This window comes from Dreissena polymorpha, chromosome 15 (assembly GCF_020536995.1).
Source record: "Dreissena polymorpha isolate Duluth1 chromosome 15, UMN_Dpol_1.0, whole genome shotgun sequence".
NCBI classification, from domain to species: Eukaryota; Metazoa; Mollusca; class Bivalvia; order Myida; family Dreissenidae; genus Dreissena; species Dreissena polymorpha.
This window is the reverse complement of record NC_068369.1, coordinates 18,137,214-18,281,392: the sequence shown is the minus strand read 5'-3', so window position 1 is coordinate 18,281,392 and position 144,179 is coordinate 18,137,214. Positions and strand designations below refer to the sequence as shown.

General features: G+C 35.1%; 4 protein-coding genes and 1 non-coding gene across 6 annotated transcripts; 2 read left to right on the top strand and 3 right to left on the bottom strand.

Annotated features, from left to right (window-relative positions):
- Positions 1-29,481: 29,481 nt before the first annotated feature.
- Positions 29,482-42,886, bottom strand: LOC127859957 (sterile alpha motif domain-containing protein 9-like). Its single transcript, XM_052397617.1, has 6 exons — positions 39,910-42,886; positions 39,425-39,566; positions 36,259-36,314; positions 35,844-35,925; positions 34,197-34,411; positions 29,482-33,262 (listed from the first exon to the last, which is right to left on the bottom strand). The coding sequence occupies exon 1, from the start codon at positions 42,884-42,886 to the stop codon at positions 40,607-40,609; it is 2,280 nt and encodes a 759-aa protein (XP_052253577.1). The 3' UTR covers positions 29,482-33,262; positions 34,197-34,411; positions 35,844-35,925; positions 36,259-36,314; positions 39,425-39,566; positions 39,910-40,606.
- On the top strand, positions 38,257-38,337 carry Trnas-uga (transfer RNA serine (anticodon UGA)). Its single transcript has one exon. It is a non-coding gene; the product is annotated as a tRNA-Ser (tRNA).
- Positions 42,887-43,024: 138 nt separating the features above from the next.
- Positions 43,025-52,159, bottom strand: LOC127859958 (sterile alpha motif domain-containing protein 9-like). The gene is made up of 5 exons (XM_052397618.1): positions 51,714-52,159; positions 50,625-50,912; positions 46,579-46,783; positions 45,227-45,285; positions 43,025-44,249 (listed from the first exon to the last, which is right to left on the bottom strand). Exon 5 carries the CDS (start codon positions 44,093-44,095, stop codon positions 43,046-43,048), a length of 1,050 nt encoding a protein of 349 aa, XP_052253578.1. The 5' UTR covers positions 44,096-44,249; positions 45,227-45,285; positions 46,579-46,783; positions 50,625-50,912; positions 51,714-52,159; the 3' UTR covers positions 43,025-43,045.
- Positions 52,160-60,308: 8,149 nt separating this feature from the next.
- LOC127859959 (proteasome subunit alpha type-2) lies at positions 60,309-91,871 on the top strand. Its single transcript, XM_052397619.1, has 7 exons — positions 60,309-60,460; positions 70,141-70,217; positions 77,596-77,728; positions 87,505-87,627; positions 89,336-89,423; positions 90,787-90,860; positions 91,307-91,871. Exons 1-7 carry the CDS (start codon positions 60,423-60,425, stop codon positions 91,479-91,481), a joined length of 708 nt encoding a protein of 235 aa, XP_052253579.1. The 5' UTR covers positions 60,309-60,422; the 3' UTR covers positions 91,482-91,871.
- A 3,827-nt stretch (positions 91,872-95,698) lies between these two features.
- LOC127860642 (spore coat protein SP87-like) lies at positions 95,699-105,099 on the bottom strand. Of its 2 annotated transcripts, none has more exons than XM_052398867.1 (12): positions 104,896-105,099; positions 103,464-103,754; positions 102,350-102,439; positions 101,718-102,005; positions 101,178-101,321; positions 100,698-100,871; positions 100,016-100,174; positions 98,964-99,092; positions 97,478-97,636; positions 96,657-96,875; positions 96,220-96,312; positions 95,699-95,932 (listed from the first exon to the last, which is right to left on the bottom strand). In XM_052398867.1, the coding sequence occupies exons 1-12, from the start codon at positions 104,945-104,947 to the stop codon at positions 95,907-95,909; spliced, it is 1,824 nt and encodes a 607-aa protein (XP_052254827.1). In that variant the 5' UTR covers positions 104,948-105,099; the 3' UTR covers positions 95,699-95,906. The 2 variants fall into 2 exon arrangements, with proteins under 2 accessions (XP_052254827.1, XP_052254828.1); XM_052398868.1 differs by having other exon boundaries at positions 105,063-105,087.
- Positions 105,100-144,179: the final 39,080 nt, after the last annotated feature.

Genomic DNA, 144,179 nt, shown 5'->3' with positions numbered 1-144,179 from the left:
GTATTTATGCTTAATGATCGTAGAAAATAGTGTCATTTGGTTGTTGCCATAGTAACCATCGTAAGACAAATATTAAGTTTAAAATTCGAAATTCGTATTTACCAAATTAATTGCAAATGAGAATAGTGCGTGTATAGGGATGCAAAGTAAAGTTTTCGTTTGAAGTACTCTCCTAACTTTAATTGGATACATTACTACGGAATACGGATAGTGCCATCTATAATCTCGCCCTTCTTTCATCAAGGGCGACACTAGACACACGAAGCGATACATGATATTTTTCGCAACAGTCGCCTCGACATTTTTCACGACAGTCGCGGCGACGTACGACAGTTTGCGCGACAGTTACGGCGACACACGACATATTTAACACGATATATCGCCCTTGTGTAGGTAGCTCAAAAGGCGATATATCGAGTTAAATATATCGACTGTCGCGCAAACTGTTGTACGTCGCCGCGACTGTTGCGAAAAATATCGTGCGTCGAGGCGACTGTCGCAAAAAATATCGTGTATCGCTTCGTGTGTCTATTGTCGCCCTTGATGAAAGAAGGGCGAGATTATAGATGGCACTATGCGTATTCCGTAATCAACACCTATTGTATGTTATTTGTAAGAGTGAAATGGGGTTTGGATTATTTGCTTATCTTTTTATCAATTGTTTTCCATTTAAATAACACAAGATTCTTAAATGACGACACAGCTGTATTACCTCGTTTGTGTACAAATATCCACTGTATTTTTGAAACATTTGGTGCACATTACCTAAAAATAGTTAAAATACATCTGATATAAATGATAAAATAATGCAAACATCTTATGTTTAAAAATCGTCATCAAAAGCATTCGAAGCATAAAACCGAAACACTAAATATATGGAATAAGAATCTACATATTCTCCCAAGCAGTTAAATATTGAAACGACGCGCGTTTTGATTTGATTTGGCTATAAGTATGCATTGTGCTATTTTATGCCAGAATAAATATATATATGTTATGATTGCATTTCTTATCCGGGTTACACTATATTATACAGTACAATGCGAATTAAATCCAAAAATAGACGAAAATATAGAGAAATGTAATATTGAACATGACATAACATAGATTAATGGGAAGTAATTGGATTATAACTTTTTATGTTCTCACATAACAATTTCGCTAAAAAAAGTTTATATAAAAGGATAAAAAATGCAGCTTTCGTTCGATGCCTTCAAACTATAACTGTATGCTTACCATTCCTAGGAAACAACAGGCCTAGCTGAAGACCAAAAAGAGAAAATCCAATCAGAATCGTCCACGTTAAGAAGCGCAGATGGAGCTTTGATTTAGGTGCTTCCATGATAAACAGGAAGTCAACTTGTTACTTCCGATATGCATCGGTGTTCAAGCTTTCGCTTGGTTACAGATCCAACTTGTTGTGCTCTGAATATAAAAAAGGAGGCAATGTGTTTTATTTGCGAAATCAAGGTGTTAATTAAAAAGAGCACGCGTGAAACAAAAGAGTTTCTACTCAACAAATGTGTACTTTTTAGCTGTTCCTGTCCTGTAATGCATTACAACAATAGTCGTATTATACATAGTCGATATACTGTAATGTTTAATGTAACAGTGTTTATAAGGATATGAAGACAATAGTAAATGCGCTGTATAATTGTATACGAATTTAATTTACAATACAAGCATTAAAAACACGTAAATTGTTTACGATTGTTAAGGTGAGTATTGTTGCTCGAGTCGCATGAATGTAGGAAGTTGTATAAAGCTCACAAAATGAATCAATCAATAGCTATTGTTGCTATATGTTTCAGACTATTTAACCCTTTATTTTGCATAAACATTAGAATTTAAAAAACAAAAACAGTGTTTTTATCAGATTTTGATGCACACGTATTAATTTTGTTTTAATGCACGGTATTTAGTTTTTCAGGCAAACAAGTTTGAAAAAAAAGACGGTCACACAAGTTTATTGAAATTAATACATTTGCATAACTGCAGTTTATATCTATTTTTAATTTGCTATATTAGGATATTGGCATATTCAATACATTTTTAAAGTTATACATTTCCTAATCACGTTGTTCATAATTAACATAATATAAGTTCTAGGAACATCTTAGTGGTTTCTTAATTTCTCTCCAATCTTCTCAACAAAAGACATCGCCACATAAAACATTTGTTGAGACATCGAATAGCAAATTGACTATTGTTTTTTTTACTTGTAGCAATTTTCTGGATTGATATCAATGCTTTTTTCTAATTGAATATCAGTCATGCAAAATACTGCTAAGATTAGTGTCTTACAGGTCCTTTTTATATACAGTTACAACAACGAGTATGTAGAGCCTGTAGAGGGTCATAAATATATGTGTCTACATGGAAAGTAACAAGGATTTTACAACAACAACAGCATCATCATCAACAACATTCATTATCGTTCAATCATTACGATTGCTTTTTAGCCTAATAAAAAATACATAAGTGTGACGACATGGATGATAATAAGAAAATTAAGTGATAGTATCAGTTTACAAAGATTTAACTGATTCATAACATATGCTATCGATAATGACAGTTTCTAATAAAGATAATGAGATAAAGAATACACTGTTCTACATCAAATTATGAGAAAAATAGTATACTTAGTTGAATAAATTTTTACAACAGTCATTTTTATTTATGGTGGGAGGTTTCTTTTATTCGAAAAGTTAATAATCGTTTGTTAATTGATGAATTAAGTTGTTTGTCCATATAAACATCAATTAAAGTGACGTTTCAAAATCGGTTGTTCCCCACACTAGTTTGAGCCACGATTTATTTGGTTGTTAACTTGATTTCACTTAGATTACCCTTATCATATTAGATTTATCAGACTATTTTAGCCCATATTCTTGTGTACAAACATGTTATAAATCAATCATAGAATTTGCCAGTTTAACATGATTGCATACATATCTGTTTATCGTACCTGATACTATATCATACACAACATTTTAAAAGTTAAAATACCGAATATTAAAAATAGTGGTTTATCTTTACGAATAAAGGTGATGGTTCCTTGTTCGTAACTAACCGACAAAGATTTGGGAAGTTAACATTAAAGATAAAGACTTCTTAAAATTAAACATATGACACCATTCGAAAATAAGTTTACAAATTCGGTTTTAATGCCATCTGACCTTGGTCTTTAATCATGTTACAGGTTTTTTCCAATGCATATGTGATTTTATTTTCCATTCTTGACTAATCCTCTAACGTATGACACATTTCTTAATTTGTCTATTGCATTTTTGCCTGGTCACCGAAAACAGTGATATTGTTTGCATATATACAGATTTATAATATTTAGAAGCTTCTGTGAGAATATATATCTGATCATGTATATATGGACATCTATCATTTGTATATAGGGTATGTTTTACTAGTCGAGTGTTGTTTTGTAAATTGCAAAAAAATAGTTCATGAGCTTTGAACCTGAAATAATCAAGTTTGCTTCTAATCTAAGAATTTACTACACCACAAAAGTACATTATAAAGATATTAAACTTATTTCCATCAGTAACGGCGTACAATTCACGACGGACGACGAACAAATAAAAACAATAAGGTAAGAAAAATATCAGTTATTCTCAGCTTAAAAGTGTCAATTTATTTCAAAGACTGTTCAGTTGACGAGATGTTTTATTTCAAAGACTGTTCAGTTGACGAGATGTTTTATTTCAAAGACTGTTCAGTTGACGAGATGTTTTATTTCAAAGACTGTTCAGTTGACGAGATGTTTTATTTCAAAGACTGGTCAGTTGACGAGATGTTTTATTTCAAAGACTGTTCAGTTGACGAGATGTTTTATTTCAAAGACTGTTCAGGTGACGAGATGTTTTATTTCAAAGACCGTTCAGTTGACGAGATGTTTTATTTCAAAGACTGTTCAGTTGACGAAATTTTTTATTTCAAAGGACTGTTCAGTCGACGAGATGTTTTATTTCAAAGACTGTTCAGTTGACGAGATGTTTTATTTCAAAGACTGTTCAGTTGACGAGATGTTTTATTTCAAAGACTGTTCAGTTGACGAGATGTTTTATTTCAAAGACTGTTCAGTTAACTAGATGTTTTATTTCAAAGACTGTTCAGTTGACCAAATGTTTTATTTCAAAAACTGTTTAGTTGACGAGATGTTTTATTTCAAAGACTGTTCAGTTGACGAGATGTTTTATTTCAAAGACTGTTCAGTTGACGAGATGTTTTATTTCAAAGACTGTTCAGTTGACGAGATGTTTTATTTCAAAGACTGTTCAGTTGACGAGATGTTTTATTTCAAAGACTGTTCAGTTGACGAGATGTTTTATTTCAAAGACTGTTCAGTTGACGAGATGTTTAATTGCTTCTGGACAAGAGCGTTCCTAATTAAAATGTTTTTATCATACCTTGTTAGTGTAATCTTTTACATTAAAATACACGTATATTAATTATTTCGCAGCCATAAAGACACCTGCTTTTTCTTTTCACATTCGATCTGTCAGAAATAATTATTATTTATGAATTTCAACAGTATTCTAATATTATTTACTAGTAATCACGTTCCTAGTTCTTGTCATCAGGTTTTTTTTCGAGAAAGTATGTGTAACGCTATTAATGTACGGCTATTAATGTACAGATATGCGAATACATCTCTGCCTTGGTCTTATGAACACTTGACGAGCGTATTTCGCAGTACATGAACTCTTCCCACGACAAGGCTGTTTGTGCTATGACACGATCGAGGTGTTAAAATTATTGCATTCAAACCAACGCAACATACTTGTATCTTTCTGCGACACTCCAATTAAACAAATGCATTTCGCCAAGGGTCACATGCTGATGAATTTGTTTAACAAGTTGCATATTTGCATATTTGCATATTATAGAGGTGTACCATATACGCTTCCGTAGAAAACCCTACAAAACTATGACGACATACCATGTTATTTCACAGTTAGTCGATATAAACTAATCCGGCATGACCATATTATTTCTCACTTCGAAAGCTTTGCTTACGTATACAGCTAGGTTTCGTAATATTTCATAATTATCATTTGTAATCAGCTCGACTGTTTTAAACATATTTGGTCTATGACAGTAATACTGCTTAAGATATTTTCCTCGTAAGCTATCATATAACTTACACTCAATATGAAAATGAAATTCGTCCTCTAATTTATTACACTTGTTACATAGTCTTTGTTCCCTTGGCGTTCTATTCCATCTACCTGTTTCAATATTTAATCTATGTGATGACATTCGTAACTTTGTAAGAGCATTTCTATAGCATTTTACATTTACATGTTTAAGATATGGTTGAAATTCGAAATTACAGAAAGTGTTATAGAATATCGCTCTAGATGAATTTTCCAATCTACTATGCCAGTCCTGTACAAAAATGTCCTTAACACGTTGTTTAAATACACTAATAAACTGGCTATTATTTCCAACACTCTGTTGCAGCCATACATAGACACAGCGTATCTTTAACAAGTGAAGCCCAATTTTGCTTTCGTGGGTAATAATCAATATCATTTAACATAGTATTGTAAATACAAGTCACATATTTTCTATTACTACACCCAGTGATACAGGGCTAAAATACTTGAAAATAAACGTGTGTCGCTTAATCAGTTTTTTATTGATAAAATGTCCAATAAGCATCATAAATATAGTAATATCTATGTGTCTTATAACTATTAAACGTTCTTTTGAGTGTTACAAAAGATACTTATGATATTTGCTAGTAATTATTAGCATTTGTTTTGCTTTGGTGCAGATGGCATTTTGCCGTCAACTGTTAATTGTATCTTTATAAGGTCGCATCCGTCATTCCGAACGGTTTTCGAGTGGTGTGTTGTACATGTAGAGCGCTAGCTTTTACCAAGAGCGGATCCGTATTTTCTCATGCTTTTATAATTATATAAAACTATTGCGAATAAAACAGTGACCTAAATAAATTCATTAATGACATTTAATAGTGACGTAAATTAAGTCATTAATGACATTTCAAAAGTACGAAACCGTTTGAACAGGTCGCGTTATTTCCCCATTAAAAATTTCCCCTGTCTTTTACTTTATTTTTATTTTTAAGTAATTCCATTCTTATTTGTGTTTGTACAATATCCATGTATTGTATGTTCTACCATGAGCTGATTATGAACTATACACATTTTTCATATATCTAAACAAGCGTCCGCACAATTAAACTGTTTTGTATATGAAAACTAGGCAATGCTGAATATCATTGCTAAGGTGAGCAATGTTAATTACTTCGGCCCCGGTTACTTTTGTTTACAAATAATGTACCACATCTTAGTAACGTGTAGCTATTTATGACAGATGTTCACAAAATAACGCATGTTTTATAAGTTTATCTAACATCTTAACTTCAGGACGGTTATGACATATTCGTTCGTGGAGAAGTGGGTATCAATGCAAGTGAAGCTGGAACTTGATATACACCCTTTGCATGCTGGGAAATTTGTCATCTGCTAAAATGTCGTCTGCTTAATTTCTAAAATTAGCATGTTCTTCTATTTTTTTCAAAGAATACTATCAGAATAGCAAACAGTTTGGATCCTGATGAGACGCCACGTTCTGTGGCGTCTCATCTGGATCCAAACTGTTTGCAAAGGCCTTTAAAATTCGGTTCCCGCACTGAAAGGGTTAAACTATCAAAGCTAACAAGTTATTGTATTTCTTTATCAATGATAATTAATAAATAATAAGTGTCATAACATTGCTTTCTCCTTTTTAAATAAAAAAATACTTATGTCTAGAGATTGGTATCTTTTCCGTTTTTTCGAGGGGAGATAACAACACGTGTGTGTTCATATTGTAATTTAATCCGATCGGTTCACCTTGTTTACTATCATTAACGCACATGCCATTTATACAATAACATATATGTGTAAATATACAAAAATACGTCTTCCGTGATCACTATTTAAAAGTGGAAATTTAAATCAATGGCTCAGAAAAAATGTGATGGGGTGGGGTGGGGGCGGGGGGGGGGGGGGAATTAAGCGATGGCAAAGTGGAATGTCTGAGAATCTTTCGGTAAATTGTTCTTTGACACCTATTTAGGCTGCAGAATACTTTATAAAAGAAATAATTCGAAGAAATAACAGAAAATCAAAATGTCATATTAAATGTAAAAAAAACCTTCACCATCGAAACGTTGATATAAATGAAAATGAACAGTTGAGCAAAAGCGACGTATTTCAGCACATATATGTTGAGTATTTCCTAACAGTTACTTAATTTTACTAATATATCGACTCAATTAACTAAATTTGCGTTACTCCAAAATAATCGAACCTTTGCAAATCTAAGAATGGGGCGAGTGCCGTTTCTGCCACTCGAAACCGCCTATCCATTAAGCAGCGATACACTTGATTTGTATTATTATCATTTTCAATGCCTTTATATGAAATAGGATGTCATCAGTAGTACCCGTAACACGTATACACACAGCTTAAGTAGTGGCATCCGATTTGTTTCTTATCCAAAAATCGATTGAATCTAAATAAATCACAATCGATGTTTTCCTAATTGGAAAAACGAGACAAAAATATTGTACAGGAATTGATCGTCATGATTACATTCATTGTAAAGCCTGATTTGACATAATTTATGGTCTTGATAATGACGTTCTCAAAATATTTGAATAAACATAGTCTGTGTCTAATACCTGCATGCTTGTTTCTCCACAATATGTGGTTCATTCGTTTGAAATAACTTAAACAAAACTTAACATTGATACTGTCGTTAATGTATTCAAATAAAATAAACTTCATTAAGCCATTTATGCCTAGCGTCCAGAAAAAGGCCTTGGCAAACAGCGTATTCCCAGATGAGACGCCGCATGATGCGGCGTCTCATCAGGGTCTGCGCTGTTTGCTTAAAGGAATTTCTGTAAGAAATATTCTAAATATAGAAATAAATATACTAGTCATCCCTAATTTTGTAAATAAATTGATCCAATTAAGAAGGATGGGAGAGTCCACTAGGCATAAATGGGTTAAATTCAAATCGTTAAATTTTTGTTTAGAAGTGTGCAAAAGGTTGAAACCATTAGACCCGGTGTTAAAGGCAAGTATTTGATATGCGCTGAATGATGTTCAATACTTGTTGTTTATTAGCGATTCCTCGTGGGTTGATATTAACATAAATATCCCAAATGTGATTTTTAACATTTAAGTTTACTTACATGTACTTTTATTTTACAATTATCATTTGGTCACTGCTTATCACGAAAAAATATATTTTTCTATTTTGTAACGCAAGACTGAAACTAGAAATGGCGCGGCAGAGGCCGACGCGTATCCCCACGCCGCATGTTTAACCCAGGGGCGCCCCAGGGTTGGTAATGGGGCCATGCATAGTTGAGATTGACCGTATTGTCATAAGAGATGTTCAGTATAAATTTGAAGTAATTCGGTGTAGAAATGAAGAAGTAAATGTAAAATAACCTAAAAAAATGAGTGAAAATCTATACCCTAATTTTTCTCCTCATCCTGCTCTCTTAACATATCTAATACTGAATCAACTTTACTGACGTCCATTATGTACATGTCATCCTCATTGGAATGACTTATGATATGGCTGAACATGCTCTCCTATAGCCAATCTGATGGCTTTTGTTTTGGAAAAGATATGTTTTGAGGTTAAATGGTTGACTAAATAGTAGCGTCTCAGAAATTTTCTGTCGCAATCTTGTACACAACAATGAAAATGTTGAATTTCATGTCTGTCTTTGATGTGCCTGTTCAAAGTCCATCTTGCTTAAAATTGTTTCTCACATTTTTCCCACTTGAACATTTTGATAGATTTTCAGTAATGAGTTTAAAAGTGTAATTGAACAAATTGAAAGTTTCAGCCCTTTTACATATTCTTGAGGCTCTATTCCATGAGTTTCTCATGCTTTTTATGCTTAACTGCATTCTATCTCTTCTCTCATATACAGGTGTCCCTTTGCGCCAATATTTTATAATCCCTTGTATAAACATTAGATGGATGAGCTAAACCATTTCACAGATGAGTTAACACAAACAATTGACTACTAAATACATCTCTGCGCCACAACTGTGTAACTCTATATGTGTTTTCAATACACAAGCTTCATTGTTACAAAATTCCTTTGTCCGATGAAAACGCTTGCACTTCTTCTGATTGGGTAGATAACCACATAATAGATTTCAAAATCTAAACGCGGACCCTAAGTTCAAGGTCAAGATCGCAGTGGTAAAAATTTCATGCGCATGGAAAGGTCCTGTCCAAATACACATGCCTACCAAATATGAAAGCAATATCTGAAGGGACACAGCTGGTATGAGGCTTTTTCGAATCGCAGTCGCAAATTTCGAAACCTGAACGCTGACCTTAAGTTCAAGGTCAATATCACAGGGGTCAAACGATTTATGCGCATGGAAAGGTGTTGTCCAGATACACATGCATACCAAATATGAAAGCAATATCTGAAAGGACACATAAGTTATGAGCCTTTTTCGAATCGCGGTCGCAGATTTCGAAACCTAAAAACTGACCCAAAGTTCAAGGTCAAGATCACAGGGGTCAAAAATTTTATGCGCATGGATAGATGTTGTCTAGATACACATGCATACCAAATATGAAAGCAATATCTGAAGGGACACAGTAGTTATGAGCCTTTTTCGAATCGCGGTCGCAGTAAAATCTCTGACCCGGCCCCGCCCCAACCGCCATAACTTTTGATCAGGGGTCAGATCAAATTTCCGTCACTGTCACCGTCGCACATATGCTCATAGCTACCATGTATGGTAGTTTCAAGGTTCTAGTGGTAATAGTGTAGGAGGAGCAAGTGGCCAAGACGGACGGACGGACATCACCACAATATCCCCACTTTTTCTCCGAAAAGCGTGGGTATAATGATTTAGAATATTGTATAGCGGTATATTAAATCAATTTAACACGTTACATGCGACATAGAGTCAGTAAAATACTTTTGTCTGGTCGATGTTATAATGATCATCAGCCACAATTTCATAAGCATAATTTTATATTTGCTAAATATATTATCTTAATTTTTGTACACAGACACACATAGAAGTGGGAAAAGTATAACGTGAATGACCGAGTATTGAAAGATCGAGTATTGAAAGACCGAGTATTGAAATACTGAGCATTGAAATACCGAGTATTAAATGACCAAGCATTGTGTGTGTTTGTATGATAGTTGCGTAAATAGTTTTGTTTACACATGAATTCCAAGCACACAAAACGTGCGCACGCACACCAATTATTTTTTAATGCATACTGATTTTGTTAGTTTTAATGATAACTTTTGGAAATTTAACAAATTCCAATGACTGCATTAAAATAAAGAAAAATAATTCTGCATTTTCTTTATGTACAAATGCATACTGAAGTGTTAATTATAATTATGTAACTCTACTAAATGTGGATTTCGTGTAGAAATGTTTGCTTACCTGAACAACTTCCTTCCAATAAGCTGGTTCCAAGCTAAGTCCAATTTACATAAACAATATATTCCTACATTCAATAAAGACAATGACCTTAGCATTTAAAAACGGTATTAGTGATCTCAGTTTCTAGTTTTAGATACAAATGAACATGTATCACATAATTATGTTCTTAATATCCGTTACTCCGTTAACTCGATATGCATCAAGCCGCTAACGATTAAGTATAATATGAACTAAATGTTGAAGTTCACAGCACTAGTGGATGCCGTTATGATCACTATGTATCGATCATTAAATGCCATTTTTGTATAAGTCAGTCACAAAAACAAATGATACACAATGATCTTATAAAGGTTGGTATTCGCGTTTGTGAGAATTATTGGAAACGTAGGGATTCTCACCGGGAAGGTGTGCGTTACAGTGATATATCGATACATAAGTCATATTTATTATGCTGATTGTTAGGGCGTTTTATTTCTAATTAGTCTGCGGTAAGCGTGTCCGATGGTGTTTTGTTTGGTATTTGTCCCATTATAAATCAACGTTTACAGCAAAACGTATGAATGTTTATAGAGTAAAACATAAGCGAAATTGCGCTTCCTCTGGCGATAGAACCACAGACATAAGGGCAGACGCTGCCAACTTATCGTTTAGCGAAAATGGGTCTTATGTCATATGCGGGCAGCCTAACTCCAGACTAGCCTGCGAAATTGCACACTCTTGTTATGAGAAACCATTTCCGATTTAGTCACGCCATGTTTCGTGGCCTCATCAACGCACAGGATAACTTCTCAACAGACTGCGCATTTGCTTGCCGCATAAACATAAGACCCATTTTCTCATGACCCGACTCATATAGTTTTATTGTGTGATACGTAAATAAATATTTGTGACCCTTTAATTTACTGTTGTCAATACACATGTGCTTATTGCATAAATGAAAAAAAAGTATGCATAAATGTAAATATCTTGTGTAACCCACTGTATTTTATATCACGTGGTCACACAACATTTCATTGTTTCAGACAATAATAAACCATTATAGTCAAGCAAATATTCTTTACAAGCACGACAGCTGTGATTTGTAAAGTATATTGTAGTGTACTAATGCAACAAGATCTTAGATCCATACGCCTATAGAAGAAAGTGTCAGAAGAAAAAGAAGACTGCCAAAGTGAAAAGCACGATTTGTTTGTTTCAATAGCATAGCCACTCTCTGACACTGCGGTTCATTACATTCATTATGTTGAGGCACGAACGACAACTCTGCTAGGAGAATGTATCATAGCGTGCATGACTGACTTAAACTGTTTAGTTGAGAAACGCCTTCTAGTATAGTTGGGAGCCGGTTTGCGAAGCGACGTCACGTGATACCGGTAAACGAAATATGTCGGAACGATACAGTTTTTCGCTGACAACATTCAGGTTTGACTTAATAGCATGGCTAATAAGATGTAACAGTTAGATATAATACCGGATTATACATCAATCTTTGGAAACTATACGATAAGATCACTGTTTGAGCACAACCAGTGGAAAGTTAAAACAGTCTCAACACTGTTATAAAATCCTAAACTTAGTTGTCATGCTTGTGGTTGGGGAATTTTGTTTGTAAAGACTTGCAGTGATTATTATTTATTACTTGGTTACCTAAACGCAGCATTCAAATTGAATAATACTTGATTGTGACCAGTTTTCATCTTCTAAGTAACTCACTACAAATGAAAACTAAAACACAAAAAAGTTATATTCATGAACGTACGTAATTATATGGTAGTTTCTTGTTGAGTCGTGGGTTCTTTTAGAGTCGTGGTTATAGAGGTTGTGTGAAGTTACATGATTGAATGTTCCTCCAAAATGCCAATTAGAATACACAGCTCAGCTCAACAAGCAAACATTTTCAAGATGGTGCTTTGACACTATCAATACAATAGCATATTTATTATTATCACTTACAATAAACGTTTGAAAACAAAGCAACAAATATAAAGACCAAAGGTTAGTAATTATCTTTATAATGATTCATAGTCATACATTTATAAAATATTTGCGATGAAACCACTTAATAAAAATTACCAGAGGTTTTTATCTGATTTGGGGGAAAGGGCCTGGCCTTTTTTAAAGGGGGGAAAAAATCACGCAAAATACCCGATTTTGGGGGAAAAAATCACGGGAAATGCCGGATTTTGGGAAAAATAAGGACAGTCTTAAATAATCAATTTAACATATTTGGCTGTTTTTCAAGGCAACAGATAATTTAATTATGCAATATGTTATATTTGATACACTGGATCAGGTTAACTTATGTATTTTAAGAAAAAAAATATTTTTTTTTAGGGGAAAAAATTGAAGTCTGGGGGAAAATTTATCTGCTGAGGGGAAAAAATCCGAGGGGAAATGGCCGATTTTCGGCTGCTCCCAAAGAAGGAAAAAAAAGCCCTGATTACGCACGACTTAACAAACATATAGCATTCTCAGTTTATCATGATGCTATATCCTTGTTGAGTCGAGGTGCAAATTATTAAAAAAACTCTAGTACTCGATGTTATACTGTTTCAGCCCATCTGGCAAGCTGGTGCAGATTGAATATGCCTTAGCAGCTGTGGCTGCAGGCTCTCCATCTGTGGGCATAAAAGGTATTCTAATTCTAAGCCAGCCTTTTCAAAGGGATCTTTTCACGTTTTGGTAAATTTACAAAATTGAAAAAAGTTGTTTCAGATTCGCAAATTTTCGTTTAAGTTATGATATTTGTGAGGAAACAGTAATACTGAACATTTACCATGGTCTAATATAGACATTATATGCATATTTTGACGATTTCAGGGCTCAACATTAACCTAAAAACCAACTTGCCCTGCCGGGCAAGTACTTAGAAAATCTAATTGCCCTGAACGTAAAGCCACTTGCCCAAACATGAAATATCACACTAACTGTAAACCATTAAGTATAAACCTCATATTTTTGAATAAAAATCAAAATGATACACCACAAAACCTTTTTTATGTTTGCACTTTTAACAAAATTATTACAGAAATTAAAGTCTTAATGTAGATTTGTGCCAATATTTGATTATTAAACATTGCTTCTAACGATTCATCATATCTCAACCATTCAAACTCACTTTTCCATTGTGGTAAAAAGTTGCGTTTTCGTTTCAATTCGCACTTTTTTGGCACTTTCGGATGATTTTTCTGTGCATTTTTCATTGGATTTTGCAGACTTGTAAAGCCGAAGCTAAATAAACTAGACATTTCTCGTCTGCTAACAGTATTGTAAACAACATTGAACATGTGAACCGTAACAAAAATGTCAATTGACATAAAGTAAAAGATTGTTGAAAATGTATGTCGCAAAATATGAAATATGTATATACATGTACCGAAGCTATCTGTTGTTGTTTTTATATAGTTATAATTTTAGTCGTTTTCTTCGTGACTGAAAAAACCAACAATGTTATTTGTAACTGAATAGTAATGAAAAAAATAAACACAATAGCATTTGAAAGCCGATGTTTGGAATCCCAAGCCATTTACAGTGTTTCTAAAAATAAGTTTGGAAATGGAAGCGCACCATGCTTAGTTAGTTCGGACTTCCGCAAACAACAAACTCGTGCATTTGGCAAATTGTTTGTGATTATTTGTACCATTTAACCACAGAAACACATGTTTTTCTTTGTTCTGCGAAACGATTTAATAATTTGGAGAGTTCTGTTGTTGTCGTTTAATTTGTCTATTGCATTTTTGCCAGGTCACCGAAAACAATGATATTGTTTGTATATATCCAGATTTATAATATTGAGAAGCTTCTGTGAGAATATATATCTGATCATGTATATATGGACATCTGTATATAGGGTATGTTTTACTAGTCGATTGTTGTTTTGTAAATTGCAAAAAAATAGTTCATGAGCTTTGAACCTGAAATAATCAGGTTTGCTTCTAATCTAAGAATTTACTACACCACAAAAGTACATTATAAATATATTAAACTTATTTCCATCAGTAACGGCGTACAATTCACGACGGACGACGAACCAATAAAAACAATAAGGTAAGAAAAAATATCAGTTATTCTCAGCTTAAAAGTGTCAATTTATTTCAAAGACTGTTCAGTTGACGAGATGTTTTATTTCAAAGACTGTTCAGTTAACGAGATGTTTTATTTCAAAGACTGTTCAAATGAAGAGATGTTTTATTTCAAAGACTGTTCAGTTGACGAGATGTTTTATTTCAAAGACTGTTCAGTTGACGAGATGTTTTATTTCAAAGACTGTTCAGTTGACTAGATGTTTTATTTTAAAGACTGTTCAGTTGACGAGATGTTTTATTTCAAAGACTGTTCAGTTGACGAGATGTTTTATTTCAAAGACTGTTCAGTTGACGAGATGTTTTATTTCAAAGACTGTTCAGTTGACGAGATGTTTAATTGCTTCTGAACAAGAGCGTTCCTAATTAAGATGTTTTTATCATACCTTGTTAGTGTAATCTCTTACATTAAAATACACGTATATTAATTATTTCGCAGCCATAAAGACACCTGCTGTTTCTTTTCACATTCTATCTGTCAGAAATAATAATTATTTATGAATTTCAACAGTATTCTAATATTATTTACTAGTAATCACGTTCCTAGTTCTTGTTATCAGGTTTTTTTCGACAAAGTATGTGTAAGGCTATTAATGTACGGCTATTAATGTACAGATATGCGAATACATCTCTTCCTTGGTCTTATGAACACTTGACGAGCGTATTTCGCAGTACATAAACTCTTCCCACGACAAGGCTGTTTGTGCTATGACACGATCGAGGTGTTACAAATTATTGCATGCAAACCAACGCAACATACTTGTATCTTTCAGCGACACTCCAATTAAACAAATGCATTTCGCCAAGGGTCACATGCTGATGAATTTGTTTAACAAGTTGCATATTTGCATATTTGCATATTATAGAGGTGTACCATATACGCTTCCGTAGAAAACCCTACAAAACTATGACGACATACCATGTTATTTCACAGTTAGTCGATATAAACTTATCCGGCATGACCATATTATCGGGGTGTGCCATAAACCTTTCTATACAAAACGAATGACATGACAGTCGCAGATAATCATATATGTCTGCTTTAATGGACCGGCGTTGTTCATGTCAGTCTTATATAGGACATGATACATGACATATCGAAACTTGTATGGGCCCAATACATTAGTTCGCAGCGAATGCATGGGTTCAATATAGGGCCTCATTTAATGACATAGTCCAGCCGACATCGATTCGATATGTGCAGGTTTACTATGAACAGGCGGACTGGCAAGGTAAACTCTATCTCTGAAAGAGCATAAACCAACGCACTTCAGCACACTTTTCTCTACATTTTATGGACACAATCTCAAAATATACAATTAATGTATCCATTTGATATAGATTACTTTCAGCACTGCAAGCATGACTAAAACTACAATAACATGCTACAACAACAATTCAATTATATTTAACAAAGACGAACTAAATTTATATTGCCATTATTTGATGTTTATAAAAGTGTGCACTATGTTGACACATACTCGTGAGCTAATATGTAACAGGGCTAAAATACTTGAAAATAAACGTGTGTCGCTTTATCAGTTTTTTATTGATAAAATGTCCAATAAGCATCATAAATAGTAATATCTATGTGTCTTATAACTATTAAACGTTCGTTTGAGTGTTACAAAAGATACTTATGATATTTGCTAGTAATTATTAGCATTTGTTTTGCTTTGGTGCAGATGGCATTTTGCCGTCAACTGTTAATTGTATCTTTATAAGGTCGCATCCGTCATTCCGAACGGTTTTCGAGTGTTGTGTTGTAGATGTAGAGCGCTAGCTTTTACCAAGAGCGGATCCGTATTTTCTCATGCTTTTAAAATTATATAAAACTATTACCAATAAAACAGTGACCTAAATAAATTCATTAATGACATTAAATAGTGACGTAAATAAAGTCATTAATGACATTTCAAAAAAACGAAACCGTTTGAACAGGTCGCGTTATTTCCCCCATTAAAAATTTCCCCTGTCTTTTACCTTATTTTTATTTTTAAATTATTCCATTCTTATTTGTGTTTGTACAATATCCATGTATTGTATGTTCTACCATGAGCTTATTATGAACTATACACATTTTTCATATATCTAAACAAGCGTCCGCACAATTAAACTGTTTTGTATATGAAAACTAGGCAATGCTTAATATCATTGCTAAGGTGAGCAATGTTAATTATTTCGACCCCGATTACTTTTGTTTACAAATAATGTACCATATCTTATTAACGTGTAGCTATTTATGACAGGTGTTCACAAAATCACGCATGTTTTATAAGTTTATCTAACATCTTAACTTCAGGACGGTTATGACATATTCGTTCGTGGAAAAGTGGGTATCAATGCAAGTGAAGCTGGAACTTGATATAAACCCTTTGCATGCTGGGAAATTTGTCGTCTGCTAAAATGTCGTCTGCTTAATTTCTAAAATTAGCATTATCTTCTATTTTTTTCAAAGAATACTATCAGACCAGCAAACAGTTTGGATCCTGATGAGACGCCACGTTCTGTGGCGTCTCATCTGGATCCAAACTGTTTGCAAAGGCCTTTAAAATTCGGTTCACGCACTGAAAGGGTTAAACTATCAAAGCTAACAAGTGATTGTATTTCTTTATCAATGATACATTATAAATAATGTATGTGTCATAACATTGCTCTCTCCTTTTTAAATAAAAAACAATACTTATGTCTAGAGATTGGTATCTCTTCCGTTTTTTACGAGGGGAGATAACAACACGTGTGTGTTCATATTTTAATTTAATCCGATCGGTTCACCTTGTTTACTATCATTAGTGCACATGCCATTTATACATATATGTGTAAATATACAAAAATACGTCTTCCGTGATCACTATTTGAAAGTGGAAATTTAAATCAATGGCTCAGCAAAAAAATGTGATGGGGTGGGGTGGGGTGGGGTGAATTTAGCGATGGCAAAGTGGAATGTCTGAGAATCTTTCGGTAAATTGTTATTTGACACTAATTTAGGCTGCAGAGTACTATATAAAAGAAATAATTCGAAGAAATAACAGAAAATTAAAATGTCATATTAAATGTAAAAAAACCTTTACCATCGAAACGTTGATATAAATAAAAATGAACAGTTGAGCAAAAGCGACGTATGGCAGCACATAAATGTTGAGTTTTTTCTAACAGTTACTTAATTTTACTAATATATCGACTGACTTAACTAAATTTGCGTTACTCCAAAATAATCGAACCTTTGCAAATTTAAGAATGGGGCGAATGCCGTTTCTGCCACTCGAAACCGCCTATCCATTAAGCAGCGATACACTTCATTTGTATTATTATCATTTTCAATGCTTTTGTATGAAAAAGGATGTCATCAGTAGTACCCGTAACACGTATACACACAGCTTAAGAAGTGGCATCCGATTTGTATCTTATCCTAAAATCGATTAAATCTAAATAAATCACAATCGATGTTTTCCTAATTGGATAAACGAGACAAAAATATTATACAGGTATTGATCGTCTTGATTACATTTATTGTAAAGCCTGATTTGACATATGGTCTTGATAATGACGTTCTCAAAATATTTGAATAAACATAGTCTGTGTCTAATACCTGCATGCTTGTTTCTCGACAATATGTGGTTCATTCGTTTGAAATAACTTAAACAAAACTTAACATTGATACTGTCGTTAATGTATTCAAATAAAATAAACTTCATTAACCCATTGATGCCAAGCGCCCAGAAAAAGGCATTGGCAAACAGCGTATACCCAGATGAGACGCCGCATGATGCGGCGTCTCAACAGGGTCTGCGCTGTTTGCTTAAAGGAATTGCTGTAAGAAATATTCTAAATATAGAAATAAATATACTAGGAATCCCTAAATTTGGAAATAAATTGATCCAATTTAGAAGGATGGGAGTGTCCACTAGGCATAAATGGGTTAAATTCAAATAGTTAAATTTTTGTTTAGTAGTGTGCAAAAGATTGAAACCATTAGACCCGGTGTTAAAGGCAATGATTTGATATGCGCTGAATGATGTTCAATACTTGTTGTTTATTATCGATTCCTCGTGGGTTGATATTAACATAAATATCCAAAATTTGATTTTCAACATTTAAGTTTACTAACATGTACTTTTTATTTTACAATAATCATTTGGTCATTGCTCATCATGAACAACTATATTTTGCTATTTTGTAACGCCAGACTTAAACTAGAAATGGCGCGGCAGAGGCCGACGCGTATCCCCACGCCGCATGTTTAACCCAGGGGCGCCCCAGGGTTGGTAATGGGGCCATGCATAGTTGAGATTTACCGTATTGTCATAAGAAATGTTCAGTATAAATTTGAAGTAATTCGGTGTAGAAATGAAGAAGTTCATGTAAAATAAATTAATGAAAATCTATATCCTAATTTCTCCTCCTCATCCTGCTCTCCTAACAAATCTAATTCTGAATCAAGTTTACTGACGTCCATTATGTACATGTCATCCTCATTGGAATGACTTATGATATGGCTGAACATGCTCTCCTATAGTCACTCTGCTGGCTTCTGTTTTGGAAAAGATATGTATTGAGGTTAAATGGTTGACTAAACAGTAGCGTCTCTGAAATTTTCTGTCGCAATCTTGTGCACAACAATGAAAATGTTGAATTTCATGTCTGTCTTTGATGTGCCTGTTCAAAGTCCATCTTGCTTTAAATTGTTTCTCACATTTTTCCCACTTGAACATTTTGATAGATTTTCAGTAATGAGTCTAAAAGTGTAATTGAGCAAATTGAAAGTATCAGCCCTTTTACATATTCTTGAGGCTCTATTCCATGAGTTTCTCATGCTTTTTATGCTTGACTGCATTCTATCTCTTCTCTCATATACAGGTGTCCCTTTGCGCCAATATTTTATAATTCCTTGCATAAACATTAGATGGATGAGCTTAACCATTTCACAGATGAGTTAACACAAACAATTGACTTTTAAATACATCTCTGCGCCACTACTGTGTAACTCTATATATGTTTTCAATACACAAGTTTCATTTTTACAAAATTCCTTTGTCCGATGAAAATGCTTGCACTTCTTCTGATTGGGTAGATAACCACATAATAGATTTCAAAATCTAAACGCGGACCCTAGGTTTAAGGTCAAGATCGCAGTGGTAAAAAATTCATGCGCATGGAAAGGTCTTGTCGAGAAACACATGCCTACCAAATATGAAAGCAATATCTGAAGGGACACAGCAGGTATGAGGATTTTTCGAAGCGCAGTCGCAAATTTCGAAATCTGAACGCTGACCTCAAGTTCAAGGTCAAGGTCACAGGGGTCAAACGTTTTATGCGCATGGAAAGGTGTTGTCCAGATACACAAGCATACCAAATATGAAAGCAATATATAAAAGGACACACAAGTATTGAGCCTTTTTCGAATCGCGGTCGCAGATTTCAAAATCTGAAAACTGGCCCCAAGTTCAAGGTCACAGAGGTAAAAATTGTTATGCCCATAGAGTGTTTTCCAGATATACATGCATACCAAATATTAAAGCAAAATCTGAAGGGACACAGTAGATAGATGCCTTTTTCAAATCGCTGTCGCGGATTTAAAAACCTGTAAACTGACCACAAGTTCAAGGTCAAGGTCATTTGGATGAAAAATTGTGTGCGCATGGATAGGTGTTGTATGGATACACATGCATACCAAATGTTGAAGCAATATCTAAAGGGACACAGTAGTTATGAGCCTTTTTCGAATCGCGGTCGCAGATTATGAAATCTGAAAACTGACCCCAAGGTCAAGGTCATGGTAAAAATTGTATGCGCATGTAAAGGTGTTGTCCAAATACACATGCCTACCGAATATGAAAGCAATATCTGAAGGGACACATTAGATATGAGCCTTTTTTGAATCGCAGTCGCAGATTTCGTAACCTGAACGCTCAGCTCAAGTTCAAGGTGAAGGTCACAGGGGTCAAAACTATTATGCGCATGGAAAGGTCTTGTCCAGATACACATGCATACCAAATAATAAAGCAATATCTGAAGGGACACAGAAGTTATGAGCCTTTTTCGAATCGCGATCGCTGATTTCGAAACCTAACACTGACCAAACGTTCAAGGTCAATGTCACAGGGGTCAAAAATTGTATGCACATGAATAGGTGCTGTCTAGATACACATGCATACCAGACATGAAAGCAATATCTGAAGGGACACAGTAGTTATGAGCCTTTTTCGAATCGCAGTCGCAGATTTTGAAACCTGAAAATTGACCTTAAGGTCAAGGTCACAGGGGTCAAAAATTTTATGCGCATGGAAAGATGTTGTTAAGATACACATGCATAGCAAAGCAATATTTTAAGGGACACAGTAGTTCTGAGTCTTTTTCGAATCGCGGTCGCAGATTTCGAAACCTAAAATCTGACCCAAAGTTCAAGGTCAAGATCACAGGGTTAAAAAAAATTATGCCATGGATAGATGTTGTCTAGATACACATGCATACCAAAAATGAAAGCAATATCTGAAGGGACACAGTAGTTATGAGCCTTTTTCGAATCGCGGTCGCAGGAAAATCTCTGCCCCGGCCCCGCCCCAACCCCCATAACTTTTGATCAGGGGTCAGATCAAAATTCCGTCACTGTCACCGTCGCACATATGCTCATAGCTACCATGTATGGTAGTTTCAAGGTTCTAGTGCTAATAGTGTAGGAGGAGCAAGTGGCCAGGACGGACGGACGGACATCACCACAATATCCCCACTTTTTCTCCGAAAAGCGCGGGGATAATGATTCAGAATATTGTATAGCGGTATATTAAATCAATTTAACACGTTACATTCGACATAGAGTCAGTGAAATACTTTTGTCTGGTCGATGTAATAATGATAATTAGCCACAATTTAATAAGCATAATTTTATATTTGCTAAATATATTATCTTAATTTTTGTACGCAGACACATATAGAAGTGGGAAAATGATAACGTGAATGACCGAGTATTGAAAGATCGAATATTGAAAGATCGAGTATTGAAAGATCGAGTATTGAAATACCGAGTATTAAATGACCGAGCGTTGTATGCGTTTGTATGATAGTTGCGTAAATATTTTTGTTATTTCCAAGCACACAATGAATTCCAAGTTATGAATTCCAAGCACACAAAATTTGCGCATGCACACGAATAATTTTTTAATGCATACTGATTTTGTTAGTTTTAATGATAACTTTTGGAAATTTAACAATTCGAATGACTGCATTAAAATAAAGAAAAAACAATCTGCATTTTCTTTATGTACAAATTCACATTGAAGTGTAAATTATAATTATGAAGCTCTACTAAATGTGGATTTCGTGTAGAAATGTTTGCTTACCTGAACAACTTCATTCCTACATTCAATAAAGACAATTATCTTAGCATTTTAAACGGTCCTAGTGATCCCATTTGCTAGTTTTAGATACAAATGAACATGTATCACATATGTTCTTAATATCCGTTACTCAGTAAACTCGATATGCATCAAGCCGCTAACGATTTAGCATGAACTAAATTGTGAAGTCCGCAGCACTAGTGGATGCCGTTACGACCACTATGTATCGATCATTACAAGTCATTTTTGTATAAATAAGGCATCTAAACAAATTTCTTCACAATGATATTATAAAGGTTGGTATTTTGCTTGTGAGAATTATTGGAAAGTATCGAGGACAAACGAACGTTTGGACCCCCACCGGAAAGGTATGCGCTACCGAGATATATTGATAAATAAGTCATATTGTTTCTTGTAAGTCTGCAGTAAGCGTGTCCAATGGTGTTTTGTTTGGTATTTGTCCCATTATGAATAAACGTTTACAAGAAACGTATGAATGTTTATAGAGTAAAACAAAAGCGAGATTGCGCTTCCTCTGGCGATAAAACCACAGATATAAGGACAGACGCTGCCAACAAATCGTTAAGCGACAATGGGTCTTATGCCATATGCGACCAGCGTACTCCAGACTAGCCTGCGCAATCATGCAGTCTTATTAGGAGCTACTATGTCCGCTTTAAAGTCATGCAAGGTTTTGTGGTCTCATCAGCGCACAGGATAACTTCACACCATAATGCGCGTTTGCATGCCAAATAAACATAAGACCCATTTTCTCATGACCCGACTCATATAGTTTTATTGTTTGATAAAGCTATATGCACATAAATACATATTTTTGACCTTTTAATTTACTGTTGTCAATACACGTGTGCTACATAAATGAACAAAATGGCGGGTCAAAAAAGGTATGCATACATCTAAATATCTTGTGTAACCCACTGTATTTTATATCATTAGGTCACAAAACATGTCATTGTTTCAGACAAATATAAACCATTATAGTCAAGCAAATATTCTTTACCAGCACACCAGCTGTGAATTGTAAACAATGTTGTTGTGTGCTTATGCAACAAGATCTTAGATCCATACGCCTATATATAGTGGTGAGATAAGATTACTACATTAACGATGCTATACCTGTTTAAAAAAAACAACACATTGCATCAACTAAATGAAATGGCACATCAGCGTATGTGTAGTACCATAGCAACTGTGGCTTGTCGACAATTTATTACCCGTCACACGAATGCACGGTTTTATTAGTTCACTGTGTTATGCTTTAACAGTTTCGTATTACATTTCAACTATAATAAACGACCCTGTATTATTCTACACATTCACGCTTGTAATTGCCAATTAGAAAATTGTCAAAAGAAACTACATCTAAACAATTTAGTATGTGACAATGATACAATGTTCATGTTATTTCGTCCAGAGTTGTAGTCAAGCTGAGGAACGACGAGGTAGCTGCTTAAAACTGCAATAATACTAATAATATCATAATTTAAACTATTCATAATAATATTTTAACCACAAATAGTTCTTATCCCTTGTGCATGGACGCCTGAGTTTAATGCATTATGCTTTAAAGTTTCGAATTTGATATCAATACGTTAATAAGATCTTTATCAATAGCTGTGTTTATTATTTTTATTCCACTATCTGGTGCATTTACATTTATACATACCTTTTTTGACCCGCATTTTTTAACTTATGTAGCACAATTGTATTGACAACAGTCAATTAAACGGTCACACATATTTATTTACGTATCACACAATAAAACTATATGAGTCGGGTCATGAGAAAATGGGTCTAATGTTTATGCGGCAAGCAAACGCTAAGTCTGGTGAGAAGTTATCACTTGCGCTGATGAGGCCACGAAACATGGCGCGACTTTAAATCGGACATGGTTTCTCATAACAAGAGTGTGCAATTTCGCAGGCCAGGAAAGCTATTGAATTCAGCCGCATTAAAGCGAGATTATACGATTTTTATATGTGTTAAATTGTAATATATTGATACAAATATGTTATAATAACACACAATATGCAAGAAAAATTATACATTTATGACGAATTTCATAAAATGCAGCAAATACAAATTAACGCCTCGCGCCGATTGTGACGAAGATAATTCGTACATATTTTCCAACAATAACCTATGCATTCGTCTTTTTAGTAAGTGTTCGTGTGTCGTATGAATCGATATCACTGCAGGAATTTCAAATTAACCGTTAAACTAAATTTAGATTCACATCGTACATGCATGATATACATGCTGGCGAATTTTGCTGTACAGCCCTTTTCGATTTCAGAATTAAATATCTGGTTTATTTAGCATTTTCCGACACATGTTCTTCTTAATTTTTATTTTAGTTTATATTGAAATATATGTATAATAAGTTTTTTTACACATTTTTTTATTTATTAATTAATAGTTGACAAGATCGTATATACCCGCTTTAAATATCAAATACAAGTAATAATATTAATTGGTAAACAGTCTACTATTTAAATTACCTCAGGGTTACGTATATTTTTTATATTGGTAATGACACTTCTACTACTGTTACTGCTACTGCAACTTCTACTGCTACTGCTGCTGCTGCTGCTACAAGAACAACAACGACGACAACAACAACGACAACAACAACAACAACAACAACTACTACTACTACTACAACTACTACTACTACTACTACTACTACTACTACTACTACTACTACTACTGCTACTACTACGACTTCTACTTCTACTACTACTTTTACTGCTGCTGCTGCTGAAGCTGCTGCTGCTACTATTATTATTGCTACTACATCTACTACTACTACTTCTACTACTACTACTACTACAACTACTACTACTACTACTACTACTACTACTACTACTACTACTACTACTAGTACTAGTACTATTCCTTCTACTTCAACTACAGCTGGAACAATAACTACTACTTATACTTCTTCTAATACTATTACTTCTGCTACTAAATAACTACTCTTAAATTTTTTATTAACGTGTGTAAATACACGTCCGTGAAATAAATGAAATAAAAAGTGTAGGTTACAAAAATGATGAATTATTTTATAAACCTTCTCTAACCCTATATTTTTATATCAATAGGTAGAGAGCGAACATTTATTTGATTCTGGCACACATAATAAAATCATTATAATCAAATAAATACTCTTAACCAGCACGCCAGCTGTGAATTGTATAGTATATTGAAGTGTGCCACTGATACAAGATTAAAGATCCATATGCTTTATATATAGTAGTGAGCTAATATTACGACACAGTCGATGAAATAGATATTTTTAAATGTAACACATAGTCTTAACTTAATGAAATGTATTATCAGCGTATTTGTTTTACCATAACATTTGTGACTCGTTTTCACCTATTTATTACCAGTCGTAAGGACGGAAGGTTTTAATGGTTCACTTCGTTATAATGTTTGTATCCTTACTATATTTCAACCACAATAGGCGTATATGTATGTTATTTTGTTCAGTGTGTCACGCAGAAAAACGACGAGGCAGCTTCTTAAGCTTAATTGTGCTGACCAATAAATTCATTAATAAATAAATTAATACAATTTTTTGACAATCATATGATTAAGTATCTATGGAGCATAACTTAATATGTGCAACTTGAGGAACAGTTTTGCATTTAACATAAGTTGAAATTCGTCAGTTGCATAAACTTAATCATGTTCTTTTATGTGCGTATGAAATACAAAATGGAGGAGTAATTACTGTTAACAACTATTCAAAACTAATAATTCCTTCAATTTTTTTGAAGCATTTTAAAAATTATTAACGAACATAAGTGGCATATTTTAATTACATTTGAAACCCAACTGATTTATAATTTATTTATGTTTACTAACTCATACAAACGCACACATAACATACAATAAATGCATATTATATATTAGCGCGTTTTACGTAACACATTTACTGTTACGTGTAAAAAAGCAAATCATGCATAAGCACTTAATACGCATCGCAAAAATTTTTACTTCTGAAAAAGAAGCGGATTATTGCCAAATGAACAGTTGACATAGAATGGCCATGCTGTAAAAACTGTTAATGATTATCATAATTTAGTCGTTGTATTTAATTAAACAGGTAGTTACAATTTAAATCAAGACCCAACGAATGCATCAAATAGTTAAAACAGAAAGTTATCAAGCAGAAGAATGGGGTTTTAAGAAACCTAAGGAATTAAAAGGGATACATCTCAAATTTTGTTAGAGGCTTTTAGGAGTTAAAACGAATAACGGTAATGCATGTTTTTATGGTGAGTTAGGAAGATATCCTGTCTTTATAAAGATATACATACGAATCGTACACTATTGGTTTAAAATAGCAGCCTCTGATCACATAATTTTCTAAACGAAGGGGGTGATTCGATAATCTTAATCGGCATTGAGGACGAGTTTCATATTGTATATATTTTTTCAACGTTATTTGATATAAGAAAGAAATACAAAAAAATATTATTATATTAATCCACCTGTTATTAAGTATGAACAATTCCTTCAATCCCAAAAGGTCTGAAATAATACAACTTTGTTTATTTGTTAAAGGCTCGTCGTTTATCAGATCGAATTTGTTAAATCGTATAATGTTATTCATTAATTGTTCATCCCATGATGACATACATGTATATCATTACCAACCACATGTGATACAGTGTGCATACAATTGGAATCTTTTTTAACGTCAAACAATATTTTTTATAAACATCAATCAGGATTTAGAAAATCATATTCAACTGAGAGTTGTCTTATTCAGCTTCTAGATTTGATTAAATTAAAAACCTCAAAAAGATTGTATACTGGAATGATAATGTTAGATCTACAGAAGGCCTTCGATACAGTTAATCACAATATTCTTTTTGGAAAATTAGAACTTACGGGCATACGATCGATTCCCTGGTTTAAATCTTACCTTTCAGATAGAAGTCAAATTGTTAGTATTGGTAAGTGTTACTCTAATTCTAACCCTGTTTTGTGTGGTGTGCCACAAGGCAGTATTTTAGGGCCTCTTCTCTTTCTTTGTTACGTGAACGATATGATTATAAGCATAGACAAAGAATGCAAACTTATTGTATACGCTGATGATAGTACAATTTTATTTAGTCATAAGGATCCAGATTTTATATCCCAAAATCTTGGTCTTGTTTTAGAATGTTGTTCTGAATGGCTAGTGGATAACAATTTGTCACTACATCTCGGCAAAACAGAGTATATTTTGTTTGGGCCAATACGAAAAGTAAGCAAACTTAAATTGTCTCCAGTAAATTGTAATGGCCATACGATAAAAAATGTGAAGAAGATTAAGTATTTGGGCCTTCAGATTGTTGATACTCTTTCTGGTGACAATTTTGTAAATAACATCGTTTCTAAAGTAAATGCAAAACTTAAATTTTTATACAGACACAAAACTTGTTCAAATTTTAATTCTAGAAAACTTATAAGTTCAGCTCTTTTACAATGTCATTTTGATTATTGTTGTTCATCTTGGTTTCATAGTTTAAATAAAGCCAAAACGAAAAAATTACAAATTATGCAAAATTAAAATATCAGGTTTATTGAAGAATTCGAACCAAGAACCTCCATTACCAATGATGAATTTGTACAATTGAAAATGTTAAATGTGGAAAACAGAGTTAAACAGCTTAAATTAAGTTATATGCCTAACATTTATTATGGAAAATGTCCTTCATATCTCAGCGAAAAAAATCATCAAGATCTGGAAAAAGTAATTTCATAATACCAACTGTGACAAATAGTTATTTAAAAAAAAACTTCAAATACTCTGGGTCTACAGACTGGTATTCCCTCCCAGAGGACATCAAAACAGTGACAAATGTTGACAAACTTAAAAGAATGGTTAAAAAACATCTACAAAACAAACAAACTGAGATAAGTGAGGATATATATAGGTATTTTTAATATATGAATATGACTATGTTATAGAAGCAATTGTAACTTGTGATATACTATTTGAATTTGAAATGTTTCCACATTTGCAATAATATGTATTTAGTTAAACGTCGTGTTTGGTAATGTTTTTCATTTTTTGCTAACATTAGTGTTGTTGTCGGATTGAGACAAAATGCTAGGTTATTCACATGTTTTCTCTCAATCAAACACCGAAGTATATGTGTGTAAATTAGATCATATAAAAACTTTTTTTCTCGTACTTTTAACGGACCCCATTGGAAATAAGCTTTCAGCTTAATGGGTTATCCATGGGTCAAGTATTGCATTACAATTGATAACTAATTTTTATGATTAGTATAATATATATAGATTTGAATTTATTTAAATATTTATATATTATATGATAACTATAGCTGTCATGATAACAGTGGTGTAACTATGTTTTAATGATTTTATGTATTGTAATATTGTTATATGCGTTTGACCTAGAATGTTGAATAAATAAATATGTTGACGATGTACATTGTGCAAATCAAATCAAATTTCTGTTTGCCCGTCTGGCTGTCTGTCTGTCAGTCAGTCAGTCAGTCAGTCAGTTAGTCAGTCAGTCAGTCAGTCAGTCAGTCAGTCAGTCAGTCAGTCAGTCAGTCAGTCAGTCAGTCAGTCAGTCAGTCAGTCAGTCAGTCAGTCAGTCAGTCAGGTATCCTAAAAGCTCTTGTAACAACTCCTATCTCAGGTAATCGAAACATAATACGGGGGTGTATATTTTAATCTAAATGAAATATTTATTTTTATTCTTATGTTATTGTGTTTTTTCTCAACAATTTTACAGGAAACAATTACATAACATTTATTTTGTTGATTAACACAAATCCGTGAGTACATATTCTTGTTAATGATAGTACTTATAGAGCAATATTGCTCAGTATAAATCACTATCGTTGTTTTTATACTCAACCATACCTCGAAGAAGTGCGTCTGTGTCTCAGTCAGTCAGAAAGGGTACGTAATACAAAATCGGTGAATGCAGTTTTAAAATGGACTGATTTTGTTCATAGATATAATTGTTAAACAAAGTTGTTTCATTTAAATATTCTTATATAACATATAAATGTTATTTTACATACATAAATAATTGTTCGACATATAAGTCACACATATGAATCATATTCTCCAATGTTTTTTTTTAAGTTTTCATTTGAACGATTTGAACATGCGACACCTCGGTACATCATTATATTCGCATACTTGCAAGTTGGTATGATTTTTATCTTCATGTATATGGTTTCCACAGGTTACTTAAATTTAGTGTTGTCTTGAATGACATATCCTGCAATTTTTTGCAAGTCCTGCATACTTTGATAAAAATTAGAAACATTTTTCTTTTTTTCAAACATATTTTTATTTCCAGACTGCAAACAAATACATATTATGTATAAAAAAAGAAGCACACAGGTGAAATTTAAATAGAGATGAAAAAGTATCGTTATGAAAAACTTCGAAAGTTATCTATTTTATATAAGTTAAAATCCATACACAAACTTGAGGATATAAAAGTGGAAAATATCTATAACTTCACTATACAGATGTTTTAAACATTAGACACAGAATTCAAAGCAAATGCATAATGTTTATTTTTTTCATTTTAATTGAACTATTCTACAAAATCATCTGTATGTTAAAAATAATTTATTAATAATACTCTTAAGAGTGAAAAAATATCCCTTTTTTCATATAAATGAGTTATAGCCATTATTATTTCTTTGTAGGAGATTTTTTAACATAACGATATACGGAAAGGTGTAAAGCGAACATTTAAGTGTACATACTTAGTGAAAAAGGAAAAGAAGGCTTCAGATTTAAAAACTATAATTAACTGTTTCATTGGTAATTGTTACATACTTGAATCAGGTACACTGTAAGGAAAGACAGTTTCATGCATTTGTGTGTTAGAAAAGCATTTTAGAATTAAAAAAGACATTTTCCAGTATTTATAGACAATAAAAGTATTTATAAAATGTAATATCATATGCAAAAATAACACATTAAGGCATAGAAAACAATAATAGGCACGCATAATTATGTTTAATGACACATTTCCCGGAAATTAAATTTCATTTGAGATTACAAACGGTACGGTAAAATAGAGTTTGTACGAAGCTGTAAAACCTACAAAACATGTTCAAATACTAAGTCTGAAACAATAACATAACACAAATCACACTTACTGTCAAAGGATTCTAATTTTTTTCTTTGACATATGTATTTTTTCATATTTATACTTTGTGTATTTCTTGGCTCCTGTTATACTATAAGTGCATTTATTCATTTTACACGCGTAAACGTAAATCTTAAAAAGCAAAATAACTTTATTCATTAATCTAGCAGTATTTGTAAAATATCTGAATAGAAACATTTTCTTATTCATGAGAGCAAAATTTTGTCCTGATAACTTCTCGTTAATTATTGCTTGAGAAATCTGACATTCCAAGAATAATTATTCTAATCTAAATTTTTCTCACTTTGTTTGCAATAAGGACATAATGGGTCATCAGTATATCCAGTATATCACTTTTTGTATTTAAAATGGTTTATAGTCTTTTTGCACATAATTTTCTTTTGTCAATATTAGTTCTAATAATATGATCAAACTGGGTTTGATGATTTGGTGGGTAGAACAAGATAAACATTTGTTACATAAATTGATCTATTGATCTTGTCTCTCCCATATGATTGTTCAAATTTGTAAATTCTGTTTATTTCATCAACATAAATAAAGGTACTATTTTTTTATAAATATAACCCATACAACATGACTTTAAAAAAACGTTTACGTCTTATTAATATAAATTATTTGGATTATAACAAAGAGCATACTACAATAATTCTTTTTTGTTTGCTTCTTATATCCCACAATAATGTTAAAATCTTTTTAAAATATATACCCATATAGTGTTTGAAACCCCGTTTAGATATATTTTAAGCAAAATGATTAATCCAATTAAAGAATGTATAAGTAGAGAATGACAGTTTTGTCATATATGTGCAATTTCTCCTAAAGGATTGAATTCTTTGTAGCAGAGTAAGTTCGAATGCTGGAATATATACCTCAAACTTGATCATTTTTCTATTTTCTTGAGAGAGAGAAGGAAAATATTAACCCAATTTTCTTTTTCGAACGTTTACACTGTTGTAAACGTTATTCTACTATTCCCGGCTCAAATAAAATTTCAAACATACTCTAATGTTTAATTAAAAATGGTTTGGACTGCTTAGGCCTACCTATGAACATGTGATTGAATAATGACACAATACATGTTATGACAATACCAATCTTTCCAATTGGTTTTAAATCTTTCTTATACTTAGATTCTTATACATTCTCTGTATTTATAAAGTAAACGTGTTGTTCATCAATTGAGAATTCTGCAGGTTATACTAAATTTTACAGACCATTATCTGACAAGCTGCCTTTTACTCTTATATGTATGTTGAATTTGCAATGTGTATTAATGTAACTATAAGATTGGTGGTTTCGCCAAATTATAATTGTATATAATGAGAATTCAATACTGCTCCAGCAGCTGGAGTTTTACTTCCTTATAGTTAACAGTTTTCTACTAATGTTTCAAAATATTTTCTATTTTAACTATGTTTTCATTGTACATAAAATACACGTGAAAGGCGTCTGTGTTTTATGTACAGTCATTTCAAATGTCAATAAAAACAAGGTTTAAGGTAATTTTTTTATACTATGGCAGTTTATGAAAAATTCATGTACATATTTGCTTACTTGTCTGAACTATGTGAAAGGTAAGTAAGAACATCTTTTCAAAAACAAGAAAAATATACATGTTCTAGGCACTATGTGCAATGGGAGATAAATCAAACTGTCATATGCAAAACATATGCACCCACACGCATGTTGAGCAACTGTTCTCAGTATAAAAACAAACATTGTCCCCGTTTATTTTACAATTTGCTATTTTGAACGTTAAAGCAGTCTCAAAACACCTAGACAATATTACACACTTGTTTTGCAGAGCTTGACAGCACTTAATCGGCACTCGTGATAATACATTTTATAATAAAAAAATATTAGATTGATAACACTCACTTGCGATATATTATACCTAATTTATGGTTATACGATGGATGGAACACAGGGCCGGACTATTGACAATAAGTTTTCACACTGGCCGTTTCAAGGAGGCGACTCCAGCTTTAATCACGTGTAATGTTTTAATATTTACTTAACAACTGATCGAGTGCATATAACGTATACAGGATCAATGTTTCGGTGTTTTTATTGTTTTACTTGGTATTAATAATTCAAATTTTCTTATTATATTTTGTACTAAGCACTCTTTTTCATGAACACACGAGTATAACAAATTGGTTTACTCTGTTTCATTATTGCAAAAGACGCTATTTTCTTTCTGAACAAATGCAGCTTACTTCATATTTTATAAGAAAACTGTTCAAATCACGAATAAATGTCGCTCAATCAGGACGTTCAACACTAGACTGGATCTGTTAATGTAAAATTTAGATTACTGAAAGATGTGCCTTTTTAATGATAGTATTACCGGAACGATAATTTACGAAACACATGTAAGGTCCTGGATAATTTGCAAGAATAATAGTAATAATAAATTTTATCTTATGTAGTAAAGTATGATTATTCATGTTTCAATGCAAATATGTCAGCAATAAAACATATTTTACAATGTTGATTTCGTAAATTATATGACTTTGCCAAACATTCTATAGCTGGTAATAAAACATTAAAAAAAATAATATTCGACAATGACAAGTCGAATTACATATTGCTTCATGTTTGACATTATTTAGCAATATGTAAAATGATGCATTTATATTCACGCCTTTGAACGTGCACTATTGCATGAAAAGGGCGCTATATAAATCCGGTATAATAATAATTTATATACTTTTAAGAATTTATATAAGCCTTTGGTTTTCAAATATTTCGGTCATCGTAACTATCAATGTTTACAATACTATACAAGTTAATAACTATTTAAATAAAGAAATCATTTATAAACACTATATATTACATATATATACAATTGCAATGCTACATTTACTGTTTTATATTAGCATTGAATGATACAGCATAACGGAACAAACAACACTAACACACTTAATTGTTTTAACAATGAAGTCAAGGGAAAGTTTCACAATTTATATTTGAGACATGTTTTGTCAAATTACATCTTAAGCTTTTTCTAATATACTAATATGGTCTGTGGTGTGTTTGCATGTTTCCATGTTATTTCTAATTTCCTTTTTTTCTTGGTTGGCTTTTCGTTCATCCACATCCGCTGACGATTACTTAGTGTCTTGGCGACTTCTTCTTTTTGAGCTTTTTCGGAGCCTATACATAGAAAATAAAGGTTAATGTTATGTACATTTACATTTAATGTTTCGATCTGTAAGACATGACGACTTAAATTATTATTTGTTTTCGTATACTATCGCCAGGTTATTTATTTATTTGATGTTGTTGGTGTCTTTTTGCTTTTAAAGCTTGCCCGATCACACTCGAGCAATATCCACCGTTGGTCATTGTGTGTCGTGCGATGGGTTTTGTCAGTATTAAGCCCGTTACCTAACAAGGGTTCATATTTGTCCTCTCTCTCAAAAAAGAATACAACTTGGTCAGAATGTTTATGCTGACCATATATCGACAAACGTTGAATCTGGATCAAGTGCGGGGATAAAACTTATTGAACCTAATGAAAAGGTGTTAAGAATGCTCCACTTGAAAATAATTTGAAATCAAGTTAGAAACTCAGTAACTAAATCCATTTTTATAAAACGCTAGAAGCCTTCTTCGTGATAAATGTTTTATACAATTAAAGTGAAACTGAGTCTAAATGTTTAAATTGATCAGGTTTAAAAATTGATCATGTAAAGTGAAAAAATAGTCACATAAGGTCTTACCTTCGAAAACGTTTTATCCTTAAATTCAGGTGATTTAGGACCATAACGACCCCTTTGTTTTACGTTTTTGGGGGAATGCATATGCAAACATAAAACCATGAAAACTACAAATTAAAATCGAGTATTTACCCGTGACATTGAAAATGATATGATCATAGTTTTGTTGACTTACGTTTCTTGGTTTGTGTTTGTATTGTGGAATATTGCTTTGGTTAATGGTCATTTTGACATACACCATGAAATAAGTTTGTCTTTCTGGTGCCGTTGAAGTGTCACTTTATAAACATGCAATTATCATTTAAAACGAGTCTAAATGATGTATCCATATAAACATGTACACTTGTTAAAGAAAAATCAAAAGCTACCGTCTTTGGGCGTAAATCCGTCTTGCCTTCAGTAACAGCAAAGCTTGTAGAATTGATATCGTCCTCTGCAGAGGTATTGACACGAGAATAAACCACAGTTTCTGTCGCAATTTTACAAGGGTCTTTTTCATTTGACGTGTGTGGCACAGAGGCATCGAAGCTGGTAGGTACAGTGTTCGTTGAAAAAACAGTAGATGTCTGTGCATAATCTTCGGCTAAGTGAGAAAATATAGATATGACTATTTAAGTATATGGACACTCATGCCACGAAGACTGAAATACAGTTTAAAATATTTGATTTTGTTAATTGGTTCATATGATAGACTAAACACTTATGTCAACCGCAGTAACATACCTCTATGTACACAAGTTAGTAATAAATCCGTAAATTTTCTTACAGATTTTTTTTTTCAAATCTTTATTATTAAATTGACAATCATACTGTTTGCAATTTGGCCAACTGGAGTCATTGTTTCTCTAAGAGAATCTTTCGGGCTTGGGCCGTCCAAATGCGACTTTAAGGCTAATAGTATTCTTCAAGAAAGTATACAATCGAAAAATTGTATGCATACAAATAACTGTTTAGGTGAAAATAAGTTAGAAATAGCAATAGACACGGAAAACAGTAAACTTTTTTTTCACTAAACATATGCGTATTATGCTTAAACTGACACTTAATGACGATTGCCATGTTACATGGCTGGAATCTGAAGTGTAAAATGTGATCATCAAACCTAAATTTCACTGGTTGTTAAAAGTTATAGTTTATGCTGACAGTGGTTTTAATTTGAATGATATGTAAAAACACGACACATGATTGAAAACAAAGCTGCGTTTGTTAAGCACAATCTCTCCTACTGCATTTTGAAGTAACACAGCAGCTATTTCAAAATTGAAAACATCATGGCAAAGGTCTATTGATATTTGACAAAGTTATGGGCCTTGGACAGTATTTGAAAGTGTTTTGGAAGAAAATTGCGAGAGTATTTTTTTGTTCTAAGTCCAAGGACCATAAGTTCGATAATAAATCCATAGGCCGGAACGAAACTCACACTTCATCTGTATGTCATGTTGGTAGACACGCATACCAAAAAATCAGCTAAATATCTTAAAGCGTTTCGTAAAAAAGCTTCGAAAAACGGTAAATTTAGAGAAAATGTCTTAGTCCAAGGCCAATAGCTTCGCCAAAGGTCCTGAACGACATGCACACTTCATCTATATCTCATGTAGGTACACTCACAGACCAACAATAAGCTAAATATCTGAAAGCGTTTCGTAAAAAATCTTCCTTAAACGGTTATTTAAGGAAAAAGGCCCATAACTTCGCCAAAAATCAAAGGACCGGAACGAAATTCACACTTCAACAAGGTGACTCACATACAAAAATCAGATAAATAAACGAAAGCGTTTCGTAAAAAATATCCAAAAACGTTTATTATAGAGAAAATTTCTTAGTCCAAGGCCTATAACGCCGCCTAAAATCAATGGACCGGAAATCAATTGTTGAATTTTTTTAACGAAATTTATGTTTCGTTATTGATTTTTGCAGGATTTGTGTATGTCCTTGTCGATCAATTCAAAAGCCAAGAAAAGACGGAAGACACGGTTTTTATAATATTTGCAATCATCAGATCTGTCCAACTTTACCTTGTACTTTCTTGTCCGTGATGTCATATCCTTCTGTGGTGTTTACTTTTGGGAAGGATTCATGAAGCTTTTGTACATTGCCCTGTTAATGTGATTAAGCATTATATTAACAATTTTTAACAAGGTTCTGAGGAATTATTTAGCTATTTTAATAAACACGGCATAATGCGAATCTTTATTAGGATCCCAGTTGTGTAGTTGTTGTGATTTAAACCTTGCAATTCGAAGGTTCCAGTTTCTTACCAACACAGATGACGTTATTAAGACACTTTCAGAAACATAAAATACTCATAACACATGAAATACTCACTCAAATATGTCTTAATAAGCCTAAAGTGAGCAATGCCGTTAATTCGTATTGAATATAAAACAAAAACAGAACAACAAAACAATGTTTTATATAGTGCAATATTACCATTTCCGTTTTTTTGACATCTATATTTTGGAATCTGTTATGTTCAGGCTCTGAAACTTTAACATGACCTTCAAATTATATTATATTAGAACGACCAACAAATATACAGGAGATCCCGTTTAACAATGTCAATGACAAGACTACATAAACAGACTTATCAATGATATTCGCACATTTCTCTATACTAAAATATATTGTTTAAAAAAATCCAGCACATGAAAATAGAACATTTACGTTTGCAGAAGACCATAACTAACACCATTTTGGTTACCATATTCCATAAATTATAATAAATATAATTGCAGTGAAATCGAGATTTCACTTTAAAACTATGTAACAGAAATCTGTATAATAACTTTCGAACCGAATTGCGCTGCGACCTTTACAGCTGTTTGAAAAGATAATTTTGAAGTATGTTTGACCGACTACAGCCAATGATTAACTTGAAATTGTAAAAAAATTGATTACATGTGCTGATTGACATTCATATAAATACAACATTTCAACAATAAATGCGTATATTTTAATTAATCATGATATAAGTAAATGACATAAAATATGTTGTATTAAATTGCATTTATCCTACCGGTAATTTATTTTATAGACGGATATTTTACATGTCATGTAAACATTTGCTTTATACACCTTGTATAATTTATATGCAAACTGCATGTACATAGTGGACTACTTTGTAGCCTTTCACTTTCGGTTGAATGTCAAATGAACACTTGCAGAACATTTAACTCGTTCAACTGTATCACCATCCTCATTGACTTGTTGTTAAATTTCAATACAAATATGCATTCAATGATTTAAAATCAATATAGCGTGTAACAAAACAAGTTTTTAATTCAATTCAGCATTTATATTGATTTTCATGTGAAAGAAAAACACATCGCCAAACAGAACGCGTCTATCTGTTGAAATAACGTCACTGAATTGCATCATTTATTCAGTCCAAGGACGCCGGTGCCTGGGAATACTGAAACGCAGGTGCATTCATATGTGTCGTAGGGGTGTGTCTATGGTATATTAGTGTCAGAAATGGTTAATGCGAGAGTGAATATATGGCTGGACTAAAGTTGTGAGATTGCATCGTAGATTTTGTTAATAATGTAAAATGTACCCGAATAACGCGATGTTTAATTACGTCTCTTTTTTAAAAAGAGAGCAAACACTTAAACAATTGTAGTGAATTGTTCCGTTTATGTATGACGTGAAATGGACGTGGCATTTAAAGGGTAACTTCTTTGATGAATAGGTAGTTCCTTTGTTAGTTGATCAGAGTATGCCTATTCACATAGAATTGCCTGCTTACATAAACTTTTTTTTAATGAAAAGAAATGTGTCGAGGAATAATTGTGTCGTGTATGCCGCGTGCAGTTAACCAACTAATCATGCAAACATAACTTGTAGAGGCTTGACTTTTGCATGCAAGTTATTACCCCCCCCCCATTCTCATAGAGCTGCGACTTAACGACGATCATCCCGCATCCCGATCAAGCTACGATCTGAAAAAGTTTTGGATCGGGACGGATCGAGGCCGATCGGAGTCTAAATCGAGCAATTTGGCAAAGTATGGTCTTCATTTCGACATTTTTTTCTTGTTTCTTTTTGGCCACGATACCTCTACGCTTGTTTTGAGATTGTTCAAAATAAGCGTGACGAGAGCGTAGAGCTCTCCGATCATGAAGACTCTACCGCGATCATACTGCGCTTATGAAGACTCCACTACGTTTCTCCTGCGATGTTTCACGATCGACCACGTTTTCGACCACGCTTTGAGCGTAATAAAAGCGGCGTCTATGTGTGAACGGGGGGTAGTAACCAGAGAGTCATGAGAAAGATTTAATTTTATAGACAATAAGTATAAACATCGGCAAGGATGAATGCTAAATCATGCTTCACTTCTTTATATTGACGTAGAGGTTGACATTTAAGGTAGCGCACCCATAATGATTCCCTCAATTTCTTCGAAGATTTAAGACCCTGTGTAAAGTTGTCGTAGCCGAGTGGTTAAGGCGATAGACTTGAGATCTTTTGGGATTTTCCGTGCAGGTTCGAATTCTGCCGACAACGCATACTTTTTGCGACGCGTTTTATTTCTTTTCTAACGTAATTTGATTTAATATAGCATATAAGCTATGTTTATTGTTAAATATTTTGCGATTGTCATGCACATTCTTCAATTTTTAAATTAAAACAACGTTTTGGCTAAATTGGGTGATTTACTGCTGAAAATACGGATCATGCATGTTGCATTTTTATTTTTATTTCAAAAAGTAAACGGTATATCTGTCTATTTCTTTGTATTTTTGATGTATATAGTGTATCTATAAAAACTAAGTTCAAAATATTTATTAAATGAAACTACTTTGAATTTTATGACTCTTTGTTTTTAACAAACCCAATTTCTACTTGGCTGAAACCACTTCGAATTCATGGCGCTCTTCCATAGATAACAAGTTATAAAAAGTAAATGTCTGTTAAATAATACTTATTTCATCTTGTTTAAACTTTAAACATCTTTACTGCATCTGTACACACCAACTGCATGCCCATATTTGGAAATCTGGATGAATTATTGAACTTTCATATAACCCAGGGGTGCAAATAAACTGGACAAAAGCCGCGCGTGGGGTGGTTTTGAACAAAATCAGTATATTGTTTTTTTAAAGCACGGAAAGCCTACCTAAAAAATGAATGTAGTTCAGTGAAATGATGCTGATTAAGAAAATAATACATTAGATTATATTTGGAAAGGTGCCCATTATGGGTGCGCTACCTCAAGTTGAAAATTGGCAGCCATTTTTGTTTTGGTAATTTGCTTAATTAAAACGAGTATTTAATTTTAAACAAAACTGTGTTTTACTTGAGTGTGTACCATTTAAAATGCTGATAAAATTTGAATCGAGGCATATAACGGTATGTTGTATTGTTTTTTTGCTTTTTCATTGATTTGTCAAAGGCTACTGTGCTTAGCGTAAACAGGAAAGATCACAAATAATTTAGATATGAATAATATTTATGATCAATATAATACTTAAACAGTGTGATTGTGTGCTCCAATTTATCCGACTCGTCTATGAAAGTACTCAATGACACTTACCTAGTTTCTATATTTATAGAAATAATTCTTATATATCACTACTTGTTTTGCAGGTACCTTTCAAGTTGACACCATATGCAAGGGGCCCCCTCCAGGAAAACCCCAAGGCAAAGGTTACATATCTGTTTCGGTAGTCGGCACAATTCTCTCCTGTCGGAATGCTGAACTTGTACGCTTGCCCCATACCTTTGTAATTTACCTGCAAAATAATTTAGCCGGGCACAGCATGAACAAATTAACTGCATCAAAACAACAAGCATCTTGTCACTCAATACTAAATTTAAAAAAAAGGATTCCCTCTGCACATTCTGAAAATGCTCACTTCCTCATATGTGCAAACACATATTAAAGCAATTTGTATTTTGTAATAAACTACTGTTGAAAATCAGCCGACTAAAATTAAAATATAAGCAAAACAAAAGATAGGCCAAGACATGTGAAAACATAGTTTTCTGTTGATAGCCTGATGAGTTGTGCTATTTCAAGAAGAAGAAATAGTTTAGGGTTTTATTTGGTCACTAAACCATCGCCTTAGCACTTACCCAGTGATCGATACTACGTCCTGACCCATCTACAGTTCCTTGTAACCTTACAAATGTTTCCAATCCAAGTTTGTGATCCCAAATGTTATCGCGTTTAACTTCTCTGCGTTTGCGCCTGTGAGATTTCTCTTCCTCGTGTCGCCATCTAGTTCGTATCAGATCTGTATCAACATAATCATAACCTGGACGTCCCAACTGCTAAAGCAAAAAATGTTTTCGCCGGTAGGCTCGATGCTGATTTTAAACGATCATTTTTCCTTCGGTTGTCGAATTTCTGGTCGTACAACGTTTGCCATTTTTCACATACCCAAATAAGTTCTTCTGGCGAGCACATGTCGTTTTGGTATACTTCTAATCGCGAGATTAAAGGCCAGTGCATCAACGAAAAGTACAAAAAGGTCTCAATGTAAGTGGTTTGTTTAGAATTTTGATTCATTCTTTCATTTTGACTTTTAAGTAAACTTTTACTAAAAAGTAAGAGTTTTCTGTAATCGGATGACGCGTCTTGTCTAGCCTGTACTTGGTTGTATTCTCCCGAGCAATGTATGATGTGATAGGCGACAACTATCATCAAATCATTTTCGTTTATATCGATACCTTTAGCTTGAAGGGATTCTAGAGTAGCAACAGTACTCCCAAGTTTGACTTTATCTAATGTATATTCTTTCCGTACAGCAGTAAATGAACATCCTATTTTTTATTCAATAGCTGAAGAATCTGCCTTGTAAATGCGCTGAAACTTAATTCTCATCTCACGCACCCGTCTCTCTGTGTCGGCAAATGTAGACCGCTCATGAAATGGTCGTTTTGTCATAGTAAAGACGTCTTCAACGTGACGTAAAGATTTTGATATATGGCACTGCAGATCATTTCCATTCACAAACTTTTCCATTCCAGGGCCAAATTCAACAAATTTGCCTACAGACGACAAACCATTTATGAAGTTCACAAACGGCTCTTTATATCTGTTACGCAAATGTTCTAAAACACTCAAGCCAACAGAAATTTCCATTTCATAAAATGACAAGTCATCTAATTTGCCGAGTCGTTGAGCATCTTGAAATTTTTCAATTGCCTTGCATGCTAGTGTGAGTAATTGTTTTGGTTCTACATTGGCGTCCTTCATAGAGGAAATAAGTTGTGTCCTATATATTTGTCCAAATGTGTCATACAATATAGGAACCTTGTCAGATTCTTTCAATGCCATTTTAATAGCTTCTTCGGCATGTACATATTGGTGAAAGTGAATGCAAAACCTTGCCCTTTGTTGACCAACGTACGGATCTCTTGTAATTTGGAAACAGCGATTCATAAGCTTATCTGTCCTGTCAAACGCATCTTTACTTGTTTCCCAACTCCTTACGTCTGATAAATCGGTTACAAGATTGGAAAACGTACTCTTTCCTTCTCCAAAAGGTCTCTTTTGCCGATGTCGATAATTGAATAAATTACAAACAACACCATTAAATTTTCCGGTCGAGTATGCTTCGCGTGAATCTTTTTGACGTTCTTCCAATAATGCTAGCAATTCATAGATAATTTTTTCTAAGTCTAATTGTTCTTTTTCTTTAATGAATTCTAAGCTCGCTTTTGCTATCAGCGGAGAAACCAGTGAAACCCTATTACGATTATCTACAACACTGTGTTTTATGAGAAGCTCTAAAGACTCTGATGAACTGACATTCCAAGTTTGTCGAAAAGGAATAATGTTTCTCCGTTGAGCTCCAGAAAGTCCCACGGGTCCGCCTACTTTCAATAGGTCATTCATGGTCCATTTAGTGATAGTCGATCGTTCCATTCCGATGAGCTTGTCGAATACTTCGGGTGCAAATGAGGCATCAGCATCATACGTGTTTGTGACAGAAAGGTGCTGCACAAGCTTTATTTCGTTTCCTTTCAGTCCACACATAATTCGTTTTGTAGTTTGTAAGATGTATTCTGGATTGAAGTCCTCTTTCATAACGTTAAATGCTATCATCGAATCAATTTGCTGTTTGCTTTTTGTTTCTTCTAAATTCTTCGAACGCTTCTTAAACCACATTTTTTCTCTTTTGGAAAGTGCCTGTCTCAGTATTGAGTCTTCCTTCGATGTCATATTCCGGGTAACAACCACTAAGAGACAAAACAGGTTTTCTAACGTTGACCCATTGTGATATGAAAGAGTGTCTAGGTTGTCGCAAAGAATTGCTAATGACTCTTCAGGAATATTGTCAGCTAAAACAATGACTGGATTTCTTTTGTCTTTGTCATCGTCCTTAAAAGACCAAAGTTCCAAAATTTGCTCTGTCGTATCCCTTTCGACAACATTATTTACTAAACAGCATCGGAATAAATTCGAGAAGTCTCCCTTAAACTGACTGAAATGCCACAAAAGATGTCGTCCAAGAGTGGTGCCACCAGCTCCAGGTTGGTGAAATATCTTTAAAATTTCCACCCGTTTAGTTCCTTCGCGTATTTTCTTTTCAATTTTAGTTCTGAACTTGTCAAAAACATCTCTCTTACAAACTTGTATCTCAAAATAGAAATTCCACCACGATACTTTATTTCCTTTGTAGAATGATTGTTCTTCCTTGTCGCACGTTTCGTTTTGTTTACAATCATCCATTGCACCAAACGTTGATTTGCACTCATCACAACTTATGGGCTCAATGTCGCTCAGCTGTTTGTCTTTAAGCTCTTTTGGTGTCATGGTAATAAATGTTCCAAAACTGATTGGAAGTTGAATCACATTCCCAGATATACTTGGGAAAATAGGTAAAAGTACGTCGTTTACAATATTTGACCATGTAAGTCCAGAAAAAAAAATTGCATTCTGCTTCTCTTGCTCAAGTATAGGCTGTATATCTGATCTGAGCTGTGCTAAATTTTCGTCTATATCGGAAATTATTACTGTGTTTTCTGGAAACCAGGAGCAACACTCGGATGCTAATTGATACAATGGGTCGAGTTTTGTAAGTGTATCAAATACCAAGATCATAAACAGTGATCTGTTGGGATGAATTTTCACAGATTCTTAAAGCGCATATTTCACAAAAGGATGCCTTTTCGAAAACCATTCTGAAACTGGAAGACATTTTATTTTTCGTTCATCATTGCCATTGCAATAGATCCAATGTCTGCCAGATCCAATGTTTGACTAATACTCATCGGTATTTTCGTCATCAGGTAGAACGATATCAAAGTATTCATCACCTTGTTCGATGTGTTTGATCAATGAAGTTGATGGGTCGAAGTCAAACACTACTTGCGAAGACACAAAGGCTGATTTAATCAATGAAAGAATCTTCTCAGCATTTTCCAGTCGCGTGTATCTACCACATATGATATGCGGTACCATTTGATCGGTCACAAATGTGTTGCCTGCAGTCAAACGATTTTGTAAAGCTGATCGTTTGTTAACAATCGCTTTGTTTGGCCGAAATCGCGATTGCTCCAGTTTATTCCTAAGCTCCAATGTGTTTTTTAAATCTTCCTTTAGACATTCAGACTTTTGAACATCAATTGTCTCAAACATATTCCATCCTTGTATTGATACGTACATGAATAATTTCTTTTCCTGTTTACCATTGGGAGGAAACATGACTATGAAGGCTGTGTCTTTCATAAACAGGCATGATGGTTGAATATCAACTTCAATCACAACACTACCATTCTCACATGGCACAAATATTATCGGTTGAATGGTTCGTTCTAAAATTCGCTTTTCCGAACAAGGTCCCATAAAACAGTGCTGTAAGCCATAATCGATTGCAATTCTTTGCGTGTATACCCTGAACTCTGAACTCTGTAAACCAACAATCAATCCTTCATTATTCTCAAGAGGTTGTATCCCAAAGTGAAACGTTCCATTTTGTCTACCGTTAATGCATGCTGCTGCAAATTTAATTACTTCAGCTGCAAAGTAAGACGGATGCATCTGCTTTTTTCTTTTAGGAAAAACATACTTATGTACAGGTGTTAACATGGAAAACACATCTTTTCTTACTTTACATTGTTTATAAACAACTTTGTCCGAACTAGTCCCAAAACCACGCAGATCACTTTTCATTTTATGACTTCCAACCGTCAATCGTTGTTTCATTTCTTTTTGTATTTTAGAAAGGCCTTTGCCGAGGCCGAAGCCATACTTAAGCCCATGATGTTCAATTTTCTGTTTAAAGCATCCCTCGATTTCATCGTCCGACATCTCAACAAACACTGGTAAGGATATACTTTCTTCTCTAATAAAATCGCTTATTATTTGTAAGATCGGATCTCTTGGGTAATAGTTGCTTTGACTTCATTAGCCAAATAATGTGAAAATTCTTCACTAGTCATGCTTGACATTGGTTGCATTATGTCTAGAAAACAAACGATTGGGCCGGAATAAACAAAGTACGTTAATGAATATATTATAAGGTGTGCCAGTTCGTATACTATCATGTCGAACAAACCTAAAAACGAATCGATAATAAGTATTTATTCTTTGTCTAAGGTTTATTTAGTGCTTTATTTGTAAAAGATTAGTGTGTTTTTTTCTCTTAATTATAATGGGCGTGCACAATTATCTTCATTTATTTATTAATATCGTACATAACCAAATATAACTTATATATATATATATATATATATATATATATATATATATATATATATATATATATATATATATATATATATATATATATATACAAATAGTTATCTTTAACTTATAATATATTTCTTTTATGGTTGTTCATTAATGTTGTATTTTCCCGTTTTAAAATGTGTTGAATTATGCCATTAAAAACACACACAAATATATGATTTTCTTGGAAAGAAATTGTTTGGAGTAAATTCAAAACAGTATTTGTTAATATAAAAGCAAAGCCATAGCATCATTCCAATCGAGGTTATCAATTGTAGGTAAAGTGATACCACACAATTGACATTCTTAACTCGCTATCATCACGTTCGTTATTTAAATGTTTAAACGACAATATGTTATTTTTATCAATATTCTGCACCATTCGAATCGATATTATCAATTATAGGTATAGTGAAACCACACAATTTACATTGCGATCCCGATATTATAACGTTGGTTTAAAAGCTTAAACCACAATATGTTTTTTGTAACAATATGGAAGCGATTATAGAAAGACCGTGTTATTATTGATAGGTGCTAGTTTTTATGCGATTGAACACAGGCACCAAAGTATTAATTAATTTAATAAGACACACACAAGTCACTAAAACACAATTAATTGAAATTGCTGATGAGCAGTATAAATTGAATAGTACAGTAATTTTTAAATTATATATATGGACAATACGACATACTAAATGACCCACAAACCTTGCAATGGTGTTTCATCAAATGCAAAGGGTGAGAACTGATAAAGAATGCCCTTGAATCTGAAAATACACGTCATTTTAAAACCAAAACGTTCTGAGGTTCGTTATTTTTTCACGAATTATAGAATCGTCAGATATCTCTAATCTCTAATAAACCCTATAAATATAAACTGCATAAACTAAAAGCCAGTTTGTACAAAAGATCTTAATCAGATGTCATCTCTTACTGTACATCGATTCGAACCCTTGCTGTTACAGCCGGATAGCAGTGACACTTAGACGACAAATACAGTTTTTACCAACATTCGCTTTTGGTTGTATTAAAGCGAGATTATACGATTTTCATATGTGTTTAATTGTAATATATTGATAAAATATGTTACAGTAAAACAAAATAGGCAAGACAAATTAAGACGAATTTCATAAAATGCAGCAAAGACAAATAAGCGCCCCGAGCCGATTGTGACGAAGATATTTCGTACAAATGTTACTACAATAACCGAAGCATTCGTCTTTTTAGTTAGCGTTCGTGTGTCGTATGAATAGATATCGTTGCAGGAATCAAAAATGAACCGTTAAACTAAATTTAGATTCACATCATACATGCATGATTTACATGCTGGCGAATTCGACTGTGCAGACATTTTCGATCTCAGAATTAAATATCTTGCGTTTTTCGCATTTTTTCGACACATGTTCTTTTAACTTTTATTTTAATTTATATTGAAATATGTTTAATAATGTTTTTACTTATTTTATATAAATAAATAAATATTTGACAAAATCGTATAATCTCGCTTTAAGTTCGAAACTGCATTAATAACATTTTATTTCATTATATTCATTTGCATTGACAACGCAAGCTAATGTCAAATAAATGCAATTCACTTTCATGCTTTAAATGACGATTTATATTGAGGTTGTTTATAGGGCATGTTAATGTAAATATTTTGAAATAGTTTGGAATAATAATAAACACGCGTATCGTGTCTGTAACTGAAATTGACCAATATTAAATTTTTACGTGGTCTAGATATAATCAACATTCTCACCAATGTCATAAAGATTTAGCCAAAATATTGGTTGTGGATTAAACATTCTCGCACAGGTTAGCTTTAAAAGAATGACTTCTATAGTTTTGTCATTAATTACAAAAGGCAACAACATGGCATACAATAGTATATACATTAAATGGGCTATATGATGCAGCATAATTATAAATTGTACATGCGGGCCGAATTTTATCCAAATTATTTCTGATGGACGAATGGCGAGATAGAATACATGACAGCCTGTTCCTTTTGTATCGATGCAAACTGATCAATCTTATTGGTGTAAGCTGAAATACTGTACCTGCCATTGTTATCGTCGAATTGCACCTCTGGATATATTTCTTTCATGCATTCCAGTATCAAGTGAAACTTGGTCAAGCACTTGCGTTGGTCTTCCACATATATGTGCACATCTTCACCAGACAATGTATTATCAGGATGCGACTTAAATCCAGCAGCAAGTATTTGCAATATGCTTGCCTTCTCGAGCTTCTTGATTTCCCTCTCTGAAATTAAGCTCATAAATCGCTTACATGATATAAATATTACGAACCTAAGACAGAGATGCAACTTGGATGTTAATGATAAGCGAATCTTTGACTTTGAAATTGTTCTTTAGGGTATTATATTTATTTTATTATACCAATCAAACCGTATATTCCTTTTACAATCGGTATTCAACTCAAGAGTCAGCCTTCCGTACCTTTAATGCGTGTCATATTAACAATATTACTTGTGATCAATATTTATTTTTAAACCGCGTTTGTTTACATCAGCAATAAACCAAGTGTAATTACCGAATACGAAACGTATCATGCGACACCGAATGGACTTATATAGCGCTTATGATAAATGTATATTAAATAATTAGAACAAACAACACGATGATTGTATGGCATATTCCAAAAAGCACTAAATTGGCATCGTCCAGACAATTGTCTAATGCCGTGTAAGTTTGTTGTTTAGTAACTCCGATATCATGCTCATAAGTAGCGTCTAAAATTGTTTTGGAAAGCAATATTTATAATGTTTAAATACCCATGCTTTGTGATGCGGCCTTGAGCCTCTAAATTAAAAAAAAATGGGTCGCGAACGTTTTGAAATTGTGAACAAGTTAGTCGCGAACTTAAACTTATGGTGAAATTCAGTTTTTATTGATGAACAAGTATAGAAAAAGCATGTTTAACACCTGAATCATATCGAATGTCTGTATACAGTGCATTAAAATCATACTACATTATCTTAACTTTCCTTCTTTCAGCAAACAATAGAGCAGCAGTAAAAACAACATTATGACATTTATGGTCTCCACACTTCACATATTTATTATTTCTAGATGAAGTTTATTTGTTAAACAAAAAAGCACTTTCAGCGGCGCCAACGGCTAAAAACAGGTTTCCATCACTGTATTCCTATATTGTGCTTTTTTGTATACAGTTTGCGTAAAACATATTTGTTATTGTTATATCGCTGAAACTGCATTTTAATATTACAACGAAGTTTTATCATTGATTATTGTTGGGAATATATATTATGCAATACTTAATTTCAACACCTGTATTGATACTGTCAACATCATGGATAGTTAAGTACGGTCGCGAAAATATATAACATTATTAAAGTAACTTTTACTTGCATACTACTGGATCTTCTTTGCAATTACAGCCTGTATTTGATGATAAAAAAACTGTCAACCCATTAGTTATGTAAAATTATAAATGACTTAGAACATATACACGATGTAGATGCATATCGGTGGCCTTTCTGTCAAAATGCTGCCTCTCTGTTCATTCTTGGCTGCCTCTCTGTCATAAACAAGAAAATGGATGATCCTAATTCACAAAACAGGTAAGAAAATCTAAAATTAAAACCCGTAAACACATTTGTGCATACACTTATCACAAACTCTATCGAAGATAGAATGATGACGAGAGTGGTGGAACAATCGTGCATACATGACTTTTTAACATAGCTTTTCCGTAATATGTCAAATATCTAATGGCATTGATATCATCTTTATGATCAAAACTTTACGTTTAATGTACGCTATATAGTAGTTTTCATCAATTTTACTTAAAAAAGGCCTACTTTCGCTTTCGTTGTGGCACGGAAAGCCTCTCGATCGGCTCACTTTTCTGGCACGGGAAGACTAGTCGTCGAACTAAACCGCTTAATATATCAAAGTTCTCTTCTCGAGTGGATATGACTTATTATAGGCTAGACTTTTACAAAACTGAATCTTGTATTTGTGCCCTTTTTTTACTGTAAATATTTCATTTTTAAATATTTCTGGACACAATTTTGTTTTTTTGGCTATTGGGGAAAATTGAAAGATAAAAATTGTTATCAAATGAATAAATTTTGATACCAGGGCCCAGTGAACCAGGAAGCAATAAGTCCGAGTCAATGGACAGGGACGGAATGCTACTTATTGACAAGGACCAAATATAAAATGGGCCTTTTTATAATTTGAGCCTAGCCTTGACTTGCACGAGAAAATCCATGAACTCGTGGCAGTTTGCCGAATCTTTGGTTTTTGCATTAGGTACTGTAAACACGTTGTCACCAATATGTGTTCATTATATCTACAATTCATTAACGCGATGTTCATTACTGACGGATTTATACATGTACATTAAGATACTTCAATTATGTAGCCGATAGCGTGAGTCCAAATAATAACGTTAAAAGTCCCCTTTCGCCTTTGATATTTACATCAAATATTCTGACATTTAAATTTTTTACTATCAATACTTTTAATAAGTGTTAAACTCATTTTACTGAGAAAAATAAAAATGTCAATCGACGACTAGGCTTCCCATGCCAGAAAAGTGAGCCGATCGAGAGGCTTTCCGTGCCACAACGAAAGCGAAAGTAGGCATTTTTTTAAGTAAAATTGATGAAAATTACTATATAGCATACATTGAACGTAAAGATTTGATCATAAAGATGATGTCAATGACACTAGATATTTGACATATTACGGAAAAGCTATGTTAAAAAGTCATCAAAGTGGCATGTATGCACGCTTGTTCCACCACCCTTCGAAATCATTCCATCTTCGATAGAGTTTGTGATAAGTGTTTGGACCTGCGGAATACTGTGAACCTGTAGCTGGATATATGCTTCAACTCATGGACCACCTCTTTGTATGCACAAATGTGCTTACGGGTTTAAATTTTAGATTTTCTCATCTGTTTTGTGAATTACGATCATTCATTTTTCTTGTTTATGACAGAGAGGCAGCGAAGAATGAACACAGAGGCAGCATTTTGACAGAAAGGCAACCGATATGCTTCTACACAGTGATACAAAGCAATTAAATAAATAAATCCATATGCAGACCTTTTCCCATTCGTAACCACAGTTTCATAGCCTAAGTGGAGCCTCGGTTTGCGCATAAAGTAAACGACGATGAATTGAACCTTCACAGTGATTTTTTAAAGCACTAATAATTGTGTGCATATTGTGTGCGTGCGAACTATTAAAGTTATTAAGAACCGTAGGCCTATTAAAATTTGAATTCGAGAAGGTACGTAATTGCGATTTAGCAATACGGTTTCTTAATCAAACATCAAGATGCTTGACTAGATTTTGTGGTCAAAAATGACTTACGAACACGTTCGAGGGTTATTTTCGGCGCACAGCGACACTTGTTAAACGAATTTTACGCCCGAACAGGCACAAATAAAGCTTTGATAGTTAAATGAAAAACGTAATTTTGATGTCTGAAATTGTCGTTTGTTTTACAGTTTTGTGCCAAAAAATATTTTTTTCACATTTACCATGTCGTTTTTTCTTCAAATAATCTGGCCCTGTTTTATGTCTGAAATGTCCAACTTCAAAAATGCCAAACATCGGTAAACACTTCCCATAAAATCAGTCGAGTAGCGTTTAAAAAAAACGAATCAAGTGTTTGGGAATAGACGTAATCTTTATGGCAACGTTACATAATAAATCTCCATCTCAGGAATCGTTTCTTAAAATATCCAAAATAAGTTAATTATTTTGATAGTGGAAAACCCAAGGGACATGTAGATCTATACCAAAAAAGTAGAAATGCGTCAGAAACATTATGAGGAGCGCTATTCTTGATACCGTCAGCTAGTATAATACGATTTAGAAAATACATCAAACAAAATAATATGCAATGACAAACTGGAGTCAAGATTGAGTGAATATATCCAACCTATATTTGAGAATATATTTTAAGTAAATTGCCGACGAGAAAGACGGATGATTACTGATGACGACGGGAAGAATCTGTTCGTAATTAAAACTATTGAGCCATTCGTGCTAAAGTAATCATGAACTTGTTTATACAAAAAACTTTTCAATTATACATACCGACATAGCTGTATCCAGTTGTAACTGCAATCTGATCTGCAACTACTTGGTTGAGGTCTCGCAAACACTTCGTGAACTTGAGAACATTTTCATAACGTTCATTTATTACCTCCAACACAAGGAGAGCAGCCTTCTCTTCGAAATCATGTTCCTGCTCAATTTCGTGCTTCTTGAAATCACCAAGAATTCGTTCGGCTCTTAATTGACCAGCAAGAACGTCTACGTCAACAAATCTTGCGATACTGCGTGAACACAATACGATCTGATACCTCAGCTCAATATCGGCATCTGGAAAAAATAAATACATACTTCATACCTAGACTCTTATATTATATAGAAAAAACACAGTACTGTTTTTTTAATCAATTTGTGTTATATCTAACTTAAACTCTCCAGTCACACGAAAAAAGTAGAAATTGCACTACTGGAAAATATACTCATTAAATGGTCAATAGAATGAAATATCCGACGGCCGTACTTTTTATTGTTTTGTTAAAAAAATTATACTGAACGATTATATTTATAGATAGTTCGGGCATATATAAAGTAGCCACTAAATATCATAGCCCTAAACATAGGAATCTTTTCGGTATAGAAACCTGTCAAAAAACATTGCACGACCGATAAAACACATTCGCTCGCTAATATTTTGCACTGAGCTATAATAGTCCTATTCTTAGCATCGGACACTTGTGTGTAATATGTTTATATCTATCAACGGCAAATGCATATATATTATGTACACACACTTTTGTGTTACTCTCAGAGACTTTGTCATATATATTCTTTATCATATATATTATTCCATCAATAAGATAAGTGTATAGTTGAAGTAGTTCTGAAAATATGAACCATACGTCAAAAATGACTCAATCGGTTAGATCGTCATTGTAATTTTGACCATAGGATTTTTATAAAGATACATGCTTCGAAAAATATAGCACTTATAATGTTTTCAATAACTTACAGTAATGACAGTCTTTTATATTCAATGTATCTAAAGATTAAGAGTTCCTCGAAGCGAAAGTACTTTTATTATGACTCTGATTAACTCATATATAAATCATAGCTCAAACATGGCCCTATTACCTGTTTTTGATTCATCATACTTTCGTAGAAGTTTATCCATCATGTCCTCTCTGCATAGACTAAGTCTGCATCTTTGACTAACACGCACAACAAGTGATTGCTTTTCAAGCTCTTGAACCCCTGTTTCCAGCCTGTCAACATGTAATTCTGCGCCATAGCCTGTTATTGTCGGGTTTCCATCAAGGTCTTGACATATCGATTTCATCGCGATAAGCGCTCTATTGAATATATCGTCCGTCAGAAGCGCATTATTAATCGAATGAGCAAGCTCATTTCTGCATGAGCGAAGTTCGCATATGTCTTTATTATTTTGAGTTGATACTTGAAGATGATTAAGCAATACGTATGTCAATAATGTGATGTCCATTTTGTCGAATGACACATCTGCAGAATTTAGTAGCTTAACTTGCTCTTTGTGCAGTATCTTCTTTTTGAAGTGATCGTATATAACTTTTTAAATTAGCGCTCTACCCACATTCACATGTATAGATTTGAGAAAATTGCCAATACATCTGCCTTTTTTTCTATTACTATTAAGCTTTATATAATATATCGAAACTAAAATAATACAATAACACCTACACATACAAACTTATTTGTGCTTTTGTGTATGCTTTTAGCGTATAAAATATTTGCCGTCCTATTATTTAGATGCAAGCTACTTCCCTATAACTATAGCTAGCTACTCCTACCTGTTCAATAAAATTCGTTTAGAGTGTAAAATAGCTCGGATTCTAATATCCCTTTTATTCGTCATGTTATCATCTGTAATGAGAATTCGCACTTATACTGATTCTCGATCTGCACTCACCTTGCACAGCTTCTGCGCAAAAATCAACAATACGATTTAATTCTTTATTTCTTGATTTGCCTTCATATGTTTTGTACTTAAATTATGTTAACTTAGCATTATATTGTAAACTATATTTGCAGTAGTATTACATGCTATGCACGTGTTTCTGAAAATGTACAGTATAGGCAAGTGCGTAGCAGAGAAGAATAATGTTGTGTTTTTAAGACACACAGCTCTTGTAGGATATAAGCGGATGCCTATTGTGTATTTTATTTTTATTTTCGTATGACACAATTGTGGCCTCCTTGTATTATCTTTTAAAGTGACGGACGGACTGAAAAGGTTCACGCGCTTGTGATTATACGAACAGTCTCAGTGCATGGACAGAACATATAAAGAGATAATATTGTAAATGCCTATTGTGGGTCTTTAAAAATCTTTCGTCTTGTACACTGAACATCAAACCACAATACTTTCCGATAGAAAATTGAAGACACACTGTGTTATTTAGCAAATGGCACATTTCGGTAGCCGATTCTTGCTTGCAGGATTTTCTTTCAGACAAACTGACAGCGTATTTGTGTGGCTAGATAATTAAACGATTTAACTTCTTTCACGGGCACTATACTATTTCAGTAGCTTTGTCTCATAAAACAAGACAAATGTAATTTTCCGATGAATTTTAATTCATTGTTTTCCCTAAAACTCGTGTTATTTGATATATTGACAGCAATACTATGTTATCGACATAATACGTTAATTTAAAGTCCATCCCGTCTTCCCTTGGCGATTTACTGACCTAGCTTTGACCCTGAAAGTCTTTGCGATGGACTTTACCGGTAATGCGTAGTTGCAATTGTGCGAAAATGTATGGCTATGTTTCGTATGAACATGCAGAAAGCAGTTCGCATTTCCCTACACTCATCAGAGTTAATCCAATACTACAAAGACGCCATGTCTCCTATGTTCCGGGGGATTATGCTCTAATTAGCCAATGAAATATTACTTATGTATTCATTCGGGTCTGCTGGCGTTATGAAAAAGTCATTTATGGTGCAAAGCTGGGTTAAACAGCTACGCCAAAAAAGCTACTTTAGTAGTAGAAGTAGTAGTAGTATATGTAGTAGTATTAGTGTGTTGTTGTGTAGTAGAAATAGTAGTAGAAAGTTTTAGTAGTAGTAGTAGTAAGTAGTCGTAGTAGTTGTAGTAGTGTCGTAGTACGTAGTGTAGTAGTCGTAGTCGTAGTCGTAGTCGTAGTAGTCGTGTGTAGTAGTGTATTAGTTGTTGTCGTGTAGTCTCGATCGTCGTCGTACGTCGCCGTCGCCGTCGTCGTCGTCCTCCTCCTCATCCTCATCATCCTACCGTCGTCTCCGTAAGTAGTCTAGTAGTGTAGTAGTCGTACCGTAGCAGTAGCATAGCAGTAGCCGTAGCAGTAGTAGAATTTTCGTGTAGTTAGAGCGTAGTAGAAGTAGCGTAGTAGTAGTATATAGTAGAAGTAGTAGTAGGTAGTAGTCGTCGCAGTGTAGTCGTGTCGTAATCGTCGTAGTCTAGTAGTAGTTCGTCGTAGTCGTCTCGTCTAGTCGTCGTTGTAGTAGTCGCAGTATGTCGTAGATAAAGTAGCATAGTTATAGAGTAGTCCATTCGCCGTCAATGGTAGTAGAAAGTGTAGTAGTAGTTACGACGAAGTGTCTGAGTAGTGTTAGTCCAAGATATATTAGTAGCAAAGTCAGGAACGTAGAGGTAATATGTATAGTAAAGGTAGCGAATGCTTGATAGTACAATCGTCGTTACGTTTACAAAAAAGTGTAGTTAATGGTTTAGTATGTAGTTATAGTCCATGTAGTAAGAAGTCGCGTAAAGTATAGAAGTACGAAGTCATGCACAATACGTAGTGATTGTATCAATAGTATTCATAGTAGTAGAGGAAATAGTAGTATCGACAAAATAGTTATCGTTTGCGGCAATATGCAAATATCGTCATTGAACACAATCATAACGACAAATACGGAGGTCAGTTATTTAATTATGTATTCGTTTTTACAAATAATATTCCTAAACATGTTTGATATAGTTTTTGCCTTAATACAATTCGTAGAGTTTATGCATCATGTCCTTCTGCATAGACTAAACTGCATCTTTGATAACACGCACAACAAGTTTGCTTTTCAAGCTCTTGAACCCCTGTTTCCGCCTGAACATGTAATTTGGCCATAGCCTTATTGTCGGGTTTATCAAGGTCTTCACATATCGATTTGATCGCGATAAGCGCTCTATTGAATATATCGTCCGTCAGAAGCGCATTATTAATCGAATGAGCAAGCTCAATTCTGCATGAGCGAATTCGCATATGTCTTTATTATTTTGAGTTGATACTTGAAGATGATTAAGCAATCGTATGTAAATAATGTGACGTCCATTTTGTCGAATGAATATCTGAGAATTTTAGCTAACTTGCTTCTCAGTGCAGTATGTTGTTTTTGAAGTGATCGTATATAACTGTTTAAATTAGCGCTCTAACCCACATTCACATGTATAGATTTGAGAAAATTGAATACATCTGCTGGCTTTTTTTTATTACTATTAAATGCTTTATATAATATATCGAAACTAAAATAATACAATACACCTACACATACAAACTTATTTGTGCTTTTGTGTATGCTTTTAGCGTACTAAAATATTTGCCGTCCTATTATTTAGATGCAAGCTACTTCCCTATAACTATAGCTAGCTACTCCTACCTGTTCAATAAAATTCGTTTAGAGTGTAAAATAGCTCGGATTCTAATATCCCTTTTATTCGTCATGTTATCATATGTAATGAGAATTCCGCACTTCTACTGATTCTCCGATCTGCACTCACCTTGCACAAGCTTCTGCGCAAAAATCAACAATACGATTTAATTCTTTATTTCTTGATTTGCCTTCATATGTTTTGTACTTAAATTATGTTAAACTTAGCCATTATATTGTAAACTATATTTGCAGTATGTATTACATGCTATGCACGGTTTCTGAAAATGTACAGTATAGGCAAGTGCGTAGCAGAGAAGAATAATGTTGTGTTTTTTAAGACACACAGCTCTTGTAGGATATAAGCGGATGCCTATTGTGTATTTTATTTTTATTTTCGTATGACACAATTGTGGCCTCCTTGTATTATCTTTTAAAGTGACGGACGGACTGAAAAGGTTCACGCGCTTGTGATTATACGAACAGTCTCAGTGCATGGACAGAACATATAAAGAGATAATATTGTAAATGCCTATTGTGGGTCTTTAAAATCTTTTCGTCTTGTACACTGAACATCAAACCACAATACTTTCGATAGAAAATTGAAGACACACTGTGTTATTTAGCAAATGGCACATTTCGGTAGCCGATTCTTGCTTGCAGGATTTTCTTTCAGACAAACTGACAGCGTATTTGTGTGGCTAGATAATTAAACGATTTAACTTCTTTCACGGGCACTCTACTATTTCAGTAGCTTTGTCTCATAAAACAAGACAAATGTAATTTTCGATGAATTTTAATTCATTGTTTTCCCTAAAACTCGTGTTATTGATATATTGACAGCAATACTATGTTATCGACATAATACGTTAATTTAAAGTCCATCCCGTCTTCCCTTGGCGATTTACTGACTAGCTTTGACCCTGAAAGTCTTTGCGATGGACTTTACCGGTAATGCGTAGTTGCAATTGTGCGAAAATGTATGGCTATGTTTCGTATGAACATGCAGAAAGCAGTTCGCATTTCCCTACACTCATCAGATTTAATCCAATACTACAAAGACGCCATGTCTCCTATGTTCCGGGGGATTATGCTCTAATTAGCCAATGAAATATTACTTATGTATTCATTCGGGTCTGCTGGCGTTATGAAAAAGTCATTTATGGTGCAAAGCTGGGTTAAACAGCTACGCCAAAAAAGCTACTTTAGTAGTAGAAGTAGTAGTAGTATATGTAAGTAGTATTAGTTGTTGTTGTAGTAGAAATAGTAGTAGAAGTTTTAGTAGTAAGTAGTAGTGTAGTAGTAGTTATAGTAGTTGTTAGTTCGTAGTAGTAGTATTAGTAGTCGTAGTAGTATTAGTAGTAGTATATTCGTAGTAGTTATAGTCTTAGTATTAGTATAGTTGTAGTACGTCGTATCGTCGTCGTCGTCCGCCTCGCCGTCGTCGTAGTCCTCTCCCCTCCTCCTCATCATACTCATAGCATAGTCGTCAGTAGCAGTAGTCTTCGTAGTAGTCGTTCGTAGCAGTAGCCGTAGCAGTAGCAGTAGCAGTAGAGACGTAGTAGTAGTAGAAGTTGTAGTATCGTAGTAGACGCAGTAGTAGAAGTAGCCGTAGTAGTAGTATAGTAGCCGTAGTAGTATAGTAGTACTAGTCGTCGTCGGTCGTAGTCGTTAGTAGTCGTAGTCGTAGTCGTATTCGTCGTAGTCTCGTAGTAGTCGTACGTCGCGTCGTCGCGTCGTCTCGTATTCGTCGTCGTCGTCGTCGTAGTATAGTCGTAGTCGCAGTATTCGTAGTCCCGTCGTCGTCTCGTCGCCGTAGTCGTCGTCGTAGTCGTAGCCCCCAGTCGTCGACCGTCGCAGTAGTCGTCGTGTGAAGTAGTAGTAGTCGTAGGTCTAGAGTAGACGTAGTAGAGAGTAGTAGTCTTAGTTGTAGGTAGTTGTAGTTAGTCTAGTGAGTAGTGTGGTGTCGTTCGTAGTATTAGTAGTAGTGGAGTTATTAGTAGTGTCGAAGTAGTAGAAGAAGTAGGTCAGTAGTAGTAGTAGTTAGTAGTTTGTGAGTAGTAGTTAGGGTAGTGTTATAGTAGTGGTGTGTAGTAGTAGTAGTGGTGGTCGTAGTAGTTAGTTGAGCAACAGTTTTAAAAGAGTTGTAATAACAGTTTTAAACAAGAGAATAACGAATTATGCCATATAAATTACGCTGGTTAGTTAGAGCAATGTTGCTACGATTTTATATCATGCCCCTTGTTAACAGGTATAAAGAGAACTGCAACACAATGGCCAGAATGCTGTTTTTGAGAGCCTCGAAACAGTTTCTTTAAAAAAATGAACCATTTCCCCCCGTGAATCTGAATATAAATGGATACGTTGCAGGGCCTTTCGGGGTAAAAGACACAACGGAAGAGGGAATTTATTCTAACGGTGAATTAGTCAGAGCAATCCTGAATCCGTTACTGGTTGCCGCATACAACACTATCATTACGCTAGTTCTAGTCCAATAAAGTCCTAAGAGACAAAATGAGCTTTTTATATTGCTCAGTTCTTCACGTTTCAGACCACTTTGTATTGTAAGTCACTTGTTTGTCTTGAATATTTGATGATTGATAGTCACTAAAAGGTTTACCTATAAGTTTACGTTTCACTTTTAGTGAAGTTAAAATGTCAAAACAAGCTAAGGGCTGGCTCCTCAGCCGCGCATATTTTGTAGGGGAAGGTTTGTCGAAACGTCTTGCGTATATCTTGCAGGATTTGGACATTCAGTTTATTTAACACTGACGTGACGAATCCTTCATCACCCGAGAGGTAATCCCTCTGATAATCTTTCTGCTTGTCTCTGCATCCTCTCAGTGTTGTCGATGTTGTGGACATGCTTGGCAAGATGTGAATCCAAAAACTACAGAGCTGTATTCAATGGTGGATTTAATAAGAGCTTAGTACGCTGATTTACTGCAAGAGATCGGGCAGTGTTTAAAGGGGCCTTTTCACAGATTTTGGCATTTTTTTAACTTATTCATTAAATGCTTTATATTGATAAATGTAAACATTGGATCGTTAAAGCTCCAGTAAAAAAACAAGAAAAAAAAATAAAAAAAGGAAAAGAACATTGCCCGGAGCAGGTTTCGAACCAGTGACCCCTGGAGTCCTGCCAGAGTCCTGAAGTAAAAACGCTTTAGCCTACTGAGCTATTCCGCCGAGTACACATACTTGACGTATTTTATACCTCATATAAGCAATCTTCGTAGTTTCACAAAATTTTACGACAAAAACAGAACTCTCCAAATTATTCAATCGTTTCGCGTTGCAACGCTTTATAATTTTTAGGTTTTAAAATCGTCAAAAGATGCATATAATGGCTATATTAGAGCATGGTTAATGTTCAGTATTACTGTTTCCTCACAAATATCATAACTAAAACGAAAACTTACGAATCTGAAACAACTTTTTTCAATTTTGTCAATTTACCAAAGCGTGAAAAGATCCCTTTAAGGTTTCTTCTTATAAAATGTACAATTAGCTTTATTCAGTAGTTTGGTCACGTGGATATCCCTATGTAAATTGGAGGAGATTGTAACACCTAGGTGGGGATTGTATTAAACCGTTTGGAGTTTACGTTTGTCAAGTTCATAAAAGTATGATAATCGATTGTTGATACTAAGTATGTAATATTTCATAGTGTTGAATAACATTCCCCATAGGGATCACCATATTGCCAGCGCTTTCAGGTCTTAGTGAAGGGCGATGTGACATAGTATTGATATTACTGGCCTTTACAAGAGGCAATCGTCGGCGGAGAGTCGTACATGTGACGTGTCTGTGTAAGTATGGTCGTTTAAATGTCACAATAATAACAGGAGTTGGGCGACGGCGGTTTCCAGAGGGACACCAAACTCAACATAAAAAGATGTGGAGTGCTACCCATTTGGAACGACTTGCATGTGGCCGTTAGTAAGAAAGTATCTTAGTCATGTTTTCATTGGACTATCAAGATCATAGCAAGATAACTTGGGAGTTTCTCGTGTGGAACGGTGTCGAATGTCTTCGAGAAGTCAAGAATGGCTATGTTTATTTAGTTTCCCTTGTCGTAGGTAGTCAAACGTATGGTTTTAAATAATAACGTTTCGCATGAAAAGCAATCTGAATCCGTGATTGAGTGAAGTAAGTATCTTGTTCTTTTCTAGATGGTTAAGAATGTGTGTGCAGATTGTGTGTGTTAATATATTACAAGATACATTGGTGTATAATTCTCTGGTAAGTGAGCAGATTCTTTCATAAAGACGGTGTCGATGTTTGCTTTCCGCAAATCGACATGGTTTTTGTTTGTCGAATTATTTCCGGAAGTACTTGAGGACGATCTTTGAGGTCTTTGGGCCTCTAGCATTTATAAGGGTCAAACTAGAAAGAAGATTACCGGTATCTACGCCGTCCTCAGTAATATGCAATGGAGATATTGATCTTGCCTTTCTAATCCGGTTGGACATGGTCGTGTCTTTAACTTCTTTAGTGAAAATCCAGCTGACATAGTCTACTAGTATCGGAGCCTTTATGTTACTGTTATTCAAAAGTTGACACAAATTTTAAGAGGATTTTGGATTTTGTTAATAGAGGTGTTGTTTTAGAGGCCTTTTCATGCTAATTGAAAATAATGCAGACCTTTTATATTGTTTTTTACTGTATTCATACCAATTAGTCGAAATTTACCTAAAAACAATGCAAGCAGAAATATGGGGCTCCCAGAAATACCTTGCACCTTACGTAATACGTGTATATGTGAAAATGTTTGCAAATTATCTTACAACTTTAAGCTATCAGTTAAACATCGTCCTCGGATTTTTGCTACTGCACAATAAGTTTAGTTTAGTTGAAACCGAATATTTGAACTCTATTGGCAGAAGACAACTGCAATTTGTATTGCGATACTTAAGTGTCCAAATGCTTTATTAACAATTATTGATGCAGTAATTTTATGGATCTTATTTAACAATGATAAGAATTACACTTGCGTTTTGCGTGTTTAATATTCAGTGCAGCCCTTTACTATGGCGGGACTGTCAAAGCGACTAGAGCGATGTGTTTGTTCAACATTATTGCGCGTTTCGGTGACTAAGTCTGTTTAGTTGAGTTACGCCTTTTTATGTAGTTGGGGGTCGGTTTTCGAAGCAACGTCACGTGATACCGGTAAACTAAACAATGTCGGAACGATACAGTTTTTCGCTGACAACGTTCAGGTTTGAGTTAATTACATCGCAAATAAGATATAACAGTTACATATTATACAAGAGTATATATGTATATTTCGTAGCAATGCGATTAAATTGAAGTTTTTGCCAAACTTGTTGACATCAAAAACAATCTCAACAACGTAATTCTAGATTTAATTGTCATGCTTGTGGGTGGGGAAACTTTGTTGGTTGAAACTTACAGTAATAATGTCTTTTCATTATTTTAAACGCAACATTTAGATTGTATAAAACGTCATTTCAAACACTTTCATTTTCCAATGAACCCACTATAAATGTTAACTAAAACACAAGACCATAAATAACTACTCAATGTATTGCTCAATTTGACTTACTCCTATAAATATGAGGTCGATTTACATCGACCTCATATCGTTTAACGTTATTTTGCAATAGCATCGTTCCGACATGAATTCATGGCGGAAGCTTTAACGGCATCAAATTCATATAACAGCACAGAATAATCATGCAATAAATTATTAAACATAAAATATAAACATTATTTTACTAATTGCATTAGAAAAATGTTTATACAAACTTACAAGTAATGATAGTCCAGACCTTAAAACACTACCACTGTTCAAATTCCATATTGTTGCCATATAGCACTGTGTAAATTGAAAGTTGCATAATGTTACCTCATTGGTCGGTTATAAATACATTGTTTCTCTATATATAGTATTCGATTTAGACGAAAATAATAATTTACCTGGAATGTCATATTAGTTTTCCATTAAAACTTAGATCTTGCTGTGTGTGTTTATGGACGTTATTAATTATGTTATACTTATTTTTGTATTTCATTAAGAATTAGAACGTGTAGCCCTTTTTGTTAACTGTTTTTAGCAAACGATTCGCGGCTTAATAAGACACGGAAAATAGTTAAAGCGACACTTTCATTTAAAGGTTTAATGTGAACAATATTAAATGAAACCTTTTTTGGTATTAATATATTTTATTGACATGTTAAATTCGATACTTGAAAAGGTGTTTAGTCTTTAAAAAGATGTCGCTGATATTGTTAATTTCAATAACTGTTAATATGCTAAATGTTGTGTAAGAAATTGAATAGTTTCACTGAGTTTTATTCCCGCCTAAAATCCGATATCGTAAAACGTGCAACGGTTAAGAATAAGGTCTCACTAAGTTTAAGTATTCAGATCTGAATATCAGCAGCTGTGCCAGCTGGGAGCCCCGTTTTGGCTTTAACAACCGCAAGCGAAACAACATACTTTTTTAAGTCTTGCACTTAGACTCCATGATCACAAGTATAGGTCCCTGCTGTGGCGTATGACACCATAGTGTTATTTAGTATTGGTCGGCACAGTATCTGATCATAACGAGACAATTGGTTTGTGCTGAACACAGGGGCAATAAAACCACAGATCTATCAATAAACAAGATTATTGAGATATCTTTTATTGAACACCGCGATAAAAATGCTCAAACCACGGCAGGGGTTTTTTTTAGAGAAAGGGGAAGACGCTGGACGCTGGGTGAAAGGGGAAAAAAAGAGTGCGAAAGAGAGATATTAGGGGAAAAAATAAAAACTGTTCATTTCAATGTCTATAACTCATCAAAAGAGACTTGTCTCTGTCCTTTTTGTTCTTAAACACATTTAACAGGTATTAAAGTCAAAGTCCATAATAAAGTTAAAGGTGTAGATCTAATAATGGGAAATGTTTTCAACTATATTTTTGTACTGGGGCCGGGGGACGATGTCAATTTTGTGATTTCAATTTCATGATGAATGGGTTGACGATCTTGATTTGATACAGTATTGGAAGGGAAAGGAGCGGCAGCTGCCGATTGTCTACTTTCACTTTCACAATGTTCGATGTTGATTACCTCGGAATCCTGCTGGGTTATAACGGTTTTCGATGATTCTTTCTTAAAAAATGCCTCGATGCGTTCAGTATCTTCCGAGTTCGAATGTTTTATTTTGTTTGTGTAAGAACGCTAATTGTGAGACATTTTTTTCTGTTTTCACGTTTATACCTCGGCTTGCACATAGCCCGGATGAAAATTCGACTGGTTTCCGGTAATTAATTGACGAAACACCCTTCTCGCGCAAGACCGGTATCCAGTAAAATAGTCACATGATTATTACGATTAGTTGCCCAGTTTACATGACGTTATTTAAGAGCTATATTTAGAATAACTGGGATTCCCAGATGTTGTGTGTTCGTCTGGAGAGAGAGAGAGAGAGCGCGAATTCGTTGTACATGGTGCAAATTGGATAATTGTCGAAAGCCCCAAGGAAAAATAAACATTTCTTTGAGAGAAAATATTATATTTTGGTGAAAAATGATATTTTTGGTGGGGAAATTGTATTTTAAGGGGAAAAATTCTGGTAGGGGAAGACGCCGAATATCGGCGTCACTTTCTTAGTAAAAAAAACCCCTGCACGGACTCTAGATTACACGGATAAGAAACATGGCAACATTCTCAGAATCATCACTGCTATTCGTCTAAACAATTCGTCTAAAAATAATTTATATATTTGAGTTGAAGACGATGTACTGTTGTATAAGTCTGAATAAACTATCAGTCTGCCTGTCTAAATCAAAGCCGTCATCGTCCCAGTGAAAAAAAATCTGATTTTGAATAGTTGAACATGATGCCCTAATGTCAAAATACGAAATGACCCGCGTAACACCGACCGTGATTTTCAAGAATCTTTAATAAATTGATCATTTAAGGTAAATAACATTTCATATAATTATACATAATTCTCTCGTTGATAATTAACAGCAAACGATGAATGTTTTTGACACCCATTTTATTTCAAGTATGCATGCAAAGCCGAATAAAATCGAGAGGGTCCGCTATATACGCTGTTTCATCATAAATTTAACACCCTTTCTGTGTTATAAACAAGAGCTGAAATAGTTAATTTATTAAGATTTATTATTTATAATAAGCTTTATTGATATGTTTCGTGAACAAAATACTACAATATATCATAAAAAATATAATAATCATGGCAAAGGAAATTCAATGGCCGGTTTCTAAACAAAAGCATAATCGCCGAGACCGTAGCATCAGTTCAGTGCGTTAGGAACGCGCGCTACTTTCTTCCGCCTTCATTCCTTAATTACTTTCGTTTTTAAACACTTTTTTTTCTATCGTATACAGAATTCTATTCTCCTAAGCAAGATGTAATTTTTAAAACTGAACTCCAAATATAAACGCTACAAATTGGTATTAAGTACGAACATGTCAACCGTAAATCTAGATTCTAAAACTCCAAAACGGTATGATATTTGAAAAAGTTAAAGTTATAACTCGCCGGGCTGTCGAAATCAGAAGAAAAACTTAATATATATTTATATATCTGTTTACTACGTAACGTAAGCTTTCTAATGATATATAATTTGTCAAAATCGGCCGAGAAATGAAACTATAATTCAACAAAAGACGTGAGTGGGTACATCAAAATGTATAACCTCGGCGCTTCGCTGTACGCTAATTGTACAAAATCGATAGCCACAATACGGTAAAACACACGGTGGTAAAACATAAAATGTTTATTTCTTGTGTTTATCTCGCTATAAATCCATTAATAACAACGTGAATATACTAAAACGTATATTTTTGAAAGAGGAATTAATAAGCAACAAGATAACGTATAAACCAATACAATCGGATGAATAGTTTTTGCATAAGATTGAATTTACTACAGTAAGGGTCAAATACTCGATTCATCTCCTAACAATATACACTCCGTGATACAACTGGTAGTTTTAACACACACATATAGGTTCCATTTAATTAAAGAGTACAGAAAGCTAAAAAGTGATGTGGTTTGTTGTACAACAACAATTGGTTATGTGTAACCTATTCAAAAAATAATTTCGTTCAAGATAATTCAATGTAATTCTGTAAACGACAAACACACAAAGTGTGTTGTGTATGTTTATTTTTAAAAATGTACATAAGTGGTTTAAAAGCACAATTTTTACACATTTAAGAGGTAATCGCTCACATATATGTCTAATTAATGATAATTTTATGCATTAGCAAAGATTTAACGAGAAAAACTGAAGTTTTAGTTGAACTCAATTTGCTATAGGAAAACGACGGTAGCCGTTTAGACGTAAGCGGGGTAGCTTACGTCTAATTATTTGGACTAAATTTGACTGTACAAAAATAGCAATGTAGCCTCTAAACTTACAAGTTCTTGCAACTTAAACTTCAAAGGCATGTATTTCATGAAAAATCATTAATCAATACCTAAACTTGATATAAACTTATGATTTATCTTTTGTTTAACAAATAACGAGTGAAATATGTTGGTTTTCAGATAATAATAATGGAGTTACATACCTTTAAACATTCATGTACATTGTAGTCTGCGTCACACAGAATTACCCTATAAGATCCTTCACCCATTTTGATGACATCATAGCGAGGCCCTGGGATGTGCTTATAATAACCAATATATGTTTTTTTATGCCCCCGGATCGAATGATCAGGGGTATATTGTTTTTGGCCTGTCTGTCTGTCTGTCATTCCATAACTCTATCATTCTGTCATTCTGTCCCAAAACTTGAACCTTACAGTAAAGTTTTGCAATAACTTTTGAAATATTGAAAATAGCACCTTGATATTTGGCATGCATGTGTATCTCATGGAGCTGCACATTTTGAGTGGTGAAAGGCAGGTTTTTTTTACCTTATATAACAGACGCAGAATATCGGCGTCTTCCCCCAACAAACTCGGCTGTTTTTTCCCCTTTCCTGTCCAAAAAATTCCCCCTTAAAAAAAAAAAAATATTTTTTTTTTTAAAAGAAAGATGTGTCTCATGATTATTATATCTCAATTATATTTTAATTTAATCTTGTCAAACATACTAAATTATGAAAAAAGCAATTAATATAGTGCAAAGATGTACAAATGTTATAATGAGAGAGTAAGTTTTTTCCCCCCAAAGTAGAAAATTGTGCGTAAAATTTCCCCCACATAAGTGCTAAAGGCCCCATCCCCCACAACCCCCAAAAACCCTGCCTGAAATCAGAGTAGATGAGTTATAGACATTGATTAAAACAGTTTTTATTTTTTCCCCAAATATGTCTCTTTTGCACTCTATTTTCCCCTTTCACCCAGCATCCAGCGTCTTCCTCTTTCCCTAAAAAAAACCCCTGAAAGGTCAAGGTCATCCTTCAAGGTCAAAGGTAAAAAAAAAATCAAAGCGGCGCATTAGGGGGCATTGTGTTTCTGACAAACACATCTCTTGTTGAATATGTGTTTAATTGTATTTAATATGTTTGTTTTAGAAGAATTTCGTGAATAAACTGCCTTGAACTTTTACCAAGCTTACACGCTCTTTTTATCATTGCAAGAACCCACTCAACCAATATTTACTTGATAGTTTTGAGTCAACCTTTCTCCCTAATATCTGGGCTAATTTTGCACCAAGATCCTTTAATTTATTGTTGGTTATACCATAGCCAAGTTGCGCCATGACCTCTACAAACCGTATTTTCCCTTGTTTAGCGCTCGTTTTTTTACCTCCAAATTTGAAATAAAAAAGTTTGTGCGCGTTGTACATTGATACCATGCTATCCTGGCTGCTAAATTGCCAAAAATTCATTTCATAATCGTAAATATTCATATTAACCGCCATTTTTTTATTCCAGAAAACTACACCCTATAATCTTACAGACTGAAAGGGCCGTTGTCAAAACAACAAAAAGTCGGTAACGGCAGTTATGAACAGGGTAGCATTAGTTATTTACAAAAAATAAAATGTTTGAATAAAGTATGGGAACATCTATTTGTCTACATGTATGTTTTTGCTCTTCTACGGCCATTTAGGCAGCTTACGTTGGACTGGTAAAGGTATTTGGTCTTTTTTGCAGGTAACCATAGGTGTGAACAGGGACTTCTTAAGTGTTTTCCAGTTTGGTCCAGGTTTTGGGCGCCTTCATTGTTCATCACATTCACTCCTGTGTAGTGCGACAAACAATAACCCAACTTGTCCAACATAATAGATTGACAGTTTTATGTCAATACTGACATATCTCAACAACTGTAGCCCTGTCTCCCATGTGCAACAAAGTTTTTATTCAGCATTCAAATTTAAAGCCCATGCTTTCCCAGAGGAAGAATGACACAATGAACATGAATTCTTATTTTCTCACGATTTACACGAAATGCACGTGGACTGTTAATCTGTTGCTCGAAAATTACAAAATCTCCAGAAAAGGACAGTGCTATGCAACCCATGCTCCTTATCATAATGACGCTTCCTATTTTGAATGCTTAATTAAGCTTTCCAATGCCCCTGATTATTGGATTGCGCAATAGTAAAATGGCGGCCATTTTCGGTCTGATTTGGTGGTTTTATTGTCTTTAAATATGTTTTTCTCCATTTTTGTATCAATAAAACAGCCTGCGCACGAAACATGGGTGCGCGCTTTAGAAAGGAAAATACGGTATTCCACAAGAGATTGCTCTTCTTCACAGGAAAGCAATGTTATCTCGTTGTTTAAGTTAGTTGGATCAATTCTTTCACTTGATCTCGCAGAGTCTGAATTGGGACCCCAAACACCAAAGCTGCTTTTCTGACGGATATATTGCTAGTCTTAACACTATCTAATGCCTTGTTTAGAAGCTCTGTTATGTAATTCATGGTATTTGGCGTAGTGCTTGCTAGACTTTGGACAGGCCTGGAGTTTCAAAAGAGAGAATAGGATATGTGTGATTTTTTTCCAACAACGTAATCTTTAATTGATTTTTAATCATAAATTGTAATGCAAAGTACTCATAACAGAGAACACAATGCAAAATCGAGACGGGCCTCCAAGGGAAACTACCCTTATAACATTTTATGATCAAAACATTGACAAACATGGCCGCGTCCGTCTGGTTTAGAAAATGTGCAGATTTTAAACATTGTTTCGGCTATTTCTATGGGAACGAGGTAAGAAAAACGGACAATTTATGTAATTATTCAAAGTTTATATCATATTTATTGGGTTATTATCTGTTTTTTCCTCATTATTGTCGTCTTAACGGCAGTGGAAATTCTCCTGTTACAAAGTTGAACAGTTTTCGGGCACGTGTGTTTGAATGTTGCTTAGAAGTTTATGTCATAAAATAGTACACGATCTTATAAGGCTGCACAAAGTTATAGGAATAGAGGATACCAACATTTCAGTGTTTTTTCCAGCTTTTTGGGAAGATAGCCCATTGGTTTTGAAATTGGGAATTTTATCGGCATTTTCAAGAAATTGGGAAAATAAATTGGGATTTAAAACTACATGAATGAGTTAAGCATCTTAAATCACAAACACCACAAACATCATCATGATCAGCAGTTTTTCACATAATAAGCTCACACAAAGTCTTCAGTCACATCAGGCACCATTTTATTAAGAGGACAGGCGCTTCATCTTCTTTTGAAGAACTACTTCTTTCAATACGTTGAATATCAGTCAGCACTTTGCTTTCGGAAATCAACGATGACAATGCAAAAGAGTCACTTATTATTTTATTATTATTTTATTTTACCCCCATTACCATTGGTAATGGGGGCTATATAGGAGACACTTTGTTGGTCGGTCTGTCGGTCTGTCCCGAAATTTCATCTGATCTTCACCAAACTTGGTCACAAGTTGTATCTACATGTAGATGATGTACATGTCAAGTTTGAATATGGGTCATGCTGGGTCAAATACTAGGTAATGGGGTCACTTAGTGTGTTTTAAACCGAAAGTTTGTATGGACCATAACTATGTCATTTATCATTAGATTTTAAAATAACTTGGTACATTTGTTCATCATCATGGGACGGTGTGTTGTGTGAAAAAAGTACATCAATATCTCCAAGGTCAAGGTCACACTTGGAGTTCAAATTGCTGGTCTGGGCCATAACTATATCGTTTGGCAAATTTGTTCGCCATCATTGAACGGTGTGTCGCGCGAAAGAATTACGTCAATATCTCCAAGGTTAAGGTCACACTTTGAGTTTAAAGATAAAAAATGGCCATAAATGAGCTTGTCCTGGAAATAACTATGTTGTATATTGTGAGATTTTAAAATCATTTGGTACATTTGTTCAGCATCATTGGACCGTGTGTCGCGCGAAAAAATTACGTTGATATCTTCAAGGTCAAGGTCACATTTTAAGTTCAAAGGTTAATAATGGCCATAAATGAGCTTGTCTGGGCCATAACTATGTTGTTCATTGTGAGATTTTAAAATCATTTGGTACATTTGTTCGCCATCATTGGCCGGTGTGTCGCGCGAAAGTATTACGTCAATATCTCCAAGGTCAAGGTCACACTTTGAGTTCAAAGGTCAAAAACGGGTATAAATGAGCTTGTCCGGGCCATAACTATTTCATTCATTGTGAGATTTTAAAATCATTTGGCGCATTTGTTTACCATCATTGGACAGTGTGTCGCGCTAAAGAATTACGTTGATATCTCCAAGGTCAAGGTCATACTGTGAGTTCAAAGGTCAAAAATGGCCATAAATGATCTTGTCCGGGCCATAACTATGTCATTCATTGTGAGATTTTGATATTACTTGGTACATTTGTTCACAATCATTGGACAATGTGTCATGCGAAAGAATTACGTCGATATCTCCAAGGTCAAGGTCACACTTGGAGTTCAAATGTGAAAAATGGCCTTAAATGAGCTTGTCCAGGCCATAACTATGTCATTCATTGTGAGATTTTAAAATGACTCTGTACATTAATTTTGTTCACAGTCATTGGAAGGCGTGTCATGTGAAAGAATTCAAGAGTTCAAAGGTCAAAATGGCCATAAATAATAATGGCATAATAATCCTTAAAAATCGCCATAAATTAGATTCTCTTGTTTTGTGAAAACAGCATGCAAAATAGTCTGTGTCAATGTGGCACGTGGGGGTATACGTCACGTCTGTGACAAAGCTCTAGTTGTTATTAAATTACTACATGTATCATTAACAATTGAAGGAGTTTCAATGGGAGGACTTGTACTTGTTTATGATGTTTGTTTATTTTATGAAGCTTGCTTAAAAAATAAACAGTTTTCGTTTTGCCGCCAGGTTTTTGCATAGGTATCTTTTTCACGTAATATTTCAAATTGTGCAACAGCTTTGTTTTCCATTCAGCCAAAGCACAAAATGCTTGAATTTCAGCGCAAATATAATAAGCGCCTGCCAGTGGTTCCACTGGCCCAAAAAAAGTTGTCGCCACTTTTTCGCGGTGCGAAACTGTTAGTTATTCCAACAGTTCAGGCTGAACAACATGGACAAAATCGTGCATACGCATAATGCCGATGTTATCCAAAGTGAGGTATAGTTTAAAACCCGTAAGAGACAGGATCGAACTACACTTTGTTAAAAAGTGAAACAGCCGATGTCTTTAGCGTTTTTTTCCCGATTGGGAATTTTTTAGCAAATTTTGGGGCAAAAGTATAGTTTTTGCGATTGGGAATATAGCTGAATTTCGGCTATAAAATCGGACCAAAAAAACCACCCTGCAAAACAAATACTTTCACGTATTCATTCCACATGAAAAATAATCAAGTTGTATAAAACTGTTATTTCCCTTGAAGGTCAGTTCTTGACCACAAACAAACATACAAATATTTTACAGTGAATTCCTAGCAGTATCATAATGTGGTTTAAATGAGTTAGTCAGTATGCTACATGTTCTTCTGTTTCAGCCCATCTGGCAAGCTCGTGCAGATTGAATATGCCTTAGCAGCTGTGGCCGCAGGCTCTCCATCTGTGGGCATAAAAGGTATTTGAACTTAGTATAAAGCTTAAGTCTAAGGCTCATTTAAACACTTGGTCTAAAGAGTCTATTTCTTGAGTAGAACTAGTTACTAGTTCTTAAGTAGAACAATTTCTTGGTGTCTTAAGTGAGGATGTTTAGAAGGCCCAGAGAGTGGATTAAATTGTCATGATGTCCTGATCCCTATGCAGATACCCCCCTTCTCGAAATAAAATACGCTTTTTAACAAAATACACTTTAAGAAGTGCATTTATTCTGCGCTTTCTCCAAAAAAGTGTATTTTTTCTGCGTCTTTCGTTTTAAAAGTACACTTAAGTGCATTAAAGTGTATTTTTCGAAATTAGAGCGCGTTTTTTCATAATCTTTTGAATTGCCAAGTGTATTTTTTCTGTACTTTTATATGATTGAGTGCGTCTTTTCAATGGAAGTGTATTTTTAACTATATCTTTTCCAAGACAGTGTGTCTTTTCAATTTAAGCGTATTTAAGTGTATTAATAAGTGTATCTTTTCTGGGTCTGAACATATTTTATACTTTTCACACATTATATATTAGTAGTAAAAAATTTGTAGTATTTACAAAAACAACACAAATACAAGTGTTATGTATGACATTATCAAATGTTTATTGATTATTTGAAAACATCAAGAAAATAATACTATTCATAATAAATTTTTTAACAACAATGCTTAACAGCTTTAAAAAGCACAAGTTCAACTAAATCAGGCTGTGGGTCACTTATTAAAAATATTGAACGTGTCAAAAATATTATGTGGGCTTCTGGCAAGCCCACATAATATTTTTGACACTTTCAATATTTTTAATATTTAAATTATATTTTCTGAAATTTCTTATACTGATATTTAACCCAAATAAAATTAATATCTACCACATTGTCTACTAAACACATTTTTTAAAGGCAATTAAAATAATATTTATAATAGAATTATAATTTTCTAACACCTTTCAGTATGTCAAATTGAAATATTCACAAATAAATATAATATGCTAAGGGTTATGTGCATGTATTGTAATTTGTGATTTCATAAACAATAAACAGATTGTCATTTCTCAGTAATGATATTCAATTTAAGGTCACAAAGAGAAGAATTGTTATCAGTGATGTGTATTATTCCATAAATATTTTGGTGTTGAAATTTGCCTTTATCAGTAGATATATCTCAAGCTGACACAACAGATAAAAGATCAGCTCTCCCCCAATTAAATCAAATATGCATCATAAACACTAATCTCTTATCAGTGATGCAGCAATGCCTAACAAAGGGGTGCATATCATCTGCATACTTTTGATTGGTTGATAGTTTTTGTTTTGAAAACAAGCCACTTTTGATTGGTTTAGGGCACAGGAAGTAAATTTGTTTAAACAAGCAGGTGTCAGCAACTGATAATGAGCTACATTTTTAGACATGATTTAGCAAATTAAGATTTTAAATTGTACTTGTAGTGTCAAATGTCTTGAAATACTGTCAGCATGAAGTATTGTGTGATGAAAAAAAAGTGTATTTACTACAATGTAGTAAATCAAAGGAGGTCCAAAGTGGCTGGATACTGAAGAACAGTTGTAACAGGTTTGTATTTTTATTTCTGCATCCCTTTTTTAATTAAGTTCATTGAATTAATTATGATCATTATCATGTTTATGTATTGTCTCTGGTATAAGGATAAGTAAATGCATTGTAATTTTAAGGAAAACTAACACCAATTGAAACAAAAATAGATAAATATACAAATTAAAAAGTGTTTATGTTGTGTACAGTGAATTATTATGGCTGTGTTTTATGGTTATTGTCATCTTAAACTTTATTTATAGCTAAGTCTGGTCATTACTGAATGGACTTCTTTCCCTCATATTTCAATGAGAACTTTTATATTTTGATTTTAAAGGTAAAACTCTTGCCCCAAGGAAAGAATGTGCATTATCACGGGGACACCTGCTAAAAAAGGAAGAAACAGGGGGATACTGACTGATGTATGGACTTTAACACCAGGTTTTTACCCTTCAAGAGTTGGCCAACTAGAGTGAAGCAGGAGAGTGGGCTGTGCTTGACTAAGAAAAGCTGGATTTGTTGAGAGGTAAAACTATACAGGTTATTGCATTTAAAATGCATCACACTTCCAGCCAGTCCAGACAGCCAAATGAGACCACGCATCTTAGTTCATTTTCAAACTGTATTGTCTACAAAACGCTATTTCTTTGATGATAAGAGTTTAGTCACATGTGATCACAGGATTAAAAAATTGCAAAAATAAACAAACAAAAACAACAAGCAAACAAACTTGCATTGATTTAAATTTCTAATTATAATCGCAACAAGATTACCATTACAGCAATATTTCATAGTTAAGTGAAACAAAAACCTTACAATTTAACAAGTATGAAGAATGCCTCGCCCTTTTGATAGTGTGTGATATCATGTTTATCTTTTGCAGATCAATACGCATTCAAGATCCTTAAGAAGAGGACACAAGCAACATCAGTGGTAGATGTCACTCCAGCCCCTGCTTTTCCGGTCTCGCCTGCTGCTTTCCAGGTCCCTCCAGCTGCCAAGATCAGGTCTAGGCACTGGCTGCCATCCAGGTCCCCCTGGCGGTTGCGGTCGTGTTCTCAAATGGCTGCTGTACTGGACTACTGGTCCCACCACCAAATTCGGTCAAGGCCTCTCCAAATGCTGAAGTCCAGGTTCCTCCGGCCACTGCGGTTCAGGTACCCCCACCAGCTGTGACCTAGTTCTCTGCAGCAGCTGCGATCAAAATATATTGACCCACTGCGGAACACTGCGGTTAATCGTTTTTTCCATACAATCTTCCACAAATGCCTCATTTTATAATGAAGTGTACAATTCTTATGTTCATATTTGTTTGTGTTATAAAGATGATTTTCCTGCACATTGTGTTTTTTTCCCTTAAAACTGCATGGGGCTATTACTTTTTTTACTGAAACATATCAGCACAAAATGTAAAAGACTTTAACATACTTTAATACAAAAAAGTGTTTAAACCCACAGGAAACCACCTTGCCAAAAACCCACAAAAACTTACTGAGCAGGTTATTGTTTGCCAAAACCTAGCGAGTGTGCGTTTCATTGTCCATATGCTTATAAATTTAATAATTAGAATGAATTATCTTTAATGTATTTTTTTTAGATATATAAACTCAAGAAACTTACATAATTTTTGCGCCACATTACAAGTTTATTTGAATTTGTGTCACTCCTAAGATTTTCCCACGGCCTCCGAATGTCTCTCTTACCCTCTGAAAGTGTTTGTGTTTAGAAATTATTTATAACGTTATTTTTAATAAATAAATCTATTTCAGACTATAAAATACTGTTCTAGCTGTTGATATGTCCCCTTTATAGTTAAAACTGAGATAACTTGTGAGTAAATAGTTGTAAATGGTTGTATATATTTCCAAGTTTGGAAAGTTATGTAGATCTCAAATGTGCTTTCATGTCCATAGTGCTTATATATTTAATAATAAGAACGAATTATCTTTGATGTCATTTTAGGTTTTTTCATATAAACTCGAAAAACTTACATAATTTGTGCGCCACATTACAAGTTTGGCAAGAAAAAATCTTTAACAATATTAAAAACCATGTGAGGATTGAGAAAGATTTAAAAAAAACTATTTTGCTATTTGACAATTTGGTAAGCCTACATGTATGTCTTTGTCTTTCAACATATTTTATTTGCCATTGTTATTTATTGTGATATTGTTTGAAAAAATTGTATATTGACATGTTTTTTTTCAATGCATTCTTTGTATGGAACAATGTAAACCAAAAAGTATAGGGACAGGGGGAAGCAGTTGCAGAGGAAAGCGGAAAAGCTTTTAAGCACCCATAGAATGGCCTTAACTACCTGTTTATTTTAAAATGATTTATGTGAATAAATGTGTTTATTTCAAAGTTTATTTGCTGTTGTTCTCTCAGATCATATTTAAACCGGCCACTTTTCATATCCAAATGAATGTTTTTTTAATAGACATTTTCAAAGATACACTTAAGTGCACTTTATACACTAAAAATACACTTGAGCATTTTTTTTCTTCAAAAAATACACTAGAGCGTATTTAAAAAAAAAATACACTTGAGCGTATTTTTTTCCCCAAATTTTTCAAAAAATACATTAGAGCGTATTTTTTTCAAAAAATACACAAGAGCGTATTTAAGTGTATTTTTTCATGTTTTCCTAAGTAAATTAAAACGCTTAAAATACGCTTCAAGTGTACTTTTTGGGGAACAAAAAAAACGGTAAGCGAATTAATACACTTAAATACACTTAAGCGTATTAATTCACTTAAAAACACTAAAGTACACTTTAAAATACACACAAAAGTGCATTTATACACTCAAAAAGTGTATTATTTGAACAGAAAAATGCACTTGTTTAGTTAAATGCGCTTTAAAGCGCATGTTATTGGCACCATATTTTTTTCAGCAAAAAATACGGTGCCAATAACATGCGCTTTAATGCGCATTAAAAGCGCATTTAATGCGCATTAAAAGCGCATTTAGTGCACTTTTTCGAGAAGGGGGCCTATGCACTGTTCCGTTATAACCTCCAGAAAATAGGCCAACTAAGACTTATGCAAACCTGTAAGATATTGTCAGACACAATGTCTGCCAATCACAATGAATAGTCCACGTGTACACTGTGTACACTACACTAGCGTCATTGCTGCCTTAACAAAGTCCCAGTGTGGACAAGCACCATGATATGAAGGTGTTTCAATCATGATAGATTTCGATGACAGTGGGCGTTATCAGAAAATTTATCTCATGGTGGATCATCACAATTGCGGTGTAAATACAGGTAAATGAGAATGAAGTGCACATGTCGATAATGCAGACCAGCCCTTCAAATAGCTTTCAAAAGTTGGTCTTCCTGACTTCCAAACTGTAAAGAAGTCCCATACATAAAGTCCCACTTTTATTTCAGTATTTTATTAACCCTACCTTATGTGTTGATGGCTGGATACATACATGTTCCAACTCTATCCATTACCCTATAATCCTGTATAATCATGATTTCTGTTTTCAAAACCAAAACATGACCGATAATTATGTGTTAAAGAATTTCATAAACAGGCACCAGGCAAGTGTGCATACAAAATGAATGGTGTGATGGAAGAATTCCCATGACAATTGTGTGGATCACGTTGTGTGTCAGCATCAAGGACATATTTAGTATTGACGACATATCAACGAGTGAATTTAATTAAGGCTGAACGTGACAGAAATTTTAGCAAAAGAAAAAGTGATTTACTAAGAATAAGAAAGGCCTCTTTCTTTTTATTTTACAGAGTACCAATTAAAAATTTGAAACGTCTTTTTTGTATGAAACATATTTGTTTCCATGTTAATTGGAAGACCCATACATCATACGGGATATTATTTTGTTAAAATGTACTGCTAAACTTTTAACATAAAATAAATTATGTTATATAATAAGGAAACACTCTCACCAAGTATGGTCTCAAATTTCCTATTAGAACCTTTAATACTTGCAGCTGTAATCCATTAAACTTGCTACACAATGACAACTTGTTATTTAAAATTGCGACAGTTTGAACAAAATCGCAAAAACAGAGGCAAACATTAGGTATTTTCCAGGGAAACCCACGCTTTATCTTACAAAGTCAGAACTCTTTATCAGGCTTTAATAGGCCAATGAAATGCTTCAATGCAAGTATTTATCGTTGACTCACAATAGCGTTTTTTAGCTCACCTGATTTCTCAGGTGAGCTTTCGTGACTGGTCTTTGTCTGTTGTCTGTCCGTCTGTCCATATTTGTTCATAAACATTCTAGAAGCCACATTTATTGTCCGATCTTCATGAAACTTGGTCAGAAGCTTCGTCCCAATGAAATCTCGGTTGAGTTCGAAGCTGGGTCGTGCCGGGTCAAAAACTAGGTCACTAGGTCAAAACAAGGAAAAAACTAAAAGGTAAACACTGTAGAAGTCACATTTCATGCCCAATCTTCATGTAACTTTGTCAAAATGTTTGTCTTAATGATATGGTGGTTGAATTCAAAAGTGGTTCTGGTCCGTTGAAAAACATGGCCGCCAGTGGGCGGGGCAGTTTTCCTTATTTGGCTTTAGAGAAACCTTGTAAACACACTAGAAGTCACAATTTTTGCCCAATCATGAAAGTTGGACAAAACATTGGTTTTATTGATATCTAGGACGAGTTCGAAAATGGTCCAGATCGATGAAAAACATGGCCGCCAGTCAGAGTGTCGGGGCATTTTTCTCTATATGTATATAGTGAAAACATGTGAACACTCTAGAAGTCACATTTTTGGCCCAATTTTCATGAAATTTGGTCAAAACATTTGTTTCCTTGATACGAGAGTTGAGTTAAAAAACTGTTCCGGTCAGTTGAATAACATGGCTGACGGGGGTGGGGGGGGGGGGCAGTTTTCTTATATTTATATATAGTAAAAAAAGCTTGTGAACACTCTAGAAGTCACATTTTTTGCCCAATCATCATGAAACTTTGTGAAATGATTGGTATTTTATATATCTCAGATTAGTTCGCAAATGGTCCCGATTGGTCAAAAAACATGGCCGCCAGGGGGGGGGGGGGCAGTTTTCCTTATGTGACTAGAGAGAAACCTTGTGATGGAACACTATAGAAGTCTCATTTTTTGCCTAATCATCGGGAAACATAGTCAATACCTTGGTTTTATTGATTTCTCAGACAAGTTGGAAAATGGCTCAGATTGGTGAAACACACTTTTTAGCTCACCTGATTGCTCAGGTGAGGTTTTAGAATTGGTCTTTGTCCGCCGTCCGATCGTCCACATTTGGTTTGTAAACACTCTAGCATTCATTCTTCTCAAGCATTCTTTATGAAAGTTGCTGAATGATCTCAGTCAAGTTTGATAATGAGCAAAATCACATATTTAATGCCATAATTATTGCCCTTAGATTGTCGAAATTTTCATTATATTATACAAAATCCTTGTAAACACTCTAGAGTTCACAATTTTGTTTCAGATTTTATGAATCTTGGTCAAAATATTTATTTTTGTAAGAAAAGTTTGATGTTTGGTAAGGGGGGTCAATTCAAAATGTAGGTCACCAGGTTAAATCTTACAAAAACAAAACACTCCATACGCCAGAGTTTTGATTCAATAATGATGAAACTTGACCAGGATGTTTGTCTGGACAATATCTAGGTCAAGTTTGATGTTTGGTTAAGATTAAATGAACCGACTCCTCTGAGGTGAGTGAACTAGGGCCATCTTGTTTTATTACAGCCCTAAATCACTATTTCACCATTGTTAACCATTACTGTAGAGGGCTATGTATATGTGGGATGTTGTTATAATTACTGTATTGTTTTGTTGTGTAGCAACCAATGGAGTTGTCTTGGCATCAGAGAAGAAACAGAAATCCATCTTGTACGACGACAGCAGCATCCACAAGATTGAGCTTATCACTAAGAACATAGGCATGGTGTACAGCGGCATGGGGCCTGACTATAGGTCAGTGAGCCATGAAGCGTCTTATTAAACTGAAATAAGCATCTACTAGTTAACTTATCCAAGCATTTAAGGGTAAACTGAATAATTGCTTAGTACACAGATTTAACACTGTCAGCACTGTTTGACATGCTGATACAGGTCTTATTGTTTGTAAATCCCTCGAGGTATCATCACTTGTGTTGTGGATCAATTTTTCTTGACTTTTATTTATTTTGATCAGCTTCTTTTAAGTCTTAAGTCTATTATTTAATCCAATTTAAACTAGAAATGGCGTGGCAGAGGCCGACGCGTATCCCCACGCCGAATGTTTGACCTAGGTGTGCCCCAGGGTTGGTAATGGGGCCATGCATAGCTGAGATTGACCGTATTGTCATAAGAGAAGTTCATCATCAATTAGAAGTAAATTGGTGTAGAAATGAAGAAGTTATAGTAAAAGGCAATTTTGGGTGGGTGTGACATATGTGGGCAGGGCGCCCCAGGGTTGGTAATTGTGCCATGCATAGTTGAGATTGACCGTATTGTCATAAGAGAAGTTCAGTATCAATTTGAAGTGAATCGGTGTAGAAAAGAAGAAATTATAGTAAAAGGCAATTTTGGGTGGGTGTGGTCTATGTGGGCGGGGCCCCAGGGTTGGTAATGGGGCCATGCATAGTTGAGATTGACTGTATTGTCATAAGAGAGGTTCAGTATCAATTTGAAGTGAATCGGTGTAGAAATAAAGAAATTATAGTAAAAGGCAATTTTGGGTGGGTGTGGTCTATGTGGGCGGGGCACCCCAGGGTTGGTAATGGGGCCATGCATAGTTGAGATTGACTGTATTGTCATAAGAGAAGTTCAATATCAATTTGAAGTGAATCCGTGTAGAAATGAAGAAATTATAGTAAAGGCAATTTTGGGTGGGTGTGGTCTATGTGGGCGGGGCCCCAGGGTTGGTTATGGGGCCATGCATAGTTGAGATTGACCCTAATGTCATAAGAGAAGTTCAGTATCAATTTGAAGTGAATCCGTGTAGAAATGAAAAAATTATAGTAAATGGAATTTTTTGTTTGGTGTGACCTATGTGGGCGGGCGCCCCAGGGTTGGGATTGGGGCCATGCATAGTTGAGATTGACCCTAATGTCATAACAAAAGTTCAGTATCAATTTGAAGTGAATCCGTGTAGAAATGAAAAAAATATAGTAAATGGAAATTTTTGGTGGGTGTGGCCTATGTGGGCGGGCGCCCCAGGGTTGGGAATGGGGCCATGCATGGTTGAGATTGACCGTATTGTCATAAGAGAGGTCCAGTATCAATTTGAAGTGAATCGGTGTAGAAATAAAGAAGTAAATGTAAAATAACCTAAAAAAATGAGTGATAATTTCTGACGCGGCCCCACCCCAACTGCTATAACTTTTGACCCAGGGGTCAGATCAAAATTCCAAATAGTGCAGGGTCGCACATATGCTCATAGGTACCATGTGTGTAAGTTTCAAGGTTCTAGTGCTTTTAGTGTAGGAGGAGATAGTGGCCAGGACGGACGGACAGACAGACAGACAGACGGACGGACGGACGGCGGAGATAACCACAATATCCCCACCTTTTTTTCAAAAAGCGTGGGGATAAAAATGACCCTTTTTAGCTCATCAATTATTTGAAAAAAAATTATGAGCTATTGTCATCACCTTGGCGTCGGTGTCGGCGTCCGGTTAAGTTTTGCGTTTAGGTACACTTTTCTCATTAAGTATCAATGCTATTATTCAAACTTGGTACACTTACTTACTATCATGAGGGGACTGGGCAGGCAAAGTAAGATAATTCTGGTTTGCATTTTGACAGAATTATGTGCCCTTTTTTATGCTTAGAAAATTGAAAATGTTGTGTTTAGGTCCCTTTTTTATTCCTTAAGTATGAAAGCTATTGCTTTCATACTTGCAACACTTACTATCATAAGGGGACTGTGCAGGCAAAGTTATGTAACTCTGACTTGCATTTTGACAGAATTATGTGCCCTTTTTATACTTAGAAAAATGAAATTTTGGTAAAGTTTTGTGTTTAGGTCCATTTTTTTCCTAAAGTATCAAAGCCATTGCTTTCATACTTGCAACACTTACTAACTATCGTAAAGGGACTGTGCAGGCAAAGTTATGTAACTCTGACTGGCATTTTGACGGAATTATGGGCCCTTTATACTTGAAAATTTGGTTAAGTTTTGTGTTTTGGTCCACTTTACCCCTAAAGTATCATAGATATTGCTTTCATACTTGGAACACTCGCAAAATATCATAAGGGGATTGTAAAGGACAAGTTGCATAACTCTGGTTGTCATTTTTATTGAATTATGGCCCTTTTTTGACTTAGGAACTTTGAATATATGGTTACATTTTGTGTTTAGATCCACTTTACTTCTAAAGTATCAAGGCTATTGCTTTTAAACTTTAAATACTTTCATGCTATCATGAGGGTAATCACCTGGCAAGTTGAATTTTACCTTGACTTTTAAAATTATTATTTTATTAAATTTTGCTAAAATTGCCATAACTTCTTTATTTATGATTAGATTCGATTGATACTTTGACAAAACAACTCTTACCTGACATACCACAATTGACTCCGTCCAAACCATCCCTTGCGCCCCCCCCCAAATCCCCCCTCAATCCCCCCCATTATTATTTTTTTTAATTAAAGATCATCTAATAAATGACCACCACACCCTCACACTATAACCCCCCCCCCCACCCTCACGAAAAAAAAATTTTTTTTATGCCACCGGTAGGGTGGCATATAGCAGTGGAGCTGTCCGTCAGTCAGTCTGTCTGCCAGTCGCAAAAAAACTTGAACATTGCCATAACTTTTTCACTTTTTATGATAGCAACTTGATATTTGGCATGCATGTGTATCTCACGGAGCTGCACATTTTGAGTGGTGAAAGGTCAAGGTCATCCTTTAAGGTCAAATGTCAAATTTATGGTGTCTGTCCATCCGAAAACTTTAACATTGGCCATAACTTTTTCAATATTGAAGATAGCAACTTGATATTCGGCATGCATGTGTATCTTATGGAGCAGAACATTTTGAGTGGTGAAAGGTGAAGGTGAAGGTCATCCTTCAAGGTCAAATGTCAAATATATGGCGTCTGTCCTTCTGAAAACTTAAACAATGGCCATAACTTTTTTAATATTGAAGATAGCAACTTGATATTTGGCATGCATGTGTATCTCATGAAGCTGCACATTTTGAGTGGTGGAGCTTCAAGGTCAAGGTCATCCTTCAAGGTCAAAATAAAAGTAAAATCAAAGCGGCGTTCTCATGAAGCTGCACATTTTGATTGGTGGAAGTTCAAGGTCATCCTTCAAGGTCAAGGTCATCCTTCAAGGTCAAAGGTCAAAAAACAAATAAAAAATTTCAAAGCGGCATTATCATGAAGCTGCACATTTTGAGTGGTGGAAGTTCAAGGTCAAGGTCATTCTTCTAGGTCAAGGTCATCCTTCAAGGTCAAAGGTAAAAAAAAAATCAAAGCGGCGTTATCATGAAGCTGCAAATTTTGAGTGGTGTAGGTTCAAGGTCAAGGTCATCCTTCAAGGTCAAGGTCATCCTTCAAGGTCAAAGGTCAAACAAAATATAAAAAAATGAAAGCGGCGTTATCATGAAGCTGCTCATTTTGAGTGGTGGAAGTTCAAGGTCAAGGTCATCCTTCAAGGTTAAAAAAAATAAATAGAAAATTTCAAAGCGGCATTCTCATGAAGCTGCACATTTTGAGTGGTGGAAGTTCAAGGTCAAGGTCATCCTTCAAGGTCAAGGTCATCCTTCAAGGTCAAATTATTTATTTTTATGTCCCCCACTATAGTAGTGGGGGACATATTGTTTTTGCCCTGTCTGTCTGTTGGTCTGTCTGTCTGTTTGCGCCAACTTTAACATTTTGCAATAACTTTTGCTATATTGAAGATAGCAACTTCATATTTGGCATGCATGTGTATCTCATGAAGCTGCACATTTTGAGTGGTGAAAGGTCAAGGTCATCCTTCAAGGTCAGAGGTCAATTATATGTGGCCAAAATCGCTCATTTTATGAATACTTTTGCAATATTGAAGATAGCAACTTGATATTTGGCATGCATGTGTATCTCATGGAGCTGCACATTTTCAGTGGTGAAAGGTCAAGGTCAAGGTCATCCTTCAAGGTCAGAGGTCAATTATATGTGGCCAAAATCGCTCATTTTATGAATACTTTTGCAATATTGAAGATAGCAACTTGATATTTGGCATGCATGTGCATCTCATGGAGCTGCTCATTTTGAGTGGTGAAAGGTCAAGGTCAATGTCATCCTTCAAGGTCAGAGGTCAAATATATGTGGCCCAAATCGCTTATTTTATGAATACTTTTGCAATATTGAAGATAGCAACTAGATATTTGGCATGCATGTGTATCTCATGGAGCTGCACATTTTGAGTGGTGAAAGGTCAAGGTGAAGGTCATCCTTCACAAGGTCAAGGTTATCCTACAATGTCAAACATCATATAGGGGGACATTGTGTTTCACAAACACATCTTGTTTTTAATTCAAAGCGGCATTCTCATGAAGCTGCACGTTTTGAGTGGTGGAAGTTCAAGGTCAAGGTCATTCTTCAAGGTCAAGGTCATTCTTCAAGGTCAAAGGTAAAAAAAATAAAAATTTCAAAGCGGCGTTATCATAAAGCTGCACATTTTGAGTGGTGGAAGTTCAAGGTCAAGGTCATCCTTCAAAGTCAAGGTCATCCTTCAAGGTCAAAGGTCAAAAAAATAATATTTGAAAGCGGCCTTGTCATAAAGCTGCACATTTTGAGTGGTGGAAGTTCAAGGTCAAGATCATCCTTCAAGGTCAAAGGTAAAAAAAAATACAGACACAAAAATTACAAAGCGGCGCAATAGGGGGCATTGTGTTTCTGACAAACACATCTCTTGTTTTTTTCAAACATGGTTAAAAAACACACATATTAATTTTATTATTTTATTTTTGAAATACCGTCCAACCATCCCACCCAAGAATCCCCCCCTCCCCAAAATAAAAATAATAATTGTTTTTTGCATTTTTTTTGCATTTTTGGAAGATAATGTAATAAATGACCACACCCCCACACTATACACCCCTCTCCACTCCACCCCTCCCTCCTTTGTGATTGAAATTGAGATAGGTCCCTACACCTTTAAAAAGAAAAATAGATGAGCGGTCTGCACCCGCAAGGTGGTGCTCTTGTTAAAATTATTGCAGCAAGATGACATTGAATTATTATGTTTAACTTGCACATAATGTTTAGCTTTAACAAAATTTTAAGTTTGATTGCCCTTCGAACAGTGCGAGCTATACTTCTCACCCAAATGTCGTAAGGGTAATGCTCTGGTTAATGTAAAAGTTTATGTTAAAGTGCATTATCTCCACATCTCTGTTTGTACTAAATTATTACTTGAAATTTTACACGTGTTAGGGGTAATTGACATAGCTCCATAAATCGGACCCGCACTTTGCAGAATTATGCACTCATTTGGTACAATTTGGTTAACATGGCCTATCATTGTCGATAGTACAGGTATTCAATTAAGACTTCACAAATATGTTTGGGATTGTTTGTTCATTCGAAGTTCTGTCAAAGCTGTATTTTGAGGGATAGAAACAAGTAAGGTGTCGGCGTCTGCGTTAGCGTTAGCATGCAAATGTTAAAGTTTTCGTACTACACCAAATATTTTCTTTGTCCCTTGACATATTGCTTTTATATTTTGTATACTTGTTAACCAATATCACCCCAACCTATAAACAAGAGCAGACAACTCTATCGAGCATTTTGTCATAATTATTGCCCCTTTTATACTTAGAATATGCATATTATTGATCAATCTATATCAAAGTTTGCGTACTACCCCAAATATTTCCTATATCCTTTGACATATTGCTTTTATATGTTGCATACTTGTTAACCAACATGACCCCAACCTATAAACAAGAGCAGACCACTGTATCAAGCATTTTGACATAATTATGGCCCTTTTTACACTTAGATAATTTAACATTTTGCTTAAATTGCCAGAACTTCTTTATTTATGATCACATTTTATCATTACTTTGACAAAACAACACTTACATGTACCTGAATACCACAATGGATTCCACCCAAACAATACCCCATGCCCCTACCAGAATCCCTTTCCTCCCGCCCCAACCTCACCCCCCCCCCCATTTTTTTTTTTAAACTTATCATCTTATAAATTACCACACTCCACATTATACCCCCTCTCACCCCCACCCCCCTCCCACCCCCCCATTTTTTTTAACATCCAATAAATTACCACACCCCACATTATACCCCTCTCTCACCCCCCACCCCCTACCTCCCCCCCCACCCCCCCCCCCAAAAAAAAATTAATTTTTTATTAAACATCATCTAATAAATTACCACACCCGACATTATTATTATACCCCCCTCTCACCCCCCTACCTCCCCCCCCCCCTACGCCCCCAAATTATTTTTTAGCTCACCTGAGCGATAGCTCGAGGTGAGCTATTGTGATCACTCAGCGTCCGGCGTCCGTCCGTCCGTCCGTCTGTATGTCTGTAAACAATTTGTAAACATCTTCTTCTACTAAACCATTGAGCCAATTTCAACTAAATTTCATGTGGAGCATCCCTAGGTCATGAGACAAAAGAATTGTTAAAAAAAATTTGATCACATAACCAAGATGGCCGCCATGACCATATATGGTAAAAACCTTAAAAAATCTTCTTGTCAGAAACCGCTCATCAGATTTTCAAAAAATTTCACAGGGATGACCTTTGACGACTCCCCTGAAAAAGTTGTTCAAAGAAATTTGATTCGTCAAAAAACATGGCCGCAGGAGCTCGTTGAACTTTGCACGTTTATTCGTTTTTGCCTATTTTGTGAAAACTTTCAAAAATCTTCCACATTTTTTGTCCGATCCTTTCCAAATTTGCACAGTGTCTTTATATCAATGAGGACACGAACCCTACAAAAAATGAGCATTATTGGTCCATGAAGTACAGAATTACCTCCCCTTGAATTGAGAAAATGGTGTTTATGCAATAAAGTCCAAATTTTTCATCCAATTCTTTCCAAACTTGTAAGGATTTAGCATGGTTCAAACAAGGGAAACAACTACGGTTTATGCATGTTCTTTTTATTACAGATTTGCCTCCCTTTAATTCATTCAAAATCTCATTTTACAGCAGAGATTCCAAATCTGACCTGTAAATGAGCCCCATATTTACTGCCAGTGCTAGGTTACCTTTTCCCATTTGATCATTCTTAAGTATTGGTCTTGTAATGCTGCTTCTGCTTCTGCTACTGCTACTGCTACTACTACTACTACTACTACTACTACTACTACTACTACTACTACTACTACTACTACTACTACTACTACTACTACTACTTCTACTACTACTACCACTACTACTACCACTACTACCACTACTACTACTACCACCGCCACCACCACCACCATCACCACCACCACCACCATTACTACTTCTACTACTACTGCCACTACTACTACTACTTTTACCACTACTACTATTACTACTACTATTACTACTACTACTACTACTACTACTACTACTACTACTACTACTACTACACCACCACCACCACCACCACCACCACCACCACCACCACCACCACCACCACCACCATTCACAGTGACAAAAAACGTATTCTCACAATGGCTGCTACTACAACTTATAGCCCATATAGGGGGGCATGCATGTTTTACAAACAGCCCTTGATTCTATGGGATTTTAACCACAACTGTTCATGTTTATCTCCGACACATATTTTTAGGTCACCTGTCATGAAGTGACACGGTGAGCTTATGTGATCGTGTGATGTTCGGCGTCCGTTGTGCGTGCCTGCATGTGTCCGTGCGTCCGTCCGTCAACAATTTGTTTGTGTAGACAGTAGAGGTCACAGTTTGCATCCAATCTTGATGAAATTTGGTCAAAATGTTTATCTTGATAAAATCCGGTTTGGGATTGTATTGGGTCATCTGGGGTCAAAAACAAGGTCACTAGGTCAAATAATAGAACAACCTTCTGTAGACAATAGAGGTCACAGTTTTCATCCAATCTTTATGAAATTTGGTCAGAATGTTTATCTTGATGAAATCTGGGTTGGGATTTTATTTGGGTCATCTGGGGTCAAAAACTAGGTCACTAGGTCATATAATAGAAAAACCTTGTGTAGACATTAGAGATCACAGTTTTCATCCAACCTTTATGAAATTTGGTCAGAATTCTTGATGAAATCTGGGTGGGATTGTATTTGGGTCATCTGGGGTAAAAATCTAGGTCAAATAAATAGAAAAACCTTGTGTTGACAATAGAGTTCACAGTTTTCATCCATTATTTATGAACTGTGGTCAGAATGTTTATCTTGATGAAATCTGGATTGGGATTGTATTTGGGTCATCTAGAGTCAGGAACTAGGTCACTAGGTCAAATCATAGAAAAACATTGTGTAGACAATAGAGGTCATAGTTTTCATCTGATCTTAATGAGTCAGGTGAGCGATTCAGGGCCATCATGGCCCTCTTGTTTCTTTTATTTATTTTTGAAAGATTGTCTTATAAATTGAGACATATATTGAGTATGAACAATTTTCACATGATGGCTTACTGTCAAGCAATGGAATAGTCGAGCGCGCTGTCATCTGACAGCTCTTGTTGATTTACATTGGCAAACTTTACACTGTATTTCATTTTGAAAATCCAAAAGCACTCTGACAGTATCAATAGGTTGTTGCACTGATGAAACATTATCAACCAAAGGCAATTCTTTTCATCACACTTTTAAAACGCGTATTTTCACCAGACAATAGTATTCCAGTGGTTTTATTTTGTTCAAATTTGGGTCTGGTAATACACTGGATCCGGTAATATATTTATTAATATTAAATAATTGTATGCCCCCCTTCGAAAAAGAGATGGTATATTGTTTTGCACATGTCGGTCGGTTGGTCTGTGCGTCCACCAGATGGTTTCCGGATGATAACTAAAGAACGCTTAGGCCTAGGATCATGAAACTTCACAGGTACATTGATCATGACTGGCAGATGACCCCTATTGATTTTCAGGTCACTAGGTCAAAGGTCAAGGTCACAGTGACTGGAAACAGTAACATGGTTTCCTGATGTAACTCAAGAATAATTAGGCCTAGGATCATGAAACTTCATAGGTACATTGATCATGACTGGCAGATGACCCATATATATTTTCAGGTCACTAGGTCAAAGGTCAAGGTCACAGTGACAAAAAACGTATTCACACAATGGCTGCCACTACAACTGACAGCCCATATGGGGGGCATGCATGTTTTACAAACAGCCCTTGTTTAAATTATCCTAAACATGTAAATTATCTCCAAATCCAGCACTATAAGTTGAACCTTGGAAAATATAATATTGAAATCACTTTTATTATCAATCTTAAAGTCTTTGTAAGCATAAAATCAACATTATTTCCCAATTTTAGGCAAAAGTATGTGATTTTTCCCAATCCAAAGGGACCTGGCGCCATTCCCAAAATGGTGAAAAAAAAAACACACTGTATTCTATAATATGGTATAATCAGAACTAGTTACTTTGCATCAATATTAAATTAATATATAAACAAAAACAACTGAAATTACCAGATATCAGGACTTTAAAGAATTCATCCTACTTGGCCATATTATGAACAAGACACATATCATTTTTCTCAGCTAATATAAGGGAGCTATTCAGGAATTTCCTTTTGCTATTTTCCTTTGTGTGCTTTCAGGGTACTGGTAAAGAGTGCACGCAAGCTGGCCCAGCAGTATTACCTACAGTACCAGGAGCAGATCCCAACATCCCAGCTCGTACAGAGGGTGGCCAACGTCATGCAGGAGTTCACACAGTCCGGGTATGCTTGCCTGTCCTTGCATCCTCTACTTGTTCAAACCTATTTGTTTTAGCTTGATTGCCTCAAAAGCCTAAGGCTTATTTGAAAGTCTCTCGAGTCCGCTTCCTGGGACTAGAACCAGTACTTGGTGTCTTTTGGGAGAGATCTAATTAACGCTTCCACTGTGGTGAGCATGTGATCTCCCGGTCGCTAGGTGGACACCACATCCGCTACACCAAGGCCACCATCCTCTACTGCTTTATTTTGATCTGTGGTGTGAGCTTGATTGCACTGCAAGCTGATTTAGTATCAAATACCTCTTTGATCATATCACTCTTGGTGTCATGTCCATATCTCCTACCCACTTAGACTGATTTACATTAACATTTGCTAAAATGGAAAGGAATTTGAGAGGATTGGCACAAGGTACGAGCCAATCATGTCGACTTAAGGAGAAGGAATAATTCAAGGTCAAAAGTTTGAGCATCTATTGTCTTGTCCACGTACAAATGTAATATCTTCTGTAAATTTGGAAGGTTTTTAATTTAATATTGCTGCAAATTATAAAAGTTCATTGAGGAGTCTGGTGCAGAAGTCCTGTGATGTGCAGAATTCCTGAGTCAGTCAAGTTGGCTGAATGTCAAGGTCACTCTTGAATGCCATTATTTTAGCCTTCGCTGTTTTGTTAAGGCTTCTTTTTAACCTCTTATACCCAGTGAGTGATTTTCACCAAAAGTTAAATACAAAGAAATTCAGAAGAGGCTCAGGAATCATGAGTCAATCACATGAAATTTATTCCATTTTATAAATGTGACCATACATTTATAAAAGAAAGTGAAGCCATTTGGTAAGCTATGTTACTATAATTAGTGTTGTGTTTTAAAAAGCCAGCAAGAAAGCTGATTATACTGTTTTGACTGGGGACTCGTTTTGACTATTTAAGCTGGTGATATTGTCATTTTTTCAAGTTTTAAGATGTGTTTATGCCTGTATGTGTTATTTGGCTAGGTTCATTAAATTGTATTGAAATGTGTGAATTGTACAAACAAAGCAAGCTGAAAAGTGTTTGTATCCTCTTTTGAGTTAAAATAATGTATGTGTAAATGTAAGAATTGACTTCAAACTTTGAAGTGTGGGGACACTTGTGCTGTTCATAAAACCACGTGAAGTATATCGTCGCTGTCGTTCTCAAACCTCGTAGCTACAAAATGCCAAGTTTTCAGGAGAGGGAAAAAACCTTCTCATTTTTTTATAACAATGTTTTAGAAATTGAAATTCTGTAAAAATACCAAACAAATGAAGCTGCAAAATATGATATAAGCCGTAGACTCGTAAGTTATACTGATGAGTCATACTGATGTTCAGAAATGGTAGCTACGATATTTTGTCACCACAGTTTTGTCATTTGTATGAGGTACGACAATTGGTCCTGATAGGAAATCTCGTAGCTGCAAATATAAAAACGTTTTTGTCAAATTTGTCCAAACGAAATGACGTATCGATAGGTGAAATGACGTCGCTACGACTTTTTGCCGAAAAAAAAGCCAACAATCAAGCTACAACATTTCGTCACGTGCATTTTTCAAGGGCTCTGATTGGCGTAGAGCTACGAGATATAGCACAAAAAACGCGCCAGACTTCATATATATAGAAAAGACGAAAAAAATATAATAATTTGGAGCTCAGAGGTTGGAGAACGACAGCGACAATATTTTGATTTCTATTGCAGTGGTGTGCGTCCATTCGGTGTCTCACTGTTGATGGCGGGCTGGGACGAGGATGAAGAGAGACCCTACCTCTACCAGTGTGACCCCTCTGTAAGTACATGTACCAGTGGGTTTTTGGGTATCTGGCCCCATTCATAAAGGAAAAAAGTATATGATTTTCCCAAATGGGACCTAAATATTTCCAAATGAAGGTTTAAAAAAAATTTTTTTTTTAGATCAACATTACTTAATCTCCAGCTCTACAAGTTACACTGTATCAAATTTTCATTTTTTTAACCATTTGTTTGCAAAAAAACAGCACTAATTTCCCAATTTTGATCAAAACATCGCATTGTTCCCAATTCAAAGAGATGGCCCCATTCCCAAAATGGTGAATAAACAACACTCTGTGCATGCTAGTGCTCAATTGTCTATATTCATGGCCCATGGAGAACGATGAAACTTTGTTAAAGTTGAGGCTTATCAATCAATGCAATGTACTATGAAAGTTTTGTGAGAAGCTACATTTTTCTACATTTCTCAAGCAATATTACTTAATTATCCCCCGCCATAGGCGAAGGGATATTGTTTTGGCGTTGTCCGTCCGTCTTTCCGTCCGTCCGGAGCCATATCTTGGAAGTGCTTTGGCGGATTTCATTGAAACTTGGTATGAGTATATATATGGGTAAAAGGATGATGCATGCCAAATGGCATTGTACACCATCTGATAATAACAGAGTTATGGCCCTTTGTATCTTGAAAAAATGCTTTTTTTAGTGTCAATTATAACACTTTTGTGTCCAGAAGCATATTGGCAGGGGGATACCAATTTAACGAATTTGCTTGTTAATGTTATTTTCATAAAGTGAATATGTGCAAAACATTGTGTTCAAGGGCAGTAAATCTCTTATAACTAAGTTATGTGCCCATGATCTCTTGACCATGTGCAAGCTGTTGTATACAATATTTAAGATAATTGGTGGAGCGAACTACTTGTACCTTTCTCAAGTGATTCAAATGAAATTTGCAATATTTCATTAACATGAACTACAGATGTGCAAAACACAATTTTATTTACAGCGAGGTTTTCATTCCAGAGTTATGTTCCCTTTAATCGGCAATTGCTAGTGCCGTCATCCCAGTGACAATCAAAAGGAGGTTGTGGCAAAGATTCAGTTTTGCTTGATTTCAACTGAAAAATAATGATGTCATTAAAAATGAATAATATTTTATTTTTCTTTGGTGAAAATATTTTCAAAAACCTCATGAAGAAACTGACCCATGACGTTTTTTGTTAGTCAGTGTTTGGATTTAAAAAAGAAAATGAACAGTTTTAATGCAAACATAAAGGCACTAATTTGGAATATTGTGATCAGTTAGGCCAAGATGTAGCCTTTTATTGTCTTTTGTTATGCTTATTCATATTGCAGTGATGGAAGCATAAGCATAAAATTACTTATTGGTATACTTTCAGGGTGCATACTTTGCATGGAAAGCCACTGCCATGGGAAAGAATTTTGTGAATGGAAAAACATTTCTAGAGAAACGGTACTTTCTTGTTACTTCCCTTGATTACAAACCCTTAACTGTTACTCTGAACTACTGGCAGTTTTGTCCATAGAACGCTCGTTATTACAAAATTTGACATCTATTTGGCTCAAGCTAACTCTTCATTTGAGATTTGATTATTTGGCTGTAAGTCCAAATGATCCTATTTGTTTGTTCAAAAAATGTGAATGGCCAATTCTTTGAAAACTTGCTTATATAATATTACATATAATATAAAAAAGTAAAGATTACAAGGAATGGCAAAATTGGTATTCAAATATAAATCTTTGTAATGTATATCTTTTGAAATGTAGGCATTTAGTTGCAAAACAAGATCCGGCATCTTAAAAAGAATTTTAAACTGTGTGTAATAGGCTATTTTGGTTAACACAAATGCGTTGGATAGGATTTAAACATTGTTGAGCCAAATTTGTTCTCAAACACAGATACAGTGAAAACCTGGAGTTGGAAGACGCAGTGCACACAGCCATATTGACCTTGAAGGAGAGTTTTGAAGGTCAGATGACCGAGGATAACATTGAGATCGGTATCTGCAACCATGACGGCTTTCGGAGATTGAGCCCCGCCGAGATCAAGGACTATTTGGCCTCTGTGCAATGATCGCGGTTAATTAGCCTTCATTCATTATGTTACTTAATCATTTTCCATGGTGTTCTTCAAGTTCGTCTCGGAATAGTCAGATCTGTGCTTGTATATGAGACTTATGTAATGCACAAAAGAGAATTTAAGAATTTCTGTTATACTGGTTCTACGTGGGCGACTCTGTGGAATTATGTTCCTTAAACATATAAATCAGCAATTAATAATAAATTGGACCAAGTTTAGTCTGATGTTTGCCTAAGATTCCGAAATATACAAATGACAACAATTCATATGCTTGTACAGATTAAGCGGTAATCACTGATGCATTTGAACCCTTGTTCAAAATATAACACATTTTTCTTCACATTTCTGTTCTTGACATTGAAACAAAATAAATTGTTTAATACATTTTTTGTCCATTTTTTTATATATCTTTTCGCCTTTTTGAGCTTGCAATTATTTGAATTCAAATTTATGAAGATACTCTAGGACTCTGCCTTGAAGAAAAGGGGCCTTTTCACGTTTTGGTAAATTGACAAAATTAAACAATTGAATAATTTGGAGAGTTTTGTTGTTGTCGTTATAGTTTGTGATACTACGAAAATTGCATATAATATAGTAAACTGGACAGCTGGTGCGAAGCGGGCATTAGAAAGTACGTTCGCCAAGTTTTTTAGCTCACCTGATTGCTCAGGTGAGGTTTTCTGACCGGTCTTTGTCCGTCGTATGTCCGTCTGTCCGTCCGTAAACATTTGCTCGTAAACACTCTAGAGGCCACATTTCTTGTCCCATCTTCATGAAACTTGGTCAAAAGCTTTGCCCCAATAAAATCTCGGCCGAGTTCGAAACTGGGTTGTGCAAGGTCAAAAACTAGGTAAAAAAAAGAGAAAAACCTTGTAAACACTGTAGAAGTCACATTTCATGCCCAATCTTCATGTAACTTTGTCAAAATGTTTGTCTTAATGATATCTTGGTTGAGTTCAAAAGTGGTTCCGATCCGTTGAAAAACATGGCAGCCAGTGGGCGGGGCAGTTTTCCTTCTTTGGCTTTAGAGAAACCTTGTAAACACTCTAGAAGTCACAATTTTTGCCCAATCATCATGAAAGTTGGTCAAAACATTGGTTTTATTGATATCTCGGACGAGTTTGAAAATGGTCGGGATTGGTGAAAAAACATGGCTGCCAGTGGGCGGGGCATTTTTCTCTATATGTATATAGTGAAAACATGTGAACACAGTAGAAGTCACATTTTTGGCCCAATTTTCATGAAATTTGCTCAGAACATATGTTTCCTTGATACGAGAGTTGAGTTCAAAAATGGTTACGGTTCTCATTATGCCCCCCCCCCCCTTTCAAAGAAGAGGGGGTATATTGTTTTGCTCATGTCGGTCTGTCCGTCCACCAGATGGTTTCCGGATGATAACTCAAGAGTGCTTATGCCAAGGATCATGAAACTTCATAGGTACATTGATCATGACTCGCAGATGACTCCTATTGATTTTTAGGTCACTAGGTCAAAGGTCAAGGTCACGATGACCCGAAATAGTAAAATGGTTTCCGGATGATAACTTAAGAACACTTATGCCTAGGATCATGAAACTTCATAGATACATTGATCATGACTAGCAGATGACCCCTATTGATTTTCAGGTCACTAGGTCAAGTTCACGGTGACCCAAAGCAGCAAATTGGTTTCTGGATGATAACTCAAGAATGCTTACGCCTAGGATCATGAAACTTCATAGGTATTTTGATCAGGATGTTAGTCTGGACAATATCTAGGTCAAGTTTGACATTTGGTAAAGATTGAATGAACCGACTCCTCTCAGGTGAGCGAACTAGGGCCATCTTGGCCCTCTTGTTTCTAAGTATAAGAACATCATCAAACTGTCATACAAGTAAAATATTCGACGGTCTGTGGCGTGTACGGATACGTATATTTTCTAAAAATGTAACCAAAAAAAACTGTTCAAATGCAGAATTTCGTCAAAACGTTAATATTCTAAATGTAACGGTAATTTGCAGCGATGGTCAAAACTTTCAGACGCTTTATTTGATATCCTTTTAATCTACAGCGGTAAGGTTATTTTATTGACAAATTGATATTGCGAAATAAATGCTGGAACATTACCAGGCGCTAAAAAGTGGATTGGCAGTAAATATTAATGACGTGAAAGATGAAGCGTGCTAGTTTGAATTGAGTTAAAGTTGACATGCATCCATATCGTGTCATATAAAGTACATTTTCACAAGACTTACTGATGATGTATTCAAATAACTTCAATTGACATCGTCCAGGACATGCATATTTGAACGCAATTCTACTCTTTAGGGAAATACTTGCATTTTAGTGGGCTGATTATTTTGAATTTTTGACACGTTAATTTTATTCATTAAAAATACAAGAAACATGGCAACGCCGCGAAACCAGCGTTTCAACGTGTTAAACAGGCATGAACGATTTTCGTATTTGCGAAACATATCTCAACATTAATTGACTTACACAGCTGTAATATTGAAATAGTTTTGAATAATTATAAGAAAAAAACAACAGCACGAACTAAAGTGCCTGGTTGAGGATTCAACTGGGGACCTCTAGAAGCCAAAGCTAATTCGCTTCAAATACACGAAGCATACTTGTGAATCGTAAATGCAGTGAGAACCGTGTGACGCAGTGAGAACCCTGTGACGCAGTGAGAACCCTGTGACGCAGTGAGAACCCTGTGACGCAGTGAGAACCCTGTGACGAAGTGAGAACCCTGTGACGCAATTTCACGTTTTTGCTGAATTAGCGATGAACAGCGTAATAAGCGCTACTTATTTTTTTACGATTTCGATTGATTATTAATCAATAAATAAGCATATATTATTTATTTGTTCTTTGTCCGTTTTTTTTCATTTTTGAATACTAAGAATGCATTTTTCAAATCTACGGCATTTGTTTTAAATTGTCATTTTGCCAAACTGTAAACAGGTCCATTTTGTTAAATTTACTTGTGCAATCCCAAGTTGCGTCTTCTCCTTTGCTTCACACATACACAGTTTCAGCAAAATACCTTCCTCAAAACTCATGTTGTTAAGCGGAATCCGGTTTTCTGTTTATAGTTATGGCAATCTTGGTCCGACTCAATCTCCATGCAGAGTTGTCGTTCCTTGCTCTCACGTACACTGAATGTAATGTAACCGTCGCGCAAAAGATTGGGTCCAACTTACACCAAAACCAATCAGAAGCGGAGTCTCCGTGCAAGCTTGCTCTATCTAACGTTAGATTAACCCATTTATGCCTAGCGTCTAGAAAAAAGGCCTTGGCAATCAGCGTAGACCCAGATGAGACGCCGCATGATGCGGCCTCTCATCAGGGTCTGCTCTGTTTACTTAAAGGAATTTCTATAAGAAATATTTTAAATATAGAAATAAATATACTAGACATCCCTAATTTGGGAAATAAATTGATCCAATTTAGAAGGATGGGAAATATCACTCGTCATAAATGGGTTAAGATACGTCATCGCAAACTAAAGTCATCGAACGGAAACCGCCTGTCTCAGTCAGCCCGCCATTCCCAAATCTTATAATGACGATTTTCAATTTTGTTGAAGACCTGACCCCGATTTACCCGAAATTTTCTAAGTGTTCGATTTGAAATTCCTTTTAACAAGTTTAGATCCCCAAAACTTTGTATTGACCGTTTGAAGGCGGCGAATGATCCGAGTTTTGCTCATGGTTGCGCGTTGCTATATGTACATGCATGCTTTTATAGTGCATTTGTTTTCTCTCCCAAAGTTATCTATTAGCATCCAAGTACCTAATTATAGTGCCTGTATTTAAACAATCACTTGTTTTAAATATAGTTTTGTTTCGGCTAAAAACTTGTTAACATCGATTATAATGGGATTATATTTAAAGCATTATAACGACCCAGCTTATCGGAAGAGAATTATTTATTGCTTATCTGAAAATATGAATTCAACTCAACTGTTTATTAGAACATTAAAGTTTGTTTACCATAGCATATACAATGCAAAGCAATAATTGAACATTGTTTTATTTTTTCACTAGCCGTGGGTATTGCTTGTGACACCATTAATCGCAGTTACCGCAACACATCCGATGTGTGTTTCCTGTCTCTAAGAATTCAAAGTTTTGTTGTTTTGTCATAACAATCATGTCTATATGAAGAATGCACATTTTAATCAAAGTTACTAGTTAACATACGTTGTTATAAAAAACATGCTCTTGGTAACGTATGTCTTTTATTACAAAATAAACATCTTGTTTTGACAACGTGACAATCTGTTCATTATATATGTTGTATTTAAATACATTTGAATAGTTTATCATTTGCAAATACACGTGCTTTGAAAAAAGTCTGACAATTTAATTGTATTTTTTCACTGGAAAGTTTAAAGTCCTCACATTTCGCAGAAGAAACTGTTAGCGTTATCTATCCCTGTGCGAATCGGAAATAAGCTGAAATAGATAAACACGTACAACTGAATAATACACGTCTGAGAAACATTTACTGCTTTAACTGTTTTGCTGATTTTTCTCCCGCTTTGCCAATAACAAGAACAAGGCACACATATAATTTAAATTGTTTTAACGAAATGAATGCCATTAGTTTTGAAGAGATCCACTTAACTGGAAAATTGATGAGATCTATTGAACTTTAACTAACCTCGTGTAAAGAAATGTGGCCATTATGATCATTAAGCAACGAATATCGTGATCATTTCAACGAAATTTTATAGACTCACATGTTTCGCAAGTGCATCTTCGGCAGTGGGGTGTGTCATACTTGATACAAAGGGGATCACAGTCCGGAGGTAGGGGCGGGCACGTTTCAGAAGCTTGGGGCAAATGAGTATAAACGAAATTCAATACAAAGTCACAAGTTCATATGAATATTGCGTTATATAGCTCATGCTCTGCATAACAAATAATATTCAGTATGCAAACAGACGACTCAGAACTATGAGGTATATTTTGTATCCACACATTCATATAAGGAACAAGATCGTTTTGTTTAACGAGTGAATGGAACATTTTCGCGTTTATTGTATGGATCAGCATTGTTCGGGTATCGACGTAACTTTGGTGAGCGAAGTACGAACAACTGACACAAGCTACATTAACAAATGTGTATTCTTAAGAAGAAAGCACCACAAAAGTGTAAAATATGCTGTATACATACACGCATATCCACCAGTGCCTCCCCGGGAGCTGCTGCCTCCGCTGCCGCCAGTCATCACATAGCTGGTACCCCCGCCACTGTGACCACCGCTGCTTCCGCCGGCGACTACATATTGACTTCCGCTGCTGTGGGAGCTACCGGAAGTGCCAGTGTAATACAAGACGTTACTTCCGGTTTCGTGGCAGTTGTCGCAGCTGGTTTGAGTATAGTAAACTGGCGCTGAAGAATTATTTGTGGATATTTTGTTAGTTGCTTGGTTTATGGCAAATAAGAGTTCAATTGCATTTGAAACAAAGTAAATATATTTTATCAGAATCATTTTGAATATGAATTCTGTAGTTGTATTTTTTCGTGATTTACCGTAATAACGGGAGTTCCTTGGCACATGCCTTTAATATGATAGGGTACGTATTATCGAATAAGATGTTTGAAACACTTTGACAACAATGCACCACCTAACCTCGAGACATGATAGCGTATAGCAATAACGAATATTTATCTTGTGGGAATGATAAGTCCGAGCAGGTGAATACTATTTCTTGTGATATGGCGTCTTCGACAGACACGCAATTCAATACTTTTTTCGCACACTCTACTTTCACATGTTAATAAACAAAGAATCCCCTTCTTTTCTACAGTAAGAACAACCCGTTTTTATACTGATACACTGGGGCAAAAGGAAGTAATTTAGTAGGTGCCTACGAAGGTTTATCTTCTAAGGCCCTACCGGTTGTACACTGAAACTCGGTGGGAGAGGGAGTGTACATCTCATAGGAATCTATCGGGGTTTACTAGCTGAGCTTACTCTTGTTATAACGTACCGGGTTTACACTGGCACTCCGGGCACTTGTTTTCGTAGCGGACCACCTCGAAGCCATGGGGACACATTGCGGCACAACCGCTGGTGCTGGGGCACTCCACGATCTCGTACTGGGGGGCGGGGCGCTGCACGGAGTACTGAGGGCGGGTCTCGTACACAACTGGTTGAGCAAAGACGGATGTTATAGCGTTAATGTTATTTATGGTTTATAATTAAGACGCTGTGAATTAAATTAAATGGTATATTTATGATCATTTTCAATTTGATTTTATATGCTTTGTTTAAACGGTAGTTAAAAAGGAAACAAGCGTGAAAAATGCATATGCATGTACTATTGTGTATCCTTAGTATGTATATATAGCATCGTCATTGTATACTCTTACAAATACGTGTGGTTCTATTTGTATTTCTGTTTGCAGTTAAGAAGTTTGTTTATTGAGTTTATAATACCTTATTGAAATTGCTATCTTGGTTAAAATATATCTTTACTGATTAATAACGACTAAGACAACATCCCGTGAGGCTGACTGTATTTAAATCAAATAATGTCTTACTGATTGACCAAATGGCTGCCGTTTTCGATTTGTAATCAATAAGAAGACTAGCGTTTGCTCAAAGATTACGTAAGTAAATCTGAGATTTGCGATAATTTATATCGTTCAATAACTGTTTTTATCAAACGTCTACGATGTTGAAAACAAAAACCGATGGATGCAACAAAATTGCAGAGCCAAAGGTGCGTATTCATTTAAAAGAAAGTTTCTAACCGGGTTAACTTACTCTTCGTCTTAAAAATATTATGAGAAACCAGATGGACGACGTTTTGTCAGCAAGTCACACATGACTTCCCTTAACCAATTTATGCCTAGTGGACTTTCCCATCCTTTTAAATTGGATCAATTTATTTAAAAAATTAGGGATGTCTTGTGTACATGTACTTATTTCTATATTTATAATATTCTTACAAAAATCCTTTAAGCAAACAGCGTAGACCCATATGAGACGCCGCATCATGCGGCGTCTCATCTGGGTCTGCGCAGTTTGCCAAGGATTTCTACTAGACGCTAGGCATAAATGGGTTGAACAAAGTATTCTTGTGTATACGATTGCCCCTCCGCCTGCTTATTTATTACGACTTAACATTGGTGTACTGATTTCATCAAGAATCGAATACAACTTCGCGTTCAGTGAAAATCAAAAGTCTAAAGTTTTACCACATTGTTCCGTTTTGTTTCATTTGCACTTGGGACATACCTATTTTTGTCACGGTGCATCCATCATTTTTCAACAACTCACACGTACTCGGTTGGTACCAGCTCACAAAACACACTTACATAGTTCCGGCCCGCATCACATACCAACTTGTTTCCGGTCCCGTCAGGTTCCGCTTCACATAACACAACTACCTGGTTCCGGTTCATAGAACACACCCAACTGGTTCCGCTTCCAAATACACATAACTGGTTCTGGTTAGAACAAACACCTACCTGGTTCCGGTTTGCACGAGCACTTGGAACAACCGCCCGTCCCGTCGTTGTACATCTCGTACCCGTTTGCACACGTAGCGGCGCATGTCAAAGTGTGTGTGCACGTTTGCGCGGTGTACTCGGGCCGGGCTGTAAACATCTTGAAACTGTTGGTTATCTCATTACGGGGTTTTGATATATAACAACCGACGTAATAACATAATTTATAAGTAGAGGCATTTCAATTGTGCTGCGTCGTGCGAAATGGGTCTTCTCATTCTTATTCAAAAAGCGGCCAGTAAGGACCATTCTGGCCCATTCGCGCAGTCAGGTCTACAGTAACATGTCGGCTACACAGGTGGTTAGCGTGTGGCTATGATATTAATTTGTGAAAACATCATTTTGAATGATAAATAATCATTATTTAACGAAAAATCAACTTTTCTGATAATAAAATTTCACTATCAAATATATATATATATAACTATATTTGATAGTGAACTGTTTTTTCTTCAGAAAAGTTGATTATTCGTTAAAATATGATTATTTATCATTCAAAATGATGTTTTCACTAATTAATACCATAGTTACACGCTAACCACCTGTGGTCGGCTATAGGGTCGCGCAAGGTTTCGTGGTCTTATTAGAGGATATGGTAGCCGCTGACCTGTTTGTGCGAATGCGCAGGATAGTCGGGTGATACCCTAGCGCGTATGACATTAAATGAGCATTTTGACGGGCCCCAATTAGTGAGGTGAAAATTACCGATGTATATATAGTTTAGTGGTAAATAATAGCATATTGTTGCATGATCAGATCCATATCATTCGTGACAATTCTTGAATAAAAATACAGGAAGAAAACGTCGTCTAGTTTATTGGCCTTAATACCTCGACTCGTGATCGATCCTTAATGGAGGCTATCTTAATATTGTCTTTACGACACCAAGTACCGCTCTACCCTGGAATGTCTCCGGTAGTGCCAACATACTTCAAATGTTTTGGATCGAATCGATCTCAAACAATGCTTTATTCAAACTTAATAGCTTAGTCTACAGAAACCATATCACGTACGTTGCTGGTAGGTCACTTGCATCTCGATACACTGACAAGTGGGGCAGCCGTCTGAGCCGCACGTGTATCCCGTGCTGCAACGTGAGGAGCAGGCGAGGCTCTGGCGACAGGTCAGTGGGCGCTCTACGTATACCTGGGTCACAGTGGACAGGCCAACCACTACCATGGAAACGGCATATATAGTACAGAAACATCGTAAAATGATATCCCCATTGTAAAATTTATAAATAACTATATTTATAATAATTATAAGGTCAATGATAATGATGATGATGATGGTGGTGATGATGATGATGATGATGATGATGATGATGATGATGATGATGATGATGATGATGATGATGATGATGATGATGATGATGATGATGATGATGATGATGATGATGATGATGATGATGACGATGACGATGAAGATGACGACGACGACGACGATGATGATGATGATGACGATGATGATCATGATGATCATGATGATGATCATGATTTCGCTGATGATTATGATAATTTCTTACGATGATGATGGCCTAGATAACAAGGACGGTGAATAAGAAGGTGTCGATGATAATCTGACAATAGTAAATGTAATTGATCTAATGATGATAAATACAAGTTTTAATAAACTAAAAATGATACTTACTGCATATTTTAAAACCAGAAAGTCAAATAATGTGATAACACGAACCTGAAGGATGGATGCATTCGCAAGATGGGCAACCATCGGAGCCACACTTGTAGCCCACGGTACATCCGGCGCTGCATGAGTGTGCCCGGCACGTGACCTCGTACGTCTGGATGTACTGGCGCTCGGGCGGAGGCTCCACTGCGATCTCTATCGGGTACTCGTAGGGGCGCTCCACTGGGTAGTCGGGAGGAATACGTTAATGCTATATTTAAAGTTACGCAAACACGTGATGGAATCATGTCCTCCGTTTATATATGACTCGGTTTTGTCATTTAGTCAAATGCTTAGATTCCAGTTGATTATAGGTTGCTAATGCTTTGATATCTGATGTCAGAAAAATAACCTTACCAGATGTGAATTTGAAAAATAAAGATTTTCAGATGTGTTTGCAATGCAATTCCGGAGAGTAAGCATACGTGGGTTGAATCATGGCATTGTAACCTTACTTTCACTATTAATCTCTCCGATTTCCTCACCCACCTTGTATACAGGCGCACTCGGGACAGCCGTGTCCGTCTGTCGTCTGCATGGTGTAACCACTCTCGCATGTGCGCATGCAGTGGGCCGTGTGCGTGCACTCCTTCTCCGCGGGCTGCACCGTCTGTACGATGTACTGGATAGTCGCTTAAGTACAAGGGGAATTGTTTGTATTATAAGTCTGATACTGATAGTACAATTTAAGCCATATATCTCTTTAGCCATTGATTACTGGCTTAAAAGTATTCTATTAACATTTACATAATATGTAGCCACGGCGCATTGTTTTGCCCTTAAATCAACTTATGCATACACTTGGAGGGGGGGGGGGGGGGCAAGTGTTTTTGCTTAGAAACCAGGGACCCAACGATTCATCGGTTAATATTCCAACAAGTATCTTCAGCATGGCATGGATAATAGTTTTTCTTAAAAGTGATTTATACCTAATTGCTGTAAATCTGATAAGGTTTGCTTTAATTAAACACATGATTCCATCTATATTATAGAATTGCAACTACACTACTTTGCGTATGGCGTATTTACTTGTAGACACGTGATGACTGGACGGGCAGGAGCACGCTCTACATCCGCCGGAACTGGTCGACCCAAGCTGGTAGCCGCTGTCGCAAGTGGAGGCGCACAGCAGCGTCGCAGCGCATTCCTTTACCGGCTTGACCTCCATAGCGGAACTGGAAGTTGACATCGTAGAGCCGCCTCCGCCACCTCCACCGCCTCCCGACGGTGGTGTCATTCCACCGCCGCCACCGCCACCGGAAGTGAATCCCCCGCCTGCACTGCCCATTCCACCGGTAAACCCACCTCCGCCCCCTCCTGCACGTGAAAATACTGGCAGCTTTAAACGAACACGTATATTTGCTACGTACCCATTGAAACCTAAAAAAGTTCGCTACTATTTTCCTTTATTCCAAATCGAATGTCATAGTACTTAATTTATAAATGCCGACATATATCAAATCAATTAATGTTTGCGAGCTATACCTATATGTGATTTAATATTCCCTATTTTCTACTTGTAAATGTTTGTGCACAAGTTGTTGTTAACCCATAAATACATCGTATATTTAAAAGACTATAACACATGTGTATTCTTCGTTAAGGATAGCGACATACGAATTATTCGCATGACAATTCAAAATCAGATGTCAAGGCATTACCTCCGCCTCCCATTGCCCCGCCTCCCATAGACATCAGGCCGGACAGGGGGCCGGAAGAGGGACCTCCCGCCAGGGCACTCATTCCGCCGGCTGGAAATATAGATTTGAGCATGTATGCTGCCTGAATAGTATTTTTAACCCAGTTATGCCTAGCGTCTAGAAAAAAGGCCTTGGCAAACAGCGTAGACCCAGATGAGACGACGCATGATGCGGCGTCTCATCCGTGTCTGCGCTTTTTGCTTAAAGGAATTTCTGTAAGAAATAGTCTAAATATAGAAATACATATACTAGACATCCTTAATTTTGGAAATAAAGTGACCCAATTTAGAAGGATGGGAGAGTCCACAAGGCATAAATGGGTTAATGCCATGTATACGATTTTTTCAATTGTATACAACGGTTGACGATAGGACAATTTGTATAATCGCATAATCTTTAAATTCACTTACGCTAGACTATGTTTTTTTCCAGAAAAATGTATATGATACTAGATCAGCCTTTTATGTTACATATTACAGCAAATAAGCGATAGTGTGTGAAGAATGTGTATATTGTTAGGTTTACCATGACCTATCACTCCTGATGGCAGCATTAGTTTACTCGGAGTGTTCCACAGCACTCCAAACGCTTATAAGACATTTTAGGACGTAGTTTAGAACATTGCTATTACCTGCAATGACCATCTTCTGCTAAAATTCGCTAATTTAAATATTGTCTTTGGCTGTATTGGAACCTGAAGGAATTCCCACCTGCCCGGTATGGTGATTTACAATCAAACTGACAAGCGCCGGATTGGGATTTTAACCCGAACCAACCACGGTTATGTGTTATATATGTGTCGCGTTCTGAGAAAACTGGGCATGATGCATGTGCGTAAAGTGTCGTCCCAGATTAACCTGTGCAGTACGCACAGGCTAATCAGGGACGACACTTTCCGCCTAAATTCGCATTTTGCTAAGAAGAGACTTCATTGAAGCGAAATATGTCATAAAAGCGGAAAGTGCCGTCCCTGATTAGCCTGTGCGGAATGCACAGGCTAATCTTGCACGACACTTTACGCACATTCATTATATATATATAACATGCCATCGGATATATCGTTTTCATGCACTACCTGGTCCGCACGGACACGATCTACACCCATTAGCGTCTTCCACCAGGCACCATTGCGGGCACACAATATTATGGCGAATGCAGTTAGACCCGGCAGCGTTAAACATCGAGCCCGCCCCGCCCTGACTTTGACCTCCCGCGGAGGGACCTCTCATAGATGGTCCCATGCTGGCCCCTCTCCCCATTCCCCCCATGGGACCTCCCATACCACCGTGGAAGGGGCCACCGCCTCCCATGGCCCCGAAAGGGCTCTGTCGGGTGTGTCGCTGTGATCCAGATGGAGCCCCGACAACTGAAATTACACATTTGCACGTTTTATTGCAATGGAAAGCAATTTCAATGCAGCTATGGAGCAACTGCCATATTGTTCCGTTACTAATTTGTTAAATGTGTACATACACACATTCAAAGAATCATGTTTAAAAGGGAATGACATATTTTTGTCAACTTAATATATATGTACGGCTTAATTAAATTAAGTTCTAGCTGTTTTATCATTGACCCAATTGATTATCAAAGCAACAAATAATACAAAATTTCTGACTTTACAAAAATATATACAAGAAATACATAAGTAATATTTGACAGATGCTGCTATTATGAGCTCATCTTCACACTTGATCATACATTTTTTCATATCCGTTATATTAATCTCAAATTTATGCTAAATTATTAAACCCATTCATGCATAGCGTCTAGAAAAAATGCCTTTGCAAACAGCGTAGACCCAGATGAGACGCCGCATGATGCGGCGTCTCATCAGGGTCTGCGCTGTTTGCTTAAAGGAATTCATGTGAGAAATATTCTAAATATAGAAATAAATATACATACTAGACATTCCTAATTTTGGAAATAAATTGATCCAATTTAGAACGATGAGAGAGTCCACTATGCATAAATGGGTGAAGAACCTCTCACTCAACACATGTAAATTGCTCAGGCTATCATGGTTGATGATCTGATTGAAAGAAATGAGACGTTCTCTGTGAAAAAGGTTTTTAATGCATGTGCGTAAAGTGTCGTCCCAGATCAGCGTGTGCAGTCCGCACAGGCTAATCAGGGACGACACTTTCCGCCTAAACTGGATTTTTGTAAAGAAGAGGCTTTCTTTTGACGTAATATATCATGGAAGCGGAAAGTTTCGTCATGCGGACTGCGCACTTTGTGCACATGCGTTAAACCCCCTTTTCACAAAGCACGGCTAAAATGAATTTGACTTGACCTGAAAGCTCGTTGTTATATTTAAAACTTTAAGAATAACCAATTGCGATTAATTCTACATTATCGTTTTGAAATCCAATTCCGATTTAATTCATTTCAATAATATAATTTTCTCTGTACTTTCGTTTTAAATTTAAAGCATGTTGTGTGGTAATTTTTGCAAAAATTAAACAAAATCAATGACCCCCAAAAATAATTAACAAAACTTCTACCGTAACAAATAGCTCCTATGCAATATAATAAAGTCAGCATTGTTCGCCACATGTTCTCACAAATTAAACACAAAATGTCGAAAGTAGAAGGAACGCGTCCTTCCAGAGAAAATACACAGGAATAAATTGAACAAGAAAGCTCAGCGATCCAGAGTAAGCTTAATTACGTCGACTCATGTCGTCATGTCGTGGCGGCGTATCTCCGGGGATAATGCCCTTTTATTTCGAGCCAGCACCTGTCGCCCACGAAGATTATCACGGACTCACACACATCCGATTGTGATACTGTTTAACGTTGTTCTGGTGTTTCTTTCCAAATAATGATCTGCCTTGTCAATATATGATACGTTATCGAATATGTCGTCAGTTCTGTATGCGAATAAATTTAACGTGACTGTTAACTTGGTAGCTTTCAAAAATGTATGAATATTTTTTTTTTAAACAGGAATCAACTTGCTATCAACTCGTCTTTTGTCGTTCTTTTAGAGAAGTAGACGTTCGATTCCATGACATACATGTATACACCGAATAAAGGGCTCCTTTAACGGATAATTAATCAAAGTTGTTTCCGTAAGCAATATTCTTTATTATGCAAAAATGTTTCCATAAGCTAAACATACAAAAGGACATGACATGTTTTCTTTATGCTCTCGTTTTATGTGGAAAAAGAAACTGATACAGGAAGCCGCGCTCTGTGAAAAGAGGGTTTAATGCATGTGCGTAGTGTCGTCCAAGGTTAGCCGGTACAGTCTGCACAGGTTATTCAGGGACAATACTTTCCGCCTAAACTTGATTTTTCCTTAGAAGAGACTTTCTTGAAACGAAAAATAACATAAAAGCGGCACGTGTCGTCCCTGATTAGCCTGTGCGGATTGCATAGGCTAATCAGGAACGACACTTTACGAACCAGCATTAAACCCTCTTTTCACAGAGCATGGTCCATATAATAATTTCTGTGCACACAGAACACATTTAGAAAGCCGAAAACAACTTAAGGTGGAAATAATAAATAATTGCCTTTGGCCAAAATACTCGTACCTATGTAACAGTACCAATTATGTAAAATGTGGTAAATGCCAGCAACTGATCATAATCACACATGAAAGACGCATTTTCCTCGTTCGATGTCTCCGAAATCAAATTTCCCGAACACGTCATATTGAGTTTTAGAACTTCTTGTAAGATCCGGACTAGGTAGCTATTAGATTACGCCTGTAAACAACTATTAGTTGTCCGTTCTCGGAGAAGAAATGTCATTGTTTCACATGGAGCTAGTTAACATGGTGTATATCAAAGGTTACCCATTTTCCAACTAGTGCATTCGACGCAAATCTAAGACGGTATACACCTGTGTCCAAAAGGCTCGAGTAGACTGGTTTCGACAATCAACACGGTAACTCCAATTGTGAAGTCCAAACATACGTCCGCGAGAGAATTAACACACAGATTCGCCGCTACACGTTACTCTCGGCCACCATGGACAGGAGCGACATATGGCATAAGAGACCGTTTTCAGGCCATTGGTCGCCTGTTTGGTAATAGAAACTTTCAGCTACGTGGACGATGGTCACCGTGCAGACGTTGCGGTTTAGCAAACCACTCGACAGCTGATTGCCGAAATCACAGATTATGGTAGGAAAACACTGACGGACATATCAATTCTGACTTATTTACTCATGAAAACCAATTTCTTAAACTTAACAATATACAAATGTATGTACTGAATGCAACAAAATAACTTGTGACTATAATATTCAACCTGACACTATTTTTGTTTCTAAAAATACGTTGTACGTTGTATTGAAATTGCAATTATGATTCATACCAGTATCTAAATGTTAGCAAAAACGTAGATTTATCGAAAATGCCTCCTCTCAAAACGAATCATAATTTCAAGGATAAATTGATGATTCATAAAAACGTTTTTACTTTCAGCAAACAAGGTATTCATGTAGCAAGTTTGAATATTCAACACATTCTTCCAAAATTAGATGAATTCAAACTTATAATGGGAGAGCCAGGGTCAATGGATATATTTGGTTTGAGTGAAACGTTTTTATCAGGTTCAAATAATGATACGGATCAATTAATTAACGACTTCGTTTTTGAACGTAAAGACAGGTCAAAAAAGGCTGGTGGTGGACTCATTAAATATCTCAAAAAGAACATAAGCTATGTCCGTCGCTTTGATCTAGAATCCTCGGACATTGAGACTATTTGGCTACAGGTAGCTTTCGAAAATAATAAATCACATCTTCTATGCTTTATCTACCGTGCCCCAAACATTTCCCAGTCTTGGATAGATTCATTTGAGAAACAAATGGAATTTGCAGAATCATCTAATATGAATTGGCGATTTTAACATTAAATTTTCTTTACATAATAAATTTAATAATACAAAATGGGCAAAAACTGTACTTGAATTCGGACTCACACAACTGGTTCAATATCCAACCAGAGTAACAAAAACGTCATCATAAATAATTTATCATGTATACACAACATCAATATATTGCGAATCAGAAGTTAACGTTCCAGGAATGGGCCTCAGTGACCACTACCCAATCACGTGTACACTCCTTTGTAAACTTAAAAGTAAGTCTATATCCGAACATGGACAAATAACTTATAGATCGTTTAAACTTTTGATGACACACTGTTTCTACAAGATCTAGGTCAATATGATATGAATATTATAGAAACTACACATGATCCGAATTTAGCCCTAACGACTTTATACAATATATTAAACACAGTATTATCCCAGCATGCGCCAATTAAAAGTAAGCGGGTTAAGCGCATACATCAGCCTGGATGGTATTCAGATAAAATAAAACAGGCTAGATTAAACAGGGATACATTTAAGGCTTGCAACAATTTTGATCAGTATTAAATAAGGAGAAACAAATGAATTTCCATAATTAAGAAAAATAAAAGAGCGTTTTTCAATAATGCTGTTAAAGAGAAGAAAGATATTAAACAATTGTGGCGATCTATCAAAAGCATATCAAATGAAATGAAAATCAAAGATCAATTTTACCTAATACATTAAACATAAACAATTTTAATGTTTGTGGGAGACAGCTTGTGGCTAATTAACTTAACAAACATTTTGTTAACATATCTCATATAATTAAGAAAACAGTTTTCAAACCTGAAAATTTTGAATATTAAAAAAAATTCTTAGATGAAAAATTGGGTAATCGAGAGTTCAACTTAGAATATATATCACCTATGGAGGTTACATTAAATGATAAACTTAATCCTAATAAAAGTAGTGGCTTAGACAGAATAGGACCTAATATCCTTAAACTTTGCAAAGATTATATCGTACAACCTCTTACGACATTAATAAATACCTCAATTTCAACTGGAATCTTTCCAGACTTACTTAAATTAGCAAGTGTCGTACCTCTCCATAAATGAGGAGATAAACATGATCCAAATAATTTTAGACCTATCTCTTTATTACCTACAATTTCTAAAATAATTGAAAGACATGTAGCCATTCAATTAAATAAATATTTAAAAGAAACCCGTATGCTAAATGAACACCAATCGGGTTTTAGACAAAACCACTCATGCCAAACTGCTTTAATCAGACTCGTTGATTCATAGTTAAATTGTATGGACGATGGTTATATGATAGGAACTGTTTTTGTGGATTTCAAAAAAGCATTTGACTTAGTAGACCACACCATTCTTCTGCACAAGTTGAAACTATATCATTTTTCGGATTCGTCTTTGAAGTTTTTTTAATCATATCTACAAAACCGTTTGCAACTAATTCGGGCAGATGGAGTAACATCAGACACCTGCATGATAAGTTCCGGTGTACCACAAGGCTCCATTTTAGGACCTTTTTTATTGTTACTTTACGTGAATGATCTACCTTTAAAACTAACATCAGAATCTGACATGTATGCTGATGATGTAACAATCCACTGTAAAGGGAATAATATAACTATAATAAATTGCACACTTCAAGACGACTTACTAAGGTCACAAAATTGGTTTATGATAATTAATATGGCAGTCAACCCAGATGAAACTACTTGCATGACTATAGGATCACGCCAAAAACTTAAACATTCAGAAGAAAACATTCTAAATTTGTTTGTAAATAACTCAAAAATAAAACATGTTGCAACTTAAAAACTTCTAGGTATCAATATTGTTAAACATTTATATAGGAAGGCCCATGTTGATATAACTTGTTCAAAACTTGTATCGAAATTATCACTGTTCAGGCGTATACAATATTTTCTACCACCTGAGATGAAGATTATGTTCTATAATGCGTACGTAACACCAATTATTGATTATGGATGTGTCACATGGCAAAATGCAAATACTAGAGACATAAACAGAATATCAAAACTGCAAAGAAGGTTTTTAAGAGTAATATTACGAAATGACTTAAATATAAATGATTATGATTTATCACAAAAAATACAATGGCTTTCTTTTGAAAACAGATGTAAATATTTCACAGGTATAATTATTTACAAATCTCTTCACAATTTAACGCCCACATATATCGACGACTTGATAAAACTGGTGAAAAACAATAATTACAATTTAAGATCGAAATCAAACAATGATTTGACGCATAAAACACCTCACTCAAACCATTAAAAAAAAGTCGTTTAGTTACTCTGGTATGGAAATATGGAACCACATACCGGTTAGTATTCGCCAATCTCTCACCCTCACCACTTTCAAACATAGGCTTAAGAAATATTTCCTCTTTGAGGCGCAAAATGAGTCTCACGCGTAGTAACATTTTTCTGGTTTCCTCTTATTCAAAAGTCAAATACTCCTCCATACGTGTCGTAATGATTACTGTAGATTTAATTTTTGCAAACAAATATACTGCTTTTTCAACTATTTATATAGCAAGGAGGTCAGGCTATTCTTCATAACAGTTGTGTAATTTCATATCCTATTGTGAACAACACTGGTCATGAATATTGTTTTCTGTAATTATAATATTTGTGTATATCAGCCACTTCTGTCAATCTTAAACTATTTCAAGAATTATGTATTCCACGTTTTTAAACTCTGACTTTGTACAATAATGTACGCGGCTGTTTTTGTTAACTTTTTGTTATTGTTATTGGTCGTGTTAATTAAGATATGGTAATTGTATAAGTGTGTGTGTGTGTGTGTGTGTGTGTATAGGTCTGTGTGTGCGTGTGTGGCGTGCGTTAGAGTGTGTGCATATGGGAAAATGTAATCAACAATACATTTATATTCGTAAATACTTTCTGTTATTAAATATTTGCTCCTTGAGACCATTTCAATATTGGAAGAGAAATTATTAATATAAGAGAATTCATATAATATACTTGCTTTTTATAACACCTCTATTACACTGTTACAGTACTCTTATGTCCGTCAAAGTCTACATGTTTGCATTATAATGTAGAAATGCATTATACATACCATAGTTGTTTGAAGGCCTCATTGAAAATAAGATTGCCATTGTTAAACTGTTTGCATGACTTTGTATCAATGTTTTGTCTTAATGAGTTATCTTCGGAAAATAAAGAGATTATTATTATTATTATTATTATTATTATTATTATTATTATTATTATTATTATTATTATTATTATTATTATTATATTATGATCGTTAAATTGAAATCAGTGCAGTGAACGCCGCAGATTTCAGATAGATTTTTGCGTGATATTGAACGAAAGCAATTGCTCGTCGGCATGAACTGTATTTTCTCACCAATCTCAGTAATTGGGAGATGTCCTTTATCATAATCATTAACCTCTTTTTAAAGTATGCTTTTTTTCTAGCAGGGAAGAGATAATGGAAATTATGTTAAATCATTTTAGAGGCGCGAACACTATAGTATTAAAACTCTTTCGTAATTCAAAATTCACATACTGCAACTATTGGTCAAATAGCATTTTAATCGTTTAGCGATAAGAAATAAAATGATTTTGTCACACTGTTATTACTAGCCTGGTCAATTTAAATGCATATAATAATATAGAATAGATAATTCCGTATTGGTTAAGAATGTACTATTAACCTTTAAGGTAAATAGCCATACAACCACTTTTTCCAGGTAATTTAATACCACTTAAGACTTTGTATTGTCACAATTAGGTCGCAGACCCAGTACCGACCACAGCAAACTTAAATTTGCTGACAAAAATACACAAATCACGGTCGGCGATAGATTACAGTCTGGTCAGTGATCGATCGGAGACTGCAATAGAAATGTACGGCGATTGATAGAAGTCGTCTATGCAAGTGATTGGAAACTGTTTGTTGATTGATTTGAGAATGGTCTGAGATCGGTCGTAGAAAAGTGCGCGGTCTACCTCCGACTATTGACACACATCCAAGCCTTTTGCTGAAATGTGTGTAGGACTGGCTATCGGTGCTTGCTGTGACAAAATTATAATTGTTAGGACACATTGACAATTAACCGTGTCATCAAAATTATTGATATTAATTTCATGCAATTTTTAAGTTTAAAATGGGCAGATAATCCTTGCTTCGTTTCTGGTATTTATTATATTTTTGTTGTTGAAATATTTGCATTTTTGGATCATATGTTGATGATATGTTGGACGGCGATATAAGAAAAGTCTCTCTGGGCTTGAAAGTTATTACTCTTTATTATCCAATGCGTTAAGACATCAATCTTAGACAACTAAAATGCCTATTTCGCAAAAAAGTCAACTGATTGAAAGAAAACTTGGGAGAATCGACATGTAATTACCTATGTACCAAGTCATTTTATTAAAGCATGTGGAATCCAGCACAAATTGACGATTCAGAAAACATAACATACACTTTTATAATGAATCAGTTTGTTGTTAATAATCGGAGTAATTTATTTTTTGAACTTCCTGCATATCATAGCCCAGTGCTTGCCGTTTCCCAAGAAAGGCTTCCTTCGCAGATCTTTTTTTTGTTTTTCCGATAGATGAGAATCAATTCATTTGCACAACGGGAGAAGCGATGAGTACTATTTTTAGCAAAATAACACGGCATTAATATATTTCAACAATGTGCGTGTATGTAGCTGTACTATAAAAGCATAACGTTGTTAGAAGCGCAGCGGTTGGTGGGCATCCATTTTCTTAGATTTTTTTAGAGCACTAACGAAATAAAATCGATGCATTGCTATAAATATATTTATGTGTAACGAGTTACAACGATAATAGTGTTATTGTTCATTAATAAAACAAAATTGAGCCTTATCCAAAATTAAACAAGTTATTTGAGGAACAACTGCGTCAACAGCTTTGAACAGCATCAAGAAATGCACGGATATCTATAGTGAAATCATTCAATGAATTGTGTGAACACAAAAACATAAACACAGCCATAAACAATGTGTGTTGTGAGTAATACATACTTGCAATTGACAAATCGCACGTGAATAGGTAGAAGTACCTGTACGATAATCCCTTTTTTTAAATGTGGTCGAAGCCCACAAATGATAAGATACACGCGTACACCTCAGCTTTTCCCCGTTCGATGTCTTTGGAATCAAATTTCCCGAACGCGTCATGAGTTTGGAACTTTTCGTAAGATCCGCACTAGGTAGCTATTAGATTACGCATGTCAACACTTAGTAATTTGCCATTCTCGGATACAAAATGTCATTGTTTCACGAGGAGCTAGTTAACATGGTGTATATCAAAGGTTGACAATTTTCCAAAGAGTGCCTTCGTCGCAAATATTATAGTGATCGTTAAATTGAAATCAGTGAAGTAAACGACGCAGATTTCTCATCGATGTTTGCGAGATATTGAACAAAAGCAAATGCTCGTCGTGGTATATAGTTTCTCCCTAACTCAATAATTGGAAGATGTCCTTCATAACAAGCATGAACCTTTTTTTAAAGTATATTTATTATTTCTAACAGGTATGCGATAAATGAAAATTATGTTTAATCATATTTCAGAGGCGCGAATACTATAGTATCAAAACTCTTTTGTAATTAAAAATTCACATAATACATTTAATAGTCAAATAGCATTTGAATCGTTTAGCGATAGGAATAAACTGCTCTTGCCACACTGCTGATACTAGCCTGGTCAATTTAAATGCATATTCTAGATACCATCGCATTAGTTTAGAAGGTACTACTTACCTTTAAGGTTAATAGCTACACAATAACTATTTCCAGGTACTTGAATACCACTTAAGCCTTTGTCACACTAAGGTCGAAGACCAACTACCGACCACAGCAAACTTAAATTTGCTGACAAAACAATTACAAAGCACAACAATATCGGTCGGCGATAGATTGCAGTATGGTCAGTGATCGATCGGATACTGGATTAGAAATGTTCGGTGATTGATAGAAGTCGTCTATGCGATTGATTGGAGACTGTTCGTTTATTGATTTGAGAATGGTCGGAGATCGGTCGTAGAAAAGTGCGCGGTCTACCTCCGACTATTGAAACACATCCAAGCCTTTTGCTGGCAGCCTTTCTGAAATGTGTGTGTGACTGGTTATCAGTGATGGATGGATTTGGATTATTATATAATGATTTAGATAAATCCAGTTTGTTCAGTTGGTCCACCACGTGAATGTATACACATTCGGAGGAATCAAAAGCGAGGCTATGATTATCATGAAATACAACGGACGGTGCGACTGATGGGGATTTTTTGATTTACCACTGATATCATTGAGATCACTGTTGGGGATAACTACACCAATTTATTCATTATACGGTGCATTATTCGTGACATAGCGATGCTTTTTACTCCCAACCCAATCTGTTCTTTGATATTTTCATGCTTACAAGTACCCCATTGGCTATTTCCCGTGGAAGTTGGCGTTAGAGGGTTCTGTTCGCAGTCCGTGCACAGGCTAATGACAGCAGTATTAACTACTGGCAGGGAGAGACAAGTGGCTATCCAGAGGCTGAGCCAAGCAGCTGAACGGGCATCAAGCTGGCTGTGGCTAAGGCGAGAGGAGAAGAGCTGGAGGCAATCAACCAACACGCAGTGACTGATCATCACTGTGGATTCACCGCTATCAGAATGTTCATGAAATTAAAAGGGCCGAAACATTCTAAGACGGCGGCATCCATGCTGATGATGTTGGTAGAGGAGCAGTCTACAACCAAGCACAGATTGGTTAGACTGTATTTAAACAAAATCACATATTACACAATAATGACAAAATATAAACGTGTGTGTTACTTTTGTAATTTTGGGACATACTATAGTGTATAGGAGCCGATCAGTGACCGTCCTGTCGCCGATATATAATTTTGCAATCCTTTCATAGTCGTCCAGTTTGTCTGACACCAGTGTAAATCGCCGGCTGAATACTGTCCATTCAAAAAGGTATTTAGATCGAGCCTTCGAAGACTAACATGCAATCAACTGTTAAATTTCTGGTTTATAAAATAACGGGCTTAAAGCGTTAAATCCATTAAGAATTCAATGCAACCAAACTTATGAATACTCTTCATGTATTTTTCAAGATACAAATTGTACTCTTAGCTTAGTGATCCGAGTGATAATAACCAATTCGTAGTGTCTGAGAATTCATCTTAAGACCACTAATCCTGTAAAATTAGCTTAAGGATATAATACCAGTGGAGGATTGACACAACAAAATTAGAAATGCTTTTGTCCAGTGTAGCCGTACGAGATCAGAAAACAATAGCTTACAAAGTTTCACATTTAAGATTCTACGTTTGAAATTCGTTTAATTCTGCAATAGACCTTCAGATAACATCAACGTGAACGTTAACATAATATGTTCAAGCATATCTATATTTTTTCATATAAATATACGCCATTAAATCTTTTTTCCAGCATGTTTATTTTTAATATTTCTATATCATTTTGTTGCATGTAGGTATATTAAAAGAATAACGGAGTTAAAAGCGCTGGGGTTGGAGGACATCCATTTTTAGATTTTTTAGAAAAGAAATTGATGTATTATTTTAAATATATTCACGTGCAACGATCAACCTAGATATGGATGTTATTGCTCATTAATAAAACACAATTGACCCTTATTCAAAACAAAACAAGTTATTTGAAGAACAACTGCGTCAACAGCTTCGAACAGCGACAAAATATGCACGGATTAAAAAATGCGATATCCATTGAGAACTCATTACATGGATTGTGTGAACACGTAACAAATAAACAAAGCCTCAAACTATTCATGTTGTGAGTAATACATACTTGCAATTGGCAAATTACACGTGAGTACGTAGCAGTACCTATTACGTAATCCCTTTCTTCGAATGTGGTCGAAGTCAGCGAATGATAAGATACACATGTGCACCTCAGCTTTTCCCCGTTCGATGACTACGAAATCAAATTTCCCGAACGCGTCATATTGAGTTTCGAACTTCTCGTAAAATCCTGGCTAGGTAGCTATTAGATTACGCATGTCAAAACCTAATATTTTGCCGTTTTCGGAGAAGAAATGGCTTTGTTTCACATGGAGCTAGTTCACATGGTGTAGAACAAAGGTTTACCATTTCCCAATGAATGCCTTCGTCCCATATCTGATAATGATTTTTAAATTAACATCAGTGCAGTGAACGACGCCGATTTCACATCAATGTTTGCGTGATATTGAACGACAGTAAATGCTTGTCGAGGGAAATGGTTTCCATGTATCTCAATAACAGGAAGATGTCTGTGATCTTTGAATCTGTATCGAATGTGCGTTTATTTATGTCCATGCAGGATCGGTATGGATCAATATAAAATATTCAAAATCAGTTTAGAGGCGAACATAGTACGGTTGAAACTATTCCATATTTCAGAAATCACATGTTGCAACTACTGGTATAATGGCATTTCATTTGCTGTAAAACTATTTGGTCACTAAGTCAACTCAATTTTGATAATAACCAAAACGAATTTAAATGTATATGCTAGAATATACCGCATTCGTTTAGCAGGCACTATTATTTAAGTTTCATAGTCTCACAATAATATTGTGCAAGGTAATTAGAAAACCGCCCAAGCCTTTGCCACTCTTTGGGCGATGACCAACTTCAAACCACCGACAACTTAATTATGCATTACTAGTTATGATTTTATAGTCTTACAATTCTCATTTCCAAGGCACTTAGATACCACGTAAGTATTTGCCACACTTTAAGCGCCTACCAACAATCGGATACTCACAATATTGCTGACAAAAAAAATACAAATCAATGAAATATCAGTCGGCGAAGATTGCAGTCTGGTAAGTGATCGATTGGAAACTGGATTGACGATATTAGGCGATTGATTGAAGTCTTCAATGCGAGTGATTTGAGAATGGTCGCTGAATGATTGGGGAATGGTCGGTGATCGCTCATAAGAAAGTGTGCGATCTACTTCCGGCTATTAACAACAACCCATGCGCTTTGATGACAACTGGGGTGGAACTTGTGGGGGACTGGTGACGTTGTTCGATATATTTTGATTATTCTACAATGCTTCATAGTGTGCAATTTTCAAAAACGTTTACATACACCAGATTGGACTTTAAAAACAATTGGACTATGATGATCATGAAATAAGATAGAATTTGGGACTGATGAGTATTTTTTTAAGGCTACACGTATCATGGAAATCACAGTTGTTGATTATTAAAACAATGTATTCATTGTAATGCGTACTATTCATACAAAAGCGATGCTTATCTGCGCTAAAGGGGTTGCATTGTCTGACGTTGGTATTCTAACATGTCTCCTTACATATCATAAAGAAATGGATACCTGTAAACTTGTATTTATATTGTGTAATATGCGGACATTGTATCGAATATAGTTGCCGACCAAATGCAAGTCTTACATAGTCTATCATTTGATGAGTGTCGCAGACCAATCTTATTATTCGTGGGCTATATAATGAGCTATATACTTAAACATCTTTTTTTGCCAGCAAATGCACAGTCTATCATTTGATGAGTGTCGCAGACCAATCTTATTAATCGTGGGCTATATAATGAGCTATATACTTAAACATCTTTTCTTGCCAGCAAATGCTGTTCGGTGTAATATTCGGAAACAATCACAAAATGAACTGATGAATTGCTTACAAATAGCTAAAAAGCTTTAAAACCATTTAGAACACAATGCAACCAGACTAAAGCATACTTTTCATGTCTTTCTCTAAATAAACATTTTGCGGTTAGTTTTACGAGTCAGCAAAACCAAATTCTATGTTAATATATTATAAGCGTCTCACAAGACATCTTTAGACAACAAATCCTTTAAGCAAGGCTATAGGATATAAGATCAATTTCGGATCGACACGCTGAAATTAGGATTCCTTATGTCAAGTTTATCTAAATCGGATAAGAAACATAATGCATTAAAGCGCTATATCAACATGAAATGAATAAGAATGGTTTTCATGTCTCTATTCCATTTGCAATAAAATTCTTTAAAATTAAAAATCGGAATAAATAAGAATATATGATCTTAACAATTATTTTAAATGTTTGAGGTAACAAAATTCATTTATGAAAATTATTGGATTTCATTTTGTAGCGATTTTGCAAGAAAGAAGAGTATACAATAAAAGTGCTAATAGTTGATTAATAACATACCGCTTTGAGAAGACAACGAATAAACATACGTATAAAATACGCAAGCATTGTGTTGTGCTAAACTGGAGATCTGTCCAAAAAAAAAATTACACCACTTGTGTGGATAACATATACGTTAAAATAAAATTGTCAATGATTTTTTTTATATATTTAAATGCGATTATTATTTTTAAAAACTTGTATTTTTCTTGATCGCAATTTTATTTTATATACTTTTAGCTGGTTAGATCAAAAGATTTGGTCGCGGTTCTGTAATTGATCATAATAACAAGATCGTTAGCAATTGTGCAGAAGATTATCAAGGGGACCACACTTAGATGCCAATATATATTGGTATTAATTGCAAAATGTGTTGACACATGAAATAGCGGCCTTAAACATTTTACGCATGCTTTCATTGTCTATTTAATATATAATACAGATACCAATGTGGATTACATAATGTAATTATAATACGCATCTTATATTTAAATAGTTGTTTGTTACCATGTTTGGATCCCTGACAACAGCAGCAGCATCAACTGGCTGCCTGTCTGTCTGTTTTGGGAAAATGTTACATTTATAAGCACACATTTACAGTAAGCCAATTTATCATTATTATGTATAATAATAACATGCACTTTTAAAGTGGTAAATGGGCAGATAATGCTTGCGACCTTTCTTTGATTAAACCGATTTTTTGTTTAAATATTTATATTGTTGCACCTCAGCTTGGTGAAATGATAGTATCCGGAACTATTCCTGTTAAAAGGCGGTATAAGGAAAGGTTCTCTGGGCTTGAAAGTTATGACACCGTATTATCCAACGCGTCTTAAAGCTATATATATTTCAATATAAATTAAATACAAGTTAAGAAGAAAATGTGTCGAAAAATGAGAAATAAGCCAGATATTTAATTCTGAAATCGAAAATGTACGAATCATCTTCGTCAAACTCGGCTCGTGGCGCTAATTTTTCTTTGCTGCATTTTATGAAATTCGTCTTCAATGTATAATTTCTCTTGCCTTTTTTTTGTGTTATTGTAACATGTTGTATCAATATATTAAAATTTAACACATGTAAAAAAATCGTATAATGTCGCTTTAACAATCACAGTAAATTCATTTGCACTTCCTGCTTATCGTAGCCCAGTGTTTGCCGCTTCCAAAGAAAGGCTTCCTTCGCTTATCTTATACAGTTTTCGATAACTGACAATCAATTCAATTTCCACGACCGGAGAAGCATCATGTTCCTCTAATGGCGAAATAACATTTAGCGGAATTTTAATTTTAACAAGGTGTTTAGTAAGTTTATTTTATAGGTTACAAACATGCGATAATTAGTACTCAGACCAAGCTTGAACAGTTTCTGATGTAAAAACCTACTTTTGAATTTCACTTTAATTCTGCAATTTAACGTATGAAAACCTTAACGCGAAAGTAAACAAAATATGTTAAAGCAAATGTTTTTTTTTCATTAAAGTATAAGTCACGAAACGATGATTTTTTTGTGGTATGTATTTATTTTAATATTTCAATTACGCAGTGTAATATAAAATAATTACGGAGTTACAATCGCTGCGGTTTGTGGACATCCATCGGTGCATACCTTTAAATTTATTATTGTGAATCGATTAATAACGATAAAGAGTGTAAGTGTTCATCAATAAAACGAAATTTAGAATATTCCAAAACCAAACAAGTAATTTAGGGCATAAATGTGTAAACTGCTTTCGAAAACGACACAAAAATGCACGGATTTGAATGCGATATCCATTGAGAAATCATTCAATGAATTGTGTGAAGACGAAACACATTGACAAAGCCTTAAACAATTTTTGTTGTGAGTAATAAATGCTTGCAGTTGGCAAAACCACAAGGGAGTACGTAGCAGTAGCTATAACGTAATCCCTTTTTTAAAATGTGGTCACAGTCGGCAAATGATAACAAACACATGAGCACCTCAGCTTTTCCCCGTTCGATGTCTCCGAAATCAAATTTCCCGAACACGTCATATTGAGTTTCGAACTTCTCGTAATATCCACACTAGGTAGCACTTAGATTACGCCTGCCAACAACTAATAATTTGCCATTCTCGGAGACAAAATGTCATTGTTTCACGAGGAGCTAGTTAACATGGTGTATATCAACGGTTGACATTTTCTAAAGAGTGCCTTCATCGCAAATATAATAATGATCGTTAAATGGAAATCAGTGTAATGAACGATGACGATGTTTGCGTTATATAAATCGTGCTCAAATTCTTGTCGTGGTAAAGAGTTTCCATGAAACTCAATAACAAGAAGATGTCTGTGATATTTGACTCTTTATCAAAATGTGTTTATTAATGTCTATGCAGGATTGGTATGGATAAATAAAAATTATACAAATCAGTTTAGAGGCGAACATAATCGTGTTAAAACTATTCCATATTCCAGAACTTACATATTGTAACTATTGGTCGAATGGCATTTTATTTTCTGTGCATTTGGTCACTTAGACACCACACTTTTGATAATAACCAAGCCAATTTAAATGTTTTTGCTAGAATATATCGTTTACCAGGCACTACTTTAAATGGTTCATAGTCCAACAATCTTATCGTGCCAGGTACTGAGGTTTTGGTACTCTTAGGGCGATGGTCAAGTACAAACCATCGATAACATAACTTTGCTACCAAAACATATTAAAAAACAAGATGATAGAAGTCGAAAATTGCTTGCGCTATTGTCAGTGATCGATATGTACTCATCTTGGCGATGTTCGGTGATTGATTAGAGTCTGTTTTCCGAGCGAAAAAAGACCACGACTCTCTGAAAATGTTCGGTGATTGGTCGTAAGAATATTTGCAATCTATGGAAAATATAAACATTTGTGTTCATTTGTTAGCATATAGACATAATAAAGTATAAAGTCGCCAATTAAACACACACCGAATATGGCAAGTTTTACATCGTCGACCACTTGACGATTGTCGTAAAACAGTCTAATAAAGGTCACAATATACTAAATAGTTTCCCTATATAATTCAATGTAAAAGCGACATCTTTAAGCGAAAATATATGCAACATTTTGCACATAGAGACCCCCAAAACCACACATTTTCTTAAAGGCCATTCTAAGCGAAATCGATTTATGCAATAAAAAAAATGTCATGTGCAATGCAAGAAAGAACTTGAAAGAACTTGAAAGAAATGTAACCTTTTTCAGTGCAATGGTTTACTACAGTCTTCAAGTTAATCATATTGCAGGGATTCAGTAGTGAACACTTATTCATGACCCCCCCCCCCAATATGTCCGAAAGATAACATCCGAATAATAGTAAAAAGTGTAAAACATGCCTTCCTGTCAACTATGATATTTTTTTTAGAGAGTACAGCCCTACATGAAACGATTATTTAGTATATTGTAACCTAAATCGACCGCCGAATAAATACAATTTAAAGGTTCTCACATTTGGTGTGGTCGGCAACATTCGAGGACAACCCTGCTGTGAACGGATGAATTCCTGGTTCAAACATAAGAGCGTATAAGCGTGTAATCCATGTAGAATACGATCCAAAAAGACTTATGCAAGTTTTTCATAATGCCCTCCTCCTCAATTACAAATGTGCGCTTAATTATACGAGTGAGAAAACTCAATTCCAATTTCAGAATTACTCAGTGTCTGAGAAAGCAATCTTAAGACCGAAAATCCGGTAAAATAGGCTTTATATATAAGACCTTTTTCGGATTGAGACGCTGTAATTACTTGTCCTTTTGTCCTGTTAAGCAGCACCAGATCAAGACACATAATGCATTATAAGGCCCTCTCAACATGCCATGAATAAGAAGGTCATTGGTAACTGTTTGTCATTTGCAAAGAAATAAACACTTAAAAACGGTATAAAAATAAAAGTTTTTAGTCAACAAGGTTATTTTCCAATTCTGAATAATTCATGAAAATAATTGGATTAAAATTTGCAGAGAGTTTTCACTGATTGAAGATTTGTCGTATTTAACCCAAAAACATACAATTTTATTTTTATTATTTTGTTTTTTTTATAATCGCACTAAAGTATCTTGAACTTCCTGCTTAGCGTTGCCCAGTGTTTGCCCGTTTCACAAGTAGTTCTTCCTTCGCTAATTTTATTAAGTTTTCGATAAATGGGAATCGACACAATTTGCGTAAGAAAACTACCTGACACTTAACATATGAAAAAAAATCACGGCAGTAAAATTTGTAAATAATTTTTGTAGTGTGGTAGACTGTAAGAGTTACAACAATATAATCGTATAAATGTTTGGGTGTAAATTAAAAATTATAACATAAGTTAACCAACCTTAAGACTTTTATTGACATTATGCGATAAAACGTTCGATAGCGTCAATGTGAATGATACCTAACTATGTTTAAGAACAAAGAAAATTGCAAATGCCTTGAGCTGGCTTTGTTAAATCAGTGGGTCAAAGTTATCACATTTGGACACGTTGATAGATAAATATAACGTAAACAATCGTGTATTTATTTCTTGTTCTCCGTTGTTAAACGTTAGCTCCAACCAAGGATGACAATATATATGTCACACGCAACATTAACAATTGTCGCGCGCTAGATGTAAGAACATTGTACATAAGCAAGGTACGCGAGGTAAAATGTCCAGTATTATTTACGTATATGAAATGATGATAACTATTTTCGGCTGTATGCGTGTTTCACTTGATATTAACCGGTAAGATGTTGAAACCAGCAAACACCAGTTTTTATTACATGCAGCAAGAGACCGTCTGTCTCTGTCCATTCTATTCTGCTGGGAAAATGTCGACTTTGCAAATACAATATAACATAGTAAGTGTTTTCTACGAAATCCGGAAAGTGCCAAGTTGATTGTCGCGTGTCGACCTTCGAGGTCGACGCACGACATTCAAGCGACGCACGATATGACACTCGACCGGTGAGGGCGTATTTTTTTCAACTGCAAGCACGGTGTTATAGAAACTTTTTCAGCCATTTTTTACTTGTAGCTGATAAAAGTTACTATAACACCGTGCTTGCAGTTGCAAAATTACTCCCACACCGGTCGACATGCGACACTTATGTTATATTTGCTCAATATAGTGACGAGTGTCATATCGTGCGTCGCGCGTCGTATCGTGCGTCGAGCAAATGTCGCGTGTCGGCCTAGGGAATTTTAGGTCGACAGGCAATATTTGCGCGACTTTTGCTCGATAAAGTGTCTAGTGTCATATCGTATGTCGCGCGTCGTATTGTACGTCGCTCAAATGTCGAGTGTCGCGCTCGAAGGTCGACACACGACAATTGAAGTCGACATGCGAAACGACACGCGACATTCATCGCGATGCACGATATAACAATCGACATCTAAGTCGACAGTCAAGATTTTCTGCAATATTTTTTTAAAAACCCAGCGCGATATGCGACACTCAACTCTTGATTGTCGCATGTCGTCTTCAAATGTCGAATGTCATATCGTGCGTCGCTTGAAAGTCGTGCGTCGACCTCGAAGGTCGACACGCGGCAATCAACTTGGCCCTATCCGGATACCGTAGTTTTCTGTATTTATAGCGCTGCAGACATCAACGGAGATGAAGGCTGTTGTATGGGCATGCATTTATTTGTTTTGTTATGCAATGAAAGAAGCTCTGAACATAATTGTTTGTTTTGCAGAAGTATGACCTGTTAAAGATGAAAATTATTGAAATATCATAACATAACATAACATAGCATAACATAACATAACATAAAGTTTATTCGGCATTAAATAGCATATTGCAAATTTATAGCCTATACACAGTATGTGTTTGAGATAGCAAAGACATGGTACATGTATTTGAGAACTACAACACAAAATGATGTATAAAAAGTAGGTAAAACACAAAAAGAAAAAAGGCATATCAAGCGGTTCTTATACTAAGAATGAGCTTTCGTAAATTTGTTAGACAAATATGAGATCGCAAATAATATTTTTCGCGAAATATGTAAAAAACAACATGACACAAACAATGAGAACATGAACCTAATATAAAGTATGTGATTTAAGTTAAGCTAAATCAATAAAGTTTAAAGTAAAGAAAAGTCTAATTAAACTATTTCACAAAATATACATGCACACATTATATGTAGAGCTGTAAATATTTTTTTTACATATTTACAGTTACAGGCAAATATCAAGTGCAAACAATACTTTTTAAATTTATATTACTTTTATTCTATATCGACTGCACTGGCGAATCTGCGACGATACTTGTACTCACATTCTTTAAGCTCGATTTTCCCACAGCGCGGCTTTAATATGTATAACGTACTGAATCGAACGTATTTTTGACGATGCTGGAACAGCATCGTCTAAGGAATGATAACCATCAAAAATTCTTCACAATGGCGACCTATGTCCTATGACCTCAGTCCGATTGAGATAACTCGATTTTTTCTAATCGAAATACCTCGACCTCGTTGATTTTCATTGATAACATTCTCCTAGCAGAGTTGTCGTTCGTGTTTCAACATTCAACAATGGCCGCCCCCATGAGAGTCTCAAGTCAAAACTTTCTTACTGCATAAATTGGCTTGTTTCGCTAGTAAGAAGCTGTCATTTATGATGTATGAATTATTTATTCACAATATCTCCGCTAATGACAAAAAATGGATGGAATTCGTAGGATATGTTCGATGTGAAAGGATCACTTTCTACAACAATGGCTTCGCCAATGAGAGACTCGATAACACTCGTGTCAAAACTTTCTTACAGCTTAAATCGGCATGTTTTGCATTACTAAATGCAACAATAAATGGCATTCGAAGGATATATTAAATGTGAATGGAGCACTTTCTGGATCTCGACAGCTTGACAAGGCAAAACTGGCATACTGATGATACTGCTATTTTTAGTTATCAATTTAAGTCACATTTTGCTTTATAAATTTTGTTCGAGCATTTTGCGACTTATTGAATGGCTATGATACCCGATATCAACATGTCATATGGGATTTGCATATCACCAAGCTGTCCTGAAATACATCATTGATTACAAACTCTTTACTCTAATTACTGGTTTGTATGAATTCTTTCTTCTTTCTATTTAAGTAGTTGATATCATTATAGTCCAAATAATTAGACGTAATTTACCGTTAAGCCTATGTATATCGACCTCATATTTATAGGAGTAAATATTATGTTAAAGGGTCCTTTTCACAGATTTTGACATGTTTTGAAGTTAGCCATTAAATGCTTTATATTGATAAATGTAAACATTGGATCTTAAAAGCTCCAGTTAAAAATCCAGAATACAATTCTTTAAAAAAAGTAGTCCGCAGCAGGGCTCGAACCAGTGACCCCCTTAGTCCTGGAGTAAAAACGCATTAGCCTGCTCGACTATTCTGCCAAGTATAAATGGTTGACGTATTTTTTACCTAATATAAGCAATCTTCGTAGTTTCACACAATTAAACAACAGCATAACTCTCCAAATTATTCAATCGTTTCGCGTTGCAACGCTTTATAATTTTTAATTTGTTAAGCGATGCATATAATGGCTTTATTAGACTATGGTAAATGTTCAGTAATACTGTTTCCTAAAAATAACCTACCTAAAACGAAAATTTGCGAATCCGATACACTTTTTTTTCAATTTTTGTCAATTTACCAAAATGTGAAAAGATCCGTTTAAAGTTAAATGAACTGTATCCCAGTAAAAGAGACATTAAGGCGAGTGTGGCCAGTTGAGATCCAGTTCAGCCTGCAGTTGCTTGAAAGCTGTTTGCTTAAGAGCGGTTTTCTGACAATGACAAATAGTTTAATTGGATACTGATTAGACTGCCCTTTTCCTGTGACCTGGCTAATAAATTCAGAAGCCTGGTAACAGTCTAACGTTAATGTTACAAATGTGTCAGACCAGTGCCTGGATTTTGAAATCTAGGACATGCGTGGTCAGAAGATGTCTTTTAAGATTATAAAATTTGTCAAACACATACAAATGAATACACATATAAATAGTAAAATGCACTAAGTCAGAAGGCATTTGACTTCGGCGGTTGCCCTGGCACTCCAGGTGTTTCGGTTGCAATAGTTTGATGGACTCACTACTTGGATGTTTAGTTACATTATTTACAGTATATCAAACAAGAACAAATGATTTCTTCAAACATAAATAATTGATGTAAAATGCTTGAAGGAATAATATTTAAGGTTTAAGAAGGCATTTTCTTTTTGTTTTAAAGGATATCTTTGAAAATTATATTTTTTATGAATTTTTTGGCAACAAGGTGTAACGCATTTTTAAAAAATGTAATGAATTTTCTGACAAAAAACTGGCACCATGAGTAGCATGAAACAATAATTTTTTAAACATTTGTAATTGATAAAATATGATTGCAAAAATAAAATATAGGGTCTAAAAAAGCATTTTTTATTTTATTTTAATAGGTTACTCTGAAAATTCTATTTTTAATGATTTTTTTTTTGCAACAAGGGGTTATGAAATTTAAAAAAATGTTACTGGATTTTTAGACCAAAACTGATACTATGATAATTTAACCGTAATTTAGACCCATGTTTAGCGAGATAATTAACTACCACTTTTTATACACTGCCAAATTGTGACATAACAAGTTGCCTCCCTTGTTGGTTCATGCTACTGTATTATTATGCCCCCCTTCGAAGAAGAGAGGGTATATTGCTTTGCACATGTCGGTCCGCATATCCGACCACCAGATGGTTTCCGGATGATAACTCAAGAATGCTTATGCCTAGGATCATGAAACTTCATAGGTACATTGATCATGACTCGCAGATGATCAATATTGATATTGAGGTCACTAGGTCAAAGAGCAAGGTCACGGTGACCCGAAATAGTAAAAAAGTTTTCTGATAATAACTCAAGAACGCTTATGCCTAGGATCATGAAACTTCATGTGTACATTGATCATGACTCGCAGATTACCACTACTGATTTTGAGCTCACTAGGTCAAAGGTCAAGGTCACGGTGACCCGAAATAGTAAAACGGTTTCCGGATGATAACTCAAGAACGCTTATGCCTAGGATCATAAAACTTCATAGGTTCATTGATCATGACTCGCAGATGAACCCTATTGATTTTCAGGTCACAAGGTCAGAGGTCAAGGTCACGGTGACCGAAATAGTAAAATTGTTTCAGGATGATAACTTAAGAACGCTTATGCCTTGGATCATGAAACTTCCTAGATACATCGACCATGACTCGCAGAAGACCCCTTTCGAGGTCAATAGGTCAAAGGTCAAGGTCACGGTGACCCGAAATAGTTAAATTGTTACCGGATCATAACTCAAGAACGCTTATGCCTAGAATCACGAAACTTCATAGATAAATTGATCATGATTCGCAGATGATTCCTATTGACTTTCAGGTCACTAGGTCAACGGTCAAGGTCACGGTGACCCGAAATAGTAAATGGTTTCCGGATGATAACTTAACACTGTTTATGCCTAGGATCATGAAACTTCATAGGTACATTGATCATGACTCGCAGATGACCCCTAATGATTTTCAGGTCACTAGATCAAAGGTCAAGGTCACAGTGAATCAAATTTGAAAAATGGTTTCCGGATGATAACTCAAATAATGCTTACGCCTATAATCATGAAACTTCTTATGTATATTGATCATTACTCGCAGATGGCCCCTATTGACTTTCAGGTCACTAGGTCAAAGGTCAAGGTCTCAGTGCCAAAAAACGTATTCACACAATGGCTGCCACTACAACTGACAGCCCATATGGGGGGCATGCATGTTTTTCAAACAGCCCTTGTTTCAAAAACGTTTTCATGTAGTATACTTATATTGATATTTACAAAATTGATGTATATGAATGATAGACTTTACTGAAATCATTTCAATGATACTGAAATCATGACCGTGAATAAATACTGATAATTATTTAATATATTTTTCTTGATACAATCATGTACATCTATATCAAATGAGATCATACTGTAACTTCAGTTATGAATTTCAGTGAATTAAATTAAATCCAAAATATAAGTAACTCCTATATCTCTCCCGCAGCGCGCACACGTTAACATCCTGCTGTGTACCTATCCAGATCTTTATAAAAAGATATGATACATAATTATGTATCATATTGTTCAGAGGGGATGATTTTACCTCTGTTGTATTAAGGTATTGTTTTACTTCTTTAATCAGTGTGTTTAAAGATATATAAACATAGCTCCAGGGTCTTTGCTTCAGGCAATGCATATTTCATATCCTGATCTCTTTTTCTAATGGATATTTTAACCAGTTCCTACATTTAATACAGTCAAATATATGTTAAGTAGTATCTGTACACATTAGGAGATTTTATGCGTACATCAAATATCATTTTTAATTGTTTTAAAAAGATATAGTTCAAATGTTCATACTAGATTAATTTAGAACCTTAGTCATGTCACGGAGATCTAGAGTCCGTGGTCATGTGGTAATTTAACATTTTCAAATATAACCACTTTTATATGGAGTCCTGAACAGATCTCAAATGCATATCCCTTTTCTCGTGTCACCCTGGTCATCTCCTATCAAAATGGCAAATTATATGCAGAACCGTTTTTTATACACAATGGTTGAATGAAAAAATTGACATCCTTTTTACATGGACATTTCACTTTGACAGTCATGGAAAAAGTGCCTGCACAACACAGATCAAAAATACTTTTTATTTGTGGATAATCCCATATCTGGAAACTCTATGTGTATAAATATCTCAAGTCTTCATGAAATCAGGACAACAAAAATGTTTTTTAAGTCCTTAATTGAGCTGGCTATAGTAATCAGATTATTATAAGCTCAATTAGTCTATTTATGCCATATGCTTTGTGTATTGTAAACATACACACACTATTGCAGGTACATGATAGCAATACATAATAACAAAGCCATCCATACTATAAAGGTCAATCGCAAAGCCTGTGAGAAAAATTTGAACGCATTGAGTGTAATCACACAACGTGCTCATGAGCTTTTGTGATCGCTTTATGGCCGTCGTGAGCCGTCAACATTTGCCTTGTTAACTCTGTGGATGCCACGTTTATATTCCAATCTTCATAACAATTTGGCCAGAATATAAGTCTCAATGATATCTTGGATCATTTTGAAAATGGTAACAATTGGTTGAAAAATATAGCTTATATTGCTATAGTAAAATTTTGTTAACACTCGAGAGATCACATTTATTTTCCGATCTTCATGAATTTTGGGCACAATATTTGTCCCAATAATATCTTGTTATCTCAGGTGAACGACTTTTGGGACTTTTAGGCCCTCTTGTTTGTTGATCTTTCCATTTGAAGAAAAGATATCATTTTTCAGATGTCTTTTACTTCTAGAATATGGCTTGTTCGATTAGTATTGTTTAGCACATATCGGTCAGTCCGTCAGTCGGTCCGTCAACCAGATGGTTTCCGGATGATAACTTAAGAACGCTTAGGCGCTAAGATCATGAAACTTCATAGGTACATTGATCATGACTGGCAGATGAACCCTATTGATTTTCAAGTCATTAGATAAAAGGGTTAGGTCACAGTGACTAGAACGCTTATGCCTAGAATCATGAAACTACATAGGTACATTGATCATGACTGGCATATGACCCCTATTGATGTTCAGGTCATTAGGTCAAAGGTCAAGGTCACAATGAGTCAAAACAGTTTAATGATTTCCTAATGATAACTCAATAATGCTTACGTCTAGGATCATGAAACTTCATAGGTACATTGATCATGACTTGCACATTACCCCTATTGATGTTTAGGTCACTAGGTCAAAGGTCAAGGTCAAAGTGACTCAAAACAGTAAAATAGTATCCGGATGATAACTCAAAAATGCTTACGCCTAAGACCATTAAACTTCATAGGTACATTGATCATGACTGGTATATAGCCCTTATTGATTTTCAGGTCACTTGGTCAAAGGTCAAGGTCACAGTGACTCATAACAGTAAAAAAGTTTCCTGATGATAACTCAAGAATAGTAAGGTCTAGGATCATGAAATTTCATAGGTAAATTGATCATGACTGGCAGATGATCCCTATTGATTTTCAGGTCACTAGGTCAAGGTCACAGTGACAAAAAATGTATACACAAAATGGCTACCACTACAACTGACAGCCCATATGGGGGCATGCATGTTTTACAAACAGCCCTTGTTTGTCTTATGTTGGTAAATGTTCATCTCGGTTAATTCTAGGTTATGTTTGAAAGTAGGTCATATGTGGTCCAAACTAGGTTAACAAACCAAATCACAGAAAAGGTAAGTGAACACTCCAGAGGTCACATTTCCTTCTAGATCTTCATGAAAATTGGACAGAATGTTATCTCGATGAAATAAAGTTTCAGTTTGAAAGTTGGTAGTTTGTCAAAAACTAGGTCATTAGGTCAAAATATAGAAAAATTCCTTTACCTGTCTACAGGTCACATTATCTTCCTGATTTTCATGAAAATTGCTTACAATGTCCATCTTAATCAAATCAAAAGCTGAATTTGCAAGATGGTCATGTGCAGGCTAAAGCTAGGTTACAACTTAGTCAAACCATACACAAGTTTTTGACACTATAGAAGGAGTTTTGGGTGAGCGATACAGGGCTATCTTGCTTTAGAACAGCCTGTAGTAAGAAAGGGAAGGTATTGTATTTGTTTCAAAAGTAACATTTTATTGTTATTGGAAGTAACTGAGCAATTATATGATATCCTAGTTTTGGTTATTTTGCTCACTTGCTATGATGTGGCAAGGTGAGCTTTTGTTATCGCTCTTTGTCTGTTGTATTTCATCCAAAGTTTATTGTGAACACATAAGATATCATTTTACAATGTTTAAATTTGGGTGTCACCTCTTTGCCAGATTCTTATGAAACTAGTCACCTCTATGTCATTTTGGGTTTCATATTCTATAAAAAATTAGGGCACTAGGTCAAATATAAGAAAAGGTCTGTTAATACTTTTGTGGTCACATTCTCTCTCTGATCCACTTGTAAATTGGTTAGAACATTATTTTAAATGATTTCAAAGTCAAGCTTGAAAGTAGCATATTCAACATTTAGGTCACAGAAAACGATTGCACCACAACCATTAACTATTGGCCTGCGGATAAATGACAAGCAATAAAAATTACACAATTGCGGTGATGTAGATTAACTTAAATGGATGCTTATTTATTTTTTGCTTTCCGGTGATTTGTACAGAAATATCAGTGAAATAAACTGGCATTTCTTTGTTTTAAACAGTGAAAAATAACAGTGAAAATATCGATATTTTTCGCTGTTTTTCTGGAAAAATCGATATTCCACCGAATCCAACAAATATCCTTTATATATCCATCCTCTTCAAAAGCATCGTCAAACCAGTACTTTCAGTACTTTGATTTATTATGAGCATCAGCAATGTAATTATTTATTACCGAGAACATGATACAACGATTAAACTTATATTTTATGTGTATTCGCCTAAGAATAATTAAATTATTCAATGCACAAACTGTTTTTATTGCAAATGTCCACCACGACAATAAAATTATTGCGATTCATTAAGTCCTGTAAAATCATGACCCATAAACAACTTAACATGGCATACAGACCATGTTAATTGTCTTTAAAAGTGATATTATTGTTTGCGTATCGTTCCTACAATCAAGATAAGATAAGATTTATTTTAAGTCGGCAAGTGAATAAAACAACAAAGATAAGCTAGGCATCTTGTACATCCGACTATAAAACATGATGAATAAAGATAACAACCGTATAATAGCTGAAAGACTGAAACCAATTTGTAATTAAATAAGGCAAATATACATAAAATATATAGAATTATATTATAACGTTATTATAACATCAGATATGGTAATTTAAACAGATTACATTTGTCTGCTCAAAAATCAGATCAATTTAGAAAAAAGAATAAAATATCCACTAAATTTCTCGGAAAGAAATAAGAGGTTTAAACAAATATTTCAAGTACAGAAAAATATATAATACAGCGTTGTTACTAAACATTTAACATATTATAAGCATATATACGTAAAACAGCACATTTAGTCACCAATAGACAATGCACAATAACTTGGATTTCTAAAACACATACATGTAAAGCACGTAAAATAAGGCAGAAGCTAGCACATTTAGTTTGCAGAGCATACGAAGCAGCACCTTTAGTTACCAATAAACAATACACATAAATAATACAGAGACACAGCTTTCATAAAAACAAAACAAATAAAACAGAAGCTTGCAGATTAAGTATACAGAGAATACACAGACAGCGGCAACTAAGTTAAACAGCAATTAACAACATATAACATTAAGCGACAACTAAGTTAAGCAGATACAACATATAACATTGCAGATTTAAATATTGCCCACGTAGGGCACAAGTAAAACTTTAGAACTAAGTGATGTGATGCTCCCTTGCTGTGGAGATCCCACTCAATCTACAACTTTTGCGCATACAGATTTTGTCATTCCATGATCCAATTAAAGTTTTAAATTGCGAAAAATTGGTACATTTTCTAAAGTCTTCCGGTAGGGAGTTCCACAGCGAGGGGGCAGCATATCTAAAGGAATTCTTACCATATGTTGATGTGCGTACTTGTGGTATCTGTACAATATTTGTGTATCTAAAAATTATGGTTGGCTCTCTCTTAACAACTAAATCATTTTACAAAGGTGGAGACATTTTATTTATTATTTAAATGTTTCAATAGCCAAGACATTGCATTTATGATTTTAAATGTTTCAATAGCCATTTGATCTTATACGTCTTATTTTCAAGGACGGAAGGTCTACCATTTGTAAAAGATCACTATATGGAGTGATATAGTCGTTTTTAACTAGAATTTAGTTTTCCTATTACAGAAGATTGAAATTTGTCAGGGTTTGCATCTTATTAAAATGAAACCAATAAGAATGTTACTTTCTTGTTGTAAGATACTTATACGTTCATGAAAGTTTGATGTGTTAAATGAATGAGTATTATCATCTGCATAATTAAATAGGGTAGACTTGTTTACAAAATAAATAAAAAAATAATAAAGACGTTGAACAGTAGGGGCCCCATGATAGACCCTTGGGGTACTCCTTTTGTTATACTGGCCCATGTACTAAGTGTATCTCCTATTTTAATTTGCTGCTTTCTGTTAGAAAGGTAATACTGGAGGAGTCTGGATGCAGGCTCTGACATACCATATGCTGACAGTTTGACAATAAAATATCGTGTGGCAGGCAATCTAAGGCCTTGGATAGGTCTATGCTAATTGCTGCAGCGAAAATGTTTTTAACCAGAGCCTGCCTTCATTCCTAAAGAAGTTTAATAGGGTGGTTCTGTACTTGATTTATTTGATAAAAATTGCGTTCCAAAAATTTGATGTCGTTGCCCCAACCAATGCATCTTTTTGAAAATATTGGTTTGCTAATTTGTGTTTTAATTTATTTACTATGTTTCTTTGTTTCCTGTAAATTTCCCAATATGCGGCTGTTTCAAGTTTTTGGAATTTGTTCAAGAACATCTTTTAAAGATAAATTGCTTTACGTAGTGTTTTGTTCATATATGGTACTTGCTTGGTTTTTCTGTACATTTGTTTTACTGGTACATGTAAATCGTAGACGTCTGAAATAGCAGACTCAAAATTTTGATACATTTTATTTACACATTCTGATCTAGGGTCAAACTCATTTACAGTTGGGATCCTGATTGTTGACAGATCAACATTTAAAGCATGTACATCCAGATTTTTGAAGCTTCGGTAACTTTTACCTTTTCAATCTTTTGTGAAACAGTACAGATACAATTATGACAATCACTAATTCCAGTAAAACAAATTTGGGTTTTCATACATAGTCATACATAGTGATTTAGAGTTTGTAAGTATAACATCTAGTAAGGATGGAGTACAATTCTTCATAAAAACATGTAGGGTTATCGTTTGTAAAGATCTAAGTTATTAAATAAAAGACCAGACGTATATTGTATCTCATTTTCCCTTTTGAACAATAACTAAAATGAAGACATACGGAGGTCCTCAGTCTTGTCAGGAAACACACAAGATCACGCCTGTGATGTATAATGTGATGTGATGTATAATAATACATCATTCCTCTATATTGCATGGCATTGTACAATGCAATGTCACAATTTTATAGCCTTAGGGTGCCATTTTTAAGAAATATAGAAACGCAAATCGAATTAAGTGATCGGTTAATGGCCAGACAAAACTGCAGACACATGGCGTTCGTTTACAAGAGGTTTTTACGTATATATTTTACACCCTGTGCTATGTGTTGTATAAATGATTCCTTACAGAACACTTTAGCTGTTCAAAATATCACCAAGTTGCATCCTTAACCACTCAACGTTTCTGAGGCTCACGCAGCCATACACACGTACTTTTGCTGCCGTGAAATGCGAAGACCAAGGAATGACAACAGAGCCGATAATGGTGCGCGTGACGGCATGTCCACCGATACTATGCTTTTTACTGGCAACTAACAAATACAGCAAAATAGTTCGTTGTCATGAGATTTAGACATCACGTGACCAAAAGATACATTCTCGACTTTGTGGAAGAACAAGATATTTATGTGATCACCACCAGACGACTCCCAGTGTGGAAGAATCAGACACGCGCTTAATGTCAGACTTCTCGCTGATCATTGTGAGAGCAGATTATTGAACCCAGGTGTTTGGACTAAATATATATATATTGCAAAACAGTGCAACGAATCCCGTACACAAGTGCACCGGCGCGAAACAGTGCAACGAATCCCGTACGCAAGTGCACCGGCGCAAAAGGAAGGCAAAGAAAGGCATACTCTGACCATCGCAACATTGTGTTTGACCCGTCGAGTGGTTATAGCTTGGACCATAATAAAGGAATGCAATTGACGCTGACAGGCATATAGGCTACATATTCGTTAACGATGGTTCATTTTAATTTAGTGTCATGAAATGCTAAAGGCATAACAGCGTTATCAGTGTATTTATGCAAACCGCTAACTAAACATAATATTGCTAAATGTAGTGTTTCTGAACATATATTGAGCAAACATAATTTGCAATTATTGAACTATATTTACTGTTCTTAGAGTAATGGTTTCAGACTATCGCTACCTAGTAACAGAAAAGTTGGTTAAGTGAGAGTGGCTTTTTATAGCACACACGAAAAGATAATTGAAATTCTCTTTCGCCCAATTATGAGGATGGGATTGTCTTAATTTAATCTTCAGCTTAACAAAAGCATGTATATAGGTATATTTCAGGTGTGTTTGCTAGTCCTGATTGCCCACATGAGAATGTCATTTAAGAAATTACACTATATATAGCATATTTCTTTATCGTGAAACGCTCTTCATGAGGTCGAATAATGATCCTTACATGATGGTTACTGTTGTCTAGGAACAGGTACAGGTTGCTTTTAAAAAGCCCAACAGATAATGTTAAGCCACTAGACATGATTACATATGATTTTATCTTGTGCAAGTTACACATATCTTATCTTAAGAAACGTCTTCACATCATGCTGACAAACGGTAACGTACACATTTCATAAAAAAGTTTCGTAAGTCTACTTAAAGGGAATAAAAAATCCTCAGCATTCATTAACCTGCAATAAATAATACTTTAAATTGTTGCAAGTGGGTACCAATAAAAGAACTAAATGACGTCAATGTTATTGCATGAAAGTGTGCTTTACTCATATGAAAACTGCAACGCTCTATACGTCTGCTTTGTCTATTGTCGAAAGGCGTTTGGCTGCGTCTGACGGGCAAGGCACATGCAAAAAAGCTTATTGAGGCGCCACCACACTCCTAAGTATATATGAATTACACAGAAATATCATAAGTTGTGTATAGTGTAAAGGAATTAATTCAAAATTGTTCCAAAACTAGCAGTGCACACGCGGTGCAGTAAAACATCACCGATTCTGTTTCTGACCTCTATTAGAGACATGTTTAAAGAACTCAGTGAGACTGGGAACGGATTATGCGAACCGATGAACCAATGTGGCATATGAATCGATGTGACATATAAATCGATGTGACACATGAATCTATGTGACATATGAACCGATGTGACACATGAACCGATGTGTCACATGAACCGATGTGACACATGAATCGATTTGCCACATGAACCGATGTGACACATGAACCGATGTGACATATGAACCGATGTGACACATGAACCGGTGTGACATATGAACCGATTTGACACATGAAACGATGTGACATAGGAACCGATGTGACACATGAACCGATGTGATACATGAACCGATGTGACACATGATATGCGACACGTAGTCAAGACAAAATCATTTGACGACATCGGCATCGGATTGCGATGACAGTTTCTAAATATAATTAAAAGTGGCTTACATCACAGCTAACTAAATCCCCTAATATTTAAACAATGATACACGTCGCCTGAAATGACCAAATCTCTTTACGGTTTCACCGATTTATATAAGGCTGATGCAGTCGCTGAAAATATATAAGTTTACCTACTTTACACTCTCTGCATTCAACATTTACCCAGTGGAATCGACGGTTGATATTAGCGCATTGTGAAGGCTCGCAATGTAATTCTGAACAAAACAATAGTTCTTGAATAGATATGTTGGCATGTTTTATCAACTCTGATTACATATTGATGTTTTCGAATATTTTGCAAGCCGCTCATGCGCAACGACCTTGAATACACCTATAATAAGCTCTGATAAAGTTTATAATAAAATTAGGTCTATCATGCATTAAACAATTAATGTTATTTTTCAATTCATATGTGGGTCTGTATTTGTTGTAATATTTTTATAACTTTAAAGTATTGTCGCTTATGCTATGATTTCTAGTTTATTAAGAAAATGTTTATAACCACAAGTCCGATTAAATGCATGATATACTAATTTTAAAAAACTTATGTGTTTGTTACATTCAAATATAAAAAACAATAGCATAAAATTAGAGTTCTCTACGCACTAAGTTGTATGGCAAAACATAACAATTAACTTAAAAAAAGTACAGTATAGAAACACTTTACTTTAAATTGTCTAAATAAGTTTGCAAAGCTGCCTCCGTTCTAAGCTACGCAAAACTTATATCACCCATTTCTCTGCGGTTCACAGTTTTATTCAAGTCGAATACAGACATGTTTCCCGGTGATGGAAACGTTCAAAACCAACTGTTAGATTTTTGTTTGTTAACATCGACTTATGTGCCTTGATCTAACCCAACACACTAGAGCGTTTAGAGAAATATCGCGACATCTATCTATGGGATCGCAAAGGGCAAGGTCAATTTAAAAAAAGGCTTATGGTATGAGACCTTGTTAATGTTTATTGGGTGGTTTAAAAATGTATTACTTGAGAACCTCAACCATTATAAGAATACTAATGTAATTTTGAGACATGAACTTGCACTTTCAAAACCACAAGTAAATATTCACAAAAGAAAAAAACAACAACAAGCAAGCACCATCATTATGAATAGATTGAAAATGTGTTTTTCAGAAATACAGAATTACATTGCAAAATAAGAAATGACGATTATTTTTTTTTTTCGTACGCACAAAAGGCACATAAGGCAAATCACCAATCACTTGTCATGAAGGGAAACCACTGATACCGAACGAATTGTTATTTGTTTTCCAACCAAATCAAATTCAACAGAAGCCGGTATGTGTAAATCTTACACTTTTTTCTTGAGTCTAAGAATTCATATATTCAAACATAACGTATCTTGCTGAAAACGACAACAAGTATTGCGTGTTATGCTTTAAACCTATGTTGTATAGCAAACTAACAGTAGGCATTAGAACGCAAAATCATTGAAAACATATATATCTTACCATACGTGTGTGTATATATATATATATATATATATATATATATATATATATATATATATATATATATATATATCATTATTACTTAAAAAAGTTGTATTCCACGGCTTCTCTTGGTGCCAGGCATCCATCATTTTTCCGAAGTCAACTACAACAATGTCTGGTCCTTTTATGCTGACCATCATCAGAGCAATGAGGACAGCAGACTTCAGGCGAGCACGATTTTCTACCATTTTCATTGCGCTTAAGCCCCTCTTGCGGTCTGAAATATACATGCTTTGTAAATTACTGTGAAATTAGATCTTTTAAATCGCTTCAAATTAAAAGCAAACATATATATTTAAGCAAAATAGGACTTTTTGTTTGTTAGTGTATTCTGTACAGCCTAGTCAATAACCTACCAGCTGTTGGTGTTTATGAATGGCGGAGTAGGCCAACAACTTACCTAGTTTTGAGTGAGGTAGTTGTTTGTATGAGGAATTGCCCGCTTTATGAACAAGTTAAAAGTCTTCAAGGCTACTATCGTGGTACTCTTCTGTAGAGAGCCCATCTGTTCAAGCTTCAAAACCAAAGTTTTGCCTGGGACTGGGTCTTTGTCTTCTGATGGCGACTAAGTCTCTTTCCAGCCACGTGCAAGGCACTTCTACCCACGGAGCAGTACCGACTGCTGAACTCTGCACATGTTACGAATGCACAAAAGCACGTCATACCTACAAAAGGAAAGGGGGGACTAGTTTTCGAAAAACGGTTTAATTAATAGCCTATTTCATTTTTATAAAGTTACATTAAAATATGCTTTCATATTTATGCACAAATCTCATCTATCTTATATACTGTTTCACTGAATGATACACATTTATTGTTCACTTGCGATTTCATTGTGTGTTGGTTTCACTATAACGTACTTTTCAAACTTTTAGGTAAGTAGAGATATTCTTACGTTTTTTAACTTATGTGACCCATGGACAATCTTGCTTTCAAGTCTCGGGATTACTTCACTTGCAATGTCCTGGGCACATTTATGCCTACAAAGATGATTAGCGCGTGCCTGTTTTGGTTGGTTGTTGGTCGAATTCAGACAACATTCGGACCAGTGCTTGAAAGCGCTAGTGAAATTTTCAAGCGGCGACATGGTTCGAAAGTCAAACCCGCGGGCAATTTTATTTTAAAGTCCAGGAAACGCGGGGCCGCTGTGCTAAAACCGTCTGGAGAAATATATATAAATCTGGTACGCCCTTTGCAGGCTTTATTTAGTTGTTCGCTTGCGGACAACTAAGGTTAATACTGCGCGTTAAAAATCGGTTTGCTCTCAACTACGCTAAGAACGATAACCGCCGCATCTCTCTGTCTGAGGTTATACATAGATGCTGATAAACAAGTATAGTGGGATGTTGTGTGTCGTTTAGAGTGCATGCTGCTACATCGCTGTTAAATTTGATATGCCTGGGAAACATATAGAGGCGATCTGTTGTGTTCACGTGTGCTAACAATTCAATAGTAGAAGGTTAAATTTGTTTATATTCACAGATCTCAATTAATAAAACGATGAACATGAGTTCACCAAATTACTACAGGTATACTAAAGACAACAACAAAAATGCTATATAATCGCTAGACTTTGAATTAAAGTTTGCAATTTACGTTTCTCACCAATTACTACAGGTATATTATAGACAACAACAAAAATGCTCTACAATCGCTAAAACCGAATATAAAAAACAACTAAATATAACAAGAATTATCTTTTTAAAAGATAGTCGCCGTAAATGCTGACTTTGAAATAAAGTTTGCAATTTACGTTTCTAAATAATTAAATCGAAAACAAAAGTTTAACTATTGTGTTTAATAATTTGTTAGTCACACGTTCACCGAATGAAATGTGTTTTATCAACTTATCATTTTCAAACGACACATTAGTGTAAGTAGATATACACTATAATACGGGACTACCACGTATTATTGTAAGTAGATAAACATTATACTACGGGAGTGCACATCATATGTGTCCTCACGTTTTATTTATGAGTGTATTTCTTCGCCATCGAAATATATAGTATGTTAATATTTGATTTACACGCAGTTTTTTTCGACACATTAAAACCACAATTTCATAGCCGCGTCATGCGAAAATGCGTCTTATGCGTTTCGGACAGCGTATCTTAAGCCCAACCAGTGCATTTGCGCAGTCTGCTGGCGATGCTGTTTGCTATAAAATCGACCAATGTGTTATGGTCTCATTTTGTATATCCTGACCAGAATAAGAGATGCGCAGGCTGAGTGGGCTATACATATGATGGGCTAATTTGGAATATGACCCATTTTCGCATGACGAAGGTCATTTAAAATCTCATCGCGAATTGTAAATGGCACATTTTAGCACAATGCTTTTCGATACAAAATTATATTCAAAATAGCAAACTTGTAAATAAGGGCAGCCTATCCAGGCGTTTATGAACGATTTCTAGACGTGCTGACCAAGTACGGCAACCCTTTATGGTTGATAATTCAACGATTTTCCTCATATTGTGACACTATACTACATGTTTATTTTCTCATCTTGAAAGCAAAACGGTGTTTATCGATAGTTAATTATATATTCCCCGGACGATTTTGTGAACGAGTAGGCTACCGACCCTGAAATTCTGCGAGTCGGATTGTAACGCGTTATTGTAACTGGGCAACAATTTGTGTCATTTGAACATAAAAAGAGTAGTCCGGAATTCCTCACACTGAATAGTGATACATCCTTTGCGCTGAGCCCAGACACAGTGATGTTGCCACAGTTCAGAGGTTTTATATCGAATCAGCCTATGAAATATTCGAATATGCGTGTCTGCTGGCGTTATGTCAATGTCATTTAAGGTGAATAGCTGGGTAAAACAGCTACGCTGAAAAAGCGCATTAGTGCTCTATACCCATGTCTAGGTCAGAGTTGTTGACACCGTGCGAACTGCTAGGGTAACAAGTAATGCATTTACAACAAAGTACGGGTCAACATGGCTATCTTTATGACTTCGTAGTTTGCGAGTAAAAAGTATTGCCCGCAGATTTTGCTAATTTATTTTCATCAAATATGTTATTGTATATTTTGAGTTTGTATATGGTGTCAAAAATCAAAAGCTTTATACAGGCAATTTCCATAATGAAATTATATTCTTAGTAAGATAGGTATTCGATATTCAAACAATATTAATTTAATGGGATGGTGATTGTAAATTGTCTTTATATTTTGTTCTCATTACCATTTTCATCCTACTTACTATGCTTTCTGAACGTCAAAAAAGGACCATGTAATTGTTATTTTGTCTAAGTTATTTCTATAAAATAAATAGGATGATAAAAATTGCACACTCACACATTTCGACGCAGGCGTTAAGACACACTCTTTATAAATTTGAATGGTCTGTGCTGCTTTTAAACTTGCGATTAATTTTGAAAAATAGGTTGCGTCTTAAATTATGCAATAGCAAACAACTTCGTTTACTTAGGCGCTTTGATTATAATTTGAATCATTGCGTTTCAGTCGTTAATGCCGTTTTTGTGAAGATTATATCTAATATCATTATACATGATACATTCTAATAATACATGACATTCATTTTCAATTGTATTATCTCTACAAAATGGACAGAATCGTCTGTCAGCAGGCAGAACTTCATACTTTCCTGTCTCAATGCGAATCGGAGCAACGCCACACCTAAATTTACACAGGGGCTTGGGGATTATTAATTTGCAATATTTCTCAATTCCAAAGTTCTGCTTAAATTTACAGTAGCTTACAAGCTTATTTCCACCTCTACCTGATATACCATTACTAGAGTTAATTCTATGTAGCCAATCTTCTTTATATTCATTTAACATAAACTGTTCAATGTCCTTAACAAAAGCACCTTTGGAAATAGGTCAACACACATCGTAATAATGTCTAAGATTGCAATGAGATAGATGCTTTCGCACAAAGAAACAACAATTTTTGCATCTTTCTGATCTGGTGCTAGCCCAGAGTGCTATGCGCTTGTTTAATCTAGAGGTATTGGTAGTGGGAAGACGGGCCCAGTAATTTGCTACCACTTTCCATTGACGGATAGGGACTGGAGTCCAACACATTTCTCCAGAAACACCAAGATTTGGGGTGTATTTACCCACTTTGAGATAAAACCGCATTGCCCTGTGCTGGACAGCTGTAACACATGGAAAGGGTTTATGCCCCTATATAGCCGCCCCATAAGCAATGACTGGCCAAACAACGGAGTTGTAAAGCTTCGTGAAGATATCGTATGGTACCCCACCAATTGTTTTAACTTTGGCAATAAGTAAACCTAAGGCTCTACTAGCACTCTGAGCTACCATCTTAGCAGTAACATCAAGATCCAAAAACTCATTCAAAACTAAGCCCAGATATTTATACTGATTTGCATATTCTATCACTTGGTCACCACATGTGAACACAACATTAGATCTCGGCATAGATTTTGTACGAAAGTGAACACTTTTCTTTTTCCTACATTAATATTCATGCTATTCCTATTACACCATTCATTTAGTACATTTACTAGTGTTTGATGGGTTTGCTTATTATCGGCCAGAAGTACAATATCATCAGCATATAATAAAACACATACAATCTCATTATCAATTTTAACACCAATATCTAACGATTTCAAGAGCAATGCTAAATCATTAATAAATATATTAAACATAAAAGGGGATAAAATACACCCCTAACTTAAACCGCATTTTACTTCAAACCAATCCGTTTTATGCGAATTAACTCTAACACAGGAAAAAAACAGAATTATATATAGATTTGATTGCCTATAGCATTTTTCCTGACACACCATTACTAAGTAATCTATTCCAAAGTTGTGTTCTATCTATTGAATAATACGCCTTTCTAAAGTCAATATAGGCAGTAAATGTTGCTAATTTATGCTGTTTACGGGTTTCTATAATACTTGTTAGAAAAGATAAGTGATCAACAGTACTACGTTTTTCCTGACGCCATTCTGCTCATCTACTAAAATACTATTTCTTTCAATATAGGTGCTCAACCAATCATCATGTATCCTACAGTTGACCGTGTAGATTGCAGACGCAAGGGCAATTCCTCGATATGACACCGGGTCTCTAGGATCTAGCGTAGGAGACTTGGGGATTGGACTGATGATACATTTACTCCAAACTGATGGTACAATTCCATTATATAAACATAAATTGAACAACAACGGTTAATAATAAATAGATGTATCATTAAAAAGTACTTCAGAGGGTATCTCATCCAACCCATAAGCTTTCCAACATTTAGCTTTCCATATTGCTTTCTTAATTTCTGCAATACTTATATCATTATTAAAAAGGGTATTACTTTCATTACCAAAATTAATATTATCGCTGTCAACATCAGATAAGTCCTGTAAATTAATATTATTAAAGAGGAAGCTAAAATCATGTTTCCAATTATTAAACACATCTGAAATTGATGAAGAGACTGTTCTATTGTCCAAAACAACTTGCTCTGGGATAAGCTTTTTCTTGGAGTTATTTACACCAATTTTTCCGATAGGCTTCCAAAAATTATTTTGATCAATTTCACAGTATTCCAACAATTTATTCTGTAAATTAAACCAATATGTACGCTTAGCTTTTTGTACATCACGGTCAAAGTGCTTAACATAATCAGTTTTAAAAATATGTTTAACACTACGAACAGTACAACTTGGAACACTCTTACACATATTATTTCTAACAATATCACACCAATCTTGGTAAACATTATTTATGTTATTGCTATTTACCTCGTTACTTTCAAATCTATTTATTCAAATATTTATATCTTCTAAAGCAGATTGATCGTTTAAAAATCATTTGGAACATTCTCCAGATCAAATTTAACATGACTAGAAAAAATATTAGCATCACGGCTACCTTCGTACTCTAAGTTAGTAACAATATTCCAAGACAGCAGCGAGTGGTCTGGTATGCCAACATGAGTAATGTTTACAATACAATCAAGTGCTATAATCAGATCTGATGTGAGGGTGATTTTAAAGCCTGTAAAATAACCCAGATGCTCATCAAAGGTAATACAATAATCCACTTCAGATGCTCCATTTACAGAAACTGATGTATAATTATTCTCCCCATTACTAAGGCAATTTAACATACACATATTTGTATTAATTAACAATTCTATAAATAGCTCTCCATATTTGTTTGTGGCAAAATCAACAATATTTCACTGTGGAATATCATCCACACCTGAAATAAAATCATCCAGTTCCCCGCATCAACTATTGAAATCCACGAATATATATTGTGCCCATATTTCGGTACTTATACACTCCAGTCAGCAATTGATCATAAAAAGAATTTACATCAAAGGGACAAGATGAGTTTTCAGGTGGTTAATAACAAACACACGGTATTAATGCATACTCTGAATATTTATGTTGTAATTTAATCCATAAAATCCCGTCATGACTATCATCTTAAACAGATACATTATTAAAATCTAATAAATACTTTTCAATTAAAAACCCTATTCCACCAGAGCCTTTTCTAGCATTTTTATGAACATTTTTTCTATTTAAAGTAACAATCACGCTAAAAAATATCGAATATTTCGTTAAATAAAGCTAACCAATAAAAAAATCAATGTTCCTTTTAGCAAAATGCAAAATTTCAACGTTAGATGTTGTCTGGTAGAATTGATTTAACGAGATACAAAATGCTCGTTTTTATTTTTTTGTGGCCACAAATAATTCCATCTATATCTCCCGTGAAATATCCGAACATTTACGGGCGGACACGAGATTGGATACGGTAAGCGTCGGAAGCATGACGTAGCTCTCATGAATAATCATTCTATGAAATCGAAA

Coding starts and splice junctions, on each gene's coding strand:
- LOC127859958 (XM_052397618.1), bottom strand. CDS start 44,095: ATGTCGGACGATGAAATCGAGGGATGCTTTAAACAGAAAATTGAACAT.
- LOC127859957 (XM_052397617.1), bottom strand. CDS start 42,886: ATGATCTTGGTATTTGATACACTTACAAAACTCGACCCATTGTATCAA.
- LOC127860642 (XM_052398867.1), bottom strand. CDS start 104,947: ATGTGGCGAACAATGCTGACTTTATTATATTGCATAGGAGCTATTTGT. Junction 97,637..98,963: donor CTCGTGCAAACCGGAACCAG/GTAGGTGTTTGT, acceptor TTGCTCAACCAG/TTGTGTACGAGACCCGCCCT. Junction 95,933..96,219: donor AAGATGCACTTGCGAAACAT/GTGAGTCTATAA, acceptor TATCTATTTCAG/CTTATTTCCGATTCGCACAG.
- LOC127859959 (XM_052397619.1), top strand. CDS start 60,423: ATGTCGGAACGATACAGTTTTTCGCTGACAACGTTCAG. Junction 60,461..70,140: donor TTTTCGCTGACAACGTTCAG/GTTTGAGTTAAT, acceptor CTTCTGTTTCAG/CCCATCTGGCAAGCTCGTGC. Junction 70,218..77,595: donor TCCATCTGTGGGCATAAAAG/GTATTTGAACTT, acceptor TTTGTTGTGTAG/CAACCAATGGAGTTGTCTTG.